This window comes from Artibeus jamaicensis, unplaced genomic scaffold, assembly GCF_021234435.1.
Source record: "Artibeus jamaicensis isolate MK-2021 breed Jamaican fruit bat unplaced genomic scaffold, CSHL_Jam_final scaffold_1964, whole genome shotgun sequence".
Classification (NCBI taxonomy): domain Eukaryota; kingdom Metazoa; phylum Chordata; class Mammalia; order Chiroptera; family Phyllostomidae; genus Artibeus; species Artibeus jamaicensis.
In genome coordinates this window covers 68357479-68501657 of record NW_026522030.1, presented here as the reverse complement: position 1 = coordinate 68501657, position 144179 = coordinate 68357479, and the positions used below count along the sequence as shown (strand labels likewise).

The 144179-nt window shown below is 40.3% G+C and overlaps 1 protein-coding gene across 1 annotated transcript; it reads right to left on the bottom strand.

The window, feature by feature from the left end:
• Positions 1 to 39102: 39102 nt before the first annotated feature.
• On the bottom strand, positions 39103 to 102198 carry ACO1 (aconitase 1). The gene is made up of 21 exons (XM_037135044.2): positions 102080 to 102198; positions 76861 to 76976; positions 75614 to 75782; positions 74452 to 74589; positions 61482 to 61551; positions 61186 to 61369; positions 60542 to 60681; positions 58677 to 58848; positions 55873 to 55973; positions 54828 to 54944; positions 53920 to 54079; positions 52394 to 52529; positions 51476 to 51560; positions 50501 to 50657; positions 48998 to 49122; positions 47272 to 47376; positions 46396 to 46538; positions 44643 to 44790; positions 43760 to 43882; positions 40793 to 40978; positions 39103 to 39972 (listed from the first exon to the last, which is right to left on the bottom strand). The coding sequence occupies exons 2-21, from the start codon at positions 76955 to 76957 to the stop codon at positions 39859 to 39861; spliced, it is 2670 nt and encodes an 889-aa protein (XP_036990939.2). The 5' UTR covers positions 76958 to 76976; positions 102080 to 102198; the 3' UTR covers positions 39103 to 39858.
• Between the last annotated feature and the right edge of the window lie 41981 nt (positions 102199 to 144179).

The following is a 144179-nucleotide window of genomic DNA, read 5'->3' as shown; positions in this document are numbered from 1 at the left end:
CGGACGCAAGAATAATTTTCAAAGACCTTTCAGGGTTTTGATCTTCTTTTATTGGCCAAGCTTAACCTGCGCAGGGGCGAACTCTTGGAGTGTCCTGAGACACGGTGCCCAGAGGGCTGCAGATGAGAGAGTCGCGCTGAGTACTTACAGCTAAGTCCTTATATAGGGGTGCGCAAGCAAGCGTTGAACAGAAGCAGACGTGGCAGTTAGCTGTTTGCTGACAGAGACCGTGTGCGGGGAACAGGGTGGGGTTTCAAAATTCAAAGCTAAGCAGATTACAATCAGCCTGTTTTGCTGTGGTCAGGCTATGTTCTCAATTTCCCAGATCTCAACATTCACCCGTTTTCTTCGGGAGTATGTCAAACCCTTGACTCTTCATCGTCTGGGAGAATGGTATATGGTTGAGAAAGTACTATTAACTTAACTGTTTCTACTCTTTCCTTGATGAAGGCAAGGATCTTTAGTTAATCTAAAGTCATGCGGCATTCTTTCACAGTCTACTGGCAAGAGTTCTTTTGTACTAAGTCTTAGTCAAAGTCTCTCCTGCTTTCCAGGCCACACGGCCAAAGGGGGCACCCCAAAGCCACGTGGGCTTCTTCTACTAAAGCTGCAGGGGTCCTCACTCTGCCCTAAACCAAGAGGCTCTTTCTTTCACGTGGGTAGTTATCCCCTCATGTCCTGGAGCCTATCTTTTCTAAGCTCTTATACAGGCCTCCCCCCTCAGGGGCTCTGCTCCTAGTTACATCCTGGGTAAGTGACTTCATTCCCCCAGCTCTAAGCCTGGCCACACTATTTAACACAACAACGAAACTAGCCAAAGGCCATAGATATGCCAAATAATCACTCTAGAGGTCAGCTGCAAAACCGTTGCTGTGCAAAACAGCTCTCAATGGCCCTGCTCTATTTGTCCCTTCCCCCTGGGGAGGTGAGAACATCTCAATATTTCTTGGACACCCCGAACTCCGGACCCTATCCCAAGTCCTTTCCGGGGGCCCCCACCTTGGCTGCACCCTGTATCAATATTCCTCCTTTCAGGTTTACACCCACTTTATAATCATATAAAGGAAAATGGACAAAGGTCTCATCTTCCTTTAACTGCTTAAGGCTGGAAATGGACGCTGTCCTACCTACCCCCGGGTCAGGGGTGCCCTGAAAGGGGAGGGGGGTGCAGCACGGAGGGAGTTCTTCCTGCAAGGGGCAAGACCTTACAGGGTCCTGGTCAGTTGGCTGTCACCAGGAAGTCGCAGGCTTGGCGTCCAAAGGCTGGCATTACTGGACTGTTGGCATACTGGTCAGGTTGTATTCTGGAGGTGACAGATTAAACAAGAAATTGGAAGTACTATTAAATCATAACTATTAATTTACGAAGGCAGGGACTTCAGTAAAGAATGGCTTATCTAGTGGAATGTGCGCAAGGTATGCTATACCTATCCAAGACTCTTGTGGCCTACTACACTTCACTCGGGCTGAGGGGAATACATTAAGATTCCCCTCCTTTCAGATTTCTGAGCCCTTTCTGTCCAAGCTATCAAGACAGAAAAGGGAAAATCAGTTCTAAAGTGAAACCCACAGACTGCCCCAACCTTTTATTAACTTAACTACTTAGTTCAACCAAACCGTTGATTCTCAGGAGGGCAATAACAAAGATGGGCTCCTTAAGTGAGGCTTATATTGCTACTAATTACTCATAGGCATAGGCAGGTCATAGGCATACGCCCTATGAAAACAGGAGAACATACAGGTTAATTAACACAACAATCTCTAAACCAGTCTCTGTGCCTGTGAGACTGTCTTTTTGAGAAGATATTCCATTGCAAGGTCCTCTGCACCTGTAAATTGTACATCTTTAGTGATATCACAAACCTGGTTTCAACTCTTTACTGAAAACAAACTTTCAAGACAGCTGCACCATTCTGATGTCTAATACTGAACATTGTGATTTTCTTTGAACTACAATTTTTCTCCTTCAGATCAGCTTCACTGTTATTATAGGGACTACTTTGGGTCCCGCTTTTGATTTTGGCTGTTCGTTTGCATAAACACACTAAGAGCAGCCTGGATCATTTGTGATCCTTAAGTCTGCTTTACTGGAACTCCCACAGGAAACTCTTAGATTGACTTCTCAGTCCGCCCCTCAGGGCACAGAAGCAGAACCACACATCTGCCATCTGGCTTCGCCTGTACCAGTTGTTTCACTCAAATCCTTGAGCCTCTATTGTGCCTACAGGTTCCTTTTTAGCCATCTTTCAGGAAACCAACCTTTATTCCTTCCCTGGAAAGACTGGCATGAACCACACAACCAACTAAAGTACCAGGCTTTTCTTGTGGGCTTTTACTAGCTTCACAGGTCAATCCCAGTTCCTCAGGGCTTTCTGGTAGCCCTGAGGAACCCATATATGCCTCCTTCAGGCATGACATTCCAGTCAAAGTCCTGGTTAACAAAACTACTATTAATGACTGGTCTTATTGGTCTTATGCAAAGAAACCTTACATTCATTTCTTCAGAGTGCCAAATTCTGGAGGGTTCAGGTAGAGAGAAAAATACAAAGCGTGATAGAAAATCCTTTTCCTTCTGATACCTACTAAGATTGCATCTCCATGTCTTATACCTTCTATTACTAACTCTACATAATTCCTTTCCAAGACTTTTGCAAACTTCTACAACCTTTTACATACCCTTTTCTATCTGCACAGCTTTCCACTGACCTTCAGCAACATCCAAAAAACTTTTATATCCTTTCATATACTTCTACTCATCTAGATTTAATCATCATTCTCTTTTAATCTTGGTTCCTTTCCCACACTGGGAAAGACAATACTTAAACCCAGTGCTTAAACTCAGTATGTGGCAGCTAAAAGTCCCTAGCACTTTAGGTATCTTCTGCTAAAAGTCCCTAGATTCGCAGGGACATTTTGCATCTTTCTGAAGCTTAGAGGTTGTAAATACCCTAGAAATCAGGTGGTCACTCTTGGACCTCAGTTTATGACTTTCAAAACCAGAGCCATTCACGGGGCAGAAGCAGAGTACAAAGGCTAAATGTGAAAATTAGTTCTATCAGCAGGGGTGCTAGTCCCAGTCCTTGTGACTATCCTGCCGTTTGCTTTTCCCAGACGGCCTTATCACTCTCCCAGGGCGCCTGGGGTTTTGGGTGAACAAAGGTTTTCCAAAGCTTCCCACATCATGCTCTTTTCCTGATTTACGGTACCCGGAGTTGGGACAGTGGGAGAAGGGAGCGCTGTGTGTGTGTAGGTGTATACCCTAAAGGACTTTGATATTTTGGTGGAGGCATTAGGCCTGAATAGCATTAAATAAACATTTTGTTTCCTTTTCACAAATCTCTGGCATTGAGAGATGTCTTTCCAATTGGCGGCGGACAGAAGAGCCCAGTAGATATTAGTATACCGTCCTTAGGAGGGGCCCCTGTTATGTAGCAATATTTGGCATCCCTAGGTGGGCCAGATATTGCCCCCCCCGGACCTCTTGTTTGGTAACACTTATACAATATGTTTTGCTTCAAGTGTAATTATGAAGTCGCTAGGAAGTTTCAAGTAAAATTTAGCTATTTTTTGCTTTAGTGTTTATCAATATTTATATGCACATTCTCAGTAAAAGAATATGTTTGCAACTTTAATATTGCTTTATAATTTTGGAAATTGTATTTACCTACATTTAGTATATTATTCGAACAATCAGAAAAATTAGTCCATTTACTTGATTACATAATATTATTGAGGGTAATAGACAAAAAGAGAACAACATGTTATGACATGTGCTTGCTATGGAATTTTGCATTCTGCCCTAAGGAAAAGCAAAATTAAAGAAATGTCCTATATTGAGGTGTCTGGCCAGAGAACAGTGGTGGCATTTCAGCTGGGTCCTCAGAAATAAATATGTTTATTAACAGGAAGGAAGGCAAAGGCAGATACATCATAGAGAGAAAAGAACATCTGAAAAGGCTTGGAGTTTTAAACAAGTCAAGAATTTGTAAATCTGTTATTAAGTTGAACCACTTGAAATTGCTTATTTGAAAGTCAAAAACAGTTGAATATCAACAATCTCTTTGGATAAATCAAAATCTCTTCTGTAAACCTATCTACTCCATAGCCACTTTATTTTAAAAGACTTGGAACTTTCCACAGGGCTGTGTGAGCAATACTATTGTAGTGTTAATAGCGATGTCAATTAGTATATTTGTTTTTATTATCTGATTCAAACTTCTCTGGTTCAATATCTTTCACTATTTAATTAACAACCCAGGAGGAAGCCAAGTTGTGGTCTTAGCCTGAACCAAATGAAACAGCCGTATTTCTTATGATAAGTCTGCCTAGAGTGTGATTTTCTTATGTTCCTCTCCCCACAAAGGAGCCTTTTGGATCTGACTGGAGTTGATGGTTAGTCACTAAAGGTAAAAAGGCTGATTGTAGATTTAGGCAAACAACAATTTAACCATGACAAGTTTGAGCTCCATCCAGTCCAGCTCCATCCTTTTATAATTTATATTTTATTTTATTTTTATTTTAAGGTTACATTTATTGCATAATACCGTTTTAGGGAGAGGGTTGCTCATCAGTATTTTTAAAAATATTTTATTTATTTATTGAGAGAGGGGAAGGGAAGGAGAAAGAGTGGGAAAGAAACATCAATGTATGGTTGCCTCTCATGCATCCCCTGCTGGGAACTGGCCTGCAACCCAGGCATATGCCCTGACTGGGAATCGAACCTCGATACTCTGGTTTGCAGGCCTGCGCTCAATCCACTGAGCTATGCCAGCCAGGGCGCTCATCAGTATTTTTAAAGGTATATTTTATTGATTATGCTATTATAGTTGTCCCAGTATTTCTCCCTTCACCCTGCATCCCCCTACTCTCCTGCATTCCACCCCCCTCTTAGTTCATGTCCATGAGTTGTATATATAAGGTCTTTGGTTTCTCCAATTCCTGTACTATTCTTAACCTTCCCCTGTCTATTTTGTGCCTACCAATTATGCTTCTTATTCCCTGTAACTTTTCTCCCCATTCTTCTCCTCCCCATTGATAACTCTCCATGTGATCTCTGTTTCTATGATTCTGTTCTTGTTGTTTGATTTTTTTGTTTTGTTTTGTTTTGTTTTGTGTTGTTTTGTGTGTGTGTGTGTGTGTGTGTGTGTTTTGGTTCAGTTGTTGATAGTTGTTGAGTTTGTTATTATTTTACTATTGATCTTCTTTTTCTTAGATAAGTCCCTTTAACATTTGATATAATAAGGGCTTGGTGGTGATGAACTCCTTTAACTTGACCTTATCTAGGAAGCGCTTTATTTGCCTTTTTATTCTAAATGATAGCTTTGCTGGATAGAGTAATCTTAAATGTAGGTCCCTGCCTTTCATGACCTTGAATAGTTCTTTCCAGCCCCTTCTTGCCTGCAAAGTTTCTTTTGATAAGTGAGCCGACAGTCTTGTGGGAACTCTTTTGCATGTAACTGTCTCCTTTTCCCTTGTTGCTTTTAAGATTCTCTTCTTATCTTTAATCTCAGGTAACTTAATTATGATGTGTCCTGGTGTGTTTTTTTCTGTGATCCAATTTCTTTAGGACTGTCTGAGCTTCCTGAACTTCCTGGAAGTCTATTTTCTTTTGCCAGATTAGGGGAGTTCTCCTTCATTATTTGTTCAAGTAAGTCTTCAATTTCTTGCTCTTCTTCTCCTTCTGGCACCCCTATGATTCAGATGTTAGAACATTTAAAGTTGTCCTAGAGGTTCCTAAGCCTCTCCTCATTTTATTGAATTTTGGTTTCTTCATTCTATTGTGGTTGGATGTTTATTTCTTCCTTCTGTTCAAAACCATTGATTTGAGTTCCAGTTTCCTTCCCTTCACTGTTTATTTTCCTTTATTTCACTTTGTACAGTCTTAATTTTTTCTTTTATTTTGCAACCAAGCTCAATCATTTCTGTGAGTATGCTGATTACCAGTGTTTTGAACCCTGCATCTGATAGGTTTTCTATCTCCTCATCACTTAGTTCTTTTTTTTTTTTTTGAGTTTTGATCTGTTCTTTCATTTGAGCCATATTTGTTTGTCTTGGTGCACCTGTTACATTGTAACAGGCAGAGAATTAGCTATTGGTCAGGGCAGGGCAACTCTCTTTGTTGCGATGTCGTGCTGTCAGTCTGGATAAATGTTTCTTTAACTCCTTGGTTGTTAGACTTCTGTGAAGTTTGATTTTCTGGCAGTTCTGGTTGGGTTTTGTTTTTAAATTGGTTGTTATCCTTCTTCTGGCTGTGTGAAGAAGTGAAGCATTTATACCAATGCCTCCATCTTGGCCAGAACTTCCTGTAATTTATATTTTAGATGTGAGGAAACAGGGTCCAGAGAGAGAGAGAGAGAGTAAAAAAGTCACTCAGCTTGCTGGTGTTTGAGCTGCCTTTCAGTACCCAGACATTTTGTCTTTCAGTTTTCTTTCTGCTTTGTCATCTTTCCAGGACACTTAAACTATGAACATATCACATCTCATATTATTACTCAAACAACCAGCACGCACCATAAAATATTTCCCAGATGTATGTTACTTTCATTTTTGATATACCCCATGTAGCAGATAAGAAAGATGTTATTATTTCCATTTTTCTATTGGAATGGGGAAGTAGAAAGAGTTCAAATTACTCTCCTAAAGGCACACAATTGTACAATGGGTGATAATTCCTACCTCATATAGTTCTTGTGAGGAGTAAATTAAATTAAATCAACCCTGTATGTAAAGCATCTGGTGTGTAGGTTCTCAATACAAGGTAAACAATATTATTATCAATTATTTAAGGTAATTATCATGATAACAATACAAGTGATGGTGATCATAATATTATGTATGTGTAGATAATAGTACATAACCTGCATAATTAATTTTATGATAATAAGGTTGAAATTTGAACATCACCTTAAAAATATACCAATTAGGTCCATTTTGCATATGAAATGAGCTACTCTAGGAGTTTTGAGGAAAAAAGTATTCACCACAGGTTGGGAGTACACACTGGAATAACTTTTCTCAGCAATTCTTTTACCTCCAGGAATTTATTTTATAATAATATTAATATATATTTATAAAATACCTGTGCCAAGATGTCCACTGCAGTGTTGCAAGTGAAAAGAACAAAAGATAATCTAAATGTCCACTAGTAGGTAAAAAATAAAAGATTGTTAGAGAAATTATGATACAGTTGAATAATGGGATGTTGCATGTATTGCTAAGGAAAGATGTCCTTACTGTAGTTAGTATTGCATCTAAAATAGAAGCGTTTATATTATTTGATGCCATTTATAATCATAGATATTTCTTTAATGTTTTGTTGGTGGAAAGGGGTGGATTCTGTACCTGTTCTGTGAAATTTGCCACCTGAACATTTAGCCGCCTAGGCAAAAACTCTAAGGCAGTGACAGTGTTTGGTTGAACTTCAAAGGCAGCTGCATTCCACCACTACCTATCCTCTCTGGTTGGATACCAGCACTTGTGATTTCAGGTATCACTGGTAGACCTGCAGTTTAATAGAGAGGTCACCACAGGCACTCACACGCAGGCAGCTTGAGGGACACTGTGCAGAGAGAAGACTCTTGGAAGACCAGGCACAAGGCAAATCAAGTGAGTCAGAGCAGAGGCCGGTAACAGACAATGAGGTTGTTATTAGGGCAGAAAAATCTAAAGCAGTGAGGCACATTAGCTCCATGATGAAGGGCACTAGGTAGTCTTGGTTGGAATGTCTTTGTTTAATGTCAATCAGGACTTCTCTATTTTTTGATGAAATGTGGAGAAGATGAGGGTGCATACTTTCTGAAGCTCTCTCTTTCAGGGCTAGAGGGTAACTACATGGAAACTTCACCCCTGGGAACCCAAAATTAATTAGATTCATTTGGATAGTCTTTGATTAAATGAGTTTAATTCAAAAATATGTCCAATTTTAAGGAAGAAATTGCAAAGATAGCTTGTTCTATCAACAGTGTTGTGACCTCACTTGATTTTTAACACAGCCTTGTGAGGTCTTTGGTATTAACCACATTTAGAGTAAGTGAAACCAAGTCTTAAAGAGGGTAAGTTATTTGCTTAAAGTTCGTGCCTACTAGAGATGACATGGCAATTACTTATATTTCAGAGCCAATGCAATTACATGCTAAAGCCATGAAGTCAAGGAGTTCAAAAATTGTTGTTTCTATTGGTTTGTCTTTTTTAGTGACAGTCATAATGCAGACATGGCAGTATTATGGAAAATTTTTAAAGAGTATAATTGGACTATTCTGTGGCTTAAGTTATCAAAGTTTACTATTTTTGGAGAAACATGATTATGTATCATTGCTCTTCTCCAGCTCAATTAAAATAATAAAAAAGCAGAGAAATAATAAATTGAGTTTCACTGCTTCTTCAAACCAAAATAATAATAATAATAATAATAATAATAATAATAATAAATGACAGTTTAGACAAGTTCCCATGTTCTCTCCTTTCATCAGCTGAGCAAAATATCAAACTATCTATGCTGAGGTGGCAACTATCCATTATATTTACAGAAAGTTTTGTGACTGTTGGGTTCAATGCCTGTATCTTCAGTGTGTCAAGGGTACATGCAACAGTATTTTACCAACTGATTTTGTCATGCTGGGTGTTATCAGGTGAGGTACCTGTATAAAATGAGGCTCTGCTCCATGCTTGTTTTACCATTTCTCCACAAACATTTTTTCTTTCTCCTGAATTTCCTTTGAGATCTATTTTAGGAGGGGGCAGACAATTGCTGATCAATGCCACTAAAGTATAGCAATGCTGAGAGGTATCATTGAATGTTCAATGCTTTCCAATCAGTTGTTCTCTCTGTTTTCTTTAAATTGAGATATAATTCAGTTATCAGAAAATTCACCATATTAAAATGTATATTTATTTAGTGGTCTTTACTGTATTCACTAAAGTAGAATGATGATCAAGAGTGGCTTGGGCAAGTGAGGAATAGAGTCATTACATCAGGAGTACAAAATTTTATTTTGACAAGGTGATAAGAATCCATTCTGGAGCTGGATGATGATGATGGGTGCACAAAATATAACTGTTCTTGATACCATTGGACTATATACTTAAAATGGTAAATTATGTAATGTGTATTTAAAAATATTTTATTTATTTATTTTTAGAGAGAGGAGAAGGGAGGGAGAAAGAGAGGGAGAGAAACATCACTGTGTGGTTGCTTCTCACGCACTCCCAACCTGGGACCTGGCCTACAATCCAGGCATGTACCCTGACTGGGAATTGAACCAGTGAGCCTTTGGTTTGTTTTGCAGGCTGGCACTCAATCCACTGAACCACACCAGCTCTGGCCATGTTTATGTTTATTTTACCAAAATTTTTAGAAAAAGACTATCAAGAGAGCGAATGACCAGCAGATAGACATGGGAAAAAACATACAAATTATGTATTTCATAAATATATAATACTCAGAGTATATAGAAAACTATTACAACTCAACTAAAAAATGATTTTAAAATGGACCAATGATTTTAATAGACATTTCTCCAAGGAATATATTCATATAGTCAATAAGCACATGAAAAGATTTAACATCATAAATTGTTAAGAAAATGTGAATCAGATCCACAATGAGAGGTCACTTCTGCCTACTTGCATGGAAAAAATTTAAATATAAACAATAAGATGCATTTGAGAGGATGCACAGAAATTAGAACACTCATAAGGTGCTGATAGAAACATAAAATGGTGTAATAACTGTGGAAAATGGTGTGGTATTTTTCAAAAAGTGCTACATACCAATTCCTACGTCTATACTCTAAGAAATGAAACATTCCTTCATGCAAAAAAAATTCTACACAGGTAGATACACATAGCTGCATCATTTGTAATAGCCAAGATAGTGGAAGCAATGCAGATGTTCATCAATGATCAATGAATAAAACTATATAGTGTTCATACATTGAAATATTACTCAGCTATCAAGAGGAATGAAGAACTAATGCATGAGTAATATGAATAAATCTTGAGGACATTGTGCTAAGTGACAAAAACAAAGATCACATATTTTATGATTCCATTTATATGAAATGTCCAAAAAGACAAATCCATAGAGGCAGAAAGTAGACTGTGGGAATGTGGCAGGAGAGATTTGGGACTAACTGGGACTAATGAGTATGACTTTTCTTTTGGGGGTGATGGAAATGGTCTGGAATTAGACAGTTTTGATAGTTGTATAACATAGTGACCATATTAAAAACTACTGAAGTGTCACTTAAAAAATTGCAGAATATATGTAATGTGAAGTATATCTCAATAAAAGTAATGCTACATATGGAAAAAAGAAATGAAACATAACTAAAGACATCAGTTTCTGTACCATGATGGCAGGTGGTCAGGACAGAGAAGCCCTTTGCCCTGGTCAGAGTCAGTTTGCACATGGATGTGATGGGGGCTTGTTCCACAGGACAGGCATCTCCATCTGTGGGTCTCTGGTGCTACTGGAAATTGGGATATTATTAGCAAGGATTCCTGTGATGGTGATGGTGATGATAATGATGGTGGTGAGGATACTGATGAAGGTGATGTTGGTGATGATGCTTATGTTGTTGATATTATTGATGGTGATGATGATGATGATGATACTGATAGGTAAACATTAGGCACCAGACTCAGTTCTGAGGCATGTTGCAGATGCTCCTTCATGTACTCTGCACAACAACCCTATGATGTGCTTCACAGACTTGAGAGTAGATCAGAATCACCCGGAGAGCTTATGAAAATATTTCAGATGCCCATTTCTGAAGGTCCTGTTTCAGTGGGTCTGGAATGGGGTTCCTGATTGTCTTTTCTAACAAGTTACCATCAAGGCAGCTCCTGCTGATCAGGAGACCAACACTGAGAACCACTGCCCTAGGAGATGGGTGCTATTGTATGCCCATTTTAGAGACGAAGATGATTGCAGCTTTGGCATGTACAAAACACAGAGGGTGCCAAGTTCTTCTCCCAGTGAAGAAGTAACTGAAACTTGCTTTAGGCTGGCAGGGCTTAATTGGCAAACTGGACTCTGGATGCTGGGGCACTAGGAAGAATGAAATGTGGATACTGAAGTTGTCATGAGATATAGCACCAAAACTCCCCAGGGCCAGGCTCCTTTATTTTTAATTTTATAAAAACTTTTAAGTTTATTTATATTTAAAGAGAGAAGAATGGAGGGAGAAAGACAGAGAGAGAAACATTGATACGTGAAAAAAACAGCACCTGGTTGCCTCTTGCACACAGGCAACCTGGAGCCCAGGCAAGTGCCCTGACCAGGAATCGAGCCAGTGATCTTTTAGTTTGCAGGATGATGGGCAACCCACTGAGCCACACCAATCAGGGCAGGGCCAGGCTGGCTTTTGACTTTGACACCAGATTACCTGGTATTGTGCTGAAAGGAAGAAAAGGCAGGTGAGCCACACAGGAGTCATGCTGCAGCCTGCACAACCAGGGCCTCCACAACTTCCAACTTCACTAGCTTCCAGGAGGGGGGTTTGCCCTGGGCCTCCTGGGTGTTTCTTTCTTTGGTCATTGCTCACAATAGACCTTTGCACCTTATCTATGATAATTAAAGGTACCATTCATAACCCTAGCTTTAACAACAATGCTTGATAAAAACCCCAAGTATTAAAAATTGAGATTTGTTCTCTCATGAATTCTAAAGGCACACATAAAACATCTTTTTAAAATTTTTAAACCAATAAAAAGAAAAAGAATAATATTTATAAGCATCTCTATTTCTTATAGGATCACCTCAAAAAACCAAATCTTCTCAATATGATGCTTGGACATTTTGCTGATTAACAGACTCCAGTCTGGTGGTTTAGGTGTGTTTCGCCTTATGCCTGTGTCCCCACAACCCCAGTGTTTCCTGCTGCTCTCTCTGTTTCATTGCTCTCAAAACAGGCCTGTAACTGTGGGTCAAGCACATCTAAACTTTACTCTCAAATCCATAGGATCCACTGAGAAACCCAGTTTCCCATTTTGAGAACTAACCCACCCTCTGAATAAGGAATCTGATCATTCTTCAGGATGCCTGCTGACATGACCAGATGAAATAGCATGTGGGAGCTCAGCAGAGAACACAGTTCTGATCCAAGGAAACATTAACCACTTCTGTTAAATGATTTCACTAGTAATAACATCCTGCACCCAGCTGGTGGTCTCCTACTCTGGGAATCGTCATAACTTGATGGCAGAGCACACAGGTCAGATTTGCAGAAGACATGCTCTGGCCTCCTAAGGAGAGTTTATGGATTAGAGAGGTGGGGGTAGGGTGGGGATGAGGAGTGTGGGGAGAAGTGCCACAGGTCAACTCCCTTGTTACCTGCTGCTTTAAGATGTTTACTATGACATATGTCAATTTTCATCTGTAGCCCCTTGTTGTAAAATCAAACTTACTGTGGTAAACTAGGATTATAAATAGAAAGGCTGAGCTTAAGAAAATTGTTAGAAAAAGAATTTGTACATTCCTTCTAAAGAAATGCTCAGACTATAGCAAGCAAAAGAGAGTGAGCACAGGATCAGAGCTTAATTAATTCTTGCAATTGCTTTTCTTAATGAATGGGCTGACTCTTCAACCCTACAGGAAGATAACTCAGAAAAGTACTTTCATAATTGGCTTTATATGAATATCAAGTCTCTTTTTCATAAAATTGTAAATGGTAAGAAAGCACCTTATAAATGAACAGTTGTCTGGAGAATAATGTTTAAAAGCTATTCTTGACTCATTGAATTTAAACATATTGGAGGCATGTGGTGTTAAGTGACCTGAGGTTCTTGAATACCTGCTCACAGATTTGTTCATTTCCATGTGTTTTAAAACTTTCAGAGTGGGGATAAAAATTAAGTTCTGTTTTACCAGTGAAGAAAAGAAATCTAGACAGATGCACACAAAAATAAACGTTCTCAGATGCTGCATTTTAAATGAAGAACAAGATACCTGCCTACTGCATTTTATCAAAGGCAGAGGTATGAATTAGTCACTTGACTAAAATATAAACATTTTAGTAATCAGCACTCATCCCAATTATCTGACAAATATAGATAGAAGACTAAGAACAAGAGCAAAATGGTTAGCCATGCTGTCTTCCTGTAATACATTGAATAGGTTTTGTACAAATAGATGGTATAGTTTCTTGGTTAAATGACTTTCTCCCATATTTCTCTGGCATTTAGATATTTCTTGGTGTTCTTATAGATTTGGAACACACTTGGTATAAAAAGACTCCATGTTGTTTTTTTTCTCCAGTGCTTTGTATCACACTCCAGGAAAAAAAGGGAGGCCATTCTTAGGAGCAGCACCTGCCACACAGCCTGCTGTGAGGCTGTTGCCCAAGGCTCAGGCATCAGTGCAGCCACAGGTCTTCCCGTCCTGGGCGTGTTCTCCAGCTGTGACCCAAGGGCAACTGTAAAACTATATATTAAAATATGCACTTACCTTAAATGATTCATTGGGTTGAACTAAATGGTGTGTTGTAAGAAATAAACCTCTAGACATATACAGTACAACATAACTTTATGATCATTTAAGAGCTTCAAGCTCTAGCTGTGTTTGAGAGAGAAGAGCTTCTATTTTCTCAAAACATAAAAAGAAATTTTAAAGATTTTATTTTTAAAGTGTATTTTATTGATTATGCTATTACAGTTGTCCCAATTTCTACCCTTTATCCCCCCTCTGCCCTGGACCCCCCAACCCTACAGCATTCGCCCCTCCCTTTAGTTCATGTCCATGAGTTCTTTCAATTCTGTTTCCTATACCATTTTTGGCCTCTCCCTGTCTATTTTATGCCTACCAATTATGCTTCTTATTCTCTGTACATTTTCACCTATATTTCTCCCCTACCACTCCCCACTGAAAACCCTCCATGTGATGTCCATGTCTCTGATTTTGTTCCTGTTCTAATTGTTTGCTTAGTTTGTTTTTGTTTTTGTATTTTTTTCAGGTTTGGTTGTTAATAGCTGCGAGTTTGTTGTCATTTCACTGTTCATATTTTTTATCTTCTTTTTCTTAGATAAAGCCCTTTAACATTTCATATAATAAGGGTTTGGTGATGATGATCTCCTTTAACTTGACCATATCTTGGAAGCACTTTATCTGCTCTTCTAAATGATAGTTTTGCTGGATAGAGTAATCGTGGATGTAGGTCCTTGCCTTTCATGACTTCAAATACTTCTTTCCAGTCCCTTGTTACCTGCAAGGTTTCTTTAGAGGAATCAGCTGACATTCTGAGGAAAACTCCTTTGTAGGTAACTGTCTCCTTTTCTCTTGTTGCTTTTAAGATTCTCTCCTTATCTTTATTTTTTTAATTTATTTTTATTGATTATGCCATTACAGTTGTTCTATTCCCCCCTTCATTCTCCTCCATCCTACCTCCCCATCCCCATTAGTTTATGACCCCCCTTCAGTTTATGACCATGTGTCTCAAGTTCTTTAGATTTTATATTTCCCATACTATTCTTGCCCCCCATCTATTTTTTGTCTACTGTCTATGCTACTTATTTTCTGTACCTTCTCCCCCCTTCTCCTCTTCCCACTTCCCTGTTGCTAATCCTCCCTGAGATCTTCATTTCTATGTTTCCACTCCTGATTTGGCTGTCCTTTTAGTTTGCTTTTGTTTTAGGTGTGGTTGTTAATAACTGTGAGTTTGCTGTCCTTTCACTGTTCATCTTTTTTTAACTTCTTTTTCTTAGATAAGTTTCTTTAACATTTCATATAATAAGGGCTTGGTGATGATGAATGTTAGGGGCTAAAGGAAATAGTCTTAAGAAAACTAAGTTGTTTGTTCAACCTTAGCTGCTTGCTCAAGCTTGGGTGGGGAGACTGCACCCCCACCCCCGGGCAAATGTTCCAGGAAGTTAAGCAGATAGCTACTTGGAACATCCGTTGGGGGGGTGGAAATTTTTACCCCTAGCATGAGCCCCTAGGCCAATGGCTAACCTGAGCACAAGCTATTCATGAGCCCTGCCAGCCAATCATCAGCAAGATCACGAGCCCTAGCATAAGCCCCTGAGCCAGTAGCTAACTTCCACCTTTTGCTTCTGGAAGTTGCTTGCTTGCTCGCTTCTATAAGAACCGTAGCCTGTAAGTGTTAGGCGCGACTCTCATTTGCAGCCATTTTGGCACTCGTGTGTCTCCAGAGGCACCCCCAGAGTTCGCCCCTGCGCAGGTAAAACTTTGAAACTTTGGCCAGTAAAACACCTCCGACTACCCAGCAGTCTCCAACCCTTCTTGCTCGCAAGGACGGGATGTAACAATGAACTCCTTGAATTTGATCTTATCTGAGAAGCACTTGATCTGCCCTTCCATTCTAAATGAAAGCTTTGCTGGATAGAGCAATCTTGGTTTTAGGTCTTTGGATTTCATGACTTGGAATACCGCTTTCCAACCCCTTCTTGCCTGTAAGGTCTCTTTTGAGAAATCCACTGACAGTCTGATGGGGACTCCTTTGTAGGTGACTGTCCCCTGAGCTCTTGCTGCTTCTAGGATTCTCTCCTTCATTTTAATCTTGGCTAATGTAATGATGATGTGCCTTGGTGTGTTTCTTCTTGGGTCCAACTTCTTTGGGACTCTCTGAGCTTCCTCGATTTCCTGAAAGTCTATTTCCTTTGCCAGATTGGGGAACTTCTCCTTTATTATTTGTTCAAGTAAGTTTTGCACTGGTGGCTGTTCCTTCCCCCCTTCTGGTACCCCTATAATTCGAATGTTGGAGCATTTAAAGATGTCCTAGAGGTTCCTAAGATTCTCTTCATTTTTTTGAATACTTGCTTCTTCACTCTTTTCTGTTTGGCCATTATTTGCTTTCTTCTGGTCCACTCCATTGATTTGAGTCCCAGTTTCCTTTTCATCTCTATTGGTTTCCTGTGCAATTCCATTCATTTCAATTAGTTTCACCTTCATATGTTTGTCTAATTTGTGGCTATAATCAACCAGTTCTGTGAGGATCCTAATCACCAGCGTTTTAAACTGTGCATCTGAGAGTTTTGCTATTTCTTCATCGCTTAGATTTATAGGCTCTGGGGCTTTGAGATCTTCTTGAGCCATTTTTGGTCTGTTCGCACCCATTAAGTATGAGGAGTGGAGCCTTGGACTCCCAGGTCATTGGGTTGTGAAGCTCTATGTGGGGGTGTGGTCAGAGCAGGGAAATGGTGGTGCCCTTCGCTGTCCCTCGCCACTGGGGCCTGCTGTCTCCCGTCCAATCGCCCACTCCCTCGCTTGTCTATCCATGCACGAATGAGCAACCACAGTCAACCCGCAGCCCTGCTCCCTCACTGTTTCCCCAAGGTCGCTCGCTGAGTTGCCCACCAGGTCCAACCCTGAGCCTGGATTCCACGAGCCTGAGTCCATCTGACAGAGTTTTCCTGTGCAACCCCGCTCCACCAGCTGCTGGTTTCACCCCTCTTACTGGTCACGCTGAAGAATTCGTTGTTATCAGACTTCTGAAAAGTTCAATTTTCTGTGTTCTGGATATGTTTTCTGTTGCTAATATTTAGTTGTCTCTAAACTTGGTTGTGTGAGAAAGCATGGTATCTCCACCTATGCCTCCATCTTGGCGGAAGTCCTCTCCTTATCTTTGATCTTGGTTAATGTAATTATGTTGTGCCTTGATGTGTTCCTCCTTGGGTCCCACTTCTTTGGGACTCTCTGAGCTTTCTGGACTTCCTAGAAGTCTATTTCCTTTGCCAGATTAGGGAAGTTTTCCTTCATTATTTGTTGAAATTAATTTTCCATTTCTTGCTCTTCCTCTTCCCCTTCTGGCACCCCTACAATTCAGATGTTGGAAGGTTTAAAGATGTCCTGAAGGTTCCTAAGCCTCTCCTCATTTTTTAAAATTCTTGTTTCTTCATTCTGTTGTGGTTTGGTGTTTATATCTTTCTTCTGTTTAAAACCATTGATTTGAGTTCCAGTTTCCTTCCCTTCACTGTTGGTTTCCTGTATATTTTCCTTTATTTCACTTTTTATAGCCTTCACTTTTTTTCTCTATTTTGCAACAACATTCAACCAATTCTGTGAGCATCCTGGTTACCAGTGTTTTGACCTATGCATCTGATAGGTTGGCTATCTCTTCGTCGCTTAGTTGTCAAAGCTTAGTTTTTCTGGAGCTTTGATCTATTCTTTCATTTGTGCATTTTTTGGTCTCAGTGCAGCTCTTTCATAGTAAGGGGGGGAGCCTTAAGTGTTCACCAGGGCGGGTATCCCTCGTTGCTGCATCGTGATGCTCTATGTGGGGAAGGGGTCAGAGAAGGAACAATGGCACTTGTTCAGCTCTCTGACAGTTTTCAGTAAATTGTCCCGCTACCCACAAGCAAGTGGCCCATTCTGGTGTTGATTCCTGGGTGGGTGGTTTTGTGTACATTCTAGAACCCTGTGAGTCTTTCCAATGAACTCTACTGTGAGCTGGGTATTTCTCCCATTGCTGCCTAAACCCCCACAGGTGTTTTTAGTCAGTGGCTTTGAGGCTTTATTTCCCTGCACTGGAACCCTGGGTTGCAAGGTCTATCTCATTCCCCAGTTGTTCCTTCTGCTTTATCTGCACTCATATGTGGGACCGCCCAGTCCACAGGGTAATGCCTTGTCTGGTCTGCCAGCTACCACCTTGCCAAGAATCCTCCCCACCTGACTGCCCATCTCCACCTTTCCTACCAGTCTAAATAAACATTTAACTCCATGGTTGTCGGACTTCCATACAGTTCTATTTTCTGTCAGTTATAGTTGTGTTTTATTTTTAAATTTGTTGTTGGCCTTCTTTTGGTTGTGTGAGGAGGCACAGTGTGTCTACCTATGCCTCTATCTTGGTTGGAAGTTGATAAGATAAAAATATTTTAAAATGTGCTCAATCAGTATATATTTACAGAAACTGAATGAACTTAATTTAATGTTTGGTATAGGACCTATACTGTAGGTGGTCAGCACCAATATTTTAAACAAGTACAATCACAATTCAGTGATGGCTTTAGATGTAGCAATATAAAGTGATTAAATTGGATGTCTGAATTATGAGGTAGGTTGACATAAAAATTGATTTGCTTTTGTTTTGTGATCCTTGACAGGTATTTTTCTTGTAATTCTTCTTTCTCTTTCATGGTAGATTTCTAGACACCAGAGTGATTCTGATTAGTTAATGATTCTAGCTAATTTTGATTTTTAAACAATATTTGTTTTGAAAGTTTTATCTTAGTACAATTAGAGACTGTTCATCTTAAAAACGTAAATTAGAATAGATTTGAGAAAAGTATATTCTTAAAATTAATTTTGTGCTAAATACAGCTAATTCACTTAAGTACAGCAAAATACACTAGACATTAGCAACATATTTTTTATTTTAAACAGAAATATAATGATACCCTCATTCCTGGTGAGCATGCACAGGTGGAAGATGCTCTGGATTACTCGAAAGACTTCCTCACTAATGTCTGAGCAGCAGAATTTAATGAAATTGAGCAAGATCTCATTGGCAGATTTGAAGGCAGGTCATGTTGCCAGGGGAGGAAGCCATGGAGACTGCTTACTCTGGTGGCAGCACACTTGTGTGGTATCACTCTTAGCACATATGATGCTCACTGAGTTGTCGTGGGTTTATGAAGATATAGATGTCAGGTCTATTAACTTCAGTGAAATCTGATACTTATGAAAAGAATCTGCTTCTCACATTGTATCTTATTATGTAGAAAGATAAATAGTAGGGTCTGCAAAGGTACATCCCATAGAAGTAGGCAATAGATAGTAGCATTTCTTGCCTTAACTTTTAGTAATTTTATAAAGATTTGAAAATACAGGGCTTGAAAAGATGGCAGCAAGGTAGGTGAGAGCTGAACCCACTTGCTCAGGTACCCAACTGGGATGCCTAGCCAATCTTCTGAGGCACAGAGTGAAGAGCCAACAGAATCCTGGGTGATAGGAAGTTTGGAAGCTAAAGGTTGCAGAAGATGCTTAAAAAGGATTGGTAAGGTTGTGGGTCTTTGGATTTCATGACTTGGAATACCTCTTTACAGCCCCTTCTTGCCTGTGAGGTCTCTTTTGAGAAATCCACTGGTCAGGAGTGGAAACATAGAAATGAAGATCTCAAGAAGGGTTAGCAACAGGGGAGTTGGAGGAGAAGAAGGGGGGAGAAGATACAGAATAGCATGGGAATATAGAATCTAAAGGACTTGAGACACATGGTCATAAACTAAAGGGGGGGGTAATGGTGGGGATGGGGGGGTAGCCTGGAGGGGAATGAAGGGGAAAATAGAACAACTGTAATGGCATAATCAATAAAAAAATTTTAAAAAGGGTTGGTAAGGATATTTTGAAGGCCTACAGGAAGGTCCCTGGGCCTTGCTTCGGAGACTGGGGTTGCTGCTGGAACATTGGAGGAGAGCTGGTCAGTGATAGCAACCTAGGGACTCCCTCCTCTCCTGGATTGGGAAAGTCACAGACCTAGCCAGGAGGGACCTTGATGCCTAAAGTCCCTGCAGGGATAAAGAGGCAGTAAGTGACACACAGTTGGCAGTGTACCCCCGCCCAAGCAGCAGTCACTGGCTGGGGCAGTACCAGAGAAGTCAGGGAGCCAGGTGACATCTGGAGCTGGGAGAAGAGATGGGCCCTGACTTGCCATGATCCAGATAGTCTCTGGACTGGTCAGAGAGTTGGTCTGTGTTGGTCTGTGCTTGTTAGGAATTGTAGGCAGAACCCAAGAGGTGTTCTCTCAAAAGAGGTTCTCAGCTGCTGTGCAAGAACCTCATGTGCACAGAAACCTTGCTCACAAAGGGTCCTTGGGCACACAGCAGCTGGGACAGTGAAGAGGGAGGAATGGGAGCACAATTTGCTCCCACTCAGGGCACCTCATGGATTGATCGAAAGGAAGCAGCAGGGGCTCTGTGTGGTAGCGATGCCCAGGGAGACCCCATTCAATCAGGGAATTGAGCTGCCCTGCAGGGACTTTGAGCATGCACAGTGCCCAGGACAAAAGAGAGGAAGGAGGAGGGGCACCAGGTCTCCCACTCAGTGCACCTCATGGACCGAGCAAAGGGTTGCACACTGAGGTGGATTATGGGTCAGGCTTGACACATAGTCACAGACTGGACAGTGCGGGCGGCACAGCTCTCTGAAGGAGTGGGCTGGAAATTGGGTACCTGTGGTTATTGCAGTCCAGACCGACCCCCAGCCTCATGGACCACAGGAAAGGAAAAAAAATGAAACCCAGCCCCTTCTGTCTGCCTGCAGGATCCAGGAAGACTAGCAAAACCCAATTGGCAGGTTAAAGTCAAAAGAAGGGCTTTTCTTTTGTTTTTCAAGAGTAAGACAGTAAGACTTGGAGCTGTGAGAAAATCAGAGATGATCCAGAAAGAAGTTACAAGGTGGACATCAACAGCTGAGACAAATTTCACCTTGCTCTTTTTCAGAACTTGCATTTTTCCCTCTTCTTTCCCTTTAGATTTTTGTTTAATTTCATTGTTTGATTTGTTTCCTCTATCTCCCTTTTATATTGCATTTTAATTTTTATTCTTTCACTTCACATGTATTCCAATAATATACTACTATTGGTCTTTTATGTTTTATTCTGATTATATATTTCTTATACCATTGTTATTCCAAATCCCACACTGCACCCTTCCCTGGTCTTAATCCATTTTTCCATCTTCTTGAGCTTTGTTCTTGTGGTTACCTTTATTTTCTCACACACTATGCCAAGTTTCTACCCCTTACTCTCATTATTTCTCCTCCATCTAATCTTGCATGAGCACTCTGCTTTCTAAAGTCAGCTCACATTCTTTTTCCCTTCTAATAAGAGTCTTATCTCTTGCTCACCTTTTATAAAACATAGCTAGTTGGAATATCATGGTTATTGCTGTACTTCTCCAAAGAATCTCGTATTTGTTCACGGACCGAGCAAAGGGTTGCACACCGAGGTGGATTTGTTGGTACTTTAAATTCCATGGGATACTCTCTCCCTGTCTTACTCCACTTTGCCTTTACTCTGTCCCTGATCAGTTGAGTAAGGAATTTTATGTAATTGTTTCTTCACTCCCTTTTTATCTTTTTTCTTTCTTTCTTCTTTTTTCATTCTCTCTTTCTTTTTCTCAGCTCTCTCAACCTGGGCTTTTCTTTATACTCTTATTAGTTTGCTTCCCCCAACCTCTCAAAATAATTTTTCTTTATTGTAGATATCTCATATACATTTTTGGCCTTTATACAATATTTTCATTCCTGTGCCATGTTCATTATATTTCATTCAACTGTCATTGTTACTGATGCTGCTGGGGGTTTTCTGTAATTTTGCTCCTGTTGGTCCAGTACCTTTTCAATTTCACTTCAAACCTCATAGTATACTCTTCCCCCTTTTTGCCCCATTGTTTGCATAGCAGTTACATGTTTTACATTGTAAATTTTGCTCTCTCCTTTTTTTTGCCTCTGTTCTATCCCAACTCTTATCAATTCTCTTCGCTCTTAACCACACAACAACATTTTTCCCTTTTATAGTCATCTCATGTTCCCTTTTGTTATATCATATAATATCCACAATCCCTCTTCACATTTACTTATCTTAGTTTTATTGCAGTTGAGATGGCTGATGTGGTAGGGGGGTTCTTTTTCCTGGTGTAGGTTTGGTGGTCAGCTAATACTGCTTTGTTAGCCAACACCTGTACAACAGCATACAAGACAAGGTGGGAGTTGTGAATACCAGTAAACCTGCTGAAGGGGAGAACCCATTAACAAAGGAGCCACTTACAGGTAAAGCCCAAGTATAACAAGACAGCCCACACAAACAGAAGAAAGAATAATGCTAGAGCATTCAGACAAGGAGATCAAAGAAACTGCATCACTGAGTCCCACAGAACTCCTACCATAGAAGTTCACCTTAGGAACACAGTTGGCAAAGCAGAGCATCTGGAATCACAGCAATAAACAAAAATAGTCACCTAAAATGGGGAGACAAAGAAATAACTTGCAATTAAAAGAAATGGAAGACTCTCTTGTACAAGAGCTAAATGAAATGGATGAAAGCAAACTATCAAATGTAGAATTCAGATGAGTGGTTATAAGAATACTCAAGGAACTCACTGACAAGTAAAGGAAATGAGTGGAAACTACAAGAGTATGAAAAAAGCAAATAGAAACTATAAACAAGAACCAGGAAGAAATGAAGAATACAATACCTGAAGAATACAATACAGTGGGATGAATTACAAGCAGACTGGATAAGGCAGAGGGCTGAATTAGTGAGCTGGAAGACAAGGTAGAAAGAAATACCCAGGCAAAGCAGCTGCATAAAAAAGACTAAAAAATATGAAGGTAGCACAAGAGAACTGCAAGACAACAAGAAATGCAACAATACTGGAATCATAGGGACACCAGAGGAGAAGAAAAGGAGCAAGGAATAGAAATGCTGTTTGAAAAAATAATGACAGAAAACTTCCCTAACCTGGAGAGGGGAAAAGCCACACAAATTCAGGAAGCACAAAGGGGCCTAATCAAGATGAACCAAGAGAGGCCTGCTCCAAAAGACATCATAATTAAAATGCCACATTTTAAAGACAAACAGAGAAATTTAAGGACAGCAAGGGAGAAACAGGAAGTAACATACAAGGGAGCCCTAATAAAGCTAGCAGCTGATTTCTCAACAGAAGCATTGCAAACCAGAAGGGAATGGCAAGAAATATTCCAAGTAATAAGAAGCAAAGGCATGCAACTAATACTATTCAATACAGCAAGACTCTCAATTAAAATGGAAAGTGAAATAAGGAATTTCCCAGACAAAAGAAGGCTGAAAGAATACACCTCCACCAACCAGCACTGCAAGAAATGGTAAAGGGACTGCTTTAAAAAGAGGAATAAAAAGAGTAAGAGAGAGAGGAACACAGTACGGGGGGTGGGAATGAGTAAGAACCTATCAATAATAACCTTAAATGTAAATGGATTAAATGCTTCAAACAAAATGCTCCAATAGGGTAGCTGAATGAATAAGAAATGACCCACACATATGCTGCCTACAAGGCACTCACCTCAGAAAAAAAGACTTCTTGTTACATTGAATTGCCTTTGTAACTTTTTAAAAAATCAATTGACTATATTTATGTGGATCTATTTCTGGATTCTCTGGTCTGTTCCATTCATCTATACATTACTCCTTTCTCCCATCTCATCCAGGCTTGATTACTGTAGCTTTATAATAGGTTTTGAAATTTGATAGTGTGAGTCCTCTAACTTTCCCCCTCAAGATTGTTTTAGCTACTTCCCCTTGCATTCCCATTAATGTTTTAGAATCAACTCTTTCATACCTATGAAACAGTCTGCTGGGATTTTATTTGGGATTTCACTGAATCTATAGATCAAATATGGAGAAATTACATCTTAACAATATAGAGTCTTAAAGTCCATAACCAGTATTCCTCTTCATTTATGCTGCATAAGTTATCTATTGCTGATAACAGATTACACAAAAACTTAGTGGCTGGAAACAAACATTTATTATCTTACAATGACTATAGGTCAGAAATATGAAAACAGCTTAACTGGGTGTTTCTGGCTCTTGTGAGCCTGCAATCAAGGTGTGGGCTATGGCTGCAGGCATCCCAAGGCTTGACTTGGGAGGATCAGGTCCAGCCTCCCTTGCATCACTATTGGCAAGCCTCAGAAGATGTGCTTCTAAGCTCAATGATGTGGGTGTCTCCACAGAGCTGCCTCATGCCATGGCAGCTGGCTCCCTCTAGTGTGAGTGATCCAAGACAGACTGAGAGAGTGCCTAATATGAAAGGTCATAGGACCAGAGGGGAGAGGGAATGGAAATTAAGGGGAAAAGGGGGGAGGGATTTGGAGGAACAAGTATGAAGGACACAAGGACAAGAACTAAGTGGGGTGGAAATGGGAGGGAGGTGGGGAGCACGGGGCGGGGGGGGGGCTGGGATGGGAGAAATAGACAGAAAACTGTACTTGAAAAATAAGTAAATAAAAATAAAAAGAAGAAATAGGTCAAAATTATTCTATAATTCAACTTGGAAGTGTTATCCCATCATGTCTGTTGGATTTTATTCATTAGAATCAAGTCAGTAAGTTCATTATGAACAATCAAGGGAAGGGGATTACACAAAGATCTAAATTTGGGGGCTGAGATCACTGAATGCCATTTTAGAGGTCACCTACCATATCTTTTCTTGTTCCTTTCATCAGTGTTTTGCCATTCTCAGCATACAGATTTTGCACAGATTGTTAGACTTGTATCTAAGTCTTAATTTTTTATAACATGGTACTTAATTTTTCTAACTATGGTACTTTTGTTTGTTGCTGTCATACAGAACTGCAACTGATTTCTCTATATTGATCTTGTGTTCTGAGATCTTTCTAAATTTATTTGTTAGTTCTACATACCCACTAATGTGAACTTTGCTTTTTTCACTTAAAAATATCTTAGAAATTAAATCATACCTTATTACAAAGATCTATACCTTGATAGTTTATTATTGCATAGTATTCAGCTCCAAGCTTTTTTTCCTCAGGTCCATCAGTCTGAAAACTGTCTGTTTCTTTTTACCTTTGTATATTTTTCAATATTGAATAATACAGGTGGTATGCAAATAGTCAATTGCTTTTTATTTTAAGGTTTTAAGAAAATGGATTAAAGAAATTTCTAAATACAGCTTTCTAAAACCTGGCATATTGACTGATGGTAGCAAAACAAATCAAACCATAGGTATTCATATAAACTGAATTAAATTTAGTATACTGTGTATATAAATATACTCATGTATAAAATATATTCAAATTCTTTTTTTTAAATATCTTATTTGTTTATTTTTTGAGAGAGGGGAAGGAAAGGAGAAAGAGTGGGAGAGAAATATCAATGTATGGTTGCCTCTCATGTATCCCCTGCTAGGAACTGGCCTGCAACCCAGGTATGTGCCCTGACTGGGAATCGAACTGCGATACTTTGGTTTGCAGGCCCGTGCTCAATCCACTGAGCTACGCCAGCCAGGGCAAAATATATTCAAATTCTTTGTTAATGCTGTATCACTTAGTGTACAACCAGAGAAGTGAAACCAGCAGGATATTATACACATTTACATGTATACATACATATAGTTTATGTGCTTATGTACACACACAAGGAATTGGCATACGCAGTAAGACGGGCAAAGCAAGTCTGAATTCTGTAGGGTGGGTGTTCAGGAGCAGGCTGAAATCCCACAGGCATGAGTTGTGTGCAGTCTCTGAGTTAAGGGAACACCTAAGCCTTCTTTTATTCATCTGCAAATTCCCTTCACAGAAGCACCTAAATAAATAACTGGGGACTATTACAAGTTCAGCTGAGCTGAGCTGACATTTCGAAAAGCCATCGTAATGCTCAAATGCCAAAAACTTATAGGCATTCCCTCCCCTCATATGTCCTGCAGTCAAAACCAAAGTTATTTTTCAGAATAGTATTTGTGGATACAATTCTATGCTAAGTCATGTGTATATTGCACTGTATGCCCACCACCCAAAGTCAAATCTCCTTCTGTCACCATACATTCTACTCCCTCTACCCTTCATCTCCCCACTTTCCCTCTGATAACACCATACTATTGTCTGTGTCTATGAGTTTTTGTTTGTTCGCTTTGTTTGTAAAAGGGTGGAGGGGGTTGAGTGTATGGTGACAGAGGGAGATTGATAGCTATTTTTTAAGGGTAAAATTCCCTCCGGTGAGGTGTGTAATGCCCTCTAATTCTGACACGGGAACGACTCTCTCAGCACAGAAGTGTGTATTGGAAGTACTCGGAATCAATGAAGATAACAAGATTCTGATCACCAGCTTTGTTGCTGATGAAGGCATCAGCATTGCTCAGTATCCTCTGGTCATCCAGTACAAGTAAATGGGCAATACCATCAAAATGACCCAAACCATAAGTGAGAGTTTTCATGCCATTCTTAAATGGCTGCCAGTTCATCTAATTTGTGAGTGTATCTGTCATTCCAGCCTTTCTCCTTTACCAAGTTATAGCCGGGTGTATGACCAATGGCACTGTGGGCTCTGGTCTCACTGGCCCTAAAGGTGGCTTACTTGGTCAGGATTGGGTGGTTGCTAACATACCTCATTACAGTTCTTATTCACAACAAATACTGTATACCTTGACCAACACCAACTGACATATTTATGACAAGATGATTCCCACTGGATTGAGACTTGGGCAGTCCATGGGTGAACCTTTCATGGCTGTGCTTGTGGTGATGTTGGGACCCCTGTATTCCAGAAGAGATTCTCCAAGGAGCTCTTCCATCCCACTTGAGCTAGATAGTCTTCTAAATAGTCTCTCTTCCTTTTTTCAATTTCTATAGTCACAGCTGCCACATTACTTTTCCTGGAAAATAGCTCTGAGCATGTCACTTCCCTGAATAGAAATTTCAGTGGTTCCCTAATTTTCTTAATGTTAAAAAGAGTTTCAAATCCAGTGTCCACTTATCTTTCCAACCTTATTTCTCATTCTTCCCCTTCGTTCATTATTCATTTCAGCAAATGTGACTTCCTAATTTTTCCCTGTTGAAAGAGTTGCTCATTGTTACTGATGATCTTTGTTTCAGCTCTTCTGCTACCTTCATACCATTGGTACTGAGTTCTCCCAGCTGGCAGTGGTTTCTTTTGAATACCCATGGTCCTGTATATTTATCTTCCTCATAGCACTTCTCATTTTCCACCTATATTCTGTGGGAATACTCCTATCTCTTTGTTTAGCTATTCTCAGATTTATTAGGGTTTTAAATCAAAGATACAGAATAACATATTTATTTTCTGACAGGCAGAGGAAGAGCAAGAGGTAGTGAGGGATTTCTTCTGACTAGTAATAATAATGCAATAGAAAAAATAGACATATACAAAAAGATAATGAATGACTATTTTAAGCCCTAGACATGGAATGAAGCAGCATATAAAGAAAAGGTAAGTATTTCTATCTGTGTTACTCTGTCAGAATCTGACCATAACTAACAGGCAGGGAATGTGTGCATGTTGGTACCTTTTATCATACTGCTCTGGCTGTTGCATTAGAACAATGAGTTTATGTTTAAAATTTTGTCCTGTAGTGAATATCAAATTTATCCTGCTTGTAAGTCTCAGTGAGATTATAATATACTTTATTAGTGCTAATACCTGAAGTTATGTTTTTATATATAAAAGTCAAACAAGTTAGAATTGCTCTTTAGCTGACAGTACATCTTGAAGATTACACCTCAGTCTTTTCTCTAATCAATCTCTCTCTCTCTCTCTAACATCTGGAGTCATCAGCAAAAAGCTCCCACTGCACTGCTGCAGCTGTTGTTGGAATGCCTAATTGTAAGTATGGGTAATAAAAATAATGTTTAGTTTGGAGTGGCATACCTGTTCAATCCAGCCTCTTGGTAGTGACCTTCACTTTACCATAATTTTCTTTATAACACAGAAGCAGTGAACCAGACTGGGGAAAGTGAAGACACTACACGTGTGCACGCATACACACTTCTCCAGATTCTTTGCAGAGAGATTTGTATCTCTTAATCTCTGGAAGCGTTAAACACTGCAAAGCTGGGGGAGAGCTTTAACACTAGAATGAGAGGTTCTGATACCAGTTCTGCCACACACAGGTGTGTGCCCTCAGGTAGTTACCCTGTCTTGTAAATCAGTAGTCTCCATTTGTAAAGTTGGGGAAATAATATTTAGCTCACAAAGCAGTGTCAGGGATAAACTGAAATGTATGTATTATTTAGCACATGGTATTAAGCACATTATTTAGTCCCTGGTATAAAATAAGTACTCAGAAAATGAGAGTTGTTATTGGACAGAGGTGCGAGGCATACTTTAACTTCTAAAAGATGAACCTTACAATTCAATAGAGCAACAAATTAACACTTACTTTAGGGTAGAATTACAATGTTACATCACTGTTTACTTGTTTAAAAAAACATTTCTTCATAAAGTTTGGAGACCAAGATATTTCAAAACACCTGTCTCACATTTTCAGTGAGAAAAATTCTTTAGCTCTCCTTAACTCCCCTCCTTAATTTTAGTGAGAATAAGTTTTTCAGTGAGCCACCTTCCTATTTTACAGAACACGGGGGTGTTGCCAACACAGGCATCAAAATATTAGCTTCAGCAGCTGTGGTATATATTTTTATCCCCTCCACTGGGTGACAAGCTGCTTAGATGCATATACGGCAGAAGCCATAGAGTGAAAGTCTATTAGGGAAATGGAAGCTGGACAAGATGTGGGCATTCTTTTTGTAGCCAGCACACCAGGTCAAGGAGGGAGAAAAATGGGTAAATGTCTTTTGAATTAGGCCATTGAGTTGCATTTGGAATTTCTCTAGCAGCCATAGTTAGAAAACAGGCAGAGATGGTAAAGAATGAGAGGGAGTCCAGACAAGTGCAGTCAGGAGTCTTTGGTAGCTGGTAATTTATTTGGCAGCTAGGAGCTTGGAGTCTGGGGATCATCCTTACTTTATCATTTATGAACATCCCCAGCTGCTGTATTGAAAGAGGAAAGCTTTGCTATCAAATGCTTAGTAGAGAAAACCTTATATTCTTAAAACTGAAAAGGATTGTGGTTCTTGGGGAAAGTCCCCTTTCCGTGGTATTTTGATAAGTTCTTGGGCATTGGATCTGAGCACCCTTGTTCATGCTTATCAAGAACAAAGGAGCTCTGCAGCAGAGAGGGAAAAAGTCTGGAGCTCTTTTGGGCAATTAAAGTGGATGCAGACAGAGACTGGACACTTGCTTTCCCAGCCTCCCAGCTGCATTGTCCTTTGCCTGCATTTGGCCCACCTTCCCTAGAGCACTGTGGTTGCTGGGCAATCTATGCTTACTCTGCAGGCATTTTAACATGTAGATGGTCCAGAGGTAACCAAAGACTAATTTCCATGATGGAAGCATCAAGATTTTGTAGTATTTCATTCTGGAGTAATAAAGTATAAAGAGTATTTTTTCACAGTTCTAGCTGTGAAAGGGTATCTGGATGCAAAACGAGGAAGCCCACTTTCCTTTCTCATGAAGTGGAGAATCAGTTTGGGGTAAAAGAAAGTCATTTTGATGGAAAAACTTACGCATAATGTTTTTACCCATGGCTGCACAACATCAGGGGTTCACGGTTTTGCTTTTTTTCCTCATGGCTTGGAATTAGGCTACTTCTTCAACCGCAGGGGGGAGGGGAGAGGCTGTATGCTAGGGATTTCATTTGTGATGCTGGTTGAGCCTCTTTATCCAATTATTGAGCTTTACTTAGTTTTAAGAATAGTGGTAATGGTTTTAACCTGTTGGGATTTATTGCCTATAGTAACATTGAAAATATTTGGGATTATTAGTAATATAATTTTCAAGAGTATGTAATTTAATATCAATTCATACAAAAAATTTTTCAAAAATTGAATACCCAAAGGGTAAGTATATTTTTACCCTCTTTCTTATCATATTCCTTCCATCTCCAGTAGTGATTATAACCATATCTGAAAAAAGGGAATTAAAATTGCTCAAAGGGAAATGTATATCACATTACCCAGGAATTTATGGCTAGAAATGTATCCAAAGGAAATAATGGTAATGGAAATAAGTACTCACGATATTGCAGTTTTACAGCAGTGAAAAATTGAATTGAAAATAGGAGGCACGGACATCATTAATTTTTACAAAAACAATGAAGATAATTTTAGGTGGGGTGAAACAGGGAGTATGGGTTAGAAAAATCATACTTGGATTGTTTTCCTAGACTATACTCCAGGTCTAAATTTATTGGGATAAGTCAAATTTTATTTGAAGTACTTTAGACATCAACAGATTCTCTATGAGTGGCTACTTAAGGGGGAGGGAGAGCTCCACTCACAGTGAGCACACATGCAGAACATGGACCCTCCACCAAGCCCTGCAGAAGGGTGTTGTATTGTCCCATTTTATAGAATGAACACTGAGCGTGAAGATGTCCAGTGCCAGTAGATCACACAGGAGTGGAACTGACAGAGCCCATCTGTTTAAGTACTACATATTGTGACCAGAAGTATACGAAGAATAAACAATGACAACTACAAAAATTTTACTGAGAGATATAAGTGAAATTGAGATAAAAGAAAAGCCCTTACTGGTGCGGCTCAGTTGGTTGGACATTGTCCCACAAAGGAGAAGTTCACCAGTTTGATTCCTGGTCAGAGCACATGCTTGGCTGGGTTGTGGGTTTGGTCCCCAGTCGGGTGGGGAGTGTACGGGAGGCAACTGATCAATGGATGTTTCTCTCCCTCTTTCTTCCTCCCTTCCCCTCTCTCTAAAAATAAATAAATAAAAACCTTTAAAACAAAGATAAAATAAAAGAAATGCTGTGCTCTTGAATGAAATGACAATATTTCAAAGATGTGCATTCACTCCAAATTCACTTATAGGTTTATCACAATTTGAAATCAAAGTTTAAATAATATTTTCAATTTAACAAAAATGGTTCCAGAGTTTATACAGAAAAATAAATAAGTGAAAATACCTATGATATTTATAAAAAATAACTGATAAATGGGGACAGCCCAATGTACTGCTCATGATTCTTAGAATAAGACTAGTTTAAGAGATTGAGGATTACACTGACACACATTTAACCTGGGCCAGGTGGTCTTAAGCTCATGTTACCTTCCAAGAGCCCCAGAATAGATGTTGTTATTGTTCCCATTTTGAATTTCAGGAAACTGAAGCACTTGCCCCAAATCATACATCTGATAAGTAGTAGGAAGAGGATTTGTGCCTAGGCTGCTGGTTCCACCTCAAACACTTGCAAATATAGTCTGAGAAACTAAGCAGCACCACAAAACAGTATGACGGCAGAGCATTCTATAGCTGACAATGTGGAAAGCACCATATTTTTTTCCTTTACAATGTTTAAGATTCCTTCTTTTAACATGTCCTTCTGTTGAGAGAACTTCCTTTTGCCATTCTTTTAGGGGAGCTCTGCTGGCCAACAAATTCTTAGTTTCCCTATGTTTCAGAATGTCTTTATTTCCCCTTTATTTTTAGAGGATATATTGCTGGGTATAGGAGTCTGGGTTGACAATTTTTCTTTCAGCATTCGAAAAATATTGTGTCACTTTCTTATGGCCTTCATGGTCTCTGATGAGAAATCTGCTATTATTCAGATTGTTTTTCCCTTACAGGAAAGATGTCATTTTTTTTCTGGCTGCTTTCAAGATTTTTTCCTATAGGTCTTTAGTTTTTAGAAGTTTAATTATAATATGTCTTTGTGTAGACGTCTTTGGGTTTATCCTGTTTGGTTTTGTTCATCTCCTTGAATCTTTAAGTTTATGTCACATTAAGTTCAGTTTGGAAAATGTTCAGCCTTCATTTCTTCTGTAACAGTGATCAAACTAAAAATAATATACTACTAAGGTGGTAATTATAGAATAGGCTATACTAACTCATAGGAGATTCATGTATTAAAGTTTCCTACCCTGGCTGGTGTAGCTTAGTGGATTGAGCACTGACCTACCAAGCAAAGGGTCACCTGTTCAATTCCCAGTCAGGGCACATGTCTGGGTTGCAGGTCAGGTCCCCAGTAGGGGGCACGTAAGAGGTAACCACACATTGTTGTTCCTCTCTCTCTCTCTTTCTCCCTCCCTTCACCTCTCTAAAAAATAAATAAATAAATAAATTAAATAAACCTTTTCTTATAGCTATTTTGTAGACATCAGCAGTGGCAGCTCCTGCTTAACCAAAGAATGGCCCTGACCACAAGAAATTGGGCAAATGCCAGTGACTCATATCAGAACCAGCAGAAACCCTGCCTGCACATCCTGTTCCCAGATATTAGCAGCAAAGCTGCAGATGGAGTGATGAAACTACGTGAGGACTCACACAGGAGAAAGCAGTGAAACCACTCCAAAGCAGAGCTGAGAAACTGCTCATCACCAGAAATTCCTTTGTTCCCCTCTTTCCATGGTTTCCCTAAGTAAACTAGCCAGGATGCCTGAGATGCTGAAATGGGTTTGAAGGTATGAACCTGCCATCTCCTCAGATCTGTTGACTCCTAAATAAACCTCTTTCCTTTTTTTAAATAAGCACTTGTCTCATGAATTTGGCTTTTTTAAGGCAGGCAGCCAAACCTTGGTTTCAGCTACACTTCCAGCACTTTATAAACTCTGCTGTCATCTCTTCCAGATTCCAGGGAATGCATGTTAGATCTTTTAAAAATAGTCTTAAAGTTTTCTGATGCTCTGTTTACTATTTTCAGTCTATTTTCTGTTGTTCAGATTGGGTAATATCTATTGCTCTGTATTCTACTGATTCTTTCCTTTGTCCCCTCCATTATTTTGTTGAACCTATCCACTGAACTTTTTATTTTGGTTATTGCAGCTTTCAGTTCTAAAATTTCCATTTAGTTTATTTTATATTTTCCATTTTTTTGTTGAATTCATATTTTATATTAGATCTGGTTTCAAGAGCGTTTATTAATATTCATCAAAGCATTTTATTGTGGCTGCTTTAAAATTTTTCTCAGATAATTCTAACTTCTCTGTGTTGACAACAATTGATTGTCTTTATTTTCATTCAGTTTTAGATCTTTCTGCTTTAATGCGTGAAGAATAACTTATTAAAATACAGACATTTTCATATTATATTATCAGACTTGAGATCTTATTTAACTTCCTGTGTTAGCAGGCTTTTTCTGACACTAATCTGAAAGAGGAGGCGGGTACACTGTCTCATCACTGCCAGGTGGTTCCCCATTCAACCTCTGTTGATTCCAGCAAGGGCCAGGCTCCTTGTTACTGCTAGGTGTGGCTGGGAGTTCTGGCTCCCCACATGATTTCCACTGACACCACAGGTGAGGGGAGCTGAATGAAGGACCTGGCTTCCTACCTGGCCTTCTCTGACACCACCAGGTGACAGTGTTGTTTGGGTTCCTTTCTTACAGCCCTGTAAAAAATAGAAATCTAGGTTCCCCATTCAGCCTTTATTGACCTGGGTGTGTACTGGACCAGTTTTGTTGTTGTTGTTGTTGTTAATTTCTGTGGTGTTTGGCTAGCATAGAATAGTTGTTGTCTAAAAGTTCTCTATCTTGCAAGGTTGCCCCTTTCCTGGTCCTTTGGCTAGGGAAAATAGTTTTTTGTTAAGCCATATTTTTTAATCTGTACACATAGGCATTTCTGGTACCATCATATTGAGTTCTAATCTAGGATATATACAAACAAAAACAAATAAACAAACAAACAGGGAACTCACCACTCTGGTTCCTAGCATCCTGCGATTCCTAGCTGGTTTGCTTTCCTTTCTTCATCCCTCAGAATCTTCTTATGTTTATTTTAAATATGTGTTCTGGGTTCTCAACTGTACTTAGCTAAGCCTTAAATTTTGAAATAGACTTCAGTTGTACTATACATACATATGCATTTACTGTAATTGAACAATAATCTCTGTGGTTGGAAAGGGAGAGAAAAAAGAGTGTAGATGGTGGGGGCTCTTCTGCCTGCTCTTGTATTCAATGGGTCTATTTCCTGGAAGTGGGTGTAATTATGTCTGAAACAGGCAGCACATGTCATATGTCCATTTATGAAGGACATTTTAAGTTTTTTCAGCTACTAAAGTAGAAAGCAAACATGGTGCACATGAGTATTTAAGGACATCTTCAGTGCTTTTGTGTGCGTCTTTGATGAGAAAATTAAAAGACTAATTGGAAGCCACAAAGAATTAGAAGAACCAATAAAATTATCTATGGAATTTTTATAAACAAAGCTAGGAATATATAGCATGTTCATGTAGCATATAGGAAATTGTATGTGAATAAATAATACATGATTATATATAATGTGTATATACATGTATGAGATATACTCATACATTTATGAGGGGTATTCTTTCCATGTAAATTTGCCAGATGTAGATTCACGAGATAGTAAATAAAGCAAAACTCGTATGTGATAAGAGCAATAAATTTCTCTGCATAAAATGCAAGGTCTTTGCATGTTATACAGCTGTTATGAGTGGTGGAGGTAAGCGACCTGTTTTACAAAAATATTAGGTCAATTTTTTTGTCACTAATTAAAACTTACTATCAGTATGATAGCTGGGTGAAGGGTATACAGAAATTCTCAGGACTATACTTATAATTTATCTGTAAATCTAAAATTATTGCAAAGTTTAGTTTATTAAAATTATTATTAAGCTCAATTATTATACTATTAAGCTCAATTATTATACTATTAAACATAGTATAATTTTTTAAAACCTTCTTACTAATAATAAAGTAGAAAACAATAACCAGTATACAAAATTATAAATATGCTATAAGAATGGCCATAAGAAAAAAGATATCACCATCACTACCAACAAAAAATATTTTAAAACTGTGCATAGAAAACAAACTAAACAAAATATACCATTGTAAAAGACATATTCAGGTTAGCCTTCGATATATTTTTTTCTTGAAACTTTTATATAAAGTGTTGGAAAAACCTCCAAACACAATAATTGGATGTAACTCTATTTCTGCTGAGGGAGGGAGGGTGGAGTGCCTGGGCTGGTTCAGGTGATGAGTTATTACTTTAGAGCTCTGTTTCATCTTCAGAAAGTGGAAGTCTCTAGTGAGTGCAACTGTTTGAACAGGAAGCATATTAAGGGGCATACTTCTAAGTTACCAGACCTTTCTGAATCTGCTTATTTATCTGTAATAGGTCATTTCAGCTCCAGTTTGGATGCCTTCCCAGTGAAAATGACCCTTTTAGATTTTAAGTTGCCATCATGGTCTGAATATTTGTGTCCCCCTCCTCCTAAAAATTCATATGTTGAAACCCTCAACCCACAGTGTACCTCTGTGAAGATGGACTTCTAAGAAGTAATTAAGGTTAAATGAGGTCATAAGGGTGGGGCCCTGATCTGATAAGATTAGTGCCCTTATAAGAAGAGACACCGGGGTTCTGGCCAAGATGGAGGCATAGATAAAGATGTTTTGCTTCCTCGTACAACCAAAAAGAGGATAACAACCAATTTAAGTAAATAATAAATTAAAAACAACCTGAAGTGCCAGAAAATCGAACTGCACAGAAGTCTGACAACCAAGAAATTGAAGAAAAAATATTCATCCAGGCTAGTAGGAGGGGTGGAAACAGTAAGTTGGGGTAGAGAGGATGTGTCACAAAGCGGTTGACCAGATGGGTGAGGTGGTGACTGGCAGACAGGATTTCCCACATTCCTGTGCAGATAAGCCAGGAGGAATACTGAGGAGTGTGACAGACTACACAGGGTTTCAGCACAGAAAACTAAAACCTCAAAACTTCTGACTGTAAAAACCTGTGGGGGTTGAAGCAGTGGCAAAAACTCCCAGTCTCACAGGGAGGTCCATTAGAGAAGCCCACAGCATCCTAGAATATACAAAAGCCCACCCACCTGGGAATCAGCACCTAAAAGGGCACAATACATTTGTGAGACATGAGGGAAGTGATGGAAAGTGGGTGAGAAGCAAGTAAGCAAGCAAGCAAGCGGCATTGTTCCTCTGACCCCTTCTCCACATACAGCACCAGGGCACAGCAAAAAGTGTTGCCCTGCCCTGGTGAATACCTAAGGCTCTGCTCCTTATAACATAACAGGTGCACCAAGACAAAGAAATATGGCCCAAATGAAAGAACAGATCAAAACTCTAAAAATAGAACAAAGCGATGAGAAGATAGACAACCTATCATCAGATGCAGAGTTCAAAACACTAGTTATCATGATGCTCAAAGAAATGACTGAGTTTGGTTGTAAAATGAAGGAAGAAATGAAAACTATAGGAAATGAAATAAAGAAAAATACACAGGGAAGCAACAGTAAAGGGAAGGAAACCGGGACTCCAATCCACAATTTAGGAGACTCCTGGCTAAGATTGAGGTGTAGGTAGACACACCGTGCCTCCTCGCACAACCAAAAGAACAACAACAAATTTAAAAACAAAAAAATGACCAGAACTGACAGGAAATTGAACTGTATGTAAGTCCAACAACCAAGAAGTTAAGAAAACATTCACCCACACTGGTGGAGGGGCAGAGATGGGCAGCTGAGAGGAGAGGACTTGCGGCAAGGCAGTGGCTAAAGGACGAGGGGAGGCCGAGTGGCAGCTGGTGAACTCAGTGAGGTGGTGGCTTGTGGACTGGGTGGTTCCACATTTGAGTGCAGATAAACCAGAAGGAACAACTGGGGAACAAGATCGACCACACAATACAGGGTTTCATTTGGAGAAACAGAGCTTCAGGGTTTTGGACTGAAAACACTTGTAGGGTTTTAGGCAGCAATGGGAGAAACAGCCAGCCTCACAGGAGAGTTGGTTGGTGAGACCTGCAGGGTCCCAGAGCATACACAGACTCACCCACCGGGAAATCAGCAACAGAAGGGCCCAATTTGATTGTGGGTAGTGGGGTAAGTGACTGAAAACCAGCAGAGAGCAGAGAAAGTGGCATTGTTTCCTCTTGGACCCCTGCCCCATATACAGTGCCAAACTGCAGTGACATGGGTTGCCCAGCCCTGGTGAACATTTAAGGCTCTGCCCCTTACTACATAACTGGCACACTGAGACAAACAAAAATGGCCCAAATAAAAAAACATATCTAAGCTCTCAGATCTTAGTTGTAGAAAATATAACTAAGCAGAGAAGAGATAGCCAACCTATCAGATACATAGTTCAGAACACTGGTAAACAGGATGTGCATAGAACTGATTGAGCTTGGTCACAAAACGAAGGAAGAAATGAAGGCTATCCAAAGTGAAATAAAGCAAAATATACAGAAAACCAACAGTGACAGGAAGGAAATTGGGACTCAAATTACCAGTTTGGAGCAGAAGGAAGAAAAAAAAAACATTCAACCAGAACAGAATGAAGAAACGAGAATTCAAAAAAATGAGGAGAGGATTAGGAACCTCCAGGACATCTTTAAATGTTCTAATATCCAAATCATAGGGATTCCAGAAGGAGAAGAGGAAGAGCAAGAAATTGAAAACTATCTGAACAAATAATGAAGGAGACCTTCATTAATCCGGCAAAGGAAATAGACTTCCAGAAAGTCCAGGGAGCTCAGAGAATCCCAACGAAGTTGGACCCAAGGAGGAACACACCATGGCACATCATAATTACATTAGCCAAGATTAAAGATAAGGAGAGAATCTTAAAAGCAACAAGAGAAAAGGGGACAGTTACCTACAAAGCAATACCCATGAGCTATCAGCTGACTTCTCAGAAGAAACCTTGCAGGCAAGAAGGGGCTGGAAAGAAGTATTTGAAGTCATGAAAGGCAAGGACCTACATCCAAGATTACTCTATCCAGCAAAGCTATCATTTAGAATGGAAGGACAGATAACGTGTTTCCCAGATAAGGCCAAGTTAAAGGAGTTCATCATCACCAAGTCCTTATTATATGAAGTGTTAAAGGGGCTTACCTAAGAAAAAGAAGATCAAAACTATGAACAGTAAAATGGCAACAAACACAACTATCAATAACTGAACTTAAGAAAAGCAAAACCAAAAACAAAGCAAACAACTAGAACAGGAACAGACTCACAGTATCGAACATCACATGGAGGATTATCAGTGGGGAAGGGGAGGCAAAGGAGGGAGAATGGAGGAAAAGGTACAGGGAATAAGAAGTACAAATGGTAGGTAGAAAATAGACAGGGGGTGGTTAAGAATAGTATTGGAAATGGAAAAGCCAAAGAACTTATATGTATGTATGACCCATGGACATGAAGTAAGGGGGGCGGGAATGCAAGATGCAGGGCAGGGGGAATAAAGGAGGGGGGAATGGGACAACCGTATTAGCATAATAAATAAAATATATTAAAAACAGTAAAGGGAGGACAGATAAAGTGCTTCCTGTATAAGGTAAAGTTAAAATAGTACATTATCACCAAGCCCTTGTTACTGAAATGTTAAAGGGACTTATCTAAGAAAAAGAAGATAAAAAAATATGAACAGTAAAATGACAACAAGCTCAAAACTATAAACAACTGAACCTAAAAAAGACACAAAAACTAAGCAAACAACGAGAACAGGAACAGAATTACAGTAATGGAAATCACATGGAAGGTTAGTACAGACAGGGAGGGGTAGAATGGGAGAAAAGGTACAGCACAGGTGGCAAACACAAGGTCCACGGGCTGAATCTAGTCATCCACCTCTTTTTATCCCACCCAGCACCTTGTTTCTACCTGCAGTGTAGAGCTCTTGCTTAACTGTTAAGGAGTAGTTTCATTTCTATACTCCTAAAATTACATTTGTCCCTTTGAAGGCAATTGTGAGGCTGACGTGGCCCTCGGTGAAAATCAGTTTGACACCCCTGAGATACAGGGAGTAAGAAGCATAATTGGTAGGCCCAAAATAGACAAGGTGAGATTAAGAATAGTATAGGAAATGTAGAAGCCAAAGAACTTGGCTTCTACAACCAATGGACATGAACTAAGGTGGCAGGGAATGTTGGAGGGTGAGAGGATGCAGAGGAGTAATAAAAGAGGAGAAAAAAATTGGGACAACTATAATAGCATAACCAATAAAATATTCTTTAAAAAAAGATGAGACACCTGAGAACCAGTTCTTTCTCTATGTGTCTGTACATGCACTGAGGAAAGGCCATATGAGAATACAGAAAGAAGTTAGCTACTGCAAGTCAGGAAAGAGTACTTGCCAGAAAATGAATTGGCTGGAGTCTTGACCTTGGTCTTATAGCTTCCAGAACTGTGAGTAAACAAACTTTTGATGTCTGAGACACCATAGACCTCATCTATGGTGTCTTGCTATGGCAGCCAGAGCAGACTAAGAGATGTGTGCCATGAAACAACTTCAGTGATGAAAATGAGCAGATAAACTATAGGACACAAAAACGAAAAAGTTATGATCTGCTTACTATAGTTACGTTAGTGCCTGTTACCTCTTTGCTTTCAAATAGGCCAAACAACATGTTGACTCCCCAGCATTTCCATGTTATTTGCGGAACACTGATGTGAGTATAAAAACAGAACTTGAAGGTCATCCAGCCTTCAGGAAGCTAAAGTTTGAGCTTCACTCTGCTCTAAACAGCCCAAAACTATAGCCAAACACACACACACACACACACACACACACACACACACACACACACACACACAGCAGAATTCAATTTGCCCACCCCAGAAAAAAAGTCAAGAAGTTTTCCTTGAAAATAGAATTAAGTTTATTCAAATTAGAAATATTCTGTGTCTCTTTCCAAAACCATCTCTAAACAAAGTTATCTTATTGACAAGTGAAAAACATTTCTGGGGGAAAATTTTGAAGATAGTAAAAGACAACTTCACACTTCTTTAATGTTGACCCATCAAAAGGTAAATAATGAAAAGTTTCAACATCTGACTTGTCCACAGGTGTCTGGATCATTCACTCCAAAGGACGGGGGCAGGGAGAATTGCAGTCACCGGTGTGATCTGACGTATGCAGAAGTTCCTATCTACCCTTGTCAGTTAACACTAGTGTAACAGCAAAAGGCCCCCAGGGGAAAGGTTTCACTGAGTTGTGGAGAACAGATGGACACCAAAGGGGACATGAAATACCTTCTGGGAAGACTTATATATGTTCAGATGAACATTAACAGGCTAAGAGTAAAAAAATCAACATTCTGTGATCAGTAAATTTAAAGACAAGCTCACTTCTTTCTGGCACTACTGATATTCCTACTATGCTAGTTTTCAAATTCTAGAAAAAAGACAAAAAGATTAATAAAAATAAAGAATGTAGAAACTGCTGATTTTGTGCCTGGAGGAATGGCACTAGAACGCCAGTGCTCATGTGCTCCGTCTGCAAGGCAGCACCTGTGTGGAGGCTGGGGGATGCTTCTGCACCAGGGGCTCGGCAGGCTGGCGGCGCTGCACACCCTCCCTGTATGCAGTTGTCAGCACAGGTCTTCTAAGAACTGAAGGCCTACTTGGCCATCTTGCGGATCATGTAGTTCAGGATGCCCCCGTTGCGGAAATAAGTGACCTCCACATCGGTGTCAAACCTCATGACGGCCTGGAAGGTCTTCCCAGTATCCAGCTGCAAGGACAAAGAAGCAAAGAAGAATCGCTGAGGGAGGAAGTGAGACAACTCAGTCAGGAGGAGCTGGTGCCCAGCCTGCTCTCAGGTAGGGCACTCCATGCAATCCACACACTATACCTCCAGCAGCTCCTGGGAACAGTCTCTGCTCCCAGACCAGATCCCCTGAATCGGAAGCTACATTTTAACAAGTTTCCCCACAGATTCATCTGCATAGGAAAGTACTGCAGAATATAAATGATGAGAGTGAAAGATATCTGAGAGTTAGAAATGGCCTCCCTGGGCAGCAGTCACTGGTGACCTTTGGGATGGAGACCACTTCGAATAGAAGTGTGTCAGGTCAGCGGAGGTTTCATCAAGGTTGTCCTGTAGGCAGCTGGCCCAGCTGCTCACCCTGGGACACAGACTGTAGCAGCTGCTGCTGCCTGGGATTCTAAATCCCCCCAGGACCTGTGCTGGGTGCTTCATCCTTACCTCATCTAGGGAGAGTGTGTCCGTTGTTCACATTATTATAAGAAAAAGGTGTTTTTTAGGTAAGGTCCCATCCCTGAGCTTTCACCAGTATTGTCTGGGTTAACGGAGATTGGCAAGAATGGGAGAAAGCTTGGAGGTAAGAATGGAAATAATGATAACTATGAATAAATAGAAATATATAATATGTTGTGAAGGCAGGTAAAAACATAGAACTCTTAAGTCTAATGCAGTCCTACTGTTTTCTTTGTTTTTCTTCTTCCAAATCCCACTGCTTTCCTTCTAACAGGATTAATTACAAACTCAGCGTTCCTTTTAGTTGGCCCTGGCACAGAGGAGCCTGGCTTACCTTGACCTGGACTTCCATTCGTGGTTTGAGGTTTCCTGGGATGCTGATGGTGTACCGTTCCTGCCCTGTGAGTCCCAGGGTGTCTGCAGTCTCCCCAGGGAGGTATTCAAGGGGGATCACGCCCATGCCGACCAAGTTACTGCGGTGAATGCGCTCGTAACTCTCAGCCAAGACAGCTTTGATTCCCTGATGAGCCAAGAGAGAGTTTGGACACAGTTCCAATTTTTCCTTAGTTATACAGAAACTTCACAAAAGTCTTCTTAAGTCAAAAACTCTTCTCACACCTAAATTCTTTATAAGTACCAATTAATCGTTTATATAAAATGTTACTCCCTACCCATAATTAACACAGTAGTCAGTGTTAAATGATGGCCTACAAAGTACAGGCACTGTGTAAGCACTTAAATGATTTTTCTCATTCTCCTTCCACCCACCCTGGGAGGTAGATGCTACTACTGTCAGCCTTACCCAAGCAGTCGGGGGTATATCTGGTATTTTGAACCCATGCAGCCTGGCCACACACACCAGTATGTGATGCCTCTTAGCAAATTCCATTGTAACTGAAAGCCATATCACAAAACAACATAAAGAAAATTCATTTCTGCTGAACGACAAGGCTCAGTGGATTGAACGCTGGCCTGCGAACCAAAATATTGCCTGTTCAATTCCCAGTCAGGGCACAAGTCTGGGTGGCGGGCCAAGTCCTCAGCTGGGGGCATGTGAGAGGCAACTGCACACTGATGTTTCTCCCCCTCTCTCCTTCCCTTCCTCTCTGTATAAAAATAAATAAATAAAATCTAAAAAAAAGAAAATTCATTTTTTTCCTTTCGATTCTTCCATTATTGTAGATGCATTGGTGGACATGGGAGATTTAATCAAAAAGCAACTTACAGAACACACTATAAAGAAAGTAAGTGATTTCTACTATGCACTGCTTTTCTACTTCCTATTCCAGACATCAAATTGTATTGAATATAACATTGATATTAAGCTTCCTATAATGCACATTTTATTAGTTACCTATAACTAACGATACACAGCAATGATCAATAAACCAGGATATTGGATTATCTAAGACACCTCATTCTCAAATATTAGTTAACTGTAATAAGATACTTAGGTATCCCTAAAAGGTCTCTTGATATCTAGGGTACTTTTAAGACCCCCTGCATCAGGGTCACTCAGGGAGCTTATTAAAAATGTAGATTCTTGAGCACTACCCAGATCTACTGCATCAGAATCTTATGCAGAGAGCGTGGGGCGGGAGGAAGACAGTTAATTCAGCAGTGCTTCTCAACTTTTGCTGCATATGTAAGAGCTTCTGGGGAAGTTTTTAAAATCCTGACATCTGGGCCTTTTTCCTTACCTGCTAAACCACAATCCCTGGGGATGAGATCCAGGCACAGGTGTTTTATAAACCTTACAGGTGTATAAATGGCTGTGCAGGGCTGCGGATGCCACAGACCACAACTGTCCAACCTTCTCTGAGCAAGTTCAGCTGAAGAAGGCTCAGTGGCCCTGACTGGGCAGCTAGAGAACGAAGTACATGCTGTCTGGACAGCCAGGACTCAGCAGCTCTGTGGACAAGTCTGGACTCTGGAGCGCCTCCGGGGTGCCAGCCCCCGTCCCCCACAGGTCTTACAGTTCCCCACCCAGCTGCTCGCTGCTCCCATTGTGGCTGTCCGTGCCCAGCACCCTTCCTAAACTCCCTTCCTTCTTTTCTCTGGTTCGTTTCAGCAGTTTTTAAAACAAGCAGGCCCCTGATATATTACCAAGTGATCAGAGAATATCTTTTCTTTTTTTCCCTACAGAGAAAAACGACTGATTAAAAAAACAAAATAATAGGGGTGTGATATTCAAAGACTTTCAGAAGCCTGGACACCTGGGGAGCTGCCTGCCACACAGTAACGTTTTCTGCTGTACTTGTGCCTAGAGGGCATTTATTTAGTGTTTCCCAAATGCACTAAATGGCTCCAGCTACACGTTATTTAAACTGGCATCAGCTAAGCCATTTTACTGTACCCTGAGGATTAAAGCCCGGCAGCAGAACTCTTCTCTGTCTTCAGGGCAAGCAAGTGCTCAAGCGCTGCGAGCTCTCTGTTGCCCGTGTGCCCCTTCCAGGAGGGGACCCCCAGCAGGTCAAGCCCTGAAACGGCTGAAGGGTCTAAAGAGCGTCCTAACTGCCTATAGGGAGAGCATCCTTCTCTAATGAGTCTATAAGCAGGTTTTCACAGGCAATGAGTGAAAAGCAGTAACAGAAAGTATTTTCCCTGAGTTGATCCAAACAAAGCTCAGGCTCTTTACCTTTTCCCTTCCATGAACCTGGAAGACAATTCAGTCGCAGCAGCCCTGGCTTAATGCTGAAGTTCACCTGGGACAATGGCCTTAAATAAATTTTGGGTCCTCAACCTCTGGGAACATTATGAAAACCATGAATTTTTTTCTGCATAAAAAAAGACAAGCAGCCCTGGCCGGGTGGCTAAGTTGGGTGCAGTGTCCTCCCATACAATGAAAGGTTGATGGTTTGATCCCCGGTCAGGGCACATACCTAGGTTGGGGGGTCCCCAGGTGGGGCACAAACAGGAGAACCAATTTCTCTCTCACATCAATCTTTCTCTCTATCTCCCTTCCTCTGTCTAAAAAATCAATAAAAAACATATGCTTGGTTGAGGATTAAAAAAAATGAAATGACACACAAGATTTTGGATATAATTTCAGAGACTGCACAGACCCTCCCCTGCAGCTGTTCTACTGACACCCGCAAGGATCCCTGGTTCCCACAATATATCTCACCTGAGGGAACAAGTTCAACTCTAGACTACCCTTCACTAAGAGAAGTGAAGCAAGATCCGCCACGAAGCAGGAGAGGAACGTACAGCACCAGAATTGATTCCTAGACCCCTTCCCAGCTTCCCTTCTGGTCCAAAAGGGCAGCTGCCTGCTGGGACGTCCCTATGTCATACTCACCAGGAGGAAAGGGCCCTTGGCTGCCCAGTCCCGGGAGCTGCCCGAGCCATACTCTTTGCCGGCCAGAATGATCAGGGGAAGGCCTGCCTGCTTGTACCTCTCAGCAGCATCGAACACATCAAGCTGAGGAAGAGAAAAGGCAGGTACTACAGATGCAGTTGAGGCACAGCGTGCAGAGACAGGCTAGTGGGCCTGGTTATTCCACATGTCATTCCATTTAAGTTTAGCCTCAGAACTTAACAAGGTAGATATTATTTCTACTTCCCAGGTAAGAAAATGAGAATCACAGAGGGAAATAAACTGATGTGGGCTCCAGAGCTGGTCTGAGGTGGAGCTGGGACTTGAGCCTAGGCTTATCTTACTCAAAGTGCAGGCTTTCCTGACTTCTCACATGCCTCCCACCAAAACAATTCCAGCAGTAATATGCCATCCAAGTGGTTCCCTTTAGGACCCAAGCAGGCATCTACCAGCCTCTATATTCCTTCTTTTCCTAGTGGTATGGTGAATTAAATTAAATGCTAATAAAGAAATAAAATGGCGCTTTTTGATAAATATTCTCTACCTTAACCTGGAATTTCCCTCTTAAATACTATGAACACAGAGCATTTCAATCAGAGGCTTTTGAAGCTCAACTCCCAGGGAACTATATTTAGTTAAACCACGAAGCAGAATCTGTAAGCAGGAAGAGGAGGATTCACAGTTTAAAGGGCATCCCCATCAGTGATGAGCTCTATGTACATGGACTCTTGGCAAGAGGGACCACAGGCAGCAAGAGGACGGATGGGGCTGCACAGAAAAAGTAAGGCCAAAAGGAAGGTGAGCACATGGACCCAGAGCCTGACAAACGCTGGCTTCTCAAGGAAGCAGAAGACGTCATACTTACAATTTCTCCCGAAGGCAGATGTATAGTCTGTGGTGCCTGCTTGTTCAAAAATTTGTTTAATAAGCGAATGTTGGCAAACGTCCCACGTACCATGATGGCATCATTACCTCGGCGGGAACCGTAGGAGTTGAATTCCCGTGGAGTCAGGCTAATAAGACAAGCAGGAGACAAGCAAGTTTAGTGTACAAGCTAAGAGTAAACTTAGCTTATATCAAGAAAGAAAAAACATAAACCTCACTATTATTCTAATCTACCAAGCATTGTTCTTTAAGGCAGAAAAACTGTTGCCATAGTTTCGATGGAGGGCAGAGTGTGAGGGAAGAGTTGGGGGAATTCAACCTTCTCCCAGGGTCTACCTGCCATCTCGTAAATCTGGGGAGATAAAGCAGGAGGAGCTCTAATAAGGCTATTCATTTTATTTATTTATTCAGTAAGGTAGCCTATAAAATTTCACAAAAAAAATTTAAAATGGGCAAGAAAAAGAAAGTAAAGACAATAATTAGGGGAAGCCGATTTGGTGGAGCCAACAGTGGGGGGAAGAAAATGCGTCTCCTAAACTAACCTGGAGGTTCAAATCTGTACCTGAGTTAGGAGGTAAGGGAAGCCAATCGAACAGGAAGACACACAACTGGCAACCTGATTCACAATGTCAGAAGCTACAAATAAGAACAATGCTAAAGAGGCAGAACCACCATTTCTCCTGGTCCCGAAACCAGAGAAAAATCTTGTAAGCGGCCCCAATGAAAGGGAACTTCGGAATGTGAGGAATAACATTTTACAGTGAACAAAGTCACCAGTTCACTGGGCTGTTTCTTAAAATGCTAGGAAATGTGTGTGAGTGTTAATGTGATTTAAAGGTTATAGCTAATTTGAGGACTGAGAGAATTTTTAAGGGGATTTCCAGAGCAAATGAAATTATTTCCAAAATGTGAATATGTACATTTTTCTGGAAAGGTACTATATTTACTTTCATTCAATTTCCTAAAGAATCCATGTCTCAAAAAAGGTCAATAATTATCAATCCACCCCCGCCCCCTGAAAAACCCCGTGTAGGATTTTGTTCCTCAAATTGGCTCTGGGTCCCATCTCTGAGGAAGCTGATTTGGGAAGTGGGGTTGGGAGCCAGGAATTTTTATGTCACAGGTAATTCTCATGGAAAGTTGCATTTGGGACTGACTTCAATCCGTATGGGTATACTAGACCAGTAGGTAACATTGGTATATACACCTATTAAAGCCCAAACTTGACTGAAGGACTGAGGGGTAAATGTGCAACTGCCAACTCAAAGCGGTTCTCTGTGGAGAAGGCATCTGCTTTGCACCAGGAATGGCAACACACTTCGGGTTACGTGCCTGCGCTCTGAGGTTCAGGTGCACCCATCTCCGCCGCAGGTTCAGGACAAAAACCTGTACTTTAACTATTAGGCAAGCTGGGGGCAGAGATGGCAGTTGAGCCTCATGAGTACAACACTTGCTCAAAGACTGTCCCTTTCTCAGGGACAGTACATTCACTCTCTAAGGGACGGCAAAGACTGTCCCAAAGACTGTCCCATCAGACTGAACGACCCTGATGGAGGTTCACGTGCTAACGGATTCTTTCATGGAAGCCTCGAAGCAGCAAACAGAAAGGCTGGTTTTCAAGCCACAGGGTTCAGTGAAAAAGCACAGTCTGATTCCGAAGAGACTAGGCGAAAGGGAAATGCTGGTCTAGTCACTCCATGTTTTCCTTTAGTCCTCACTTCAGTCACACTTACCCTCTGCTAGTTAAGTAGCGAGCTGCAGGGCTGTTTCTTGCAATATTTCCAGCTGGAGAGATGTGGTCAGTTGTTACTGAATCTCCCAAATTTAACAGCACATAGGCATCCACAATAGATTTAGGGGGCTGAAGCTCTAAAGTCTAGCACAGAACACAAGAAGTTAGTGTTTGCCCAGGCGTCTCCAACAAGTCACGAGGGGAGTCGTGACAGTAGTGGTCCATGGACCTGAACCAGATGACCGCCCCACATCAATGCATAAAAAATTTTAGGGTTCGTTTTCAGTTTTATCAGGAGTGCTTTAAAAAGTAAAATGAATTTACTCAAAACACTTACATCTTACCCTTGAAGGGAAGGAAAAGTATTGGCACTGTTCCCTCAAAAAGCAGCAGGGATGCAACTGCAAATGACATTCTCTTTCTTCATATCCACAGAACTCCCTAGAGGCTGGGGACAGTGGGATTCTGAATTCCCCTCCCATCCCCTTCCCACAGGGATATACTGGGGGGCACAGACTCCCTGGTCAGCAGTTTCAAGGAACGCCTCCCTTGTCTGGATGGGCATAAGGCTGAGGCGGCTGACTCTGGGGGCATTCTCCTACAACAGTCTCAGACTTCACCAAGTCTATGTCCAGGTGGCCCTTGATCACCAGGGTGTCTCTACACAGCCACACACGACCCTGGGACAGAGAAACTGTAGGCTCACCACAGCCAACTGTCCCAACTTCCCAAAACTTGCCCCAGTAGTATTCACTTGGGTTTGTAGAAGTTTTAATAAAACAAGTTAAACTGAGGGTATGGGATTAAAAAAAAAGTAGATGTTATAGGGAAAGAAACCTTTGGAAGAATTCGTTTTGTTAAAAATAAAACGTCATACCAGGTTTTCAAAAAATGGTGGTGACTTAATGTATGTAGATTTGGGATTCCAGTAATACAGCTTATCTGATGGGGCTGCTAAGGCATTCCAGCTTTCATTCACAGTCTTCAAAAAATAGAGAGAAAGAAAGTCTAATGACATTCGATTCCAAGGAAAACAATATGCAAACATAAAACATATATTCAAGCTAAGCATACAATAAAAACATTCTAGTTGTACAAAAGAGTTCCTTTATCCTAAGATAATACCATGCTAACTAACTTAAAAATATATAAACACTGTGACAGGCAGCCAAGGACCCCACTCCTGGGATCTACTCTCTAAAGGGAGCCCCAGCCCCTTCTGCTGAGTGTGGGCTGAGCCTAGTGTGACTCATTTCTAAGATTTGGTAATAAAGAGACTCTGCCTTTTGTGGCTCTCACCCTCTCTTGCTTCCCCTGATGGAAGCCAGCTACTCTGCTGAAAACTGTAAAGAGGTTCCCTAGCAACACATGGAGAGAGGCCTCTGGCTGGTGGTCATGCAGGAGCTGAGGTCCTTGGTCCAACAGCCTGCGGGGCACTTTATCCTGCTAACAGCCATGTAGGTGAGTGCCCTTAGAAGTGCCTTTTCCCCAGCTGAGCCTTCAGATGAGCTGCAGCCCAGATGACACCTTGCCTGAAGCCTTGTGATGGCACACACACCCAGTTAAGCCACACTTTGATCCACAGAAACTGAGAGATAATAAATGCTTGCTCTTTTAACCCACTAAGTTTTGGGGTAATTTGTTTTACAGTACTAGATAACTAATCCATATGCTTACATGTATAACTTAAGAAATAACACTCCAGATTTGTACCAAAGGGGGAATTATTTCCTCTCGGAAGGTTTGGAGAAGTAGACTTCTGAGTCCTATGGTCATTGGAGAGCAAGTGACAGCTGCTTTGAATAAAAACAGGTTGAATTCTCTCCATGGGTCCGTTAACTCAGCCTTTGAATAAATGCATTTAGTCCAATGCCCGGAAAGCTCCCTCAGACTATTTTTCAGTGAGCCGCTTGGGGGAGGGCACAGTGCAAGAACATGATCCCTGTTTCAGCCCTCTCCACAGTCTGCTCTCTTATTTCAAACCCAAGCCTTTGTCAGCAGCCCTTGGGTCAGCCTAACCCAGAAAATAGGGAAAGGAAGAACATCCAAGGGTCTCAGAAAATAATACTGAGTCCCCTACCTTTTATCCCTATTTGTAAAGTGCACAAAGGTTTTATTTATTTAAGTAGTTTGGTGCTTTCTATTGAGCAGTTTTTATCTGTTTATTTTTTAATTATTTCTTTAATTTTAAGCTTCCAAATAATTATTAGAGGTTCACTTCACCAAATGACTCTACCTCAGTGACACATGGTAGTGACATGGGGGTGGGGGTGGGCCTCAACCACAGTTGACACAACATCCCAGGGTGTCTGAGAAAAGGAGAGTCAAGGAGAGCTGTCCAGGAATCACACACAACCTGAGGCCTTTCTCCTTGAGGCTGTTATCCACTTGCCTGACTCTGGAAGCATGTGGGGAGTGGGGAGTTCGTAGAGATGTGAGTCACAGGAGAAGAGTGACTGAGAACCACTTCCCTGGTTCTCTGAAGAGGGAGTAACAAACCACCTTCCTTTCTGTACTTCATACCCCCATTAGCCTCAAGGTCTGCAGAGATGACACAAAGGAACCGCTTTCCCTTAGATTCTTGGGGGCAGGTGGCACCTCACCTCTATTTTCTGATAGACCTCCTTAAACATCCCAGGGATGACGTACTTCCATTCCACCGCCTGGATCTCCTCTCTACTTGGCCAGATATCTTTCAGAAACACCTGTTGTCCCTTTGCATTTACCCCTGGGGAATAAAATGTTTATGCATAAGAAACACACAATTCAATGCCCCCTTTCCATTATTACACACAGTCAGGTCTGGTTCTTTGTGGTAGTTTTGTTCTACAGAGTTCGTGTAAACAGTGCTGTAGTGAATACTGAATCACTGACCCAGAGGAAATATAGGGTTAGGTGTCTGAGAGCCTGTGGTCACATTTTTGCCAACTGATCAATATATAACCTTGTTTTGTGTGTGCGTCTGCTTCTAGACATCTTATTTAATATATATTGTTGATCTATTACCACTGAACTCACTGTCAACAGCACTATTACTTATGCCCAAATGTAGTCTATTTAGCACATGACACATCATGGGTTTACTGGGCTTAGGAACACTAGATAGCACTTTAGCACTGGAGGCCATTTTAAACAGTGAAATCACCATCAAAAAGCACAAAAGTGCAAAAACATGGCACTAAATAGATCCTGACCAAGATACCTCTTTATAGGATGACAGCTAAAATAAGAAGGCAGAGGACCACCTTGTCTGACTTCACTGAGGAGGTACATGTTGAATGACTCAGTTTTCCCCACTCTGGCATGTCTGTGAATGGCTACAGAAGCATGATGAGCATTGACTTGAGGGTTAAATACACTTTCGTGAATAAGCAAATTTGCAAATATGGAATCCACATGTATGAGGATCATCTATACCTCTGAAGTAATCATTTCCTAAAGGTGAATTGAAAGGGCATTGTTTTCATAATACCTAATTTACTTAGAATGAATTGAGGAGGGGATAGGAAGCATGGAGATCAGAGGAAAGAACATAAAATATCATTTTCTCTTAATTTTGAGAAGTTAAACTCTCTGGAATGTGTTCCTACAAAGCATATATTAAAAATATGCTTATGATTATATTAAAGCAGGAGATAGAGAGAGGAACTGGAGAAGAAGCCAGAAGAGCAAGATCTCCATTACCTTTTTTATTTTATTTTATTTTATTTTTTTTTTAATATTAAATTTTATTTAGTTACTTTTCAAGTACATTTTTTTTCTCTCCCCCCCCCCCGCCCGGTCTCCCCCCTCCCTCCCATTCCCCCCCACCCCAGTCCTCATCTCTGTGTCTTTCATACTTGTTCCTCAAAATCCCTCCCCCTTTTTCCCCTTAAGTTCATTACCTTTTGTACTTATTTCCCTTTTGTCATTTCTTGCCTTTTAGTAAATTCTTATTTATTTCAGTGATATTTGAGCTGTGCATTGGGGAGTAAGGAAAAGACTCCCCTCATCTTATCTCTGGAAGTTCTAGTCTTCATTATTCATTAAGGAAAGCATTAACTTTCTTCCAGTAATATTTTCATATTCATTGGAAAAAAATTGTAACCACCTAAACAAAATCTTACCCAATGGTTCTTTCTCAAAGTCGATCCTGACGGTCCCAGCAATTGCATATGCTATCACTAAGGGTGGAGAGGCTAAATAGTTGGCACGGGTATTGGGGTGGACTCGGCCTTCAAAATTCCTGTTCCCAGACAATACTCCAACAGCTACGAGATCTCCCTGTGTGAGGCAAGAGAAACACTAGGTCACAAAGAAAAGAGACTGCCTAGGCTGCTCATGTTAGACCATTTGCCAAAGTTTTCCCATCACCTGATGTGGTTCCTTAAGCTTTCCTTTCATGAGTCCTCTTTATTATAGGAGAGGACACAGGGGTCTCCCTGTGGGAGACACTCTTGGTCAAGGATACAAAGACGTGTTCACTGGTTTCTGCTCATGACAAAGTACCAGGCGGGTCAGAAGGCAATATCCTAGTTATTTTGTTGCTTGGAGCCTAAGAACAGGTGGGAAAGACTAAAAGTTGAAAGCTAAAGCAAGCCACGCTGACTTACATTGATTCTGTAAACCACACAAAGCAAACCAAATAGGATTTCTCAACACTACAGAATTTATGGGGCAAAAGTCAAGCCAATGCAAATGAGTTCAGATTCATGTGTACGAAGACTTCTCTGACTTGGAACCAGTTTTCAGATTGCCATTAACAAACAATTCCAGAGGCTCCTGTATTCAAAACCTGCCTTTATTGAGCACGTGTATCTGGGTGCCACACTACATCTTTTATGTCCATTCCCATCTTGATGCTCACAGTCTATGTAACAGTTACTATTATCATCTCCAGTTTATGGTTGTGAAAACTCAGGTAAAAAGGGGTTAATTAACTTGCCCAAGCTTGTCTAACTGGTAAGTTTAGCTTGACTGCAGAGACTACACATCTAACCACATCCCGGTGCTTCCTTGAATTTTATTGAGATCACCAGCATTTTGAAGAAATATGAAAAGAGACTACAGCTCTGAAGACCTGCAGACCCCTCTGTAATTACCTGTGTGATGGCTTCTACCACAGGTTCAGGCAAGGGCCCACTGTTGCCAATGCAGGTCATGCAGCCGTAGCCCACCACATCAAACCTAGGTGCCAAAGAGATGCATGAGATTAGATAATTCCCACTGAGCTCCTCTGCTGGTAATAGTTCCTAGAGACCACTGATTTAAAGAAGATGACAGCACATGAAATAAGTTCAGTACAGTGCTGCTTCTTCAGCTGTCATTCCTGGGAACATTTTAATATATTAGTCACTCATTCTAGGTCATTCCATTAGATTCCTTTTCAAGTAAACTATAAAAAAAGTCTAATAGAGTGATCTAGAGTTTTAATTTTTTAAATATATAGTCTTTATTATATTTTTCCATTATCAATAAATCCCCTTATGCTTGGTTAGGCCACTGTCTCTATTCACTATTTTTATTATAAAATCCAAAGACTTCTGACTTTTATGAGGCACATGAATAAAATCTCTATCATCAGAATTAAGAATACAGTAATGGGGGAGTTGAAGAAACTGTATCTGGCAACAAATAACTCATTTACCTTAAGAAATGAGAACATTTTCAGCTATGGTAAATAATCCTTTTCACACCAAAGGGCAGACTCTCGCTGCATAACCAATGCTGGCCCAGTGCAGAGAGAGGGTGTAAACACCACACCAAAGCACAGGCCGATCTCAGCCCCTGCTCTGTCCTTCACAGGCACCCTTGTGTGATGGACAATTAGCACAACTGTCCACAGGAGGACTCTACTCTTGGAATGGAAGGGTTCAAGTCTACATATCATCTGACAAAAGAGTATGCAATTAGATACTATCAGATAAGCTTATATCTGTTACAAGGTGGCACGGCGAGATATGTCACCTTGAAATGTGTGGAAGATAATACAGCAAAAGCAAAAGAAAACTCTCCCTCACCCAAGCTGAGACAGAGAAGGCATGACTCCGCTTTCTCGCAGGTAGTAGGTGACCACACCACTCCCGGGAGACAGGCTAGTTTTGATGTAAGGCTTCACGGTCAGGCCGGCATCCACAGCTTTCTTTGCTAACAGTCCTGGGAAATGGTAAACACAGACACAGTGTGGTGTGGGTGGCCACCTACTCTGGGTAGGTGTCTACTCTAGGTACCAGGAACAGTTCTGGAAAGACATTGACTTTTCAGTCTGCATTTCCTGCCACTGCCTGACAGAGCTCCATTTGTGCTGGTACTTCCTGCTCTTTCTGTCGTCTAACAGAAATCGAAAGCTCACTGGTCCAAAGTCATTCACATGCATGCAGTAAACTCAAATGGAGTCATGAAAATGAAAGAAAGATGTGTGCTTGTGTGTCTGCGTTTCTAAAAGAGATAAACTTAAAACTGTTTATAAATATATAAAATATTTTTTTAATTTGGGGAGGGAAAGGAAACTTTCTAATTATGCTTTATTTAAATGAATATTATAACTGGAAGGACCCTCTGAGTCGTGTACTGGCTGGTGAGGAACCCAAAATAGGGCACCTGTAACCTGGGTATGTGCCCTGGCTTAGAATCGAACCCATGCCCCTTCGGTCTAGGGTATGAGGCTCCAACCAACTGAGCCACACAGGCCAGGGCTCCATCTCAGAAATTTCTTAAAGTGGAAGATTAAGAGCTCCTGGCCCATTGGACTTTTGGCAAATACCAACAACTGTAGGGACACTGGGTGCTCTGTCTTAGGAAGTGTCACAGAAGTAAAAAAGAAATGAGGAGGAAGAGATGAAGAGAAAAAAAGCTACAGACAAGCTGGTGACTTGTCTTAAGGAAAGTTGGTTTGCATCAGACAAAAACAGCATAAGCTGGCAACAGATGAATTCCCGAACAAAGAGGGTTTTCCTTATGCACTCTCCACGTCATAAATAAAGGACTGTTATAACTCCATGATCTATGGACACAGATTCACAAGAGGAACTGTAGGAGATGTTTAAGAATGTGGAAACTAAAAAATCATGTTACTGCAACTCTGTATGTAAATGTTCACTACTTAACCCGAACTGCATAAAAGGCAGGTGAGTTTCATCAGACTTTGTGCCCTAATTCAGGTGCACTTGACAGTAAATCTAAGACTGACTAAATCTCACTGTATAAAAAGGCCTGTTGGGTTTTACAAAGAACAGTCTGTGACAGAAAAAGAGTTTTTTTTCTTCTGAAGTCTGCCATAAGATTCTAGGCTTTACCAGAAATTCATCTCATTATGCTTTCTTCTAGTTATTTTATGGGTTAATTCTTAAGACTACTATGCACTATGTGTTCTACTTTAAATACTCTTCTTTGTACACTGTTTATTGTGTAAACATTTCTGGGCCAAAAAATATCTGCATCTGGAAAAGACAAGGTTCAGTGAACTACATGCAGAACTTGGTTAAGCCTCTGAGGCATATTTCCACCCGCAAGTCCACATGGTCATGAGGATTTCAAATGCACTAACCTGCTCCTAACATCACGGACGGATTGCTGGTGTTGGTGCAGCTAGTGATGGCAGCGATGACCACAGAGCCATGAGTAAGGGTGAATTCGCTGTTATTATAGACAAACGTCTTGTGGTCACCATGGTGGTCTGGAGCAACTTGGAATCCTTTAAACCCTTGCTACAAGAAGGAAAAAAATATATATACGTATTTATTTATATATATATATATATAAACACACACATATTTATAGATGTATACATACATGCATATAAACTATATATACATATACACATATAGATATAGGTATATACAATGTATGTATTTATATAAACACATGTGTATACATGTGTATAAATATATTGCATATATACATATATGTATATATGTGTATACATACATACATATATATATAAAGTGTAACACATATATATGTATAAAGTATAACTTAAAGAATATGGAATGCCATCAGGGTTTCAGACCAAGTACCAGGGAGGTTCAGATGAAGGACAGTTGATTTTCTGCTCCAAGACCTGAGGCCATGTGTGGAGGAGCTGACAGATCAGGGGGTGCAGATGGAGAAGGCACATGCAGGCAGGGAATGGAATGAAGAAACGTACAGTGGTCAGAAAAGCTTGGGCAAGTAGAGTGAACAATAAGGTGAGAGTCAAGTGAAAAGTAGGTATGGTTTTAAAAAGGTGGTTGAATGATGTTTATAGATGGTCAAATGCTCTCAGGAAGCTGTTTGGCTCCTGGCTAATGGGGGAGACATTAAAGACTTCAAGAGAGAGAAGGAACACCCCCATTGCCAGGCTTCAGGAAGAGGCATCACTGAGTGAAGCAAAAAGAAACCTGGGCACTAAAAAAAATAAATAAACGAGCATGGGACAGGTCAGGGTCAGGGAGGATTTCCACCCCAGGTGCTTACCTTAGCTCCAAGGCAGCTTTCAAAGTCCTTTTTCATGTCAGACACAGCAACTTTGTCCTGTGGCCTTTTGGGTCCACTGCAGCAAGGCACTACTGTTTTCAAATCTAATTCCACCACCTATCCCCTCAAAAGAAAAGGGAATGTGGAACTGACATTAAGCCATGCCACAGAATTTAAAATACTGTAACAATAAAAACAAACTAAACCACCACATTCAAAACCACGAAAGTCAGTGTTCATTTGAACACTTAAAGGATGAACTTCCAAAGCTGAAGATGATTGCTTAAGTAACGAGGGGCGGCAGCTAGCCTTGCCACCTCTCAGAAAGACCAGGGTGGGCACGGCAGCTGCTGCCCAGTGTCTCCCATGCATCTGTCTTTGCAAAGTGGCTCATAGAATCTTATTTTAGTTTAAGTCAGTCTGGGTGCGTTTTCTTTGAAATGATACATAGACTGTTGTACTTTTTCTAAGATGATTTGGGAGGGATGCAGCTGTTAAGTCATCAGTGCCAGGGAATGGGCCTCAGTTAATGGAGCATTTCCTTCAATGTCACGTGAAAGAGAATGAGGGCCCCACTTCTAGTGCCCCCTCTAGTCTTGGCTGCTGAGAAAAATGTGGAATCAATGTGCACCCTGGAAAATGAATGAAGGGTAGGCCACCGGATAAATCAGAACTAACTGACAAGTTTGCACCTCCATATCTCTCCTCATCTTGAACGATGAGCCTCGCCTTGAAATAACTCTGGCCCTTCTAGTGACATCCTTCTTCCAAGATCTTCTCCATAAGAGGAGCAAATCAGTTGTTCAAAAAGGGGAGCACACCCAACCCAACCTAAAGGCCAGGAGGAACAGAAGAACTTGTATTGTTTTGTTATGTTTACGGTTCCTTATCTTTTTGACTTCTTAACTTGTGAATGTCCTGTTCTCCTGAGATGACTTGGTGATAACTAATTTTCTACAAGTACATCCCCCAAGAAAAACCATACACAACTAGAATCACACCTCCAGGAAAAGGAAACACATTTTTGGTGAAGGTGCTCTCATACCTGGGCAAAATCTGGGTCCTGAGAGGAGTCATTGAAATCCCGAAACATTCCTACAGCCTGAAGATACTTTTTAATGTGCTTTACCTTTTCTTCATCACGACCTACATGGACATTTTAAGAGGACACAAGTAATAGATGTTAATATTTCCTGGCTAAAGACTATAAGTTAAGGCCTCCACCAGCAATTACACAGATGATACATACCTCACTTACATACAATAACTCTGCAGATACCACAGCACAGGGCTAACAGTCTGACTCTAGCTGATCTGCTTTTTATTAGGGTCTACTAACTGATCTGCTGTTCCTAAGGAAGAGACAGTTACATTCTAATCCCACCTGTAAGCACTCCCCCTTCTCTTCATTATGCTCCTTAGTTAGAAGGATCCTAGACCTCTGCCCACCTATGCCTCTCCCTTCAACTGGCCAGACTCTCAGTATTCCACATTGTTACTAAAATAATGATCTGCCCTGACTCCCACCACACATTACCACCTATGAGAACTTCCTGTGTTCTTGGCACTGTCTGTTAAATGTTTATCTCAATCTTTAATCCTTTATCACGACCTTAAGAGACAATTACAGTTATTCTCATTCACAGATGAGGAAATGGTGGCTCAGGAAGATTAAGTAACTTTCCCATAGAATATAGCCAGTAAATGACAGGACCAGGATCCGAACCTGAGTTTAACTCCAAAGTCTAAAGTCTTAACTCATGATTCTGTTATCACCAGGAATATGACCCTGAACATTTCGAATTTAATCATGAGACGGTGGTTGTAGGAGATAATACTCATGAAGTATGACCAATGGACATACAGCCCACCCATTCCTCTGTCAGTTGAATAAGGCTGTTTGAAGGCTTGATCCTTATCACAATACATCAGCAATTTTTGTTTGCCTATTTCTTTAAATGAATTGTAGAGGTCATCAGCTTTCTCCACAGGCCTCATCAAAGCTGACTGACTGAGCTTCATTACCATGTTTATCATGACCTATTGATGAGCCCACTGTTCACTGTGTCCCGTGCTGTCCCATCACAATGACACACAGAAGTGTGTGTCTCTTAGGAATGAGAAAGAGTGTTCTGCTTCTCTGACGGGGGATGTTTGTTTCAACTTAACAGATGCTTCAAATCTTAGTGATCCAGCACCGAAGTTGGTGGCTACCTTTAGCGCCACAGAAACTAATCTGAGCTCTGGATGTGTTTCCCCCTCCCTACCATGCCTTCCTTCTCTTCTCTAGGTTGATTACCTCAGTTATTTGTTCTTTAATTTCTTTATCTTTTTCATTAAAAATGCATTGCAGATCAAGGGAGATATTAATTAATCAATTCCAATGTGATTATATTTAATAAAAACTTCTTTAAAATAAGCTTTTTCATTCCAATTTTAACTACTTTGTGAAGATTTTCCTCAGGAAAATCAAGGAGGTTTGGATTTCCTTGGAGCCTGTCAGATTCTTTTGAGACCTCATTAAGAGATTCGCACCAGCTCTCACTTCAGATGCCCACTACTTCTATTTCAGAAGAAACACTGGCCACTGTAGTGACCGCTGGATATGGAGGAGAAGGCTGAAGTTTGTCTCTGTTCCTTTCTCCTTAATAATTTAGTTGCGATTTTAAGAGTCATATGGATATATAAAAGGCCTTCTTCATCTTTGTCACATAGAACCAGGTATTAAAAATAAAATTATTTCATGTTACCGTCTTGCTTAATATGACTCAGCGACTTCCTAGAATAAAGCACTAACTGACCACTGTGGCCTACGAGCCCGTGTGAATCTGGCTCCTGCCTGCCCGCCCTCTGACCTCACCTCCCGTGGCCACCATCCTGGGCTGTAGTGACACAGGCCCCTCTGCTGTCCCATCTCTCTCTTGGGCCTTTGCATGTGTGGTTTCCTCTACCTGGAAAACACCCCCTTCACCACGTCACATGGCTCATGCTCCCACTCCATCACGAGTTCAAGTTTCCCTTCCAAGAGCTCTTTGCTGATGTTCCCAAGTATAAAATGGCACCCTTAGGCTATTCACCCGTTCCCCAGGATCTCTTCTCCATTATCTTATAAATGCAATGTCCTGTAAATAGTTGTGTATTTATTTGTTGACTTGTTCACTACTGAATCTGTGGAACTTAGACCAGATATTGAGAATGACTAAATAAATGTTTAATATTTTAAAAATAAATTTGAAAAATTAAACAGAAAACTGTTCTCAAAGTTAAAGTCAAATTTCTAAACACATGTTCACAGAGTTAGAGAACCACTGACATTCTGAAATGGCTTCAGATGCAGTCTTTCATTTTACCTCCTGGGATGTCACGGGGCACTGTTCTTGTTTGGAGCCAGGTGGCCTCAGGTTTGGATTCTAGCTCCACTTTTATTAGCTTTGGATATTTACTACCACCTCTCTTATCTTTAGTTTTCTCTCCTATTAGTTAATTAATCAATCAGGCTACCCTATCGATCTGTCAAGAGGGTAAGAACAATGCATGCCAAGTGCCTGGCGCTCAGAGGACAGTCATAACCATTACTAAGATTACTTGTTTCATGTCAAATAAGTGCTAATAGAAGATGAGTATATATATCAGGCTTCCTGAGTATCTGAGCTTTCTGTCGGCCATACCCTGCCTACCTCACATCTTCTGAAATCCCGACAATTAGTCCGAGTCCACAGAGAAACGGAAATAATCTGTAAATCTGACCCAGTGTACTCTAAGGGCCAGAGACAGAAGGCAGTGCTCCAATTCTCAGTGTTTTACAAAATTTTACGAATGGCCCTCTGCTTTTCCTGATTTTACGCTTACCTGTCTGCAGCAGGTACTTGATACTAACTTCGTCAACTGGGAAAAAGGCAGCAGTTGCTCCATACTCTGGACACATGTTGGCAATCGTAGCTCGGTCAGCAATGGACAACTGGGCAACTCCTGGCCCGAAGAACTCAACAAATTGACCAACTACCCCAACCTGGCGGAGGTGCTGAGCAGCAGAACAGAAAGATTACAAAGTTGATAGACCATGTCTAAAATGCAGAACTCTCATCTTGCAATTCTTATAAACTAACTTTGTGAGTGAACAGGAACAATCAGTTAACACAATGTATTTTTGATTACTTTAAAAAATAAAGCTTAAAAAGTAATGCCAACTAAATATAACATGGTATTCTGCACTGGATACTGAAACAAAAAAGGGATATTACTAGAAAAACTGGAGAAGTTTCTAGTTTAGTTAATAGTGAGTGTTATTCATAACAATGCCAGCATCTTTATTTTGATAGATGTGCTATGGTGAGGAAAGGTAATGTTTTGAGAAGCTGGGAGAAAGGTAGCAGAAACTTTCTATATTATTTTTACATGAATTCTCCTGTAAATCTAAAATTATGTCAGAATAGTTTTTCCAAAAAAAGTAATGCCAGGAATACAAATAACAATATTAAGAAAACATTTTAAAAATGGGAAATACTCTTTCTCTCTAATGAGGTAATTGGAAATGACTAGAAATAGTAAAAATAAAAATTTTTTAACTCAAATAAATTATGACTTGTATTAGCTGAGTGGTTGTTTTCAAGGGTATAAGGAAAAAATTTCTTAAACACAGGTACTAGTCAAATATAACAAAAATATCCAGTCTGATTCCCGTATCTTCTTTAAGCCAGCCATTGGCCAGAGCAGGCACCTTGGTGACTGACTTGTCCCTACAGGAAGCCAGTTCCATGAATTGTGGGCAGTCACAGAGATGGGCTCTTCTGGTTACATGAAATTTTGCCAAATTTTGTGTCCAAGCCTTATATATTATTCCACATTTGAAGAATAATACACAGATACCTGTGATAAGCTAGTGTGTTCAAATAAATCAAATTCTAAATTCCATAAAGACTACATCAAAGAGGAACTTTTGGGGGCCTTTATCAGGATAGTGTCCATCCCAAATATTTCAAGCCTGCAACCTATACAACCAGAAAAAATTGTGTTTATGATAATATAGAAATTACTTTTCTAATAATTGCTCAAAAATAAAACTACCTTTTTTTTTGCAAAGCAAGCAAGTCACATACAAAATTTATTTCCTAAAAGGGCTAAAGAAAAGGGAAAAAATAATTTTTGACAGTTTGGAGAAAAATCTGTCATAGTAATGCAACTTACAATACGGAAAAAGGGAATTTAATAAGTCTAATATTATTCACATAAAAAGTTTGTTATTTACATATAAAGAAAAAACATGGGGGAAATATAGTCACAGCATAATGGGAATTATTCTTACAACCTCAGGACAGTGGCCATTCTAGGAATGGGGAAGATGGCTTAAACCATAAATAACACATTTTATTTCTTAAAAAATAGAGAGAGCTCTGAAACAAATATGGCAAAATGTTATCTGATAAATCTATGTAGTAGGCATATCAAATCACTTTCACTTCTGTGTATTTGAACTATTTCATAATTTTTAAAAAATTGTAGAGAAAAAGGTCCACACAGCAATACAAGAGTAAAATGAACATAATTAACCTAACACTTAGCCACAGAATCCTCCCTTACCCAATCATTTTAAGGTCATCAACATATGGTTTTCTAGCATTTCCAGGACACACAGAGACTGAGAGAGACTCCACCATGTATTTCCTCCCTGTTTGTCACCTTGATTCCAAGATCACAGAAGAGGCAGCATGTGTTACCTTGGTGATGGTGAGCACGATGTCAGTGGATGTCACCAGGGGGTGGGGGTTTCCCGTCAACTTGTAGCCGATCACCTGGGGAAGCACCAAGCTGATTGGCTGGCCCAGCATGACAGCTTCTGCTTCGATCCCACCCACACCTGCATAGAGTGGCATATAAAATAATGCTTTCATTACTTCTTACTACATCCTTCAAGAATAATTCGATGTCATTAACAGGTAATAAACCCAGTTACAATGTTGTACTAGTACAGAGTTACTTTTTAAAAAGAGCAATTATCTTTTTTCTATTTCTCTCCACAGAATTTTTAGTAAGTGTTTCTCCCAAGTGTGGTCCCCAGACTCCTGTGTCAAAATCCCCTTAATCCCACACCAAGTGGAGTGGGATTCAGGAATCTCCATTTTTAACCAACACTGCAGGTGATTTCCACTCATTCTTAATGTCCCCGACCCTTAGTTCAGTTCATTCTTAAAAACAAAGGCATGAGGCCTTTTTCTGGACATTGGAAATACAGCAATGAACAAAACAGACAGAAATATCTCTTGATACTTGTGGTCATGCCATTTTATGCTGCTGGGATGTACTGGTACCAACATATATTAAAGTACATGCTATAGTACAGCAGATACAGAAGAATACTCACCCCATCCGAGAACACCCAAACCATCAATCATGGTAGTGTGTGAGTCTGTGCCCACGAGGCTCTCTGGGTAATAATATCCATCCTTATCAAATACCACTCTTGCCAAATACTCCAGATTCACCTGGTGGATGATTCCTGAGCCAGGGGGAATAATCCTCATGTTGTGAAAAGCCTGGGAACCCCACTAGGATTGAAAAGTGGAAAGAGTACTATGAATGCCTGGCACCCTCCTCTGCACCTTACCCTCACACCCACAGACATAAAGAATCGACCATTCGAACCAAACTTGGTTATACCTTCAAAAATTCAAATCGTTCTCTATTTCTTTCAAATTCCAGGTCTTGATTCTTCTGTAAACTGTCTGCCCTGTCAAGAGAGAAAAAAACTAAATGTACAAATTTTAAGGCTTAAAATGTTACTTGTCAAATTTATTGATGATGAATAAACAAAACGGCAATTTTATCTGTAGGCCTCCTGGGTGGTATTATACCTCCACTCACATGGGAAAGGAGAGGTAATTAGCAAAAGTAAAAAGAATAATTATTATTTGATTAAAGTGATTCCGTCGCTCCCTTTAAACATTGTGGGTAGAAAATATTAAGTGAACTTAATTTAAAACTAATTCAATCATAAAGTCTGACCCACAGGAACAGACTCAAGGCCTTTATGATGATAACAGTAGCAGAGATATTTAAATAACCCATTCTCTACTCCTTTCTCCTCTAAAACCTTGTTATAACATCTCTCTGGGCTGAGCAATGGCTGGGCTGGCACTTTTCATCTGTTTATGCTGGGAAACAGGGAACAAGTGACATCAGGAGGGATAGGCATTTAAAGAATCATCATCTCCTATTTCTTGAACGGAGGTTCGTGAGGAGGCTGGGGCCACCAAAGAATGTCTGAAAAGCCTAGACTGTATGCTAAGGTTTACTCAGGCATTTAGTCTATCAGGAATGACACCAGCAATAGAGGGCTTCAAGAAGGTTTTTCAAGATTTTTATAATCAAACTACATTGTTTTGAGTCAAAGTAGAGTAAGTCATAGTTGCAACTTTGCAGGTTTGGCACACAGAATGCACTCATAAACGATGTATCCCAACTGGGTGAACATAAGAAAGGATAGTAAAATTAATAGCTAAAATCCAAGTCTGACATCATTAATAGTAAACACTTACTGACATAACTAGGAACTGACCACTATTCTAAAGGCTTTACATTTATTTTCTCATTTAGTCTCCATAATGATCCTTTGAGTTAGGTGCAACTAGTATCCACAATTTTCAAGAGAGGAAACAGACAGAGAGAGGGTAAGAAACTTGCTTAGGGCCATATAGCAAGTAAATGGTGGAACTGGAACTGCAACCCTAGCAGTCTGATTCCTGGGTTAATGCTCTAATTCCCAAACTCTTCTGCCTTCCTGTAGCTGCAGTTGCCCAAACAGCAGCCCTAACAGTGGGACTAAAAACCACCATAGTAACAGCAGCAGCTAAAGTGCAAGATTATGTCACAGGCACCAAGTGCTTTACACACACAAATACTTTCAATAACAACCCTTGACATAGATACTACTATTACCCCAATGTGCAGAAGAGGAAGTGAAGCACAGAAAGTTTAGGTAATTTTTCCAAGGCCAGTATTACAAGATGAACAGGTATGGCCTGGGGCCACTACGCTCTATTTCTCATCCATCCTTTTCCATCACTTATTAACGATCTATAGATCTACCTTGGGCCACATGGTGTTCAAGGAAGACAATGGTGCAAAGCAGCATGTGCACTGCTCACTGGGAGCTCAGAGCCTAGTAAGAAATACAGAACCCAATGAGGCAATGACAGGATGACAGGAGTGTGACTACCAATATCATGATATGGGAAATACATCATGTCCAGAGCACTTAGCAAGGGACATGGGGCTCCTGGCCAAGATGGAGGTATAGGTAGATACATTTTGTCTCCTGGCATAACCAAAAGAAGGACAGCAGCAAATTTAAAAACAAAAAAACAACCAGAACTGCCAGAATCAAACTCTATGGAAGTCCAACAACCAAGGAGTTAAAGAAGAACCATTCATCCAGATTGGTAGGAGGGACAGAGACAGGCAGCTGGGGTGGAGAGCTAAGCAAGCAGCATTGTTCCCTCTATGACCCCTCCCCCATATACAGAGCCACAACTCAGCAACATGGGTTGCCCCACCCTGGCAAATACCTAAGGCTCCGCCCCTTAAAATGTAACAGATGCACTGAGACAAAGACATATGGCCCAAATGAAAGAACACAGCAACACTCCCAAAAGAGAAAAAAGTGACAAGGACAGAGACAACCTATCAGATGCAGAGTTCAAAACACTGGTTAGCAGGATGCTCACAGGATTGGTTGTATATGGTTGCAAAATGAGGAAAAAGTGAAGGCTATGAAAAGTGAAACAAAGAAAAATGTACAGGGAACCAATAGCTAAGGGAAGGAAACTGGGACTCAAATCATTGATTTGGAACAGAAGGAAGAAATAAACATTCAACCAGAACAGAATGAAGAAACAAGAATTCAAAAACATGAGGAGAGGCTTAGGAACCTCTGGGATAAGTTCAAATGTTCCAACATCCGAATCATATGGGTGCCAGAAAGAGAAGAGGGAGAGCAAGAAATGGAAAAGTCATTTGAAAAAAAATAATGAAGAACTTCCCCAATCTGGCAAAGGAAATAGACTTCCAGGAAGTCCAGGAAGCTCAGAGATTACCAAAGAAGGTGGACCCAAGGAAGCATACACCAAGGCACATCATTACCCAAGATTAAAGATAAGGAGAGAACCTTAAAAGCAGCAAGAGAAAAGGAGACAGTTACCTACAACCAAGCTTCCATAAGGCTATCAGCTGATTTCTCAAAAGAAACCTTACAGGCAAGAAGAGGTTGGAAAGACGTATTTGAAGTCATGAAAGATAAGGACCTACATCCAAGATTACTCTATCCAGTGAAGCTATCACTGAGAATGGAAAAGCTTCCAGATAAGGTCAAGTTAAAGAAGTCCATCATCACCAAGCCTTTATTATACGAAATGTTAAAGGGACTTATCTAAGAAAAAGAAGATGATCAAAACTATGAACAGTAAAATAACAATAAACTCACAACTATCAACAACTGAACCTAAAACAAAAACTAAGCCAACAACTATAACAGCGAACGAAGGAACCACAGAAATGGAGATCACATGGAGGATTATCAAGGGGGAGTGGGATGGGGAGAATGGGGGAAAAGGTACAGAGAATAAGCAGCATAAATGGTAGGTACAAAATAGACAGGGGGATGTTAAGAATAGTACAGGAAAGGGAGAAGCCAAGGAACTTATATGTACAACCCACAGATATGAACTAAGGAGAGGATGCTGGTGGGAGAAGGGCTGCAAGGGGAATAAAGGGGAGGAAAAATGGGACAACTGTAATAGCATAATCAATAAAATATACTTAAGACTTCCGCCAAGATGGAGGTATAGGTGGATGTGCCGTGCCTTCTCACACAACCAAGTTTAGGGACAACTAAATATTAGCATCAGAAAACACAACCAGAACACGGAAAATTGAACTTTTCGGAAGTCCGTTAACAACAAATTCTTCAGCCCGACCTGTAAGGGGCGAAACCGGCGACTGGTGAGGGGTTGCACAGGAGGACTCCGGTCGGACGGACCCAGACGCGGAATGCAGACACACGAATCCAGACGCACGGGTTCCAAACGCAGGATTGGACCTAGTGAGCGACTGCAGAGGAGACAGTGGGGAGGCGGTGCTGCGTGTTGACTGCGGTCGCCTATCTGCGCGCTAGCGGACAGGCGAGGGAGTGGGCGGTTGGACTGGCCCGGTGGCTGAGGGCGCCACCATTTCCCCGCTCTGACCACGCCTCCACATACAGCGTCACAACCCAGCGACCTGGGAGTCCAAGGCGCCGCTTCTCCCGCTTAAAGGGCCAGAACAGACCAAAAATGTCGCAGGAAGACCTCAAAGCCCCAGAGATAAATCTAAGCGACGAAGAAATAGCAAAACTCTCAGACGCACAGTTTAAAACACTGGTCATCAGGATCCTCACAGAACTGGTTGATTATACCAACAAATTAGACAAATATATGAAGGCGAAACTAATGGAAATGAATGGAATTCCACAGGAAACCCATAGCGATGAAAAGGAAACTGGGACTCAAATCAATGGAGTGGACCAGAAAAAAGCAAATAATGGCCAAACAGAAAAGAGTCAAGGAGCAAGAATTCAAAGAAATGAGGAGAGTCTTAGGAACCTCCAGGACATCTTTAAACACTCCAATATCCGAATTATAGGGGTACCAGAAGGGGGAAAGGCACAGCTACCAGTGGAAAACTTATTTGAACAAATAATAAAAGAAAATTTCCCCAATCTGGCAAAGGAAATAGACTTCCAAGAAATCCAAGAAGCTCAGAGAGTACCAAAAAAGTTGGACTCAAGAAGAAACACACCAAGGCACATCATAATTACATTAGCCAAGATTAAAATGAAGGAGAGAATCCTACAAGCAGCAAGAGCTAAGGGGACAATCACCTACAAAGGAGTCCCCATCAGACTGTCAGCAGATTTCTCAAAAGAGACCTTACAGGCAAGAAGGGGCTGGAAAGAAATATTCCAAGTCATGAAATCTAAAGACCTACAACCAAGATTGCTCTATCCAGCAAAACTTTCATTTAAAATGGAAGGACAGATAAGGTGCTTCTCAGATAAGATCAAATTCAAGGAGTTCATCATCACCAAGCCTTTATTATATGAAATGTTAAAGGGACTTATCTAAGAAAAAGAAGTTAAAGAAACATGAACAGTGAAAGAACAACAAGCTCACAGTTATTAACAACCACACCTAAAACGAAAGCAAACTAAAAGGACAGCTAGATCAGGAGTGGAAACATAGAAATGAAGATCTCAAGGAGGGTTAGCAGCAGGGGAGTGGGAGGAGGAGAAGGGGGGAGAAGGTACAGAAAATAAGTAGCATAGACAGTAGATAGAAAATAGATGGGGGGGGCAAGAATAGTATGGGAAATATAGAATCTAAAGGACTTGAGACACATGGACATAAACTAAAGGGGGGTAATGGTGGGGTTGGGGGGGCAGGGCGGAGGGTAATGAAGGGGGGAATAGAACAACTGTAACAGCATAATCAATTTAAAAAAATAAATTTAAAAAAAATGCCAAAAAAAAAATAAAATGTACTTAAAATGAACCAAAAAATAATTGTTGACTTTGGAGAATTACCAGTAGGAACTTGTTTATATTTTCAATATATATATGCATTCAAATAGGAAAATTCAACCCTCTGAATGTCTAACATTGTCAATATTTACACATAAATGTAAATTTAATAAATTGAAACTGCAAAAAGGAGAAAGAAAGAAAGGGACATAAATTCAGATCAGGGTTCAAGAGTATCCACTGAAAGGATATGACAGCAATGAAGTGTGGAGGGTGAGGGGCATCAACCCCATAAAAACAGGTAGGCACTGTCTGGGAAGAAAAGAATTGGTGACACTTATTATTTATTCTACAAAAAGACATTTAGTTACCACGCTGATTTTCCCCTTCTTTTTCTCTTGATGTGAATACCTCTAAGAGTAATATTAGTTGTTTTAGTGGTATCAATTCCTGAGAATGCCTTACCTCAAGGGGTCTTTAAAGTACAGTACATAGGCCAAATGCAGCCCAATACCTGCATGTTTGGCCCTCAGGCAAAGAATAATTCTTTACATCCTTAAAGGTTGAAAAAAAATATGTGAACAGAGACAGTATATGGCCAGCAAAGTCTGAAATATGGATCCTTTACAGAAACTTTTGATTCCTGGTGTAAAGAATGAAAATTTGTGAAGATGTGTATGAGTTAGAGAGAACCAAAAGGAACAAATAGAGAAAGGAGAGATCCTGGTACAGCAGAACAAGGCAGGACACCACTGCTGACTGGCAGATCAGCAGACTCTCTGGACCCTGTGGACCAGGTAGTCATCTCCTTCCTTCTTGCTGGTACACTGAGGGCACCATCCTTCCAATTCCCACTTGTCTCTTCAGGCCCAGATCCACATTCCCAATGTATCCTGAATATCTGCATCGGGAATACCTCGGGCACCACAAACTCAACAGGCAAACCCTTCTTTTCCTAAATCTTGTTCTCGTCCCTGTCTGTCTCTACCTAATGACCCCCTGTCCCACCACTTAACAGCTATAGCTATGAAAGCCTTTATTCCAGAAATAGCCTCCTCCCTTGATTATGTCAGTCTGTTCAGTTACCTTTTGTAATGTCACTGAAATCAGTTACCTAAAATACAGATCATGACCCCTCTTTCATCTACCCATGGCTCCCTATTTTCTAAATAATGTACAGATCTCTTGCTTTAAAAAAGTCTTCAATCTGTCTTCAACCTTCCTTTGTTAAGTCCTCTCCTATAATCCAGTCCAAACTGTCAGCTTCAGACACACCGTAACCTTCATACTCTCCCCAAACCCTTCTCCCCAAGCCTTTGCATGCTCTTGTCTTTCAGTGTAGAATGCCTTTTCTGGCTCTTCTCTCCGGGATAAACACCCTATAGGACCTAAATCAAGTGACAACTGCTGGCTGGGCCTCTGACAGGATAATCTGCGTCTTCTCTGTGCTTACTGTAGTCACTAACTTCAGTGACGTTGTGTGTTTACTAATCTCTCTCTTCTAAGCTAACCTGTTTCTTGAACAAATCGTGGTACACAAGTCTTAAAATGGAGTGAATTTTTAATACAAAAAAAGCGCCTTGGAACATTATTCCAAAACATATGCAGCATCTGCCTCTGGGGCCCCCATCCCTTCTGCTGTGCTCACAGCCCCTGTGGACTCCAGTTGTTCATGGTCTTTTGTCCTCTTGTCTGCCACACCAGAGCTTCTCACAGCAGAAGCAGAGATGGAGGGGGACATTTACCCCAGAGAATGCTGCAGTACAGTTTGATGTACATAACACATTTACGGGACAAGGAGAAGTCAGAAATGCTTAGGCTATTTTATGATCTATTAATTCCAGGTAAATAACCTGTTTACTCATGAAAATAAAACATCGTTTTTCTACCTTGACTCAGTTAACCGAGTTTTAGTCAGTGACATGAATAAACAGACCTAGAATTCAGATTTTTGCAATACTCAGAATGTTCCCAAATTCACTCAATCTACTGAGCTTTTTATCAGGTCTCTAAATATGGTGGCTTCACAGACCAAAGAGAATAGTACTCCTTAGTTACATAATTTGAATTTGGATTTGGATGTATTTCAGAGTTTCTGAGTATCATATTCAATGGTACTCTAGAAATCCACAAACAGTATTTATGGAGGAGATAGTTTTCACACTCATGAAATCTGGTTGGAAATTGTTACAATATTCTTATTGGGATTTAAGAAATGGTTGTTTCTGAGATAACTTTGTAAAACATTAAAATAATGTGTTAGTTTGGTCCTCAGTTCCTAAAGATGGCATGAAGCAAATTAATATTATTCAAACCACGCAAGTTGCTTAGAATATTTAACTGAGAAAATCTATCACCCTACCACTTTTTACCCAGTTTTTCTGTTTCATTTCTAGAAACAGCTGGAAATAAGCACAAAGTTCCACAAAGGTTGAGACACACCCCATTTAATTCCTTACAAACATGAGGAAAGAAACCAGGAGGTCAAATTGCAAAACCAAACTCAAGAAATAAAACAACACCAATGAAAACATTTCTAACATAAATGTTCTCTTTTATTACGAAAAAAAAGGTTTGCTGATTTTGGACATCAGTTTGGAATCCAAGTTCATCCCTGGACTTTGCTGTTTTCAAAATAATGTTTTCTGTACTACAGTGTGAATAAAAAAATGTCCATAAAAGAATTAAAACCAGAGTTGATAAATGTTAAACCTTAACATTTTAAGGTTTAAAGAGTAAAAAAAAATCATACTGACCTTAATTATAACCAAAAATCATCTTTATCTGCTTAAGTCAGGAGCTCTGTGAATTGTAAGTCCAAAGGCTTTGGACATTACAACAATTACAGTTCTGTCTCTGCCAGCAGTTGCACCTCCCAGACCAGCAAAGTGAGGTAGATCCATCCACACAAATGAGTTTCCAAAAAAGATCAAGTTGGCTGTGATTTTGTGAGGCTACTTTTTATAACCTTTGATGTGGGACTTTAGAAAACATTATTAATCTCAAATAGGATAGCAGTTTGTGTGTGTGTGTGTGTGCGTGTGTGTGTGTGTATGTGTGTGTGTATATTTATATATATATATATATATATATATACGTATATATTTATATTTATATTTAATCCTCACCTCAGGATAGAAAAGAAGGGAGGGAAGAAGGACAGAGAGAGAAGCATTGAGGTGAGAAACATTGATCAGTTGCCTTCTGCCTGTGCCCGGACCACAGATGGAACCTGTAACCTAAGCATGTCCCCTGACAGGGACTTGAACCTGCAACTTAGGTACATGCTGTGACCAGGGATTGAACCTGCAACCTTTTTGGTGTACCAGATGATGCTCCAATCAACTGAGCCACTCCACCAGGGCTGTGTAAATATTTTTAGCTCTTCCTTTGAAATCAAAACATTAAATTAAACTCATGTGATTTAAGGGAAAAAAAAGAAGACACATTGCCTAAAGACAGGTTTAGAGTCCGAAGGAAAGAACAGAGTTGGCGAGCATCCAGTCTGTTTGCTCCAGCTGTCAGTTAAAGACAGCAGGCTTTTCTCTGCCTTGATTTTATCTGGTTTGGATATTGGCAACATGAATCTGAGAATGCCGAGTTCCTACATTTCTCCTGAGGCTGTATGGTACCCACTTAAATCCCCAAGGAAGCAGATAATGGTTTCCTTTTTCCCTTTTAATGGATTGTTTTATATTCTTCAGTGACATTTTATTATTAAATGATAGCTTCTTATTGTAAAAATGAAGAACAATTGCATTTTCTAAAATAATTGCACTACACCACCTCCGTTTCCAGTCTTATAATCTCTGCACAACTTTTCATCTGTGATCACTCTGCATATGCAGTTACACGTGGCTCATTCAGCTACACAGCATAACCACATTCCAGCTGTTATGGAGCACATTATGAATATAACTGCAAAAGGTACCTGATAATTCACTCTAAGGATGTACTGTAATTTAATAAGTCATTCTCCTTTATTGGACATTTAGAATGCTCCAGATTTTCATTATTATAAGTACTTAAATGAATGCTATTAAGTCATTAAGCTTTTTTCTGTATCTATAAGGGTAAGCTTGGAAGCAGAAATTCCAGGACAAAGGTTACCACCATTTCTAAGGATCTTGACACATATTACTTTCATTATTTCTAAATTTCAGTACTATCAGCAGTGCATAAAAGTGTCCTTCATGACACCTTTATAGTTAACCATGTTTATTTTCTAATCTTAACTATATTGATAAGAGAAAATGGTACCTCAATAATAAAATTTACTGTTTTATGACTTATAAGATTGAATAGTCTTCACGTACTACTTACCATTTGTATTTTATTTTATTGTAAAATGTAAAATTTCCTTTGCCCATGTATCCACTGGGTTTTACTATTTTTAAAGTGGATTACATAAACTCTTTTTTGGAAGGGGCTGTGGAGATATTTTTTAAAATTTTATTAAGTTTATTGGTGTGACATTGATTAATAAAGTTACATAGGTTTCAAATGTCCTATGTAATACAATTCTGTAATACATCAGTTTGAGTCTGTACTTTTACTTGCATTGAGATGTGTCTTCTGAAGGCAGAATATGGTTGGGTTTTGGTTTTTAACCCAATCTGCTACTCTGCCTTGTTATTGGTAGTTCAGTCCATTTACATATAAGATGATTATTAATGTATGATAATTTCCTATAGCCATTTTATGTTCTGGCACCCTGTGTGTCCATTTTTTTCCTCTTGTGCTTCTGTTATTTTAGTTTGATGGTATTCTTTCCCATTCTTTCTTTCTTTTTTTATGGTATGTGTCTCAGTTCTAGTTCTGTGTGTGCGTGTGTGTGGTTAGCATTTAGGTCTATGTAAAAGACAGTTTATTACATACAGTAGTCATTTTTCTTCAGATTTCATCTTATCTCCATTGCCCTGTGCAAATCCAGATCTTTATCTACATTCTTTTATGTTTTTATTGTCACAAATTGTCCTTTTTTATGTTGTGAGTTCATTTCCAAATTGCAGTAGCTCTATCTTCTTTTTTAAAATGTTTTTACTTCTTTTAATCTTTATGTTATATTTAAGTGTGTAATACCCTACTCTAAATAAGAATGGAAATTTTTGTTTCTGCCTACCCATGAATCACCTTAAGCATGTCTATTTCAGATAACCTCCTATAGTATTTCCTGTAATGCAAGGCTTGTGGTGGTAATTTCCCTCAGCTTCTGTGTCCTGAGAAAGTCTTTATTTCTCCTTCATATCTACAAGATAACTTTGTTGAATATATTATTCTTGCCCAGTAATTTCTCTCTTTCAATAGTTTGAATATTTGATTCCGCTCTCTCCTAGCTGGTAGGGCTTCTGCTGAAAACTCCAATAATTTGGTGGGATTTCCCTTATAGGTTACTGTCTTTTCCCTGTCATTAATTTTTGACAGTTTTGATATAACATGCTTTAGAGAAGGGCTTTTTTAGATGAGATAATTATGTATTCTGTCAGTTTCCTAGATTTGAGGATCCAGATCTTTCCTTAGGTTTGGGCAGGTCTCACTCTGAATAGTGAGAACTGCTCCCCCACTTCTCCCTCTGCTATACTCACTGTTCTTATGCTGTTTTTTTCTGATGGAGTCGATCTACAGGAGAGATCTTCTGATGGAGAACTAATCTACAAGACAGTTCTTGTAGAGTTCTTTTATTTTTTTTACTCTCCAATCTCTCTCTTTTTTCATCTATGTCATTTCTAGATTTCTACCTTCAGTGTCATTGTTGTTGCCTCCTTCTTCCTAAGGTCAGCTCTTTTTTTCCTAAGGTCATTAGTTCATTTTCCTTCTTTTATTGAGGTTTTCGGCTCCAGAATTTCTATTTGGTTCTTTTTAAAAGTGTCAGTCTCTTTGGTAAAGTACTCCTTTTGTACATTGATTTTATTTCTGAGCTCATTAAACTGCCTAACTTTTCCTATATCTCACTGAATTTTTTAACTGAGATCCTGAATTCTCTGTTATTTAATTCACATATTTCCATGCATTTATTTTTTAATATTTTTCAAATTTATTTTTAGACAGAGGGGAAGGGAGGGAGAAAGAGAGGGAGAGAAACACCACTGTGTGGTTGCCTCTCATGTGCCCCTTACTGGGGACCTGGCCTGCGACCCAGGCATTGCCCTGATTGGGAATCGAACTGGTTACCCTTAGGTACGGAGGCTGGTACTCAATTCACTGAGTCATACCAGCCAAGGCCCATGTCTCTATTTTCTGAAGATTTTTCATTTTCTTTCTGAGCTGCCTTGATGCCTTGGTTATTCATAGTATTTGATGGATTATTTCTCTGCCTTGGCATTAATGGTAATGAAATCTGCTTTTTAAAAGAGTGTTTAGCATTTCTCTATGTAGCAGGTTGGTAGGAAGGGCTCTTTCTTGTGATTTCCAGCAGGTGGCACTGATGCACATTTTTATTTTCCACTCAGCCTGACCACTGGGGCAGGAGTATTGACTCTAGTTCTCTACTCCCCAGGACTGCAGAGTGTGCAGGCTGTGATCTGATTCCTCTCCTGCTCATGGGAGCTCCAGGCTGGGTCTGTGGCACCTAGCTCTGTTCTTACTCCTTCCCTTCTTCTCCCTTCACTCTGATTCACCCATTTTCAGATGCTTCCATGTGCGGATCTCCCAGACGTGTTTGTGTGTTAATAAGCAGGGAATCCTTCGTGGAATCATAACTGTTCAACTTCTAACTTCAAGGGGAGAGACCAGGAGGACCTCTCACACCACCACTTCTGAGGTCACCTTCTACACATTCTGTGTATTAAGAATATTAGGCCTTTGTCATATTTGTTGCAAATATTTTTCAAGTTATTTCCTGTTAACTTTGAAGTCATTAAATCTATAGATTTTGTTCCTTCTTGTTTTATCCATTGCTTCAAAATTTAGACAGGTCTTTCTCATTAAGACATTTGACATATATATTCTTGAATTCTCTTCTAAATGTATTAATGACTTAATTTTTTAATACCACTGATTTAATTCATATGAACTACTCCCTGTACCAAATAATTAATTTTCCCAGAATTATATGCAGAGTAATTATTTTTCCCTTACTAATAATTGATAAGAACTTTATCTAGTTATACTTTTATGTGAAGATACCAGCTTTTTAGCAGGACTGGCTGCCTTCTGTTGTATAATCTTATAATTTCATCCACAAAATATAGAATATACTCCCCTTTACCTCTGACTTGGGACTTGATTTCTATGACTTGCTTTGATTAACGTCCTTGTGACGAGAAGTCACCTGTGCCAGTCCTGATCTAGGCCTCAATATATTGTGGCTTCCTACCTGCCTTTTGAGCCGCAGTGAACACCTGCCTTCTCCTCCTGCCTGGGCCCAAAGGAAACACACAGGGAACGGTGCCGACCCAGCCTCCGTGCGATGGGCAGGGTCAGCAGCCCACTTGGCCAGGGCTAGAGGAGGCAGATCTGCTCCCTGCACTCGGCTCGGATCTCTTAGCCTCCCAACCAACTTGTAGGAGTGTGAGCAATAAATTCTTCTTGTTCACTGACACTGACATTTTAGGGTTATTGGAAGAATTTTTGGGAAGAGTGAACTGACTCTCCCAAACAATAGAAGAAAGAACAAAGGAAAAGAAAGGCATAGGCATTATAGAAACCTACTTGGAGAGATAGACATTGCCAGATATGAAATAGTTACTTGGGATCAAAAGTAGAACAAGGATCCAGTGGTTAAAAAACAAACAAATAAATAAGTAACCAAAAAAACCCCTTTTAAGGTTAAACACATACTGGCACTGACAAACTCTCATGGCAGAAATGCATGTGTTTTTCAGCTAGACTTTAAGCTGGATTTAAACATAAGGTGCTCACTCCAAGAAGTAAATAGGAAAAGAAAAGAAAAATAGTATTTAAAAAAATTTATCCTGCTTCCAAATCTTCACTGAAAATCTATATTAAGTTTGAGTTTTCCTAAATATGTGTTCTAAGTATTTTCTTCACTTATTTAACTACCTACACAAACAAAATAGACTTATACCCAAGATTTTGCACACAGCAGACACTCAGGTATTAATCTTAATCTCTCACCTTCTGCTGAAATCGACTTGGACAGAATGATCAATTACAAGATCAGCAGGACAGACAGGGTTTATTTTCTCTGGATCTCCTCCTAACTTTTTCACAGCATCACGCATTGCAGCAAGGTCAACCACAGCTGGCACACCCCTAAGAAAAGAAGGAATTAAGCAAAAAATAAATTTGTCAAACACATGTAATTGAGTTTTTCAGCTTTTGTCTTCATTGATAAAATTGGCAATGAAACTCTCTCATCAGTGGAGCTATTAATGAATGACTTAGAAAAGTCAAAGCTTCTGAACACATTTCCCTGAGCTGAAATCACATCAGCAGTAAGTCCCGTGACTGAGTGGTATCTCTACATGCAATTTTATCACTGCGTTAAAGTTAACAACCAATGTGGTCTGAACGGAGAAACTATGGGGAAGCTGGCACTTAAAAACTCTGGAACTTCTACTGCTGTGACTGTCTCCCATTCACATGGTGGGATGGCAAAGGCCTGGGGAAGACACATGAACACATATTCAACTTCTGACCAAACCTAAAAGAATGGATATAGTTTAGAAAAGTAGGCTGTGAATCAAGTTTACAAGGGACTCCTTCCTTTTTATTATATTAGAGTATAAAATTTGGGTGCTCTTCCCCTAGAAAAATAAGATTCGGTGTCTAGAAGGAATCAATTAACATCATTTAAAAATAGACAGGTAGTACTATCTCAAAAAAGAGGCCAGGTGGGGAGCAAAGATTCCTGAGAATAGCAGGATACGAAGGAGGCTTAACAGAACTACAGAACTGCGTATCTCCCCTCAGGGGGCTGCACATCAACGTTCCAAGTACAGCTGTTTGAAACCTGTCTCCCTGCGACAGAACATGGGGGAGAAAAGATTCCAAGATAATTCCACCTCTATTTCTTTTACCTTTCACTAGTATATTGAGGACTACAATCTTCAAGACCAAGACAATGATGGACTAGAAAAGATGGACTGATTACATAGCTCAATTTGTCTAAAGCAATCTCTGGCTGTCTAAGATTAATAGCCCCCTTTTGTTTTCAAAGTTGTCTGGATATCAGGTGATAAATTATATAGTCACTGAGGTTCGTTAGTTTTCTTAAAGCTGTCTTTAATGTCTGACAAGGGAGGCTGGGGAGAGAGTCAAGCGGCGTCGGGCTCACGTGAAGTCATGCAGGATGACACGGGCAGGCTTAAATGGCACCTCTATGTTCTCATGCTGCATGACCTTCCAGTTCAGGATATTTTCGGCATCATTTTTTTTCACCAAAAAGTCATCACAGTTCCGAATGGCTGCCTCCAGGAGAATTCTGATAGAAAATGGCAAGCGTCCTAGGATAACAGAGAAAGCACAGCAAAATCAAACCAAAAAACCATGAGGCACCTTATTTATAAGAGCTCCTTTAAGCCCATCTGTATATAGACTTGATACAAGCCATCAGACTATTCTTCCAACAGGAAAAATGGGTAAATAAAAACTGACCTTATAAGTTTAAAATATGAAGACATCGAATGGGTTTAGGATATATTTAGTACTAGAAAGTAGCCACTGTATAGGCAAAAGTAAAATATCACAGTTAATCCTCCATAATAAATGCTTACCTTGTTCTGGATTCCAGTAACAGGGTTTCCCTTAAGTCGTCATGAAAGAAATCAGTGTAGATATTTACTGTATTATATTTTAGCAGGTAACACATACACACAGAGTAATATTTTTCATGAAAACTAGTGTCTAAGAAATGAGAAGATAACTCCTTCACAATCATTGTAATTAAGACCAAAGTAGAATCACATATCTTCCAAAGAAAACAAGACCCCAGACAGCAGATAGTGTGGCCACTGGTAACTGGGATTTCTAGGATTAAAAAAATGATAATTCACAGGAAAAAACTACTCTGTTTATTTAGAAAGGAAATGTTCCATCCTGATTATGAAAAATTTTCACCAGTATTATTTGGTAAAGAGAAGAGTGTAAAGATAGAAAAGCACAGGATTTGGAATAAAAAAAAAGATGTGTTTTGTCCTCTTTTGCTCACATATAGTTGTTATTTGATCATTTGACCCTCTCAGGGGATTCGGCTTCCTCAGAACTTCTTACACTTTACAGACATGATCTCTAGAATTGTTATTTAGATTAAATGATATAATACATATGTACGAACACTCCACATACTAAAAATGCTACATAAATGCTACATGTACATAATCATTTTTACCTACTTAAAAATGAGCAATGTAAGGGGCGTGTGTGTGTTTGTGAAGCTTAATCTAAGACCATTCAGCCATTCTCGTGCTCTGCCACTACTGCTTTCAACCCTCCTAAAAGGTTAATTAATTACACAGCATAACCATTATGGAAATGAGATACTAACTGCTGTCAAAACAATTATATGATAGGGAATGTACCTACCATATCTTGAATCATTCAATTTATTCAAATTAAAGAATTTCTTCTCTGGCTGTGCAGGATCCAAAGGCTCAATGAGCTGTGCAAATGGGTTGCTCATGGTTCCTGGTGGTGCGCCCCTGAAAAAGTGCAAACATGATTAAGTTCTACTTTCAAAGCTGGACCTCATTTATCTCGATGAGCGTTTTCCCTCTATAAAAGTTTTGGAACACATTCACTTTAAGAAATCACTCATCTTTTCAGGGGAGAATGTGGGGCATAAATGGTACAAGAATGATATTCATAGCAAATAAAATGGGTTTCTGTGAAGGTACTGTGAAAGTTGTTATTCACCTCTCAAGACAGCATAAAATCCCAAACCTCTTTTGTCTTTTTTCTTTCTGCAATTTCCCTACATTTTTCTACTGATGAGAAATAAGAATAAGGGAAATGGAGGACGTGTCTCATTTTAAATCTTGGATATTTGAAGAGACCTTTGAGCTGGACTCCTGTCTTGCTTGACAGGAGGTAAGCAGGTGAAATTATGCAATTGTATAAAACTTGAAATTTGGAAGTGGGGATTTAAAAGCAGCTGCTTTCTGTTGTAAATCTCTGCAGACTTTTAAGTAAATGTGTTGATCAGGAGTCTTCCTGAGGCACTTTTGCATCTGATAGCAACAGAGTGTTCAGGTCAGGGAATCTTTATGGTGACACTGTGGTAGCATTAAGGCCAAGGTCCTCAGGTATGTTTGCAGAGAACCCTAACCCCAGCTCTGGGAGGAGTTTCTCAAATGTGTATCTTTTTTATAAATTTTAAGTGGCGAACAAGGGAAGACACTGTTCCTGCCCTCCACACAGATAAACAATGATTTCAAATAATATACAACTCAAAGTAGAACGCGCTGAGGTAGGTATCACAAGACTTGCTTTCCAGTCCTACTCCCGGGGGGAAAATCCTTTAATCAGTCCATTCCCCAACAGTCTAATTTAAGACAAGAATAGTAACATTTTCCTACTTAATCCAAGGTTTTCATGAGTAAATATTTAAATATGCAACATAATTTTAGGATGACTGATATGGAATGATTAACATATTACTGTAAAATGACAAAAAAAACATGCATAAGAAACAACTATTTGTGGAGCTAAAAAGTGACAAACAGGCCATGTCTTCATTAAGACATATCTGGACTGGGAGGAAGACTCAGTTTTCATTGTATTATCCTTTTGTAATGTTTGTATTTTTTAACTATATACATATAACTTTTTGAAAACATTAAAAATTTAAAAGAAATAGATATTTGTACATCTACTGTGTCCAAAGTCCAGTACCAGTTAGTTCTGAGGAGAGGCAGCTGACTGGGAAGCAGTCCCTGCCTTCCTGGGGTTACCAGGACGAGAAGGCAGGCCAGACACCTGGACAAGAGAACCTGAGGGAAGAGCAGGGTGGGTGAGCTACATGCCATGTGACGCTGGGAATTGCTTCTGTCTCCAAGTTCAATGTGGGTTTTGAAGGAGCTGCCATCTGGGGGGACAGGAAAGCTATCTGACTCAAGTCGGGCTAGTCAACTCGTTTTTTAGGAATTCTGGAACTGGAACTAAATAAAGGAAGGCTTGCAAGAGACACTGAAACATACTGGAACAGTGCTTAAAAAGGTATGTGCCCTGGAACCTGCATCAGAATTACCTAGGGGTCTTTCTTGTTAACAATACATATTTCTGAGTATCCCCCATGAAGTACTAAATCAGAATTGACTGGGCGTGGCAGGAGTCAGTCTTTAATTTCCCAAGTGTTTCTTTTTTTTTAAATTTTTATTTTATTGATTATGCCATTACAATTGTTCTCTTCCCCCTTCATTCCCCTCCACCCTGCACCCCCACCCCCACCATTCCCCCCTTTAGTTTATGACTACATGTCTCAAGTTCTTTAGATTCTATATTTCCCTTACTATTCTAGCCCTTCCCCTATCTATTTTCTACCTACCGTCTATGCTACTTATTTTCTGTACCTTCTCCACTCTTCTCCTCCTCCCACTCCCCTGTTGCTAACCCTCCATGAGATCTTCATTTCTATGTTTCCACTCCTGATCTAGCTGTCCTTTTAGTTTGCTTTTGTTTTAGATGTGGTTTTTAAAAACTGTGAGTTTGCTGTTCTTTCACTGTTCATATTTTTTATCTTCTTTTCCTTAGATAAGTCCCTTTAACATTTCATATAATAAGGGCTTGGTGATGATGAACTCCTTGAATTTGATCTTATCTGAGAAGTACTTTATCTGTCCTTCCATTCTAAATGACAGCTTTGCTGGATAGAGTAATCTTGGTTGTAGGTCTTTGGATTTCATGACTTGGAATACTTCTTTCCAGCCCCTTCTTGCCTGTAAGGTCTCTTTTGAGAAATCCGCTGACAGTCTGATGGGAACTCCTTTGTAGGTGACTGTCCCCTTAGCTCTTGACTGCTTCTAGGATTCTCTCCTTCATTTTAATCTTGGCTAATGTAATGATGACGTGCCTTGGTGTGTTCCTTCTTGGGTCCAACTTCTTTGATACTCTCTGAGCTTCCTGGATTTCCTGGAAGTCTATTTCCTTTGCCAGATTGGGGAAATTCTCCTTTATTATTTGTTCAAATAAGTTTTCCACTGGTGGCTGTTCCTTTCCCCCTTCTGGTACCCCTATAATTCGGATGTTGGAGCGTTTAAAGATGTCCTGGAGGTTCCTAAGTCTCTCATTTTTTTTTGAATTCTTGTTTCTTTATATTTTCCTGTTTGGTCATTTTTTCCTTCTTTCTAGTCCACTCCATTGATTTGAGACCCAGTTTCCTTTTCATCACTATTGGTTTCCCATGCAATTCTCTTTATTTCAATTAGTTTAGCCTTCATATGTTCCTCTAATTTGTGACTAAAATCAACCAGTTCTGTGAGCATCCTGATCACCAGTGTTTTGAACTGTGCATCTGAAAGTTTTGCTATTTCTTCATCACTTAGAGTTATGGACTCTGGGGCTTTGAGATCTTCTTGAGCCATTTTTGGTCTGTTCGCACCGGTCAGGCTGAAGCATTTGTTGTTATCAGACTTCCGAAAAGTTCAATTTTCTGTGTTCTGGTTGTGTTTTCTGTTGCTAATATTTTGTTGTCTCTAAACTTGGTTGTGTAAGAAAGCACGGCATCTCCACCTATGCCTCCATCTTGGCGGAAGTTCCCAAGTGTTTCTAATACATTTTCAGTTTGAGAATCATTGCTGGCCACTGTGGAGTGCTAGGTGAGGAACTGAAACTTCATTCAAGAGGCAGTGGTGTCCCACGAATGGTGTATGAATAACACAGGTCATGTGTGAAAAAGAGCAGGAGTCACAACCAAAATGCCTCCATGCATTAGGCAGGGCACCTACACAGTGAGCAGGCAGCAGAGAAGCCAGGAAGCTGGGATGCTTGCGCCTAATAGGGCAGCAGCTTTGGCGAAGGTCTGCATGTAGAAAGGCTGGCTCGCGGTGTTAACCAATCCATGTTTTCAAGCAAGGTTGGTCATCTGAATTTTTATATGCACTCTCTTGATTTATAAATGTTGGTTAAGTAAAGATCTGTAAACTACTATGTGGGTATGCAACATGATGTTCAAACCAAACACGCCTGTAGGTTCTATCTAACTGGATCTGACTGGTGGTCCACCCTCTGTGACCTGTGTCCCATCCTAACCTGGGAGATATACTGGCCTGGAGCAATGGTAGGGTAACCGGACAGAGAAAACTCCGGTAGGAATCTACCAAAAGGGTGGAGATGAGACAGAACTTGGATGGGCAACTGGGTGGCATCGTTGAAATGGAAAAGAAGTAATGGATGGATTAAAATGCAAAGAGGCAAAATTTAGAGAAAATGCTGCTAAGTGAATAGGGAATCACAGGGGGAAGAAGAAATACCACTGAACTCCAGGTATGAAGAAAAGGCTTTAGTGTTTCAGGACAGAATGTGTTTATGATGAAGTGGTCCACAAATGCCAGAGATCTGTTCTTCATCCTCACTAAATGAGAAGCCAATCAGGAGGGAAAATCCTATAGAAATACACTTTTTAGTAAGAAACAGGCTGGCTTGTCTACAGAAGGAGATGGTTACAAATCTGTGGGCTTACACAATGAGACTTACTCATCCCACTGACTGGAATTCTAAAGATGTCAATTTAAAAAGGCAGCAACACCACTCTCCATTTGATTTGTCACTGATGCTACTGCCCCAGACATAACTTTTCTACCCCAAACAGCAGCAACTGAAATTGTAGAACTGTCATTTCACCTGCCTGAAAAATGGATCAACAAAAGAGTGTCTTCAGAGGCTGTGGGTCACGTCAGAGTCCCCAGAGCCAGGGAACATGGGGGAAAAGCTTCACAGAATAAGGCAGGGAGGATCACTCACATCTTTCAAAAGCCTCAAGGAAATTCTGGACATGATGGAAGCACAGGTATATATGCTTTCCTTCCTTGCACAACCAAAAGAAGGAAAACAACCAATTTAAAAACCCAAAACAACCAGAACTTCCAGAAAATCAAACTGTAAGGAAGTCTGATAACTAAGGAGTTAAAGAAGAAACATTCATCCTGACTGGTAGGAGGGGCAGAGATGGGAAGCCAGGAAAGAGAGAATGCACAGCAAGTTGACAGACCAGGCCAGACGAGGTGGCAGCGGGTAGACCAGGTGGTCACTCATTCATGTATGGATAAGCCGGGAGGAACAACTGGGGAGCCAGGCAGAAAACACAGCCCAGGGTTCTAGTGCAGGAAACTAAAGCCTCAAAACCTCCAGCTGTAAAAATCTGTAGGGGTTGTGGCAGTGGGAGAAACTCCCAGATTCATAGGAGAGTTCATTGGAGAGACCTACAGGGTCCTAGAACAGACAAATCCACCCACCCAGAATCAGTGCCAGGAGGGCCTAATTTGCTTGTGGGTAGTGGGGAAGTGACTGAAAGCGGGGCCAGAACCAAGTGAGCAGCATTTAATCCCTCTCAGACACCTCCCCCACATTGCCCTGCCCTGGTGAATACCTAAGGCTATCCCCCTTAAAATGTAACAGACAAGGGAAGTAAGGCTATCCCCCCTAAAATGTAACAAGTACACAGAGACAAGTAAATATGGCCCAAATGAAAGAACACAGCAAAACTCCAGAAAGAGGACTAAGTGACAAGGGGATAGACAACTTATCGGATGCAGACTTCAAAATACTGGTAATCAGGATGCTCACAGAGTGACTGAGTGTGGACGCAGAATAGATGAAGAAGGGAAGGCTAAGCAAAGGGAAATAAAGAAAATTATAGAGGGAACTAGCAGTAAAATGAAGGAAACCAGGACTCAAATCAATGATTTGGAACAGAAGGAAGAAATAAACATTCAACTGAAACAGAATGAAGAAACAAGATTCAAAAAATGAGGAGAGGCTTATGAACCTCTGGGACAACTTTAAACATTACAACATCTAAATCATAGGGGTGCGAGAAGGAGAAGAGGAAGAGCAAGAAATTGAAAACTTATTTGAAAACATAATGAAGGAGAACTTCCCCAATCTGGCAAAGGAAATAGACTTCCAGAAAGTCCAGGAAGCTCAGAGAGTCCCCAAAAAGTTGGACTCAAGGAAGCACACACCAAGGCACATCATCATTACACTACCCAAGATTAAAGATAAGGAGAGCATCTTAAAAGCACCAAGAGGAAAGGAGAGAGTTAGCTTCAAATGAATTCTCATAAGACTATCAGCTGATTTCTCAAAAGAAATCTTGTAGGCAAGCAGGGGTTGTAAAGAAATATTTGAAGTCATGAAAGGTAAGGACCTATATCCAAGATTACTGTATCCAGCAAAGCTATGATTTGGAATGGAAGGGCAGATAAAGTGCTTCCCAAATAAGGTCAAATTAAAGGAGTTCATCATCACCAAGGCCTTATGATATGAAATGTTAAAGGGACTTATCTAAGAAAAAGAAGATAAAAAATATGAACAGTAAAATGACAGCAAACTCACAACTATCAACAACTGAACCTAAAAAAAAAAAAACAAAAAAAGAAACTAATCAAACAACTAGAAAAGGAACAGAATCACAGTAACAGAGATCACATGGAGAGTTATCAGCGGTGATGGGGAGAGAGAAGAATGGGGGGAAAAGGTACAGGGCATAAGAAGCATAATTCACAGGTGCAAAATACACTGGGGAAAATTAAGAACAAGAGTGTGGTTGATGGGGTGTTTCCTGAGTATAGGAAATGGAGAAGTATAGGAAATGGAGAAGTGAAAGAACTTATATGTCCATATGAACTTATGGACATGAACTAAGGTTGGGGGGAATGCTGGTAGGAGGGTGAGGTGCAGGGCAGAAAGGGGGAAAAGGAAGAAAAAAAATGGGACAACTGTAATAGCATAGTCAATATACTTAAAAATAAATAAAAATAAATAATTTTTTAAAATATATAATGCAATCACAATTGTGAGCCACATGTAATTTAAAATTTTCAGAGGCCATATTAAGAAAGTAAAAATAAACAAATAAAACTAATTTTTAAAATAAAAAAAGCCTTAAGTTGCTGAATCACCCTTATCACTATATCAAGTGCTATAGTGGCCAGCAACCCCAAGTTTGGTAAAATTCTGTGGTTAAACTTTGGCAGGCAGGTAGACAGACAAAAGCAGAGTGAGGACAATGGGCCAGGCAGAGAAACTTAGCAGGCTGAAAGTCCTGGGTCCTCACAATGGGCAAAACAGAGAAGACAAGGACCTCATTCACATGGTAAATTTCTCCCCTAGTATATTGCTGGTCATGAGTTCGAACCCCTTGACCTTTTAAATGGCTGGTCATGCATTTCAGAACCTTCCCTGATTCCTCCTCCCCTGGCACGTTCCTAGTGAGGCAGGTTAAACCCCCTTAAAGGAAGAATGGACAAGGGGGCCAGAGAATAGCCCTTAAGCATTAAGTCCCCTGGGCAATGAGTTTCTGACCTGCGTCGAATACATATAGGTCTCAGCTGTGTTTCAGCTCCAGACTCAGGAAACACCCCATCAACGACACTCTTGCAAAACCAGACGAGCAACACCATGGCTAGCCTCAGGACCAGTTGCATTGACTGATGACCGCCTGCCCTGGAGCTGACCAATCGGGGGAGACCATGACGCTGAAAGGACATACCTGGAAAGCTGATGAATATTCTCCAGCTTCCCAAAAGGATACTCCCCTAGGACCTCCCCTAAAATTTCTACCCTTAAAAGCTCTGAGGATGGAGGACCTAGTGCTTTCCTTTTGGAGAGCACTCCACACTGCACCTTTCCCCTCCGCATCATCTTCCCCCCAGGTGCTACCTTTACCCCTCTCACTCCTAAGCTCCAAGGGGCCTGCTTTTGCCCCTGTAACTTGTTTCCTGTGCCCATTTCTTCTATAGCTCTCTTCTACCTCCGTGACTTTCTAGATAAACTTTCTCTTATAGTTTGAATCTTGGCTATGAATTCATTCTTAGCCAGGACTCAAGTACCAAGGTTGCTGACTTGAGGTCCAGTCTGACTCCATCGGTCTAACACCTGGTACGTTTTCACTACCACCAACAAAACCAATTGCTAACTTGTAACCATATTTGCTATGATGCAATGAACACAAAAGGTATCAACTTACTTCACTGTGGCTTACAAATACCCTAGGCACAATTTTGGAAGCCTTGCATGTTTCCTGCTGTTTCCATGGCCCTGCTAAGCCAGCTGGTATTTCAGGATGTATCTGGTGACCAATGTGGCTCTTGAAGAAAATGACCTGAGTCCCGTGCTCTACTGCCTGCCTCCCCCTTTCCTTAGAAACCATACAGTTGCCTAGTTTCTCTACATTAATGAAGCAAATTCTACTTGAGGAAGTTAGGGGAGAGAGGTAACTAAGTACCAGCACACACCAAGTATTTTAGACACACTTTTTAACTCTGGCAACATCTCTGTAAATTAAAGCATATCGTTATTCCCACTCTCCGGTTGAGGAAACTGTAGTTCAGAGGAATGAAACAACCTGCCTAAGAGCAGAGCTAGGTTTTGAACCATGGCTCTTTCCACCCCACCCCACCTCACCACCCACACTGCCTCTCTGGGTGCCAGCAAGTCCTGCTGTGAAGGTGATGCAGATAAAGATCACCAACTAACCTCAAGAACTGAAAAAAGCCACGAGCAGTTCATGGGCCTGAGAAACCCTGCCACAAGACTCAATTTTGAAACTGGAGTCACCTTTACTTCTTTTCAGGGGTCACCCAGTACCCTGGCCTGAGCCAGCCATTGTTACATGTCCTTGCCACCCTTGACGGAAGCCATGGACAGGTCAGTGGGAAGAGCAGCAGCTGGTTGGCACCCCGCCAAATGGATTTGCTTCGAGTTGGGGAAACAACCCTTCTGTGTGAACTTGGAGGGCTCTAGAAATCAAAGCCACTCCAAGGTTCCGGGTCTCAAATACCATGACCCTGGTCTCGAATCCCCTTATAGGAGTTCCTAGTGTTAGTAATCCCAAGAGAAAGCCAGAAAACAACAGCATTCCCAGGAGGCAATGAAGGGAAAGACCTTTGCCTTGGGAATGGTCCAGGTCCAAAGTAGAATCTAGGCATCACAAATGCTTCCTCGGTCTGCCTCACCCTGTCCAGAATCTTAACCACTCACCAAACCTTGAGTACTACCTTGGCTCCTGCTGGCTCCAAAATCGTCCCAAGATTGGCATTTCGTCTAGAAACCCTACCAACTGGCTGGGGAGCCTGGCCTACCTCCCACACTCACAAAAAGCACAGATTTGGTTTCAGTTCCTTTCTGTTCTTATCTCCCATCCTCCTCTGCTCTGCTCTGTCCTACATTTTCTGTTTCACTTACTCCCCATTCAATGCTAACAAAAGAGAGAGTGTGAACATTTGGGGACAGAATGGACTGTTAGCCTATCTTTTTTCTCTCTTGGAAGGGGGAAGAGTTAGGACTCACGAAAGTATGTTCAGGTTGCTCTCTTTTCTGTGTCATAGAATGAGACGGTGGTGCCTGAAGGTACAGGAAAAAGAGAGAAAAAGGAAAAAGGAAGAGAAAAAGATATTTTTAAAAAGGAGAGTTGGGGGAATGACATCTTTCAAGCATGGAGGCTGGCGTCCATTCAGAACCTGTCTGTCCGGAACACTCGCCTTCAGAGAGCCTGGACTGCTGTGCAGTCAGTCTCATCTGAAACGCCCATGGTTCTAATACAAAAAGAATCTAATAGGAGACACCTGCACTGAAGCCCTTCGCCATACCTAGTTCGCCTTCTGAAATCCAGGACAATTACTGGTACAGAAAGTGTCTTTCAAAGCTAAGCCTTCCTGAAACCAGATGGGTAACTTGTAAAAGTATCACGATCCTCACAGGTGCATTTGGGGCATGGGAAAGGAGGTGAGGGGAAGGGAGTGTCTAACACCAGGGTTTCAAGTTAAATCATGAAAAGCACTAAATACTGGGCACAGGCAGGCAGATGTGAGATGTGTAACTAATAAACCAGGCTTCCAGCAAAAAAGGTGGGGAGAGTCCAGAGCTCGCGTTCCTCCCCAACTACACACACTCTTGTTGCCAACTGACCTTTCAGCCTTAAGCTAGTACACCTGCAGGTAACCTACAGAGGCACCTTCACCTGTGCACATGCGGCCAAGCATGAAACTGTCACCACACTCTGGGGACATGGTGACCCTATTTTTCCCTTTTTATGGAGTTTATTGGGGTGACACTGGTTAACAAAATTACATGGGTTTCAGGTGCACAATTCTGCAACACATCATGTGCACACTGTATTGTATGTTCACTACCCCAAGTCAAGTCTCTGCCCATCACCTATGTCCCTCCACCCTCTTCAACCTCTCCCTGCCCCTTCAGGTGATAAGGAAGCAACGAGAGGGAAATCGAGAATGTTGAGCCTTCTGTGAAGAGTCCCCTGATGAGGAGAGGCCCTAAAAAGAAGTGACCACCTGAGGTCACAGGAATATGAAAGAAAATATAGCTGGTATTCCCTCCAGTGAAATGCAAATTTCCTGCAGGGAAAAATAAAAGACTTAAAATCCTTTATAAGTAGAGTTGAAAAAAAGTACTACTTAGGCAAATCACAGTCTCTGGCGCATCTGTGAGTTAGTTCTATAATCACTTACTGAGAGCCTTCTAGGTGGTTCAGAACTCCAGAGAACTGACTGAAAGCTGAGCTTCGGGAAAACCACTTATGGTTAAGTTTCCACAGTTTGCCCCAGGTCACCAGTTTACTCCAAGAGGGGCAGAGGAGTAGGGGCAAATCAGTTTTATCAGAATAAACTATCAACCAGAACTCCTCACTCAGATTCAACGCAAGAAATGTGAGCCAAGACCCACATTAAGTGACAGTAAGTGAAAAAAGTTACAGAAAATATATATACTAGAGTCAATTTTAAATTTTAAAACCTTCGAGACTATGAGTATATGTTCATTCACACACACATACCATCATATATGAAAATGCATATAAAAAAGAAAGACATAAAGTTAACATTAATCATCCCTGAGTAGAAGGCATTGCATAAGGGCGCAGGGACTTGACTTTCTATGTTATATACTTCTGAATGTAATCCAAATTCTATTTTCCATAGACATGAGGTCACTGATTATTTATTTTTTAAAAGCGGAAGAAGCCATTTTACATGTTTACATAAATATCCTTAGAGGATATTTCATATAGGAGGGCATAGTGACTATAACATGAGAACTTGAGAGCTATGCCAGTGGCTTTTGAAAAGAAGACAAAACAGATGTGGTTGGTATGGCTCAGTTGTTTGAAGCTTCATACTGCAAACCAAAAGGTCACAGGCTTGATTCCTGGTCAGGGCACGTGCCCAGGTTGCAGGTTCAGTCCCTGCTCCGGGTGCACACAAGAGGCAACACACTGATGCTTCTCTCTCACACTGATGTTTCTCTCCCTTCTTTTCCCTCTCTCTAAAATCAGTAAGCATGTCCTCAGATGAGGATAAAAAAAAGAAGATAAAAGAGTTCATGAAGTTTCTGAAACTATAATATGCAGCTCTTCCTTTAATAATGTCTGATGAGGATATACTTAAAAGTAAATTTGTAACTATTACTTTTTTGAAAAACCTACCTTCCTCCCCAAAATATGTCCTCCATCATCCACCAGTGTAGTGCAATGGTTTATATTTCACCTTGGATGGTCAACTCCATACTCATAAGGTCAAACGTATTCATCTGACCTCGACCCCATCCTTCTCACCCCTACCCCAGCCTCCTCCGCTCCCCCTGGAATGCTGGCAGGATGACACCGAGCTTGTTTTTGAACCACGTCTTCGTGGGTGACACACATTTAAAAAGATTACACTAAGAAACAGATGCTCATTGCAGACACGTTAGAAAACACACGTGAACAAAAAAAAGTCAATCTGTACTATGGTTGGAGCTTCATTTAACATGATTTTTAAATGCATTTGGATTTCTTAACAAAATGGATTAGACCTCACATTGTTCTGTAAATTGCTTTTCTCACTCAGCAACAGACCACAAACATCTTTATAGGGCAATCATATGATTTTTATAGCATTTTTAATTTCATCATAAAAATTCATCATTCAGATATATAACAATTTATTTAAATCCTTATTAAAATACCTATGCTTCTCAACTTACAAGGGGCTTACATCCTAATAAAGCCACTGTAAGTTGAAAATAGCGTAAGTCACAAATGCATTTAATACACCTAACCTAGTAAACAACATAGGTTAGCCTGACCTACCTTAAAACACACACGCCCAGAACACTTCGTTAGTCTACAGTTGGGCAAAATCATCTCCCTGCTGCCACCCAGTGTCACGAGAGAGCACGGTACCACATACTGCTAGCCCAGGAAAAGGTCAAAATTTGAAATTGGAGTATGGTTTCTACTGAATGTGGACCACTTTCGCACCATAAATTGGAGACCATCTGTACTGAGGCTGTTTCCAAATATTTACATTGAAACAATGCTGCAACCTTTGTACACACTTCTTTGAATAGGTTCCTAATCCACTTCCTTAAAATACATTCCTAGCTTTTAATTCCTAGAAGTAAGACCGCAGGGTGAAAGAATCTGCCTGTCCCCACTTGTCACATGGCTCCACAGCCTGGGGAAGGCTGCATCTGTTTCATGACCTTGGTCTCAGGCAGGGAATGGGGTTGCCTAAACCAGGCAACATAACTTCATTTTTACTCTTTGCAAAATTGAGAGATTAATAAAGTAATCTTGGGTATTTCTTTCATTGCTAGTGAAAGTGAATACTTTTCCATCTGTTAGTTAGACATCTGAGTTTCTTCTTTCGTACACTGTGTGTCTGCCTGACGGACCAAACTGAGTGACGCTAAGATGGCCTCTGGTGACCAAATGTTCTCATCTCCAACCGGAGCTGACTGAGCTAAGAATGTGGATGAGACTCTAACCCTGGAGAAGCAAGGATTGCCCTTGAAAAAATTTCAAAAAGGGGCTTTTGTACAATGCATTTAATATACTAACAGTAAAAAATAGGCTACATTGGCAAATCCTCTAGCTATTCTTTAGTCTTGCAGTCTACAAGATTCCCCTTTACATGAAGAGAGCCCCCAAATCTAATGTACAGTTTCCCCCTGTGCTCGGGTATATTGTGAACCCAGTTCAGTATAGCAAGGTAAGTGGCCAATTAGCTTGTCACTTGCAAAATCCCCATTTGAGTCAGTGAGCTTTGCTATCTGTAAGCCAGATTGAACGTCCAAGCCCAGGCAGCTATTTTGCAAAAGGGTTTTAGGAGGGAGTCCGAGGACAGTGTATGAGCAGCACACTGATGAACCATGGCTCTTGCTAGACCATCTCAGACCCTATACCCAGATGACAGTGAGTGTCACACAATGACACTTATTTGGCACAGCCAGCTCTGTAGAGATGTTTGGAATGATTGACTGACTTTAGCTATAAACCAGTGATCAGATAAAATAAGACTCATTTGTCCTGGCTCTTTCCTGCCTTTGCAGTATATAAATCCAAGATTTAGCTGCTTCTGCTGTCAAGAGTTGAATCCTCTTAGCTTGTCTTATGATATGGAAAGAGGCATAAATGTGAGTGGGCCCTACACCAACCACAGGATTTCTGTCACCTGTAGGAAGGAGCAGAGGAGAGGAATAACCCTGGACAGCAGAAGGCCAGTCCGTAAGGGGGAGGATAGAGCTACTGGGAAGGGGGAGGTGGGTAGGGTCGGGTAGGGAATGTGAGTCTCAGTTTCCAGGAGAGCTTGCGTCGTCTGAAAGAGCTTCCTGGTAATTAGTTGAGAATTGGGACTCTAGAGTTTAAAGTACAAAAAATGAATCCTCTGAATTGCTTATTTAGGATATCTAAAGACAAACAAGAGTGAATTTTTAAAATCTATGCAAACAACCAAAAAAGAAGTTTCTTTTGTTATTTCATGTTGTTTACCCACCTCTCTTCCTCTTCTCACTTTCCTAAATATATCCATCCTGAATGTTCATGGCTTCTAACTCCAAGTTTAAATATAATCTCTAGAGTCCAATTCTGTTCACTATGAAAATTGCCTATGCTTCATTTTTTTGTTTGTTTTAAGAGAAATTAATTGGTCCTAAAATGACTCCTAAACTGACTGTCATGTGTGTGAACGTCATTCTACTTATAAACAACTTTTGACCAAAGTGAGATTCCAAGGATGTCAATATGAGCATAAACAAGGTGAGGTCGGAACCGCTCAGACCACCAATCCACCAGACTGTCGCTCGGCTCTTTCACAGAGCCCCGAGCTATCGATCAGCTGTTTGCTGTATTTGGTGCAGATGCATGTGGGAGACTGGGGTAACCTCAATATCTCTGAATTTTCCCAGAGACCACATTACCTCTTTGATCCTCTTGGAATCATGAAAAGTCACTTTTAAAAAATTCTCTTAAATGTGATACTTGTCACAAAAAAAAATTTTGCAAGAGAAGTGATAAGAGCTCTTGTTTGGGTGGAGAATGAAAAAACCGAAAAGTAGTGCATAAAGAGGGGCTTGGAGAAAAGAAATGGCGTCACAACACTGTAACCAAATCCATCAACATATGTTTCTTTTCTGTACACATGCAAAGTGCACTTTACCCTATACAAATGAAGAAAACTCTGTCTCCTGTGTCAGAAGGCTTTATCTCCACACAACAACTTGTGTCTTTTTGCTAAATTTTTAGGCTAATATGTTTTCGCTTATTCTTCTATCTCATCCTGGACAACTGACCAGAATACTCCTTGTATATTCCTTGATTTTGCAAAGAGTTATATCAGTTTTTAAGTGATTCAGTTCCATGTTGAAATAAGTCACACAACCTTTCTGTGCCTCAGTTTCCCAATCTGTAACATATGGTTAGTCAATGACCTAAAAAGTCCCTTCTGAGTGAAAAAAATTCTGATTCACTCATTCATTCACTCACTCAGTACATATTTGTACTAATCATCTAACCTCTGCCAGAAACTGCTTGAGGCACTGGGGATACACCTGGGTACACAGCTAACAAAGTCCCTACCCTCATCGTGCTTCCATTGTAGTGGAGGGAGACAGAAGAAACAAAAGTAAATAAATATACAAACAGAATTTCAGAGAGTGAGTGGCCAGCTGTGAGCATAACACAGGATGAGAGCAGCAGGGAGTGTCAGAGCCTTGAAGGATGTCAAAAGATCAAAGCTGGCCTCACCAATAAGAAGCCACTTGAGTGGAGCCTTGAAGGAAGCAAGGACACAAGCTATATGCAGTCTTGAAGAGGGGTAAGATCAGGTGCAAAGGCCCTGAGGTGGGTCTGAAGAGGCGAGAGGGCCAGAGTGAATGAGTGCAGAAAAGGAGGACTCAAGATGAGCAGAGTAGGCCACCCTAGAGATTTTGACTAAAACCAAACTACAAATTACTCCCTCAGCTTTACACTTGGTTTAAATTGCAGACTCCAAACACTAAAATTTGTTAAAGTTTGATAAGAAATTAAGTTGTAACATGAAAGTATTAGATTGCATTTAAAAAGTGGCTACTTCCTTAAATATAACCCTTCTGTCTCCATGAACTTCATTATTAAGTAACACTGGAAATTTCCAGGATGTATCATAAAAATGATCACGACTCACTTGGCAGATGTACACAGCCACTGCCAAGGGCAGGTCTGACTTGGGGGACCCAGGCCCTGATTCAGCAGCCCCTTCTCTTTACTTTCTGCCCAGAAAGTAAAGTCCCTGTCTCTTTTGAGGCTCCCCAGTTCTAGGCTTGCTGGGCAAGATAGTACAATATCACACGCAATTGCCAAAAGACAAAGACTAACCCAACACATCCTTTAAGCTCATTTTATATTAATTGCATAAACACAAACTCAACAGAACAGAAATAGTGGGCTGGTAATAAGCAGAGTTTCACTAAACATCTTGGCAAACTTGAGAATTTATAATTCCAGAGATGCACTGAGAAAGAAAGTCATCCCAGGGTCAGGAGACATGTGGCCAGGAAGTAAAAGAAGAAGCTGGCCAGGGCCCTCTCAGAACCAGGAGTCTTGACCCAGCTGGAGCTCTGTTCCTGACCTCGGCTCCTGACCTCTTCCTTTTCTTAACGTCAGGGCCTTTTAAGGTCAGTCCTCAGCCTCTTCTTAGATTGTGGGTCCCCTACCCTGCAGCAACCCCCCATCACCAGTGTGGTTTCAAAAATAACACTTGCGGAGACCCCAGCCAAGTCCTCTTGCATCCAAGTCTTGAGAGCGGGCAGAGAGGGGAGCAGGCAGCTGTGGTTTGTTATACCACTGCAGAGCAGGCTTAGTTGAGGTCCATTCTTTTAGAGAGCTGCATGAATTTCTGAAGTTCCTGAACTCGTTTCATAGATTCTTGCTCATGAACTTTTCTAACTCAAATTTTAGAAAAGAAAGAGAGTCACCACTAAAGGTTGGATGTCAGGCCGCTAGAGGTTGCCTAGGACAGCATTTATCTCCACAGATTCACCAAGTTTCTGAGGGCATCTACTGCCACCCACATCAGAACTGCCTGGGCTCAACAATGATGACTCACGCTAATCAAGTTGCCAAGAGCTTGAGGTATACATCCACACACGTACTGACTTTCCAGAAGAAAGGCGACTGTGGGAAGGAGCCGATGCTCCTGTTCTGAGCAGCACATTCTGGTCCCGCACAGTGTGGCTATGTGCCTAGGAGCTGAGATGCAAAGCCAGAATGCAGGTTTGCTGACATGGAGAAATGGAACTCAAACCCAGGTCCACCAGACTCTCAAGTCCGGCTCTTAAGCAACTATGCTATAATCCATCTCAGTGGTACATACCACACAGTAGCATGACATCCACATGCAATGGACACTTCATTGGGTCAAAGATGTGACAGATAAGAGTGGCATGAGACCATGACGCATCTGGTAGCTAGAGTGGTCTAGAGAAGGGACTGATGTGGATTCATTTGTACTGTTGACATTCATGGACTGCCAGGATAAAAGGATAAAAAAGTCCCCCCTGCGCTTTAGTCCCACACAGACTGGTCAGGAGGTAATGACAGCGCCTTGCGGTCCATGCTTCAGCAGTGGGAGAGGCAGGGTCACAAAGAAGCCTCTCGAAAGAGACCTTAATCCAGCATGGGAGGTGGTCATGAGGTCCTCTGGGTGCCGGCAACACCATGTGCAGGCCTTCCAGAATGACACAGGGGGATACGGCCAGGGAAGGAACATTCTGGGCAGAAAAACAGCACATATTAGAGGCATGGAAGTGTGCCCCTGTGGGAGCTTGCAGGCTGGACAGAGCTAAGAGGAAAGGAAAAGACAGGGGCAGAACCCACCTCATGAGGGACTTCACAGAAAGGTTCAGGTTTCTCCTCAAGATAGAATGCACCATTAAAGATTCTAAGCTGGAATCGCAAGATCTGATTTGATTTTAAGAGATCACTCTGGTAATGATGGGGAATGGCTCACAGGAAAGATGCTGGGTTGCTGTCTAGGAGGCAGACTATGGTGGTATTCTAATCAAGTAAGAAAAGAGAGCAGTGGCTATGTAGATCCCAGTTAGGAAAGCAGAATGAACCGAGGGTGAGCGCTGGAGAAAGAGAGGCCAAGGAGAACCCTTGTGTTCTTCGTCTGGGCCAGCTGGCAGAGCTGTGGCCAAGATGGGCACCAGGCGGTCTGTGCGATCTGGTGAATTTGGGACGATGATATCCAGCAGGCTGCTGCATACCTGGGCCTGGAGCTCAGGAGTTCTGGGCTGGGACAGATGTTCAGAAGAACAGCAGCAACTTCCAGGCATGATGCCACAAGTGCCAGGTCATTCCATAAGCACTGAACCCAATGACAATGTGCCAAGTACCTCTAGGGTGCCAGGCACCTCACCTCCATCATGGTCCCTCAGCAACTCCCTGATAAAGGTATCACCAACCCATTTTACAGGTGGGGATCATCGGGATTAAGTAACTTGCCAAGGTCTCATGGCTGGTACAAGGTCAAGCTGGGAGACAAACCTAGGCCCCCAAAGCCAGAGCTGACACTCTTGCACCATGCTACCCCTCAGCAGGCAGCACGAGTGACATCACTGTGTAGTCACTCCTCACACAAGGACTCAAATTAACCAAATGGATTTATTTTTATTTTTATTTTTTTAATTTTATTTAGTTATTTTCAAGTACAGTTTTCTGTCTATTTCTCCCAACCCAGCCCACCCTGCCCCATGCTCCCCACCTCCCTCCCATTTCCACCCCCCTTAGTTATTGTCCCTGTGTCCTTTATACTTGTAAACTCACTTTAAGACAAGCTTCATACTCCAAGGTACAAATGTGAGGACTTACTAGTCACCCTCTATTTTCCTAAAATATCCTTAACTTAGGCAAAATTTGTATAATAGATAACTTTCAAAGGGTGGGTTGGTGTCGAAAGTATAGATGTTACCTGCACTAAAAATGTAACTGATTCTTTAAAATATTTTATTTATTTATCTTTAGAGGGGGAGAAAAACATCTCCCCCCTTTATCTAAGAGAGAGGGAGAGAAACATCAATGTATGGTTGCCTTTCGTGCATCCCCTGCTGGGAACTGGCCTGCAGGGAACTGGTCTGCAACCCAGGCATGTGCCCTGACTGGGAATCGAACCGCGACTGTCTGGTTCACAGGCCCGTGCTCAATCCACTTGTAACTGATTCTTTATCTGAGCAAATAAAAGTTTTATAAAACATACCATCCTTAAAAACAATCTTGAGGCTGTTTTAGTCCCACCACTATTACCGAATTGTACTTGGGGTATGCCTGCCCCAGCACAACTCTCACAGGTGAGGGACTGTCAGCAATGGTCCATTCACCTGTCCCCCACGCAAATTCGAACCTAGTGATTACATAGGAGGCCACTTTCTTAGACTGAGGCCACTTCTTCTGTTCAGAGTTCATGAACTATGTCGCAATGTGGACTATGCTTTGTGATTTTACAATAACAGTCATAAAAGGATAATGAGGATAAGGAGTAAAGTCCTCCATAAACATCTGTTTGAGCAACAGCCCAGGAAAATCGCACTATCCAAAGATGGGCTTGCCCAGAGTTGTCCTTCGGTCAGGAGAAGGGAATGAGACTCATACCAGCACTCATGCACTGGCCTTGCTTATTCGTCACAAGGTGGATTAACTCTTAAAACAAAGACCAAAGCAGAACGTGAGGAATATGAGAAATGACTGGTTCAGAGAGTTGCGATGTCACTTTAGTTGTTCTCTGGCATTATGGGATACATACTTACCTCAAGAACCTGGTATGTCTCCCATAGACATATAATGCTTAGGAAGATAATGCCCTGACTTTGCCGGTTTGCAACATCTTATCTCAAAGCCCTTTGGTTTCCAATCAAAAATGAAAATCAGACTGCTACTGTCTACTGTATTCAAGATTCACTTATTTACCTCAACCTAAGTTTACTTCTTTGCAGATTCCAGGCAATAATACCTGGCCTGCACTGCTCTGCCCAGCTCACAGTGGCTGCTGAGATAACTAAACAAGGTAACAGGTGAAAATACACTGTGCCCTGGGAAACTCTGTACCTGTTAGCTACCACGGTTCATGAGATTAAAGTCAACTTCATGGGGACATGGGCCCTCAATATAGCCTATTTATTTACTGAAGATTTACAAACACTATGTTTCTTTACTTTACATTTTAAAATGCTATGAATACTCTAAAGTCCAGCCAGAGCCACTCTTACCTTACTGGGCAGGGGTGGGGGGGGCAGGGAACACATTATAAAATCAGAAAAGACCTAAAAGCTCCTGAATACACTTGAAAAAATGATAACAGACCATGAAGAAAAATATTTTTCTCAAAAAGTTGTCATTTTAGATTGGCTCAAATTTAAGAGTCTTTTTGTCACAAATCTTTCAAATCCTCTCAGGTGAAATCAAACGTTCTTGGTCATAAACAGTTACCGTAAATTTTTCTTTCAATGTGATACATTTCTTATGTAGGTTGTCCTCCCATGAACTTAATCAAAATTAATTTGGCATCTATTTTTTAAGCATCCTTTGCATTAGGCATTGCTAAGTAATACAAGAGATAAGGAAAATACTTGTTTGCTTTATACAAAGAGTAGAATCTAACCAGGAAACAGAGATAAGCATACAAATCACTATAGTAGAGTAAGAATCATAAGAAAGGCCACAGGAAAGAGACAGCTGTGGCTAGGGCAATGGAGAAAGGCTTTATGGAGAGTGGGGAAGCAAAGAGGGGAGACTGCTTTACACAGACAAGAGCAAACACAGCCACAGAGAAGCAGGGCCGTGTTGGGAGTGCTCAAGGTCCACCTAGCGGCTCCATCGGGCCAACATTAGGGCAGAAGAGAATAAGGACCTTGCTATAGCAGTCAGTCCATGCTCGCCACTAAAAAGACATGGCACATAATTTTTTTTTAATTTATATAGCTAAAAATGAAGATGTCAACTCCTGGCAGAGGGAAAAGGAGAGAGTATGAGGAAAGTTGTAGATAAAACAAGACTGGCCAAACGTTAATGTTTCTAATTGTAAAGCTGGAAGTTTCTACTTTCCACTTCCTTGTACGTCTGAAATTTTCCATTAAAAATAGCTAAAAAAGAAATGAAGGCCAGATGATCTAGGCAGATGGTCTGCTGGTGGCTTCTCAGGTGATGGTGCTAATCTTATCAAGAACTTTCGAAACTTTGGGTCAACTGCTTGGAGTAGGTGGATGGAGGCTGGAGCTTGCTCCGTGGGGAAGTAGTCACAGTGCAACGTGACAACCCCAGTCAGCGTTTGTTTTCAGTTCCTCGCTTCCCACTGGGAGAAGGGAGCAGCAGGGTCTGCTATCAGGCAGGCCGGTGCAAGTCCATCTAGGAAAAATGAAGGCAATTGTATTGTTCTCAATGTACTATGTGTACAAGTAATGTAGAGGGTATTTTTGGTGATGTCAAATTTAATGCTTGCCATATCAAATGTAATACTTGCTTAATACTAGCTAGACATTATTGATAGGCAAAGTGAAGAAAATTTAAAAACCAGCCGTGGCCCAGCACCCAGAGGGAAGCCCTCAGTCTGGCAGAGCCTCTGCCTCGGTCCTCATAGGTGCACAGACCCTCCCCCCCCAGGTACATGCTTTCTCTCTTTGTAAACAGGGTCACAGGGAAATATTCTTGGGTAGTATGTTTTTAAATTTAAAGTGTATACTTTGGCTATTTTGTGAAATAGCATTGTATACCATCATTGTAAGGGCTGCATGATAATTCATTAAAGAATGCTTTGATCTGGGGCTTAAGTGTACACTGTTTAACCAAGTGCTCTGATCTGAGAGAGCTCTCTCTCAAGATTATTTTGAGTTCATTTATACTAGTATCACATACACTTGTTCAGAACTATAATGTGACAACTGACATATTTTGTTTTATTGTGGAAGAGGAGGTGGTAGTAATATTCTTCCTAGAGAAATAACTATCTTCCTGTTAAAAGTTATTGGGATTTTAGTCTTGACTTTTGAATTTTGTTTTCAGGTTGTAAGAGCAATACAGGAATGCTGTGGGGTAGGCAGGCGTATGGTGTTACAACATGTAACAGGTAGAAATCACCGTCTTCCTTCCAGCCCACAACACACTGCTCAGAATTGGCTACAGTAAACGTTTGGTATGTCTGTCTTCCAAACATTTATAAAGCAATTTTAAACACACAGACTATATAATCACACACCCAAACAACTTAGGTATATAAATAAATACACAAATACCCATACACACACTAGGGCATACACAGGATTCATTTGTATAATTGACATTCATGGACTGCCAGGATAAAAGGATAAAAGTCCCCCCTGTGCTTTAGTCCCCCACAGACTGGTCAGGAGGTAATGGCAGCGCCTTGCGGTCCATGCTTCAGCAGTGGGAGAGGCAGGGTCACAAAGAAGCCTCTCAAAAGAGACCTTAATCCGGCATGGGAGGTGGTCATGAGGGCCTCTGGGTGCCGGCAACACCACATGCAGGCCTCCCAGAATGACACAGGGGGATACGGCCAGGGAAGGAACATTCTGGGCAGAAAAACAGCACATATAAAGGCATGGAAGTGTGCCCCTGTGGGAGCTTGCAGGCTGGACAGAGCTAAGAGGAAAGGGGAAAAGACAGGGGCAGAACCCACCTCATGAGGGACTTCACAGAAAGGTTCAGGTTTCTCCTCAAGATAGAATGCACCATTAAAGATTCTAAGCTGGAATCGCAAGATCTGATTTGATTTTAAGAGATCACTCTGGTAATGATGGGGAATGGCTCACAGGAAGGATGCTGGGCTGCTGTCTAGGAGGCAGACTACGGTGGTATTCTAATCAAGTAAGAAAAGAGAGCAGTGGCTATGTAGATCCCAGTTAGGAAAGCAGAATGAACCGAGGGTGAGCACTGGAGAAAGAGAGGCCAAGGAGAACCCTTGTGTTCTTCGTCTGGGCCAGCTGGCAGAGCTGTGGCCAAGATGGGCACCAGGCGGTCTGTGCGATCTGGTGAATTTGGGACGATGATATCCAGCAGGCTGCTGCATACCTGGGCCTGGAGCTCAGGAGTTCTGGGCTGGGACAGACGTTCAGAAGAACAGCAGCAACTTCCAGGCATGATGCCACAAGTGCCAGGTCATTCCATAAGCACTGAACCCAGTGACAATGTGCCAAGTACCTCTAGGGTGCCAGGCACCTCACCTCTATCATGGGCCCTCAGCAACTCCCTGATAAAGGTATCACCACCCCTTTTTACAGGTGGGGATCGATCATCGGGATTAAGTAACTTGCCAAGGTCTCATGGCTGGTACAAGGTCAAGCTGGGAGACAAACCTAGGCCCCCAAAGCCAGAGCTGACACTCTTGCACCATGCTACCCCTCAGCAGGCAGCACGAGTGACATCACTGTGTAGTCACTCCTCACACAAGGACTCAAATTAACCAAATGGATTTATTTTTATTTTTATCTTTTTAATTTTATTTAGTTATTTTCAAGTACAGTTTTCTGTCTATTTCTCCCAACCCAGCCCACCCTGCCCCGTGCTCCCCACCTCCCTCCCATTTCCACCCCCCTTAGTTATTGTCCCTGTGTCCTTTATACTTGTAAACTCACTTTAAGACAAGCTTCATACTCCAAGGTACAAATGTGAGGACTAACTAGTCACCCTCTATTTTCCTAAAATATCCTTAACTTTGGCAAAATTTGTATAATAGATAACTTTCAAAGGGTGGGTTGGTGTCAAGAGTATAGATGTCACCTGCACTAAAAATGTAACTGATTCTTTTTTAAAAATATTTTATTTATTTATCTTCAGAGGGGGAGAAAAACATCTCCCCCCTTTATCTAAGAGAGAGGGAGAGAAACATCAATGTATGGTTGCCTTTCGTGCATTCCCTGCTGGGAACTGGCCTGCAGGGAACTGGTCTGCAACCCAGGCATGTGCCCTGACTGGGAATTGAACCGCGACTGTCTGGTTCGCAGGCCTGTGCTCAATCCACTTGTAACTGATTCTTTATCTGAGCAAATAAAAGTTTTATAAAACATACCATCCTTAAAAACAATCTTGAGGCTGTTTTAGTCCCACCACTATTACCGAATTGTACTTGGGGTATGTCTGCCCCAGCACAACTCTCACAGGTGAGGGACTGTCAGCAATGGTTGATTCACCTGTGCCCCACGCAAATTCGAACCTAGTGATTACATAAGAGGCCACTTTCTTAGACTGAAGCCACTTCTTCTGTTCAGAGTTCATGAACTATGCCGCAATGTGGACTATGCTTTGTGATTTTACAATAACAGTCATAAAAGGATAAGGAGGATAAGGAGTAAAGTCCTCCATAAACATCCGTTTGAGCAACAGCCCAGGAAAATCGCACTATCCAAAGATGGGCTTGCCCAGAGTTGCCCTTCGGTCAGGAGAAGGGAATGAGACTCACACCAGCACTCATGCACTCGCCTTGCTGATTCATCACAAGGAGCAAAAAGGAGGACAGAGTTAGAGAACATCTGTTCTTTGATGTACATGATTTTTATCTGAACTTGTGCTGACAGAACATGAAGTCAAGAAAATAATCCAGTGAGAGATCCCACCTACCACACACCAGGATGCAGGTCATTGCTTTCTGGCAGGGAAGTGCCACTCACACTGACACACCTCTGAAAGTGGAAACTGCAAGGGCTCTAAGACTGGGAAATCAGTCCAACAAACTCAAGGCTACACAACTATGCACAGAAATTAACATAGAGGAATGGAAGGCAAAAACATGCATGCATCCATGTTCTTTCAGAAATAACTTCTTGACTGCCTGGTAACTTTCACACAAACCCCTACACACTTGATATGAGCTCCCCATAAACTCTTCTTGGAATCTCCAGATCCTATCTGACACTTCACTCCTGCAATCCGGATGCACAGAGAGGTAAGCTGTGGGGCCACAGAAACAACCAAAGCCACTTGTGAGCCTTGCTGAGTTTTCAAGAGGATACCAGGTGCCCCATCACTTACACGGGGCCCTAGCACTTGGTTTCCAAAGTAAGGTTGGTTCTAAATGGCAGAGGTTAACACTGTCCAAGGCATGAGGTGGTGTGTGTTTCCATTCGGTGGAAGGATCACAAACAAGAAGGAGGACCAAAGAGATTGAAGCCTCAAATGTATTTCCCACACCAGTGGTTCTCACAGTGTGATGTGGTACAGGGCATTCTTCTGAAATAATACCAGGATGCTATTTGCTTTATTCACTCTTGAGTTTTCAGGAGTACACAGTGACGTTTTGCAAGGCTACGTGACGTGTAATGTTGCAACAGACTGAATACAGAATCAGATCTCAGAATCTATCTGCCTACTATGAAACCTGACATCTAAGAGATTTGCAAAAATATAAAATGCCACTCTTTGCAGTAATATTGTATTTGGAAAAATATGGCAGGTTTCATAAAAATATGTTAACATGTAATAGGTCCGCTGTTATTTTTAAATGAATTATTGAGTTTAGAAAAAATTCTGTTCTACATGTAAGGATCACATAAACAAAACCACTGTAGATATACTAATTTGAAGAATGTAAAGGAGTTCTGAGTCCCCCCAAAAGTTTGACAATTGCTGTGCTAGAGGCTGTGCCCCTTCCCCACCCCTCACAGCCCTCACCCCGAGGGTTCTGCGTGGTACAAGAGGCCAAGATGTGCCATTCTGATGTGCGGGCTGAATTAGCAAAGGCAGCTCATGCTCCTTCCTGGGTCTCTGAATCTATTAGAGCGGACTCTGTGCCCACCCTTCCACCTTCCACCGAGGGGTCTTTTCCCCCTTGCCCCATTTTTCTCTTGCCACTTGGTGTGGATTCCCCAATCTACCAGCACCTCGGTGAGGATTTCCCTATCTGGCCAGCTCGAGCTCAGCGAGGCCTACCAGGTGAGGGCCGCATACACCCTTCTCAGAGTTAGGGCTCCCCTGTTTGGCCGGCCTGCACAGCTTCGGTGAGGGCTCGCCAGTAAGGCCCACGCATCGCGAGGATTCTCAAAGCTGCACGCACACCGAGACAAAGGCAGACGAGGAGAGCCACTTCCAGTACCGAACCCTGCTCCCCGCACGGCTGTCCAGGCGAAGAGGTCAGTACCCAGGGAGAACTGGCCCTGGATTCTTCCCTCGGCCTCCCCGGACTCTCCCCCGCCCCCAGTCACTGCAAGCCTGAGTCTGGAGTTCGGGGAAACGTGTCCCGGACGTTCTGAAAGAGGCTCACACTGACTCCTCCGGGTACAGGGCGGCCGGAGCTCCCACCCGGGATGTCAGGCCGCCCCAGTCGGTACTCACTACAGACTGCACCGTGGGGCTCAGATGGTCAGGCGGACACCAAGCTGCGGGGCGCTCCAGTGCACTGAGCAGCGGGGTGCTCTTCCGTGAGCTGCGTGGTTCCAGCTACTGACACCTCCTCCGCTCCTCGCTCCTCCCCGGGCCACCCCAGGCCAGGGGGCGGAGCTGGGGCGGGGCGGGGCGGGGCGGAGGATTGGGGCCAGGATCAGCAGAAGCTCTGGCCTGAGGGGGCGGGTGGGGGCGGAGTCTGCCGTGGCTCCCGCTCCCCCTCCCCCATCCCGCTGCAGGACTTCGCTCTAGTAGGGAGGGAGGGTTGCTGACCCCGTAATCGTAGCACAACCCTGCTGACTTTGTTTTTTGGGCTTCAGTCCACTCCTGCCTTTCCATGGCCTGAGAACAGGGTGACTTTAGCTCGCTTTGGGACCCGGAGTGCAACGGCCTAGCTCCTGCTGAAAAGTGAGGGGCGGGGAAGAAATGAAGCTTTTAAAAAATGATCTGGCCGAATGCCACGCTAAGGCTTCATTATTTGGCTGCTTCAGTAGGTGTGATCTCTAACCGATGATCTCGCTTCTTCCTACCACCTCGCCCCCCCCCCCACACACACAAGCACCGCGTGCACGCGAGTGCGTGCGCCTTAATTCCTTGAGAAGCTTGCCAAGTGGTCATCAGGGTCACGCTAACATGATAGGACTGCAACGTTTCCATGGGTACAAAGGCAAATTTTGTGTGTGTGATTTTTTAAACTTGTGAAAACACTTTACAATGCAGGCTGTTCTAACGTTAGTGAAATGGGTGAGAGTTGACACTGTGGGCCTCCTTCATAGGACCTACTTTTGTTTGGTAGGTTGGCTGGAGCTGTGCCCTCTCAGGCAAATGCGAGTCCAATGAAGTGATTAGATCTTTCTAGATGAAAGGTGGTGAGGTTTTCCTGCCCATCTTATATGGGAAGTTTTTGTAGTTTTCTATCTTTAAAAAAATATTGTATTAGTTTCGGGTATACAGAGTAGTGGTTAGACAATGTAGTTTCTATCTTGAGAATCTGAATAAATAGTTTATAAGATTAATAATAGCAAATACTGATACCTACTGTTACCAGTTACCATGCTGTTACTCCGTGCAGGGCCCTATGATTGACTGGATCCTTACATGTTATTTAATTCACCTCTTCCAACTGCCCTGTGAAGTGAGGAATACTCCCCTACCGTGCAAATATGAAATGTCCCATAACCAGGATTCAGTCCCCAGGCCTATCTGACTCTGAAGCCCACGCTTTTTTCATCACACTATGCTACAAAGTGGAACTATTCCCTAGTTACATTTAATTTTAAAGGGGATATTTACTATATTTCAAATAGCAGAGAAGACTTTCTTCCCGCCCACTTGGTAAATTCCTTCCACTCACATTTATGAAACAAACTTTCCTTGAGTGTCCACCATAGGCCAGAGGTTCATGACCAACCCTGAAAAATAATACTAGAGACTTGCCCCACCCCCAGGGCTTGGAAGTTAGGGAGAGTCTGAGCCCAGCAGGAGTGGCCAGAAGGCTGGGAGGTAGGCACAGAACACTCGCAGTTAAATTTCCATTCTAAAACAGCCTTTCAAAAGGCAAAACTTCTGAATGTGTAATGATAACAGGCACATATTATGATAAGTGGCAATCCTTGACAAAAAATAATGAAATCAGGACTGTAAAAGGAATTGAAGTTTAGTAGTAAACACTTTGGGCAGAAAACCTGAAGGAAGCAGTTCCCACATCACTCCACTCTGCTGCTCTTGGGAATGTCGCTAGTGACACAGATCGCAAAGCCACTGGCCTCTCTTCTGTGCTTGCCTTGCTGACTGCTCTGCGGTATTCGACACCGGTAACTAGCCTTTCTTTGGAATTTTAACCTCCTTTTGGCTTTAGAGCCTTCTGCTTTCCTGACTTACCTCTTCCTTAGGCTCCTTCACTGCACTCTGTATTCTCACGTTATCTGTGACTGCATACATTGATGAGTTTTCTTCATTTCTCTCTCATGCAGGCTTCCTGCCACCAGTAGCTGAAGCCTGCCACATCTGCCTTCATTGGTCTTAATCCTCCTTGGGTCTCTACACTCTTTATTCCCAGCCATTTGTGGGGCATTGCCACCTGGGTATTCCAAAGGCACCTGGCATTCTTCCCATCTAAAATGGGAATTCAGTGTCTTCTTTAACCATCTGTCTGTCCCCTCCTACCCATGCGATTTTTCCTCATCCTAAATACCACCTCTTGAATTGAGATCTTATGGTATGTTGAGACAGCTAAACTTCTAATGGTTCAGAATCATATTACTATGCTTGTAGAAGGTTTGCCTGGTAAATATTTCTGTCATAATACAGAAGATTCTGCAAGTGGCCCAAAGGAGTGCATATACTTCATAGACCTTCTGAGAGGAAACCATCCAGGTGAGGTAACTGCTCATGCATCGCAGATCTGCACCAGGGGCAGAAGGGCCCTCAGCTGGGGTAGCAGCATTGTTCTTTCTAATAGCCTTAGCACCAGAAGTTTCTGCTACAGTAAAAAGAACCACAAGGACTACCGTCAGAGACCTGTTAACATCTTAGGGATGTGTCTCATTATACTCCAACTGACTTAAGTTATTTGTACAAATTGGACTTACTCAGTTTATAGAAAGGTCTAAAAACCTGGACCCAACAAACTTTACATTATGCTTTTGTTGGTACATGCAGACTCAAGGAAAAGCCCTGAGGCTGAAAATCTACCTCTGTAAGTGGAGGGCAGGAAGAGACTGAAGAAAGAGGCTGCTCACTCCAGTCTGACAACTAACCGACTCTATTAAGGAAAACTTACACAGGAGATGCCCCTTGGGCAGCTGCAAGGCAAGGTGGCTATTCTCCACACTGCTTGAAAGGCATCAGAGAATTACATAAGGTAAGGTGGGGGCAGAGGTAATCACAGACACTAATTGCAAATGCTACCAGGTATGGAAAATTGCTTCACATACCTGAGCAGGTCAGAAGAACAGCCTGTCCTAGAAACCAGTATATCCCTGGAGTCAGGGGAAGGGTCCTGATTAATCTCAGAATCACACAGTCTCTAAGGCAAGATTTTGGTATGTAGTCTGTGTTCTAGCCCAGGTCCAGCTCAAGGGTCCCAGCTGCAGTCATGTCATGGAACAGTCTCTCCTCCACCAGTTGCTCTGCAACTGATAATGCATGCTTAGACATGTTATTTAATAGGATGGAAGTGATGTAGTAAGAGAAAGGCAGCCTGGCATAACGGTCCCCAAACTTCTTGGTGCACTGAAAACACACATTCCCATGTTGCACTCTTAGAAAGGCCAAGTTTGAGAGTCTGACCACCCTTTGAGAAACAGCAGTGTTGGGTCCCAAACTGGGTGTTTTTTAGAATCACCAAGAGGAGTTTGTTAAAAAGGCAGCTTCCTGTGCCCCCATCTCCTAGACTGTTTGATTCCTTACGCCAGGGTGGGATTGTGTGTAAAGTCTGAGGAATCTAAATGGTACAGGTAATTCGTCTCTAGCATGTCCACAGACTGACGGGGAGCTGCTATTTGGAAATATATTCTCCACGAAGGTACAACCATGTCACTTTGTTCACTATCCCTAGCACGGAGCCTGGAACACAGTAGGTTTTAAATCCAACTTTGTTGACTAACTTATTGTCAGTTTCTTCCTGTCCCCTGTCTATTGCTCTCTGTTGGCCTGTGTGCTGTTCAATATTCTCATAACACAGAAGAGAGATATCTTTTTGGCAATAAATAAAGTATAAGGCAGTATTTCCGGAAATTCTTGTTTAAAGGGACTCTGGAATACTAAAGTTCATTATTAAATTATGTCTTCTTCATATGAGAAGAAGTTAAAAATAAATGTTTTATTCCTCTAAAAGTTGCTATATTCATAATAAGGAAAGGCATCTCTTAGCCTCATCTTGGCCCTGGAAAGGTATGCAGCTGCCACCACCCTACTGTCTGTTACAATCTCATTTTTTAAAAAATTTATTGGTTTAGAGAGAGAAAGGAAGAGGAAGAATGGGGCGGGGGACAAGGAGAGAGAGAGAGTGAGCGAGATTTATTTTTCTACTTATTCATGCATTCATTGGTTGCTTCTTGCACGCCTGACTGGGGATCTAACCCACGGCCTTGGTGTATCGGGGTGACACTCTAACCAACTGAGCAAGTCAGCCAGGGCTAGTCTTGATTTTGGTGTGCTCTTTCTTGCTGCCTAAGCGTTTAAATTTCTGAGCTGCCGTTCCAGAGAAGCAGGGCCATTTGGCCACCTGATGAACAATTAACTGCCACTCCCTTCGCTATAACTAGTAATAAAAGCCAAATGTGACTAAATGACCCATTAAATCTTTACAGCAACCCTCTGAGGCTAGTGATGTTGTTGCCATTTCACAAATAAGATTCAGAATGATCACATAATTTGCTTCAGGTCACATAATGCATAATGGTGATGTTGGGGTTTGGACAAAGGCAGCTCTAACTGCAGACTATGCTTTTAACCTCTATGCAAGCAAACACAGTTTTATTGAAGTGAAATCACTGCATACCCTAAGGATATAAATTACTTATTCTTTGCACAAAAGAAGAGGAAATCAGATGTTCTGGAAGGGAATGTTGTTCTATCACTATGTATCAAAAATTCATTTTTCATTTATTTTTAGGACTTCTCCAGGGTGGTAGTACAGAGGTCCCTGCTGTGGCTCTGTACTGCAGGTGCACACAGGTGAAGTGCTGCTCATCTTGGCAGATGCAGGTGTTAGAAACGGGACCATTAATGTGATTGTTCAGAGACTGTTGGTACTGACTTGTTTAATTTTTCCCCAGGGGATGATTTAGTAACATTGACAAGCAGGAGTTTAAAAAACTAGCACCTCTGTCACTAATTGGACTCATCTGCACTTCCAGGTTATGAAGAGACTGCTTTCACATATTAATTTATTTTTTAAAAAGTCTTTCTATAGCTTCTATGTCTCTTATGCTTTTTTCACTCTTTTCCATGTTTTGTTCTCTTTGTCTTTCTTCTGGGTATTTCTTAGTGACCTGTCTTCAAGATACTATAAAAGCAGTGGCTCTAACTGCTTATGAGCAGTGGATTCCCTGAGCTCATATTCCCTCAGCTACAAAGCAAACTCACTGTCTGCATAGCATACGCCTGGGCATACCCTGGTGTACCCGTTACACTGTATAGTATACACTATAGCATACCCTGGTGTACCCATTGGGAATTGGTGCTGCATTATGTTCATGCTCCTGGTTGTGTGTGAGTAACAAAGTACTTTGTCTCTGACCCAGGAATCTTATCTCTTCCACCAACATCCACGAAATGGTAACAGGCTATATTGTGAGATTGTGTAGAGTAAAATCTTAGATCCTGTGAGTTTCGGTGAGGAGATGGGATGCTGGTAGAGACATGTCTTTTTGGAAGGCCCCATGGGCTGTGTTAGTAGATGTGAGGAGACTCTTGAGGATCCAGCAGTGAATGCACTCACCCAAGTGGTGAGCAAGGGGAAGAGTAAGGGTCCCTCACTGGTGAAAGGAAGAATGTAAACGGCCCACCCACATGGTGTTTGGTTGTGTTTACTGTCTTTGAGAGCAGAGGAGAAAGGGATGCTATGTGACAATGGGGCAATAAAGTGGGACAACCGAAAGTGACTGTAGCTGCTGGGTCATGGGATCCCCACAGCTTAAATAAGTGACATGAGCCATAAGGAGAGAGAGCTTTAGCTGGACTAAAACTCATGTTTGTTTTAATGAGCCTGAATTGCTGGCAGCTGCTTGAAACTGGAAGTTGATACGAAGCCTTGCTTACTGCCATGGAGTTGCTCTGTCCCTCTGTACCTTGTGACTCCTTCCCCCCCACCCCCGTTCTCCAACATCAGCTGCTTTAAGAAGAAATATGAGTATGCTTACGGAACTTCAGGGGGAGGAGAAACTCAAAATTTTTAGTGCTATGGTATAAAAGTGCTCAGGTCACAATCCTACCCAACTAGTTGGGGATGTGGCACTGGATTCTGAGGGATTGGATGCAAGAGCAGCTAAAGGCACTGGACTGTAATAATGGGGGCAAGGGAACTGGTGTTGAGCCTGGTGAAGGACAAATAATAAAAAGTAGCCATCCTCGCAATCCAAGATGATAGTAAAGTAGTTGGAAGTTACATTCACCTCCTCCCAGGACCAAACTGGAATTCCAACTAAATTATAGAACAATCAACCTGAATAACCAACCAAAGACTAGATGAACGGAAGTCTTATAACAAAGGACTTGCAGAGGAGGCCACATCAAGACTGGTAGGAAGGCTGGTGATGTGAATACAGCTGGCCCTGCACCCATGTGCAGTGGATGAGAATCCTTAGGGATATCTTAGCTGCAAAGGTCCCCCCTGAGGAGTGAGGTGTCTCAGCCCTGCACCAGGCTCCCCACGCCAGAGGATAAAACCCAGAAGATGAGCCCACATACTATCTGCATGTGAAAATCAGCAGGAATTTCATCTGCCAGGGAGAAACAGGAGTCTGCTAGAAACTGATGCACCCTCTTAAAGGACCAATGCACAACATGCTATTCACTACCACTCACCCTGGGCTCTGGTGACATCCCTGCTCTAAGCACCAGGGATGGCAGCTCAGAAGATTGTGTGGCTCTGGGGAGAAGGCTAAAGGGAAAGCCCCACCAAGGTCCCTGGGCTGAGTTCCTTACTTCCGCTGCACACAGATGCCATCTTTTCTGGGTGGAGCACTTTTCCCCATATGGCATCAGCCTAGTGGACTGTACTAGCCCTACTTTTTGGACTCCCCATGCTCTAACCCCACAAGCCCTCACCCTGTAGAGGAGTCTGTTGGCTGAAGCCAGCCAGGGCCTGTAATATAGACTTTCTTGGAGGGTTCTTAAGGAGGTCTGGGTAGATTTGGGGTGTCAGAGGTGGACAGGGATAGGCTGACTTGTATGGCTTTAGGGGTAGGACCATTTTTTCCTCTCATGACTGACCATCATCACCTTCCCATGGGAGGTCTGTTAGCCCCATCATCTTGACTCCCTGTGGCCATGCCCTGCCAAGCTCTACCTCTGTGGTGGCTTCTAGGCCAATGGTGTATACTTTCTTGGAAGTCTCTCACGGAGGTCCAGACAGACCCGTGGGGTGGCAGAAACTGAGTGGTGTGGCTCTAGGGCAAGGGGGATTTTTCTCTCTCACAATGGTCCCTCTGTTCCTGAGCAGAGCCCTGCCTCTGCACAGCCAAATCTTGGTCTGTTTTAGCCTGATGAACTTTGATGACTCCCTTGATGGGTCCCCTCAGACCTCACCCCCACCACAAAGTAACATAGGACCCCCATCAGGTGGTGGCTGGCCTGAGTATGTTCTAAGACTTTTGCTGAGTGGCTTCAGATCCAGCACTGGTGCCAGGTTTGAATGTGAAAATCAGGTGAAAATCACCTGGTGAAAATCAGGTACCCTACCTGGTGACTCACTGAGAACCTACATCAGGCAATTCACATACTTCCAGAGGCTCTTTCAGTGACTTAGCCTAACAGGCAGTTGGCAGGTGAAGGCAGATCTCTGAGTGACTTGGGCCTTTTGGTGACCTGCTCCCAGCTTGGTGCTGGTAGAAGCCATCCTTGTGATGAAGTTTGGTCCTTCCCATGCCCATCCAGTCCTTACAGAGGCAGTCACAAACTGGATCATTTTGTAGTTCCAAACAGGTGGCCCAGGGCTGGTCAGAGACAGTGCCTGACATTGACCTACATGGGAGTCCCTCCTAACTTGACCAAAACCCAACACACCCTGTGGCAAGATTCATATCATATCAGAGTAAACCCAGTTAGCTCCATAAGTGGCACAGCCTAAGGAAGATATTGGCAACCATCAGACCTTGTTGGAGTGAATCAGCTCATACATTGTGGTAGTGTTGATCCCCAAGGCCAGCTGAGGGGGCAACTCCACACCCAAGGATAGGTCAACAGCAATAAAAACTCAACTACAACAGGATGGATCACATAAACCCTTACAAGGGGCATTCCTGGCATACTGGAGCACCCTGATCAGCAGATCAGAGAGATTGAGACACCTACTATGTAAAGCCACCACACCAAGACTGGGAGGCACAACAGATCCACCTGACACACAAATTCAAATACAGAGGCAGCCAAAATAGGGAGACAAAGAAACATGCCCCAAGTGAACAAATAGGAAAGATCCCCAGAAAAAATAGCTAAATGAAATGGAGACAATCAACCTACCAGATACAAAGTTCAAAACAATGGTTATAAAGATACTCAAGGGACTTAGGGGAAGGACTGATGAACTCAGTGAGAATTTCAACAAAAATATAGTAAGCATAAAACAGGACATAGAAACCATGATAAAGAACCAGTCAGAAATGAAGAATACACTAAAAGGAATCAGAGGATTGAATCAGCAATTCGGAAGACAAGGTAGTAGAAAACAGCCAATCAGAGCAGCAAAAATAAAACAAGAATATTTAAAAAATGAGGGTAGTTTAAAGGGCTTCTGGGACATCATCAAGTGTAAAAACATCTGCCTTCTAGGGGTACCAAAGCAAGAAATTGAGAAAGTATTTAGAAAAAATAATGACTGAAAACTTCCCTAACCTGGTGAGGGAAAAAGAAAAGAAGTTCAGGAAGTGCAGAGTTCCAAACAAGATGAATCCAAAGAGGCCCACACAAAGACACATCATAATTAAAATGGCAAAGGTTAAAGAAAAAGAAAGAATCTAAAAGTGGAAAGAAAGAGAGTTACATACAAGACAGCTCCTATAAGACTGTCAGCTAATTTCTCAAGAGAAACATTTCAGACTAGAAGGTATTGACAAAAAATATGCAAAGTGATGAAAAACAAGGAACTACAACTAATACTACTTCACCAAGCAAGGCTATCATTTAAAATTAAAGGCAAAATAAATATTTTTCTACACAATAAAAAGCTAAAGGAGTTCATTACCACCAAACCAGTATTAGGAGAAATGTTAGAAACTTATTTAAAAAAAGAGGAATATAATTATAAAGCATAAAATGGCAATAAATATGTACTTATCAAGAATCACTTTAGCCCTGGCTGGTGTGGCTCAGTGGATTGAGTGAGGGCCAGTGAAGCAAAGTGTCCCCACTTTGATTCCCAGTCAGGGCACATGCCTGGGCTGTGGGCCAGGTCCCCAGTGCAGGGCATGTGAGAGGTAACCCTGCATTGATGTTTCTCTCCCTCTCTTTCTCCCTCCTTTACCTTCTCTCTAAATAAATAAAAATCTTTTTAAAACGAATCACTTTAAATGTAAATGGATTAAATGTTTCAATTAAGAGACATAGGGTAGCTGAATGGATAGGAAAACAAGACCCATATATATGCTGTTTTCAAGAGAGCTGTTTTAGATCAGAAGACACACACATACTAAAAGTAAAGTGATGGGAAAAAGATATTTCATACAAATGAAAGCCAAAAAATTTGGGGTAGCAATACTTATATGAGACAAATTTTAAAACAAAGGCTATAATAAGAGACATAAAGACATTACATAAGGCCAAAAGGATCTATCCAGCAAGAGGTCATAACCCTTGTAAACATTTCTGCACCCAACATAGGAGCACCTAAAGGTATGAAGCAAACATTGATGGACAGAAAGGAAGAGAATGACAGAAATATAGTGATAGTAGGGAATTTTAACACCCTACTCACATCAATGACTAAGTCTTTTGGACAGAAAGTCAACAAGCAAATAGTAGCCTCAAATCAAGCACTAGACCAGATAATATTTGATTAATATTTTTTTTATTAAAAGTACACAGAATACATCCAGCTGTGAAAAGCAGCAGGGTTGCTCTCTACCAAAGATGGACAGCTGGAGGGAAAAAAGCTGTTTAAAGGGCCAATGCATAAATTTTCATTTGCAGCCACTTACCCTGGGCTCTTGTGAAAGATGTGGGGCAGAGTAGACTAGAGATGCTGGAGGAGAGACTGGGGATGAAGGCTTTGGGAGGGAATTGAAAGAGTAGATGCCAGGATCCTGGCGCTGAGTCATCCCCTATACTGCAGTGGCCATCTTGCTCAGGCTGACCATTCCCCTTCTAGTTGCAGCAGCCTGAGGGCAAATAATAGCCTCAGGAGGGATTTTGCCCTGTCCTGAGATGCTGAAACCTGACTGCTGAGTGTGGAGTGACTAGATTAACAATGGCAGGAGTCAGCCACAGATAGTAGATTCCTGGTAGTCTTGAACAAGCTGCCTAAGGTCAAACAAGGTCACAGTCTGACATCATCAGAGGTGGATCCAGAAAGAAAAAACAGTGATAAACACTGGATGCTACTGAGAGGAGATTCGCCATGGTGTTTTCCATGATTTATGATATTTTCTCTCCTGCATAGCTTTTTAACATTCATTTCTTGTCCTTCAAGTTTATGTATGTTAAGTAACTAGATTTTATATTATAGTTTATTTCAATTCACATATTTTTCCCCTCCCTTCTCTTACCCAATTTTATCTTCTTCTTTCTTATTATTTTTGTTTAAACTTTGTTTTCTGTCTTGCTACAACTTGTTTCCATTCCACGCTCTTACTATTTCTTCCCTGTCCATCCTCTCAAAATGAATTGTCTTGTCAATGGTCATCTCATATTCTTTTTCCAGCTCTTAAATTATCCATGTTTTCTCTCCACCTTCAGCAATGTTTGCTCATTGGTTTTGGGTAGGGTAGTTGTTGCACTTTTCCATTTTTTCACTACATCTTCACTAATTTTGTATTTCCAATCTCAAATTTTTCTGTCCCCCTCTTCTCTCTTTTTTTTTTGTCTCAGATTTTAATTTTGCCTTGTCTTAGCCTGTATGATTTCATTTTCCTTTTTCATTCTGCTTTTTATTTCTTTTTTCTTTTTCTCTCATCTCAAATTTTAATTTTTCCCTCTCTTTTAGCCTCACTCTTAGTTTTCATTCCTCACTCTTAGTATTCCCTCTCCCTGTATCATGTCGAAATCACTTCCCTTTCCTGTAGACACCTCTTAAACTTTTCTTTTTTTTCTGTTTTATTTCCATCCTACCTATATTCATTTTAGCTCATTTTGTTGTTGATAGTGCTGTGGTGGATCTTGCTCTCCAATTTGGTCCCCATTTTTTATTATGTATTTACTTTTTTCTTTTTATTTCTCTCTCTCACTTTATTTTATTTTAATTTCTGTTTAAACCTAATTCTATATGCTTCCCACCTCTTACTCCACTCTGCCTTCTTCATGCCCTTTTTTATGATGTAAAATTTACTTTCTCTCTTTGTGTTGCTCCAGTTCCCTGCTCTTACTAGCACTCCTCCCTCTACAGTGTCAAAATCATTTTTCTTTCAGTAGGTCATCTCATATTCACTCTCCTTTCTTATAATAGTCATAATCTCTTTACACCCTTATTGATACTGGTTCATTTTTTGGTTGAGAGTGGATCTATAAGTGGGAGTTATTTTTGCGGGTGTGGGTTTGTTTCCTGGGCTTTGTGGTTTTGTTCTGGCAGCACCATTACAAGATTTGGTGGGTAGAAAGACCCTCAGTGAGTCCACTAGAGGGAAGAACCCACCAAAGAATGACGCTACAACAATCAAAACCCAATTACATCCAAAGAGCCAACATAAACAGTATAATGGGCATCCCAAGAGCATCAAGTTCAGGAGATCAAGGAGACTGTATTGTTGAATCACACAGGTCTCCAACAATAGAAGTTCACACCACAAAGACAGGGAGTCAAAACAGATCAATTTAGGAAGCAGAAGCAAACAAGAAGGGTCTCTCCAAAAATGGGAAGACAAAGAAACAACACCTCATCAAAAGAAAAAGAGGAATCCCCATAAAGAGTGCTAAAAGAAATAGAGGCAAGTAAACTATCAGATATTGAGTTCAAAACAATGGTTATAAGGAAGAATGAGCTTAGCGAATATTACCAAAAACTACTGGGAAGCTACAAGAAACTTTCTGCGAACTATCTACATCAGCATGAAAAAGGACACAGAAACTATTAACAAGAGCTAGGAGGAAGTGAATAATACAATCTCTGAATTGAAGAACACAGTAGAAGGAATAGAAAACAGACAAAATGAAGCAGAGGACCAAATTGGTGCTGGAGGACAAGACAGAAAAAACACCCAGAAAGAGCAAGAAAAGTAAAAAAGTCTAAAAAAGAATAAAGATGGCTTAAGGGAGCTGCAGTATAGCATGAAATGTAATAATAAAATCATATAATAGGGTTACCAGAAGAAGAAGAGGAGCAAGGAATAGAAAATGTGTTTGAAAGAATAATGATGGAAAATTTTCCTAGTTTGATGAGATAAAAAGTCACACAAGTCCAGGAAGCACAGAGGATAGCAGTCAAGAGGAACCCAAAGAGCCCCACTCCAAGACACATCATAATTAAAATGACAAATTTTAAAAACAAAGAGAGAATCTGAAAGGCAGCAAGGGAGAATCATGAAGTAACATACAAGGGAGTCCTGATAAGCATGGCAGATGATTTCTCAATAGAAACACACTATAAACCAGGAGAGAATGGCAAGAAATATTACAAGTAATGAAGAACAAATGCCAGCAATCAAGACTACTCTGCCCAACAGGGCTCTTGTTTAAAATAGAAGGTGAAATAAGGAGTTTCCCAGGCAAAAGAAGGCTGGAAGAATACACTTCTACCAAACAACACTGCAAGGCATGATAAAGGAACTTCTTTAAGAAAAGGAAAAAAAAGGGTGAGAGATAAAGGAACACAAGTACAAAGGAAGTGAAATGGCAAGGAATAAGTGCCTATTAATAATAAACTTAAATGTAAATGGATTAAATGCTCCAATCAAAAGACGTAGTGTATCTGAATGGATAAGAAATCATGACCCACACGTATGCTGCCCACAAGAGACCCACCTCAGAACAAAAGACCTACACAGACTGAAAGTGAAGAGTTTGAAAAATATATTCCAAGCACATATACAGGAAATGAAAAAACCTGGGTAGCAATACTTAGAGAAAATATACTTCAAAACAAAAGCTATAAAAAGAGATACAGACAAACACTTCATGATACACAAGAATACATCAAGAAGACATAAGCATTATAAACATATATATATATATATATATATATATATATATACCCAACATAGGAAGTATGTTGGGAAATCTTTCAAGAAAAAATATAGACAGCAACATACTTATACTAGGAGATTTTAACATTCCACTGTCAACAATGGATAGATCTTCCAAACAAAATATCAACAAGGATATTATGGTATTGAACAATGCCCTAAATCAAATGGACTTAACTGATTATATATATATATATATATATATATATATATATATATATATATATATACTTTCCATTTAAAGAAGCAAAATACACATTCTTTTTAAATGTACATGGAACATTTTCAAAGATAGATCACATGATAGGACACAAAACAAGCCTGAACAAATTCTAGAAAATTGAAATCATATCAAGCATTTTGTTGGACTGCAAGGGCTTGAAAACCTAGAATCCAACCTCAAGGAAAAAAATCAGAAACATTCAAATTCTAGGAGACTGAATAACATATTGTTAAACAATGAATGAGTTAAGAATGAGATCACGGAAGAAATCAGAAAGTTTCTGTAAACAAATGAAAATGAACTCACAATAGCCCAAAACCTATGGTACACAGTGAAGGCAGTCCTTAGAGGGAAGTTCATAGCAATACAGGCCTACCTAAAATAGATAGAAATATTTCAATAAACAATCTAACTACAGATGCAACAACTGGAGGAACACAACAAGCAAAGCCCAGGGTGAGTAGAAGGAAGAAAATAATCACGATCAGAGCACAGTTAAATGATATAGAGAATAAAAGAACAACTTAAAGGATCAATGAATCCAGGAGCTGGTTCTTTGAAAAGATAAGCAAAATGACAAGCCTCTAAGCAGGCTTATCAAGAAAAAAAGAGAGAGGACCCAAATAAACACAATTGGAAATGAAAGAGAAGAAATTAAAACTGATACCAAGGAAATACAAAAGATTGTAAGAAATTACTAAAAACAACTATATGCCTAGAAATTTGAAAACTTGTGTGAAATAGACAAATTTCTGGAAACATATAATCTTCCAAAACCAAATCAAGAAGAAGCAGAAAGCCTTAACACATTGATAACAGCTAGTAAAATTAAGCAGTAATCAAAATACTCCTGGCACACAAAAGCCCTGGTCTGGATGTTTTTATAGGAGAATTTTACAAAGCATATAAGGAAGAACTAACCCCTATCCTTCTCATACTGTTCCAAAAAACCCAAGAAGAGGGAAGGCTCCCAAACTGTTTTTGAGGCCAGCATTATCCTAATCCCAAAACCAGATAGAGATACACACCAAAAAGAAAACTAAAGGCCAATATTGTTGGCCTATTGGCAAACTGCATCCACCAAGTCATTAAAAAGATTATAAACCATGATCAAGTGAGATTCATCCTAGGGATGCAAGGATGGTCCAATATTCACAAATTAATAAACAAAATACATCACATAAACAAAAGGAAGGACAAAATCAGATGATCATATCCATAGATGCAGAAAATGCACCTGATAAGGTACAGCACCCATTTATGACAAAAACATTCAGCAAAGTGGGAGTAGAGGGAGCATAGCTCAACATAATAAAGGCCATATATGAGAAACCTACAGCCAACATCGTACTCAACAAGCAACAACAAAAAGCTTTCCCTCTAAGATTAGGAACAAGACAAAGGTGTCCACTTTCACCACTTCTATTCAACATAGTATTGGAAGTTATAGTCAAAGTGATCATACACTAAAAAGAAATGAAAGGCATCTAAATTGGAAAGGAGGAAGCAAAACTGTCATTGTTTGCAGTGACATGACAGTGTACGGAGAAAACACTGTAGACTCCACCAAAAAAAATTACTTGATCTAATAAATGAATTTGGCAAAACAATAGGATACAAAGTCAATATTCAGAAATTGAAGTCATTTTTGTACACCAACAATGAAATATCAAAAACAAAAATCAGGAAAAAAATCCCATTTGCTTTTAGCAACAAGAAAAATAAAGTACATAAGAATAAACCTAACCAATGAGGTAAAAGCCCTGTACTCAGAAAACTACACAAAACTAAAGAAAGAAGTTAAGGAAGACCCAAATAAATGGATGCATATACTGTGTTCATGGATTGGAAGAATTAACATCATCAAACTTCCATACTACCCAAAGCAATTTATAGATTCAATGCAGTCTCTTTTAAAATACCAAAAGTATTTCACAGATATAGAACAACCATTTCAAAAATTTATATGGCACCATAAATGACCCAAAATAGCCTCAACAATTGAGAGAGAATAATAAAGTAGCAGGGATCACAATACCTGATATCAAACTATATTAGAAGGCCACTGTAATTGAAACAGCCTGGTACTGGCATAAAAACAGACGTATACATCAATGGAACAGAAAAGAGAGCCCAGAAACAAACCTATGTCTTTATGGTCAATTAACATTTGGTGAAGGGGGCATGAGCATAAAATGGAGTAAACATAGCCTCTTCAACAAATGGTGTTGGGAGAGCTGGACAGCTACATGCAAAAAATAAATAAATAAATAAAACTCAGCCACCAACTTACACCATACACCAAAATAAACTCAAAGTGGATCAAAGACTTAAATATAAGTCGCAACACCATAAAAGTCCTAGAGATGAACATAGGCAAGAAAATTTCAGATAGTCCACACAGCAGTATTTTTACTGATATATCCTCTAGAGCAAAGGATATAAAGGAAAGAATAAACAGATGTGACTACATCAAAACAAAAAGCTTCTGCATGGCTAAAGAATATATCAGCATTAGGAAAAGGGAACCAATTATATGGGAAAATGTATTTGTCAGTGATACCTCAGAAAACGGTTTGATCTCAAAAATATATAAAGAACTCACAGGACTCTACTCCAGGGAGACAAACAATTCAATTGAAAAATAAGTAAAGGATCTGAACAGACACTTCTCCAAGGAGGTCATACAGAGGGTCCATAAACATATGAAAGGATGCTCGGCATCACTAGCCATCAGATATATGCATATTAAATCATAGTGAGATACCACTTTACACAGGTCAGAATGGCCATGATAAACAAATCAAGAAACAAGTGCTGGTGAGGTTGTGGAGAAAAGGGAACCCTAGTCCACTGTTGGTGGGGATGCAGACTGGTGCAGCCACTGTGAAAAATAGTATGGAATTTTCTCAGAAAACTAAAAATGGAACTGCCTTTTGACCCAGCAATTCCACTGCCGGGATTATACCCTAAGAACCCTGACCAATTTAAAAGAACCTATGTACCCAAATGTTCATAGAAGCTTTATTTACAATAGTCAATTGCTGGAAGCAACCTAAGTGCCCATCAGTAAATGAGTGGATCAAAAAACTGTGGTACATTTACACAATGAAATACTATGCAGCATAAAGAAAGAAGGAGCTCCCACCCTTCACCAACAGCATGGATGGAACTGGAAAGCATTATGCTAAGTGAAATAAGCTAGGTGGTGAAAGACAAATACCACATGATCTCACCTATAAGTGGCACTTAATCAACAAAGCAAGGAAGGGGGCAAAATATAACCAGAGATATGGAAATAAAGAACAAAATGACAGTGACCAGAGGGGAGGGGGTAGAGGGATAATGGGGGAAAATAGAAAAAGGGCTATCAAGGAACATGTATAAAGGATACATGGACAAACCCAATGGAGGGTAGAATTGAGGATGGGAGGTCATGTATACATGTGGGACCCATGGGCAAGGACAATGTGGGGGAGGACTGAATGTGGGAAGTTGGGGCTCGTTAGAGCAGGGAAGAATTATGGAGGAAAAATGGGGACAACTGTAACTGAACAACAATAAAAAGTATTAAAAAATTAGAGGAACTGAGAAAACAATCTCATTTGCAATTTCATTAAAGAAATCTAAGAATACAGGGACTTCCGCCAACATGGAGAGGTAGGTGGAGGAACCACCTTGCCTCTGTGCACAACCAAATCTAAGAACAACTATTTTTAACAGCAGTCACAACCAAGCCACATGGAAAATCGACAATATGGAGTCCAAAGGACAACTAGATACTCAGCTGGACCAGTATGAGGACTGAAGCCAGCAGCGGAACAGGTTAGCAAGAAAAAATTCCTGGGTGGTGCGCGGTGAGCGCGCAAGCAGCTGAAAGCGCTGATCGAGAGCGAGCTAGCTACGGGAGCGCACAGGGAAGACGGGTGGCTGGTCGGTTGGTCGCGCATCTGCGTGCAGAGAAACCAGTGAGAAGGGAAGCCTGCTTGGGGCAGCAGGCTCGCACAATTCCGATCCGATAAACAAGCCCCAGGCGTGTGGTGTGACTGGACGGGCTGGGCTAGCGGAGAGGACCGCCATTGCTCCCTCTCTGACCACGCCCCCACACACAGCATCACAAACCAGCGACCTGGGTCGCCTCGTCCTGGTAAACAACTAAGGCTTCGCTCTGCTTACTTAACAGCACGAATAGACCAAAAATGGCTCTAGGACAACTCAGAGCCCCAGAACCGATAGATCTAAGCGATGAAGTAATAGCCAGTCATTCAGATGCACAGTTCAAAACACTGGTTATCAGGATCCTTACAGAACTGGTTGATTTTAGTCACAAATTAGAGAAACATATGGAAGCTAAACTAATTGAAATGAAGGGAAATACACAGGAAACCAATAGTAATGGAAAGAAAATTGGGACTCAAACCAAGGGAGTGGACCAGAAGGAAGAAAAAAATGATCAAACAGAAAAGAATGAAGAAATAAGAATTCAGAAAAATGAAGAGAAGTTTAGGAACCTTCAGGACATCTTTAAACGTTCCAACATTAGAATTATAGGGGTACCAGAAGGGGGAAAGGCACAGCCACCAGTGGAAAACTTATTTGAACAAATAATAAAGGAGAATTTCCCCAAGCTGGCAAAGGAAATAGACTTCCAAGAAATTCAGGAAGCTCAGAGAGTCCCAAAAAAGTTGGACCCAAGAAGGGACACACCAAGGCACATCATAATTACATTAGCCAAGATTAAAATGAAGGAGAGAATCCTAGAAGCAGCAAGAGCTAAGGGGACAGTCACCTACAAAGGAGTTCCCATCAGACTGTCAGCTGATTTCTCAAAAGAGACCTTACAGGCAAGAAGGGGCTGGAAAGAGGTATTCCAAGTCATGAAAACCAAAGACCTACAACCAAGATTGCTCTACCCAGCAAAGTTTTCATTTAGAAGGAAGGACAGATAAAGTGCTTCTCAGATAAGACCAAATTCAAGGAGTTCATCATCACCAAGCCCTTATTATATGAAATGTTAAAGGGACTTACCTAAGAAAAAGAAGATAAAAAAGATGAACAGTGAAAGGACAGAAAACTCACAGTTATTAAGAACCACACCTAAAACAAAAGCAAACTAAGAGGACAGCTAGATCGGGAGCAGAACCATAGAAATGAAGATCTCATGGAGGGTTAGCAACAGGGAAGTGGGAGGAGGGGAAGGGGGGAGAAGGTACAGAAAATAAGTAGCATAGACAGTAGATAGAAAATAGATAGGGGGAGGGAAAGAATAGCAGGGGAAATACAGAAGCTAAAGAATTTGAGACACGTGTTCATGAACTAAAGGGGGAAATGGTGGGGGAGGGGTATGCAGGGTGGAGGGGAATGGAGGGGGGAATAGAGCAAATGTAATGGCATAATCAATAAAAAAAGATAAAAAAAAGAAATCTAAGAATACATTTAATCAAGGAGAAATTGAACCTGTACTCAAAAATTATGGGACACAGAAGATAAAAACTGAATAAGATATAAGTAAATGGGATTATACCATGCTCACGGATAGGAAGAATTAACATCATTAAAATTTCCACATTACAAAATAACAAATTTGAGTCTATAGATTCAATGTACTTTCAGTCAAAATACTAATGGCGTATTTCATAGAACTACAATAAATAATCCAAAAATTTATGTGGAAATACAAAAGACCCTGAATAGCCCAATCAATCTTAAGAAAGAACAAAGTTGGAGGTATCAAACATTACTTCATATCAATCTATACTAATAGGCTATAGTAATCAAAACAGCATGGTACCAGCATAAAGACAGACAGAGATCAGTGGAACAAAATCAAGAGCTCAGAAATAAACTTATATGGGCAATTAATATTTAACAGATGAGGCAGGAACACACAATGGGGTAAAGAAAGTCTATTCAATAAGTGGTGTTGGGAAAATTGAACAGATGCACAAAATTAAACTCAAAATGAATTACAGACTTAAATGTAAGACTTGAAGCCACAAAACTCCTAGAAGAAAACATAGGCAGTAAAATCTCTGACATTTCTTTTAGTGATATTTTTTCTGATATAGCTCTTCAGGGAAGAGAAACAAAAGAAAAATAAATCATTGAGACTACATCAAACTAAAAATTTTTGTATAGTAAATAAAACCATCAACAAAGCAAAAAGACAACATATTGAATGGGAGAACATATTCACCAATGATACATTTACAGAGAACTCATACAACTCAACACTAAAAACAGAAACAATCTAATTAAAAAATGGGCAGCGGACCTGAATAGACACTTCTATTCAATTGAAAAATAGAGGAAATATAATAAGGGTTTGGTGATGATGAACTCCTTGAATTTTATCTTATCTGAGAAGCACTTTATCTGTTCTTTCATTCTAAATGAAAGCTTTGCTGGATAGATCAATCTCCACACCTAAAACAAAAGCAAACTAAGAGGACAGCTAGATCAGGAGCAGAACCATAGAAATGAAGATCACATGGAGGGTTAGCAACAAGGGAGTGGGAGAAGGAGAAGGGGGGAGAAGGTACAGAAAATAAGTAGCATAGATGGTAGGTAGAAAATAGATAGGGGGGAGGGCAAGAATAGTAGGGGGGATATAGAATCTAAAGAATTTGAGACAGGTGGTAATAAACTAAAGGGGGGAATGGTGGGGGAGGGGGTGTGCAGGGTGGAGGGGAATGAAGGGGGGAAATAGAACAACGGTAATGGCATAATCAATAAAATATATTTTAAAAAAGAAAAAATAGAAGAAATAAAGATGACCGATATATAAGAAAATGCTTGACATTAGTAATCATCAGAGAAATGCAAATGAATACCACAGTGAGATATATCACCTCATACCTGTCAGAATGGCTATCATCAATAAATCAACAAATAACAAGTGTTGGCTGTTGTGGACGGCTCTGCCTAGTTTCAGAAATTGTAACTCTCTACACCCTGTGATTAAGGATGAGTCAGTGACCCCTGGAATGTGAACTGCAGGTGACAAAGCTTGTCTCTGGTAGCAAACTCTGCTTCAATTTTCTCTCCCTGCCCCCAGAGCTTGGTTGGAAGTCAAGGACGGGTAAGACCCCTCACAGCTGGGGGCAATGTAAGCCAGACTCTATTATGTGGGAGGCCATCATGGAAGGACTAGGGGGGGCTGCAACAAAGAGGGAGCAATGGACTCTCACTGCACCCCCCTGGCTTTGACATAGCCCAAGTCTCCATGTTCTCAGTCTCCTTGCCTTGCTAGAGTGTGTCCAGGGGAAAAATCTGGCATTGCAAAGAATTCCTGAAAAACCTGTGAAATCTGCTCTGCTAAGAGTGCTTTCATTCATATGATAATGGTCTGAAAGGAAATGAGTATGTCTCCCAAAGTTTCTGCAACTCTCTTCCTGACAGACACTGACTCACACTAAACCCTCAGATTTCTTCGAAATGTTGTCTACTGTTTGATCCTTGTCGCTCTGTATTCCTGTGTATTACAACCCAATAAAAACTTTGGAGAAAGGGGCTCAAGGCCTTTTTCCCCTGAGAAACTGGCCACCTCTCCTCCCCAAGCAGATCACATCATGTCTCAGTCATGTTTACTCTCATCCCTGGCACACAGGGGGACTTTCAAGGAAAGTTGCCCCCACAGTTGGTGAGGATGTGGAGAAAAGGGAACCCTGGTGCACTATGGGTAGGGATGCAGATTGGTGTAGCCACTGTGGGAAACATTATGGAGGGTTTTCAAAAAGCTAAAAATGAAACTGCCATATGATCCAGCGATTCTACTTCTAGGTATATACCCAAAGAAATCCAAAACACTAATTTTAAAGAATAGAGGGGTGGGCAAAGTAGGTTTTGTGTACATGAAACTCAGAGTTTATTCTTGTATTATTATTTATGTATTAATTATTGCAGTATTTATTTGTATTACTTGTCTTATTATTATTTCATATCTTCACATATAATTTATCTTTTGGGTAATGATGGCTGGTGATTGACCTACTTTTGTTCACCCCTATGTATGCACCGCCATATTCATTGCAGCACTATTTACCATAGCCAAGGTATAGAAACAGCCTATGTGCCCATCTATAGATGAGTGGATAAAACAGTGGTGAGATATATATCTATGTATATCTATATTGCATATAGATATCTATATATAAGGGAATACTAGTTGGCCATAAAAAGAATGAAATCTTATCATTTCTTACTGCATGGATGGACGTAGGCAGTTTTAAGCTAAGTGAAATAAGTCAGTCAAAAATAAACAAACAAAATTGAAACAGATTCATAGATACAGAGAGCAGACTGATGTTTGCCAGAGGCGAGGGAGTTTGAGGTACTAGGTGAAAAAAATGAAGGGATTAAGAAATACGAATGGGCAGTTCTAGAAGTTAGAGGGACGCCAAGTAAAGCATGGGGAAGATAGTCAGTAGTATTGTAATGACTGCTTGTGGTGCCAGGTGGGTACTGGGGAGACTGAGGAGCAGAAGCACTTTGTAAAATGTACCATTGTCTGACCGCTGTGCAGTGTCCCTGAAACTATACAACTAATTTTATGTACTAATACAAATACAAATAATACAAATACAAATGTAAAAAAAGGCCATCCTCCACAACCTATCTTCTTCTTTCTTCATCTGCATCCGTTCTAATTTCTAAACTGTCAGCAGCTTTAGCCCTTAATCTCTGTTAGACTTCTTGGTCCATTGGTCCATTATCCCACAGTGCAGAAGTTCTCAATCAGGGAAATTCAACCTCCCTAGCCCCCGCCCCAGGGATATTTGACAATGTTTGGAGACATGTTTAATTGTTGCAACTGGAGGGTATATATGTGTGTTCTCACTGGCATTTGTGGGGTAGAAGCAGGGATGCTGCTGAACACCTCAGAGGGCACAGAACGCCTCCACAAACGAATAATTACCCAGCCCAACATATTGATAATGCTAAGTTTCAGAACCCTGCTATTTGCTGGGGTTGGGGGCTGTGTCCAAATTTAAGCTGCTTGGGTTTGGGGAGCATTTTCTGTGAAAAGAGAAAGTTAAAGTGACCTTGGAGGCAGGACCTTTTGGGCAGAGTAAATATCCTCATGTTTTTTTAATGTTGAATTTTTAATTGATACTTAAGTTGTACATGATTGTACTGTGAATGTTCATGAAGCCCAGATTCTCTTCCATTCTTGTAGAGAGGTAACCTTGATCCTCTTCTCCAGGGTCTAGGAAAAAGAATGTAAAATTTGAAAAAGACCCAGTATCACAGCTTTAGTGCGAGACTTCACTGTTGCAGAAGAGAGAGGCAATTTCCTAATATAGTACTGACACCTTCTGGAAGCAGACACTAACTACATCTCTTACCCAGATGTTGAAGCTGAACACCTGACTGGCAGAGGCCTGTGACCCTGCAGCCTGAAGTTGCCATTTGGGGGTACATCAACTTAGACTTGACAACTAATAAGTAAAAGGCCCAGTATATCTTACTTGTCAAATGTAGGTTGACTATTCAAGGATGCAGTGGCCTGGTCCCAGCAGCATCTCAGTTTATATGAAAAAGTGGCAGCTGCTGCTTTGGTGGAAGTTTATTTGCCTTATCATTCTGAAGTAAAGCCACTGGCTCAGTGGGGACCTGGATTCACAGAGGTTCACCTGTGAACCTGCCTGGGCCTGCTTCACTGATGGTTCTTTTTAGTTGGAGCCTCTAAGGGTCCACCGGGCTGCCATCCTGAACACTGCTGTGGCTGTCCACTCAGTGGCCATTCTTATAACTCTGTCTGATGCTCCCTATGATGAGACTTATATTTTATACTGACTTTTGATATACTGACAACAGTTTAGCAGTCTGGTCTGCTATGTGGTCCAAACACTTGGAAGACAGCGGGCAGATAGATAAAACCACTCTGGCACTTGTGGTGGGAACACCTTAGACCCCAGGTGTATAATTAGAATCTTTGTTGCCTCATTCCAACACTGCCACTTGTCAGATAGGCACTGCAGCTGATGATCTGTGGGTGGGGCGGAGCCCAGGTTATTCTGCCATCCCTGATGTTATCAACAGCAGTTCCCAGCTTGGACCCCCTTCAAACAGGTACAAACACGTGGACTGATACAACCTAGTCTCATTGTGACTGTCCCAAATTCACATGCTCCTCTGATGCTTGGGATGTCTTAGGTTATGCCATGTGTGGAAAGGAGGGAACAACCACTCAGTGACACTGCCCATGTGACTTAACCAAACTAGTGTAACAATGTTGATCCAAATTAAGTTTAATGACAAATCCAATAGAAGTTCTCTGTGCCTTTTCAGTTATGTGTTTGCATACGGTTGGGAATGGGCCACAGAGTGTTCTCCCATTGGGGATGGGGGAGGTTTCTGTTCCATTTATTGCCTCCTGTAATTATTGGCAACGACATCAAAGAGCAGCAGATCAGTATAAACTCCCTTGTGTGTGTCGTAATGGATAATGGACCATCCTAACTGGACTTAGACTGGACTGCATCCTAACTGTCTGAAATAAAGTCTTCCGCTCTCCTCTGAGACAGCTGAGCGAATCCAGGACTCTGGAAGGCATATTTGAGATCAATATTGCCGGTTAAGTTTATCTCGTTGTTTGGAATCCTGCTGATGGTAGCCTTCATTAAATACTGTACGAGACCAACTGAGAAGATTGGGCAGAACAACTCTGTTGGTTAAATTAATTATAGTGGCCAATGGACTGATACACTTTTGTGAAAGTTCTTGGGAAGCCAAGACATGTAGGGATAATGGGAGACGGATGGGGGCAGAAATCTTCCATGGGCCCTGAGCATCCCTGTGCATTTTTGCTGGGTACGCCAAGACTGCTCTTTACCCATGCCACTCCTCAGATATGGGTTTACAGTGAGCAACCATGAGTGTTGGAATTATATTAAGTCAGGCATTTGTTTCAAGATTATTGGATAGGGAGAAGAATTGAGTGAGGGTATAGATGAAACAACATTGTCTAAGAATTTATAGGTTTTGAGTCTGAGTCAGGGGGACATGTGGGTTCAAAGTGCAGGCTTTCTTATCACTCACTGTGATAGTGGGGAATTCCTAAGCTCAGAGACCCGCATCTGCATCACAGTCCCACTGCACGTATGACATCCTCTGGGCCCCTGCACATCACCCCTGTGGACCTGCTGAAGGATCTGATGCTCATGCTGTGTGCTGTGCCACCAATCATAGCTTCCTTTTCTATGGCCTAGGAGTTTTGTGTCTTCTGTCAACATTCATAAAATAATAACATTATTATTAGCCTGTGATTAGGGTGAAATCCAAAACTCTGATAGTGGATGGTGGCTGAGAGGTGCTATGGTGTTTGGTCAGAATTACCAGGCACAAATTTAGTTGTGGAACTTTGTTTCTACATTGAGAAAACAATATTCAATTTATTAAACTTGTCTTGCAATTGCACCAAATTTTGCCAAGCTGGATATTTAAAACTTTATTTAGTCATTTTTAAGGCATAATTAAAATTTTGAAAATGATGAAGAATCTCAGTCATCTATAAAAGTAGAGAGATTAGTATGATGAGCCCCCATACAGACACCACTCAGCATCAATAATTGTCAGCTCATGGCTACTCTGTTTATTCTGTATCTGCCTCCTCTCCCTTCTTTGAAGAACATTCATAAAATCAGATCACTTCATTTGTAATATATTTCTTTCAAAGTTACTGACTGAAATTTGTTTGTTTTGTAGTATTTATATTCTTTGTATCTCTCAATAGCTATTTTGTGAACATTGACTATACTGCTACATCAATAATAATTTTTCAAAAAGCATCACAATTTTCCCTCTCCCTCATACCTCAGGTATTTTGGAAGTAGCCGTAGCTGTATATAGTGGTAAATGTATAGATTAAGTTCTGTAGTTGTTTAGAAAAGAAATGAATGAAGTTGGAAAAAGACTAAGGAAAATGTAAATTAGTAATAAAATAATGAATGATAAAATATGTAGAATTGACTAACTCCAACAACTGAATCTTTGAAAAAAATAAAATATACAACTATTTGACAAATCAAATAAAAAATGAGGTAAATATAAAACATTTATTGAGATCTGTAACTAAAATTATGGATGTTAAAATAATTTAATACTGTGAAATTCTGCAAATAATTTTGAAACTCATAAAGAAACATCATTTCCGACAAATTATCTATCTATCATCTATCTATCTATCTATCATCTATTATCTATCTATAATCATCATCTACCTATCTACCTATCTATTTATCTATCCAGTATCAGTTGCAGCTTCCTCCTCTCAGAGAATTGGTTGATTTTGGTTCAGATGCCACTTCTATTTTCTTGACAACCCAAAGATCTTCTCATGCTTTGAGATTTTGCGACTCATTCATGTGTTTCACCGCATCCACACTCTTGCACAGGTGTAGGCTGTTCTTAGCCTCTAGCAACATCGAGCAGGTATCTGTCTGTTTTCCACGTGGAAGCTACTGGATCACAGCACGCCACTAGATCGTGGGTTGGTCAGCTTTTTAAAGTTTTGTAGACACATACATTACTCCTTATGCTCTTCTCATTTTTACAACCTTTTTTTAAAATGTAGAAACTTTTCTTAGTTCTCAATAATAAAAGTTGGGCCGCACTTACGACTGCCCAGACAGACGAGGCGCTGCCCACTGTACCTGTACCCCGCAGACGAGAGCTCGGTGGGCCTGCAACTTTTCCTCTTCTTCACTGTCCTCCAAGGCCAGGGCGTTGCCCTTTCCCTTGCTGCAAGGGCTGACAGCTGCTGAAGTCTCCCAGCTTCTAGCGGGGGTTGGGGGGCGCGCAGCTCTCGGTCCTTTGATGGCAGGGGAGTCCTGGCTTGGCCCGGCAGCCTCAGCCTCACAGGGCCGGCGGTCTCGACCTCTGGTGCAGGTGACCCAGTGCCGCAATTGCAGATCAGCGCCCTGACTCCCCCCCTGCCACACCGGAAAAAATGTTTTCAGTCAGGATGCTGGTTGTGTTTGGCCCTAGGCAGTAGTGTTCTGAACCATGTCCTGCGGGATAATGGCCAAAGAAAGCAGTCCCCAGAATCATTCACTTTCCATCCTGGATTTTAGTCCTGATTCCACTTTGTACTACTCTGGTTCTATCACCTGGGAAAAATATTTCACTTTTCTGTGCCTCCGTTCCCTCATTTTGAAAACAGTGGTAATAATTCTTACCTCATAGAGTTGTAACAAAGTTTGAATGTCCTAATATGTATATGGTGCTTAGATAGTCTGACAGGCCCATTGCCAGTGCTGACCAGGTGTTACATATTATTACCAACCTTTTATTGGATGTAGGCGATTTTTGCTCATGTCACATGTAAGGGGAACGGTTTCATTACATACTGCGTAGCCAGTGGCCACCTTTCTCTTGCTCACCTCTACTCTCCTTCTTCCTCTCTCCCCTTGTTTGCTTTCAGATGTAACCAAGAAATTGCTCAATTATAAATAATTTTTTATCTGGCATTGTTCTTCCCACAGTCAGGTTAACTAACAGTCTTATATTCTATAGAGAATAGTCTTATTTATTTCATTCTCTAAGAAAAATTCTAATGGATACTTTGTTTCTCCACAGCATTACATATAAATGAACAAAAGTTGTCTCTAGAAGAAATAGAACCTTGGCTAGTACAATAATAATGTAAGGAATAGGAAAAGTTATCAAAGAATTATATTCAAAACTGGTAACACAGATGATTTTGCCTTTTAAATGAACTTTATATTATGATAATATAAACATAAAGTAAAATTTGTGGATTTCTGACAATTTTGAAAAAATACTAACTTTATACAATTTCATGTATTATATATTTTGGGGGGTTCTGTCTTTTATAAAAAATATTTTATTTATTTATTTTTATAGAGAGGAGAAGGGGAGGAGAGAGGGAGAGAAACATCAATGTGTGGTTGCCTTTCATGTGCCCCCACTGGGGACCTGGCGGGCAACGCAGGTGTGTGCCCTGACTAGGAATTGAACTGGTGACCTTTTGGTTTGCAGGCCCACACTCAATCCACTGAGCTACACCAGCCAGGGCATATATTTTGTTTCTAAAAGATACATCATTATCATAAAAACTGAATTTAAAATAATTCCAAAAAGTCATAAAATATCCCATCTGTGTTCAGATTTCCCCAACTGTCTTACAGTTTATTTGTTTAAATTAGGCCCATAACCTTTTCTCTGTTAATTTACAGATTTGTACATTATACTTTTTTCTTGCAGTTTATTTGTTGAAGAAATACTTGTTTGTTCTGTTGTGTTAATTGTATTTCCATGATGTAACAATATGTTCTCCTGTTCCTTGAAAAATAGGTACAGTGCATGTATCTTACAGCCTTATTGTATGTCCATGTTTTGCACAAGAATGCTTTGTAGATGAGAAAGATGAATTAGAAAGAAGTAAAGAAGAGAGAATGAGCCTAAGTCTCATCTGAGTCACCAAACTTACCGAACTGGGTTTGGGCCTGGGCCTGGAGCAGATCTGTCTTGGGCCTGCCGGTAGTATGTGGGCTCTTGACTCCATTCATGTAGGAAAGATTTCACCACACAAGTCTAGGTGATTTTGAGATTATGTTTATTAAAACTGGGGGTAGTTTTAATAAACAAAGGCAGGGTAGTTTAATGAAACAAAGGAAGGGCTTAAGGTAGAAGAAGCAATAGGTGAGAGAAAGTGAAAAAGGGGGCCTTTGAGACAAGTGCAGAGGGTGGACTCTCCCGATTGCAAGTCTTGTGGGCTCCCTCAGAGTTTAAGAGAAAGATAGGAGAGCTACAAGGTGTGTGTGTCTTCCAGCAAAAGTGCTCCGTGCGTCCTTTGTCTTGAGGCTTTGTATCTTCGGCTGTTCAGAATCCTAGGAGGTGCCTCAGAGGAGAGTCTGAATGGAATATTCATTAACTCTTCAGATGTGTCCTTCAATATGTTAATTCATCAAAGCGTTCCTATAGAGGGGTCAGGGGTTATGTTTGTTTTGTTTTCTTTTGTTTTAAAGATTTTATTTATTTATATTTTAGAGAGAGGGAAGGGACGGAGCAAGAGAGGGAGGCAGAAACATCGATGTCTGAGAGAAAATGTCCATTGATCCTCTCACACGTCCCCAGTGGGGGACTTGGCTGGCAACCCAGACATGTGCCCTGACTGAGAATCAAACTGGTGACGTTTTGGTTTGCGGGAGGACTCACAAGTCACTGAGCCACACCAGTAAGGGCAGATTAGTTTCATTTTCAAAGAACATTGTCAAGAACATTGAAGAGGGACTGGGACTGAGGCCATTCCGTACCAGGAAAATGTGGAATGTACAAAGAAAGCATTGCTCCTTAGTGTCCTTGGTTGGGAATATGAAACCTTGTGATCCATTAACTGGCTGTAAATTGCTCAGACTTTTTGGTCTTTTTAAATTATGTTGTCTTAGTTTCTGTTATACTACTTGCCAAGGAATTTCCCTAGCATCTTACTGTCCTGTTTCAATTTGAGTTTTTAATATATCTTGATATTTTGGATATTGCCCCTTACTGGAGGTATAATTTACAAATACCTTCTCTCTTTCTCTTGGTTGCCATTTTGTTTTGTTGATGGCTTCTTTTGATATGCAAAAGCTTTTTAGTGTGATGTAGACCAATTTTTTATTTATCATTTTTCTTTTACTCTTCTTGCCTTTGGGTTCAAGTTCACAAAAACCCCTCTGAGTTTAGTGTCTATGTTTTCTTATATGTATTCCATAGCTTTAGGTCTTAAACCGAAGTTTCTAACCTGTTTTCAGTTAATTTTTGTGTATGGTGTCACATAGCAGCCTAGTTTTATTCTTCTGCATGTGGCTTTCCAGTTTCCCAGCACCATTTACTGAAGAGGCTTTTCTTTTCTCCACTGCATGTTTGTGGCTCCTTTGTTGAAAATTAGTTGCCCATATATGTGTGGGTTTATTTCTGGGTTCTTAATTCCATTCCATTGGTCTGTGTGTCTCTTTTTAAGATAATACCAGGCTTTTTGTTGGGCCAGGGGAGTATTGTAGCTTTGTAGTATAGTTCGAAGTCAGGGAGTATGATATTCTGGCTTTGTTCTTTTTTTATCTGGGGATTGCTTTGGTTATTCAGGGTCTTTGGTTCCACAGAAATCTAAGGATTTTTTTCTATTTCCGTGAAAAATGCCATTGGGATTTTGATGGGGATTACATTAAATCTGTAAATTGCTTTAGGTCATATAGCCATTTTAACAACGTTGATTTTTCCAACCCATGAGCATGAATTATATTTCCATGTCCTTGTGTCTTTATTTATTTTTCAACAAAGTCTTATAGTTTTTAGTGTACAAGTCACTTCTCTCCTTTGTTAAGTTTATCCTTAGGTGTTTTATCCCTTTTCTTATAAGTGTAAATAGAATTGTTTTCTTTATTTCTCTTTCTGATACCTTGATGTTGCATGTAGGAATGCAATAGACTTTTGTACATTGACTTTGTGCCCTGCAGCTTCACTGTATTTATTTCAAAGAAACTTTTGTTGGAGTCTTTAGGGTTTTCTACATGTAAAATCATGTCATCTGCAAATAGTTACAGTTTTACATATTCATTCTCATTTTGGATGCTTCTCATTTCTGTTTTGTGCATAATTGCCCTGGTTAGGACTGCCGGCACTGTGCTGAAGAACCATGGGGAGACTGGGCATCTTTGTCTTGTCCTGATATTAGAGGAAAAGCTTTCAGCTTTTCACTACTGAGTATGAGATCAGCTGAAGCTTTACCATCTATAACCCTTATTAAGTTGAGGTGCTTTCTTTCTCTACCCATTTTATTGAATCTTTTTAAATCGTTGATTGATGTTGTACCTTGTCAATTTTTTCCTGAATCTATTGATATAATCCAGTGATTTTATCCTTTATTTTGTAAATGTGTAGAATCACATTAATTGATTGTAAGATGCTGACTGGTCCTTGAATCCCTGGAATGAACCATTTGACTGCGATGTGTAATCCTTTTACTGTATAGTCATATTTATAATATAATTTCATAGAATGTATTGCTAATATTTTTGTTGCTGGTTTTGCATCTATGTTTGCTAGATATACTAGCCTGTAATTATTTTGTATGTACGTGTCCATGTCTGTTTTTGGTATCAGGATAATGTTGGCCTCATAAAAATGAGTTAGGAAATGATGCCTGTTCTGTAATTTTTTTGAGGATTTAGAGAAGAAGGGGTATTGTCTGAATGTTTAGTAGCATTCACCAGTGAAGGCATCTGGCTCTGTACTTTTGCTCTTTGGGAGGTTTGTGATTACACTTTCAATTTACTTACTAAGGATTGGTCTGTTTAGATGTTTCAGTTCTTCATGGTTCACTGTAGGATGCTTATGTATTCTAAGAATTTGTCTGTTTCTTCTAGATTATCAAATTTGGTGTCAGATAGTCTTTTACAGTACTTTTGCATAGTCCTTCATATTTCTCTAATATCTGTTTTAAATTCTCTTCTTAATTTCTGATTTCATTTGTCTGAGTCTTGTCTTTTCTATTTTTAATGAGTCTAGCCAGAGGTTTGCCAATTTTTGTCATGTTTTCAGAGAAACAGCTCTGTTGTTTTAATAATGTTTCTATTGGGTTTCTATTCTCTATTTCATTTATTTCTACTCTAATTTTTATAATTTCCTTCCTCCTACTGACTTTGAGCTTCATCGGTCCTTTCTTTAGTTTTTAAAGGTATAATGTTAAAATGTTTATTTGAGATTTTTTTTGGTTCTAGCGGTGGGCCTGTAGTGCTAACTTCCCTCTTAATACCATTTTTGCTGCAGCCACAGAATTTTGGTGTGCCATATTTTCATTGTCATTTACCTCTATGTATCTTTGATCTTTCATTTCTTCTTTGATCTACTAGTTGTTCATTAGAATGTTGTTTAATCACTACACGTGTGTGGCTTTTCCAGCATCTCCTTTAGTTAATTTCCAGTTTCACACTGCTGTGGTCTGAATGCATGCTTTGTATGATTTCAGTTTTCTTAAACTCATTGAGACTAGTTTTGTGCCTCAACATATGGTATGTTCTTGAGAATGTTCCATATTCACTTGAGAAGAATATATATTCTGTCATTTTTGTGATGAAAAGTTCTAGAAATATTGATTAGGTACATTTGGTCTGATGTGTCATTTAAGGACAATATTTTCTTATTGGGGTGTTCAGGTCCCCTATTGTAAATTTAATTTTGTACATTTCTCCCTTAGGCCTGTGAGTAATCACTTTATATATTTGCAGTTCTCAGGCTGGGTGTATATATGTTGATAAGCATTATCTTCTTGATAAATTGTCATTTTCATCATTATAAAATGCCCATCTTTGTCTCTTGTTACCTTTTTTATCTCGAAGTCTACTTTTTTCTGATATAAGTGTTGCAACATCCTCTTTTCTCTGGATGCCATTTACTTCACTATCATCTTCCACCCCTGTACTGTGAGCCTCTGTGTCTTTAGTGCTGAGATGAGTCTCCTAAAGCAACATATAGTTGTGTCTTGTTTTTTTATTTACACTGCTACTCTGTGCTTTTTGATGAGGGAGTTCAGTCTATTTACATTTGTGGTGATTATTGACATAGAGGCCATTTTTAACTTTTGTTTTTGGTTTCTCCATATCTCTATTGTTTCTTTTACCTTGTGATTTTTGCCTGCTATTTTAGTTTAGTGGTTTTCTGTGATATTTTTCCCCAGTTTTTTTTTTAATCAAATATTTTGTTTCTTAACTCTGGATAATTGTTTTCTGGTCACCAATAGGTTTGTGCAAAATATCTCATACATACAATAGTTTTTTTTCATCTTCTGATTGCCTCTTATCTTCATGCACCTATACCTGTTCATTTCTTTTCCTCTTCTCATTTTATGATCTTGTTGTCATAAATTGTACCTTTTTATGTCATGCATTTGTTATCAAAATACTGTATTATATTTAATGCCCTCCTTTATCCTCTAACATTTATGTTATAATTAAGTGTTAATAATCTATTCTGTAGTAGATTTGTAATTTCTTGCCTCTGTTTGTCTGTTAATTATCCTAGTCAAAGTTTAGTATACTTATGTCTTTCTCCTTCCAGTAGAAGAGCTTTTTAAAAAAATTTTTGTAATGCAGGTTTTGTGGTGGCAAAGTCCTTCAGCTTTGTGTGTGTGTGTGCCCTCATTTCTTCCTCATAGCTAAGTGATAACTGTGCTGGATATTTTATACTTGGCTGATGGTTTTTCCCTTTCAGATTTTGAGTATTTCCTTTAACTCTCTCCTGTTTTGTAAAGTTTCACTGAGGAATCTGATGATAATTTAATGGGGTTTTCTTTGTAGGTTGCAGTCTTTTTTTCTTGGTTGCACATGCTTTCATTTTATTCTTTTGTAGACAAATAGCAGCATCCTACACATTTGGTTTCCTCATTTTCTTTGCTTGGTTAACCACATATTATAGTGATGACACTATAGCAATATGTAAAGTCTTCTTCCATTTCTTTTGGTAATTGTATGATACTCTGTTATATGCAAGTGTGATTGATAGACATTTTGATTTCAATATTCACTATTACAACATTTTAAAGATAATCCTAGACCATATATTTTTTTGCATAGACTACTAGACATAGTATTGATGGGTCAACGGGTACTGTATTTTGCCATGTATAATGCACTCTTTTTTTTGCCCAAATTTTTGAGGGAAAAATAAAGATGTGTATTATATATGAGTAGTACAAATTCCATATCTATATAACTGCTTTTAATTCTTTTATTTATTCTTATGTGTTAAAAATGTAACTCTAGAAAACAACTATATCCATATACAAATATAATACCCTGGAATACAATAATTAGTTTTATTTCTAAATACAAATAAATAAGAAATTGAATTTAAAAAATTAAAATGAAAGGTATTTTTTTGAACTTTGGGCCAAAAATGTGGGTGCACATTTTACATGGCAAAATATGGTAAACTCATGTCATGTTTGCTAGATATTGTCAAATTCTTTTTTGTATTGGTCAAGGTCTACAATGGACTGAATGTGTGCCTGCCAAATTCATATGTTTACATCATGACCTTTCCAAAGCAATGGTGTTGGGAGGTGGGGCTTTTGGGAATTGATTAGATCACAAGGGGGAAGGCCTTGCGAATGGGATTAGTGCCTTTCTTAAAAAAGCAGAGAGCTAGCTTGGTCTCTTTCCGCCATGTGAAGATGCAATACAAGCAGTCTACAACCTAGAAAATGGACCTTACAAGAACCTGGTCATGCTGGAACCTTCCTCTTGGACTTCTAGCCTTCAAAACTGTGAGAAATGAATGTTTATTTTTTAAGCCTCCAGTCTATGGTAATTTCTCAAAGCAGCCTAACTAAGAAAGACACAGTCCAATTTGGAAACAAACCACACAGTTATTTGAATCAGTGGAATTTAATAAAAGATTTGTTCTCTAGCTACAGTGTTATTAATCACTGAAAGTAAGAAAGAGAACTTTTAAGGTGTCAGAAACTCAGCACCGGTTGGAGTGACGATCAGTCCTAAGCAGAGCAAACTTAGAGTCAGGTCCCATGGAAATGCAGCCCAGAGCTCTGAGGGCATGGTGCTGCCTGACAGGAGCTGGTGGTTCTGAGTTGGAAATGGGGAGCCCTGTGGGCTCAGGACCCAGATCTTGAAGAAAAAAGTGGCTAGTGGATTCTAGTGTCTCTGTGGGGAACTGGAATTTGTAAGTATGGGGAAAACCAAAAGCTGACGGAAGCTGCCAGGAAACAGACAGGAGGGAGCAAGTCCCTTCCTTTTTCTCCAGCCTCTCAGACTCCCTCTCCTGCCTCTGCTGACACATTCTAACTTGTAGCCTCCCGGCACACAGGAGAATGGTTGGAGAGTCCTGGTCCCAAGTTCAAGAAGCAGAGTATAGAAAGAAATATTTAGAGCTGAGAGGTAAAATGCAATATTCCATGTGGGTAGCATCCCTGCAGGTGTGACTGTTAGGCCTTTGTACCACTGAGCACCTATTTCTCCACAGCCTCAGCAAAAGATTACTTGGGCAAACTTTTAGATTTTTGCCACCAGTTGGTTCTTTTAAACAATAGGTAATTATCCTGCTTTATAAACTGTACTAAAGTACAGAAAAAGATGGAAGATATGGTAGTTCTTATTTGTTTATGCTTATCATATATAATAACTTTAATAATGCTTGTAAAACACTTCACAACTACACAGGAACACAGCTAACATGAACTAATGGACAACTCTGTGATGAAGAATGTAATGACTGGCCAGGACAGCTGAAACTGTTGGCAAAAGTGAACAGTGGCATCTCTCCTGTATTCTTAACACTTAAAATAGAGAATCTTCTGTATCCTTAACCTTCTGAATTTCACAGTTTATTCTGCTCAAACTTAACCCTAGAACAGCTTTTCCTATAAAATAAGGCTCTTGTCAAAAAGTTCTTACTCCTTGTATACTTTGAGATTATGTATATAAAAAGGAATATCTAAAATTATACTCATATGTTGTTTTCATTTCATATGCATATTTCACATGCATACATATTTTTTATGAAAATCAGTTAGTCATTTATGATTTTTACACGTTTACTGATCATTGTTTTTTTACTTTTCTTTGGTTAAGCAACCCAGTCATTTAAATACATTGATATCAAAATATGCTCCCCACTGGGGAAAATCACCGAGAGATATGTACTCTTACATTCTAGAAATATTCTTCATTAAGTTTTCAAATCTTTGATTGAAATCTGTAAAGGTTAAGTCATCATATAAATAGAAGTGCTATTAACAATCATAAAATTAATGAGAATAATAATGAGCTCAAGTATGTAAAATGCCAGAGTTAGCATAAAGCTTGTAATGACTGTGTGTATGACATTTCTGTTTTGCCATAGGGAAAAGTTCTGTCAGCTAATTCCCCAAGTAGTGCAATATGTTATCACTGAAAATAAACTGCTCATTATCTAAGTTGTTTTTGCAACTTTTGGAGACGTTTACTGCTGTGCAGTAAAATTTTTTAAAAAGTGGTTTTAAACAAAGGTTAAACTAAGAACATTTCTATATATCAATTCATTATCATTATAAAAATAAAACATGTTCACGGCAAAAAAAACCCTTTGAAAATATTCCCATATTAAAAAAAAAACCTTTGAAAATATTCCCCCCTAAAACCTTTGAAAATAACAACCCCCCATTAAAAACTACCCACAACCCTACCAGCCATGGATAACATTACTGTTAATGTGTTCAATTCTATTGTTTCTGTCCTATCTGAAAAGGTGGTGAGCACACAGTAGGTAGTTTTTAACTGAAAATGTGATTTTTGTATCGTTGCATAATATTATATCAATCAGTAGATTGTATTTTATTATTATTATTTTTTAAATATTTTATTATTTATTTATCTTTAGAGGGGAAGGGGGGAAGGAGAGAGAGAGAGAAACATCAATGCACGGTTGCCTTTCGTGCGTCCCCTGCTGGGAACTGGCCTGTAGGGAACTGGCCTGCAACCCAGGCATGTGCCCTGACCGGGAATTGAACCGCGATCGTGTGGTTCGCAGGCCCGCGCTCAATCCACTGAGCCACACCAGCCAGGGCATCAATCAGTAGATTGTATTTTACTTAACCATTGACCTTCCCCTCTTTTCAGTTATTTAAAAATTTCCTTTTTTTCTTTATAAAGATAAACATTTTTAGGTGTAAAACTTTAACCATATTTCTAATTATTTCTTTGCCACAAATTCCTAGAAGAAGACTTGCTAAGCCAAAGAGTCTGAAGATTCTTAAAACTTTAAAATATTTCCAAATTATCTTCCAGAAAACTCATATTAGTTTAAATTTCTACTGGTTGAAACAGAATAACTGTTTTTGAGGATCTTTAACAATGCTGGATATTACTATTAAATTTTTGTTTATTTAATGGAAGAATTAATAATTTTTACTCACTAAAATTTATATTTCTTGAACATTAACTTGTAAATAAAATAATGAGACAAAAAAATTTCTGACTTAGCCTTGATAGAAATTATAGTTAAAACCAAATCCCCACATTTCAATAGCAGGAATCTTGGAAAGAAATATAGTTGTTGGCATGAATGGTTTGAAAGTAGGAAGCACTGAGATGGTTATTATATGACATTAAGAAGAAAGCAAAGCTGAAAACTTGACTTTTTAGACTATAAATATTAGCCAGTATTATACTGTATTGATGCTATAGCTTCGTAATATAGTTTGAAGTTAGGATGTATGGTGTCATGCTTTTGTTGTTCTTTCCCAAGATTGCCTTTGGCTATCTGACACTTTTTTTGCAGTTCCATATGAATGTTAGGATTGCTTCCTCTTTCTCTGTGAAAATACCATTGGAACTTTGGTAAGGATATAATCTGTAGATTGCTTTTGGTAGTATGGATATTTTAACAATATCAGTTCTCCCAATTTATAAATACAGGATAGCTTCTCATTTACTTGTATCTTCTTCAGATTCTTTCATCAATGTCTTATAGTTTTATTTGCACAGAGAGTAGACATGGTGTTCTCACCACAAACAGAAAAAAGGTAACTATTGAGGTGATGGGTGTGTTAATGAGCTTGGTCATCGTAATAATTTCTCATTATATATATATGTCAAATAATAATATTGTATACTTTAGATACATACAATAGTTAATCTGCTAATTATGCCTTTGTAGAGCTGGAAAAATTGGTTTAACTCTTTGGGAAGAAAGTATAACTATTACTCAGGTTGAAGAATAAAGTTCTAGTCAATTTTTTCTTACAAGTTTTTTTGTCACCATGAATTTAGACCTGGCTAATTCATCTGCAAGATGTTCTCCAGTGGCACACTGATCTTTAATCCTTCAGATTATTTTTTAAAACTTTTTTGGAGCAGAAAATTTTATTTATTTAACATAGGTAATAAACAATTTATGTTTAAAATTTATAAAATTTCACTAGCTGATTATGGTTTTATTCACTTTATTATAAATACAAAAATCATATAAAATTATTTTGGAAATACACAGGTTATACAGTAGAACTATATTGTGTTTAAAGCAGACACATTTAAAAACCAAACACATCAAAATATAGACCATAACAAGTGTTGATGAAAATGTGGAAAAATTAAAACCTATACACATTGCTGATGGAAATACATTTTACAAACAGGGCAGGCACTTTGAAAATAGTTTGGAAATTTTTCAAAATGTTGGAAATATAGTTACCTTATGAACCAACTATTTCATCCTAGGTGTGTAACCAAGAGAAATGAAAATGGATATCCATATAAAAATTTGTACATGAATGTTCATAGAAGCATTGTTTACAATGGCCCAAAGTAGAAACAACCTGAATGTCTATGAACTGCTGAAGGTATAAACAAAAAGTGGCGTATCTATATAGTGGAATATTATTTGGCAGCAAAAAGAATGAAATGCAGATACATACTACACCATGGATGAAGTCTGGAAACATCATGCTAAATGAAAGAAGCTGGTCACAAAAGACAGTAAGATGTGTGATTCCATTTGAATGAAATGTTTAGAACAAGCACATCTTCAAAAATAATTAGCCAATCTAATCTATCAGTATAGAAAAAGGATAATAAATCATGAACAAAGAGATTTATCTCAGGAAAGAAAGGCTGGTTCAACATTTGAAAATCAACTGTGTAATTTACTTTATCAACAGACCAAGAAAAACTAAAATGATCTCAATGGATGAAAAATAAAAGCATCTGACAAAATCAATATCCATTCATGAGAAAAACTTTACTAAACTCAAAACAAAAGGGAACTTTCTCAACCTGATAAAGGACATCTACAATAAACTCAGAGCTAACATCATACTTAACAATGAAAGACTGAATGCTTTTCCTGTAAGATTAGAAATGAGTTAAGATATCCACTGTCATCACGCCGATTCATTTTTTTCTAGGTTTGAGCCAGTGTAATACGTCAAGAAAAAGGATAAAAAGCATATATACTAAGAAAAAAAAGAATAAAACTGTATTTTATTTCTGGGTGACATGAACAACCATGCCTAAAATCTTAAGAAATTTACAAAAGTATTACTAGCACTAATAAATAAGTTTAGTGGGATTTGAAATTTACAAAAAGATTACTAGAACTAATAAATAAGTTTAGCAGGATTTAAAAAAATATTTTATTTATTTATCTTTAGAGGGGAAGGGAAGGAGAGAAGGAGAGAAACATCAATGTATGGTTGCCTTTGGTGCGTCCCCTGCTGGGAACTGGCCTGCAGGGAACTGGTCTGCAATCCAGGCATGTGCCCTGACTGGGAATCGAACCGTGATTGTCTGGTTCGGAGGCCCGTGCTCAATCCACTGAGCTACACCAGCCAGGGCCAGTTTAGCAGGATTTTACAATATTAGGTCAATATAAAAAATTCAGTTGTATTTTTATATATTAGCAATGAAAATTTGGAAATTGAAATTAAATACTAGTATAATTCATAACATCACAAAATTATACTATGTAAGTACAAATCTTAAAAAAAATGTGTGGGATCTGTATGCTGAAAAGAATAAAACACTGATGAATAAAATTAAAGAAAATTTAAATAAATGGAAACTAATACAATGTTCATAGATTTGAAGTCTCAATATTGTTAGGATGCCATTTCTTTCCAAATTGAACTATAGATACAATGCAATACCTATCAAATATAGTAGAATTTTTCTTTTGGTAGAAACTGATAAGCTGATTCTAAAATTTATGTAGAATATGGAAAATTAAATAGAATAGCCATAACAATTTTGAAAAAGAAGAACAAAGCTCAAGCATTCACTCTACCTGACTTAATACTTATTGTAAAATTGTACTATTTAAAAACAGTGTAGTATTGGCAAAAGAATAGATCTCTAGATCAATGCAAAAGAATAGAATCTGGAAATAAACACACATATATTAAATATATGTGTACTTTTAAACATACTATTCATTTTTAACAAATGTGCAAGTGCAAATTAGTGGACAAAAAGTTATTTACATATTGGGTACCCATATGTAAGAAAGTCAACTTCAACCCACACCTTGTATCATAGTAAAAAATTAATTAAAATAAATAATATTCTTAAATTTAAAGTCTAAAACTATAAAAGGTCCAGAGGAAACCATGGGACAAAATATTTATGTTTGTTAAGCATAGATTTCTTAGATGTGACACTAAAAGTGTAAACCATAAGAAAAAAATATTGAGATAACTTCCCTCTAGTCACATACTGTAACATAACTTTTTTGTTATTTCCTTAACAGCGCAGATCACCATATGAAAGTATCTTTCATATTTTATTGATTGCCTGTCAGACAACATACAGGAACTTTAAAAAATTAACACTTTATTTTTTAAAGCCAGTTTAGGTTCAGAAAAATTGAGTGAAATGTACAGAGAGTTTTCTTATACTGTCTGTATACCCCTTCCTCCCTCCACAGACACAACTTCCCCCATTTTGACATCCCACACCAGGGCGGTACATTTGTCATGACTGATGAATCTACATTGACACATCATTATCACCCTAAGCCCATAGTTTTCATTAGGGGTTACTCTTGGTGTTGTATATTCTATTGGTTTTGGCAAAGGTATACTGACATGTATCAAGTCTGTAGTTTTGTCTTTGCTTGAATGTTATGTACAGGTGGTATACAGCCTTTTCCGATTTTCTTTTCACTAAGTAATGTGCATTTAAGTCTCCCCCATGTTTTTTCATGGCTTGATAGATCATTTCTCCTTAGTGCTGAATAATATTCCATTGTCTGGATATACTACAGTTTATTAAATCACTCATCTATTGAAGGACAATTATGAAGGACAATTATTGAAGGGCAATTATGAATAAAGAAATTTTAATCACCTCTGTGCATGTTTTGGTGTGGAAATAAGTTATTAATTCATTTGGGTAAATTCTAAGGATTGCAATTGCTGGATTGTGTGATAATGATATATTTAGTTTTATAAAAAAATCACCAACTGTCTTCTCAAGTGGCTGTACCATTGCACATTCTCACCAGCAATGAATAGAGTTTCTGTTGCTCCATATCCTCTCCAGCATTTGGTGTTGTCAATGTTCTGGGTTTTAGCCATTCTAATAGGTATGTAGTGGTATCTCACAGTGTAAATTTGCAATTTCCCAATGACCTAATGATGGTGAACATCTTTTCATGTGTTTACTTGTCATTTGTATATGTTTTTTTTGTGTGAGGTACATATACAGATTGTTCATTTCCTTAGTGCTGAATTTTAAGTATTCTTTGTATATTTTGGATGACAGTTCTTTATCAGATACATCTTTTACAAATACTTTCTCCTAGTTCATCTCATTCTCTTGACGTTTTCTTGTTTTTTTTTTAAATTTATTTATTGACTATGCTGTTACAGTTGTTCTATTCCCCCCTTCATTCCCATCCACCCTGCCCCCCATCCCCACCATTACCCCCCTTTAGTTTATGACCATGTGTCTCAAGTTCTTTAGATTCTATATTTCCCATGCCATTCTTGCCCCCCATCTATTTTCTATCTACCATCTATGCTACTTATTTTCTGTACCTTCTCCCCCCCTTCTCCTCCTCCCACTCCCCTGTTGCTAACCCTCCTTGAGATCTTCATTTCTATGGTTCCACTCCTGATCTAGCTGTCCTTTTAGTTTGCTTTTGTTTAGGTGTGGTTGTTAATAACTGTGAGTTTGTTGTCCTTTTACTGTTCATGTTTCTTTAACTTCTTTTTCTTAGATAAGTCCCTTTAACATTTCATATAATAAGGGCTTGGTGATGATGAACTCCTTGAATTTGACCTTATCTGAGAAGCACTTTATCTGTCCTTCCATTCTAAATGAAAGTTTTGCTGGATAGAGTAATCTTGGTTGTAGGTCTTTGGATTTCATGACTTGGAATACCTCTTTCCAGCCCCTTCTTGCCTGTAAGGTCTCTTTTGAGAAATGCACTGACAGTCTGATGGGGACTCCTTTGTAGGTGACTGTCCCCTTAGCTCTTGTTGCTTCTAGGATTCTCTCCTTCATTTTAATCTTGGCTAATGTAATTATGATGTGCCTTGGTGTGTTCCTTCTTGGGTCCAACTTCTTTGGGACTCTCTGAGCTTCCTGGATTTCCTGGAAGTCTGTTTCCTTTGCCATATTGGGGAAATTCTCCTTTATTATTTATTCAAATAAGTTTCAGATGCACAGTTTAAAACACTGGTGGTCAGGATCCTCACAGAACTGGTTGATTATAGCCACAAATTATACAAATATATGAAGGTGAAACTAATTGAAATGAATGGAATTGCACAGGAAACCAATAGTGATGAAAAGGAAACTGGGACTCAAATCAATGGAGTGGACCAGAAGAAAGCAAATAATGGCCAAACAGAAAAGAGTGAAGAAGCAAGAATTCGAAGAAATGAGGAGAGTCTTAGGAACCTTGAGGACATCTTTAAACGCTCCAACATCCGAATTATAGGGGTACCAGAAGGGGGAAAGGCACTGATGTTTTCTTTATAGAGTAGAAATTTTAAGTTTAACAAAGTCTAGCTTGTAACTTCTTTCTTCAATGGACCCAGCCTTTGAGGTTGTATCTAAAGAGTAAAGATATCTGGGTTTTTCCTATACTGTCTTCTAGGAATTTTATGGTTTTGATTTTACGTTTATGTCTGTGGATCATATGGAGTTAACTTTTGTGAAGAGTGTGAGGTTTGCATCTTGATTCATTTTGTTTTGCAAGTGGAAGTCAAGTTGTTTCACACTGTCTATTGAAAAAACTATTTTGCTGCATTGTATTATCTTTGCTTCCTTGT

Bases quoted from the DNA above. Each gene is read 5' to 3' on its own strand.
- ACO1 (XM_037135044.2), bottom strand. From the start codon at position 76,957: ATGAGCAACCCATTTGCACAGCTCATTGAGCCTTTGGATCCTGCACAG. The intron at 60,682-61,185 runs GTGAGTATTCTT...CACTCTATGCAG, and splicing joins TTTGGGTGTTCTCGGATGGG to GTGTGGGTGGGATCGAAGCA. The intron at 55,974-58,676 runs GTAAGCGTAAAA...ATGTCCATGTAG, and splicing joins CAAGTACCTGCTGCAGACAG to GTCGTGATGAAGAAAAGGTA.